The sequence below is a fragment of the Epinephelus fuscoguttatus genome, linkage group LG18 (assembly GCF_011397635.1).
Source record: "Epinephelus fuscoguttatus linkage group LG18, E.fuscoguttatus.final_Chr_v1".
In the NCBI taxonomy this organism is placed as follows: Eukaryota; Metazoa; Chordata; class Actinopteri; order Perciformes; family Serranidae; genus Epinephelus; species Epinephelus fuscoguttatus.
The window spans coordinates 10,341,097-10,485,275 of record NC_064769.1 but is presented as its reverse complement, the minus strand read 5'-3'; the positions used below and the strand labels follow the sequence as shown (position 1 = coordinate 10,485,275).

The 144,179-nt window shown below is 41.1% G+C and overlaps 1 protein-coding gene across 2 annotated transcripts; it reads right to left on the bottom strand.

The window, feature by feature from the left end:
- Positions 1 to 50,140: 50,140 nt before the first annotated feature.
- Positions 50,141 to 141,194, bottom strand: col5a1 (procollagen, type V, alpha 1). Of its 2 annotated transcripts, none has more exons than XM_049559963.1 (66): positions 140,766 to 141,194; positions 119,077 to 119,244; positions 112,103 to 112,316; positions 110,432 to 110,594; positions 98,087 to 98,218; positions 97,170 to 97,277; positions 96,581 to 97,069; positions 95,406 to 95,900; positions 95,226 to 95,282; positions 92,628 to 92,669; positions 91,987 to 92,049; positions 91,802 to 91,876; positions 89,845 to 89,937; positions 89,322 to 89,378; positions 89,092 to 89,145; positions 88,783 to 88,836; positions 88,593 to 88,646; positions 88,418 to 88,471; positions 88,259 to 88,312; positions 87,737 to 87,781; positions 86,967 to 87,020; positions 86,399 to 86,443; positions 84,256 to 84,309; positions 84,125 to 84,169; positions 82,844 to 82,897; positions 81,690 to 81,734; positions 81,419 to 81,472; positions 79,624 to 79,668; positions 79,197 to 79,250; positions 75,602 to 75,709; positions 73,614 to 73,667; positions 73,091 to 73,144; positions 72,264 to 72,308; positions 72,030 to 72,083; positions 71,903 to 71,947; positions 71,753 to 71,806; positions 71,552 to 71,605; positions 71,398 to 71,451; positions 69,387 to 69,494; positions 69,135 to 69,224; positions 68,526 to 68,579; positions 68,123 to 68,230; positions 67,879 to 67,986; positions 66,656 to 66,709; positions 66,460 to 66,513; positions 66,224 to 66,331; positions 66,076 to 66,129; positions 65,844 to 65,951; positions 63,244 to 63,297; positions 62,895 to 63,002; positions 62,692 to 62,745; positions 62,538 to 62,591; positions 62,364 to 62,417; positions 62,204 to 62,257; positions 61,981 to 62,088; positions 61,722 to 61,775; positions 61,566 to 61,619; positions 61,227 to 61,334; positions 60,878 to 60,931; positions 60,747 to 60,782; positions 60,584 to 60,637; positions 60,173 to 60,440; positions 58,092 to 58,204; positions 56,433 to 56,501; positions 52,676 to 52,909; positions 50,141 to 52,467 (listed from the first exon to the last, which is right to left on the bottom strand). In XM_049559963.1, exons 1-66 carry the CDS (start codon positions 140,863 to 140,865, stop codon positions 52,321 to 52,323), a joined length of 6,066 nt encoding a protein of 2,021 aa, XP_049415920.1. In that variant the 5' UTR covers positions 140,866 to 141,194; the 3' UTR covers positions 50,141 to 52,320. The 2 variants fall into 2 exon arrangements, with proteins under 2 accessions (XP_049415920.1, XP_049415921.1); XM_049559964.1 differs by lacking the exon at positions 56,433 to 56,501 and adding an exon at positions 56,299 to 56,367.
- Between the last annotated feature and the right edge of the window lie 2,985 nt (positions 141,195 to 144,179).

Genomic DNA, 144,179 nt, shown 5'->3' with positions numbered 1-144,179 from the left:
AGACACCCTGGTATTTTCCCTCTTTTTTTTCATATCTACTGGTATGTCTCTCCTCTCTCTCTTTCTGTGTGTGTGTGACACAGTTTTCATCTTTTTGTGCTGTATCTGGAGGGTGCCCAGGCAGGAGAATTCATCATCCTAATACGCCGTGTATAAGCACTTGTTAAAAACCCCACACTGCATTTTTTTGATATTCATCATAGTTGTAATATTTCTGCTTTGGGCGCCTGAGGCGACTTCTGCAGCCGGTCAAAGAGCATCATTGAAAAGAGTGAAATCAAGCAGTATCTGGTCTAACTCCCAGATATGAAAGAAATGGCTATTGAGGAATACTGTTATTGCTGGAGGAGAGCTCCAACACACACACACACACACACACACACACACACACACACTCACACAGTAGTATATCTAATAACCATGAACTACTACTGTGTGAAGATTCTTTTTTTTTTTTTTTTTTACCATTTTGCAAGCATTTAAAGATATACTATGCAGGATTTTGCTAATAAACAATCTATTGGCCCAGAAGTAACCCCTCTCAATTATCTCTTCTGACCCACTCCAAGTAAGTATTTATTTATGGGCGTGTACACCCACACCACTCAGGTTAGGTCTGGGCTTTATGAAAAGGTAGCGACCAGGTACAAGACTGTAAGCAGCATGCATCCAATGGACACAATTCCAAAAAAAAAGGCCAATGCAGCAAGGCAAAACACAAAATGAGAGAGAAACTGGAGTTGACTTTTACTTTCATTTTCGCTGGGGAGCGTGTCTACAAACAGTAACCAACAATTCTGCACAGTCAGCCTGTTTCCATTCTCAGTGCATCAAAAATCGTTGCTTTGTCACACCCCTCAATGTGTGATACAGACGCCAAAGGCAGTCTTAAATGTCTTTATGAGATGCACCTGACTTTCAGCTAACCCCGACATTAACCCATCCTCTGCAATACTTGACGCTGAGGGCAACTGATGTAGTATGAAGACTGAGAAAGTCTGCATAGGGCAGGTGGATCGGTCAAACAAAACTAGACTTTCAGTCAGGAGACCACAGTTTGTGTCCATTGTGAAACTAAAACGTTTGGCAATATAAATATGGTCTTCATGCAGACGTCACTCATGTGACATATTTAAGTCATGTCATGTAGTAATTTTAACCCAAAATATGATCTTTTTTCCAAACCTAACTAAGATGTTTTTTTTTTTTTTTGTTGTTTGTTTGTTTTTTGCCTCACTCTAACCTCAACCATTTCACAACATTAACTACATGTTAAAATGTGTTTCAGCTTTGTGGTTAGTACGTCGCCATGAGACACATGACAGTTACTTGCTATTTGTTGACCTAAGATGGGAAATGTGTTGACATAGTGTACTTTTAAAGATTTCATTCATTCATTCATCTTCTAACCGCTTCATCCTCTTGAGGGTTGCGGGGGGGCTGGAGCCTATCCCAGCTACATCGGGCGAGAGGCAGGGTACACCCTGGACAGGTCGCCAGACTATCGCAGGGCTGACACATAGAGACAGACAACCATTCACGCTCACATTCACACACGGACAATTTAGAGTCATCAATTAGTCCCCAATCTGCATGTTTTTGGACTGTGGGAGGAAGCCAGAGTGCCCGGAGAGAACCCACGCTGACACGGGGAGAACATGCAAACTCCGCACAGAAGGGCTCCCACACCCGGGATCGAACCGGCAACCCTCTTGCGGTGAGGCGACAGTGCTAACCACCACACCATCGTGCCGCCCACTTTTAAAGATTTATTTATTTTTTCTCTATATGTCCCTGAAAATGTCTGACCTTGGCTATACTGACTTGTATCTGTGCAAGATACAGCGATGTCTGTGCAACATGAGATTCAAACGTACCCTGGACAAGCTAGCTCTGGTGTCACAAATTCAAAAGCCAATTGCTGTCTAGTATGCAACACTGTTTGACAGGGCAACAGACTTCAACACAACACTAGCAAAGAAGGCTGGAACCTCCAGCACAGAGCTGACTTATTCATCTTTCTACAAACTTTGATTAGACTTCTGCTATATAATTATGTAATCACAATATGACAATGTGAACACACTGTAACGTGGTGTATAACACTATGGAAGGTATTATTATATTTTTTTTACAACCACTAACACTGTATTAGCCACTTTCAGCTACAAGCAAACCACAACATAAACAGAAAATAGATGCCAACTACACGTAAGATTCTGATATGTTTGGTAGTTGCCAATTCTGGTGCACAGCAGACTTCTCATCTATGTCTGGTTCAGACTGAGGCTCAAACATGTATGTCTGAATCTCTCAGAAGTTCCCTCTAACACTAATATTAGTCATCTTAATGCCCACTCCTCTCTCCTCGGTCAACCTGGCATTAGTCCACATAGCCAGACCTATCTCCGCCTCGTTTTAGCACTAGAGAAAGCTGAAGCAAAACAGCAGAGGCAATGGTGGTGGGCGCGGTGGAGGCCAGATCCAGAGCCTCTTCATGATAGAGAAAGCTGTAGTAGATGTGCTTGAAGCTCCCTTTCAGAGTTTTTAAAAAACTTTTAAAGTGGGAAAACCATGTTTAACAAAATATTAATCATAGAGGAGTATTTTTACATACTTTAAAACATGTCTGGAGGGGAAGTTTAAAAAATTAATGCATGCATATTATAACTGAATCAATGTGCAGTAAAATGACTCCAGTAATGCTGAGCTAGTGTGAGCAGTGAGTACTCAAATAGAGTGTAGTGTGCGCGCAAGAGTGTATGTACATCTACTGTGGAGAACACACAATGTCACTGTAAGCAGAACAATGTCACTTTCTTCAGAGTACCACACATGTATTCAGATGTTCATATCACCAAGTGCGAGACTGCACTTATTGCATATACCTTCCATTTCGTACTACGCCACATACATGTTCATCATATGTTGTATACACAAGTGGACTGTGGCCACACACACACAGTTGCAGCTTGCCTATCTAAATGTAATTTCCTTTGACTTATTTATCGCCTTTGTGCCACACGCACACAGTGACACACCTATATGCATTAAAAATGAAATGGGTTTGCCTGGCTCTATGGGTGATAATGATGCTGTTTAACTGTTTGCTTTGTCGATGCCTCCCAGGCAATGCAGTCCCCTGGGTTTGTGTGGGTGCCATTAAAGCCAACTAAATGTCATCTAGAGGGATAAAACACCATCAGTTCCATATAGCTGCCTGACTGTGTTTTTTTGTGTTGCATTGTAAATGCATTGAAAGTATAATCATGAAACAGATGTCAAAATGTGGAAGGTTCAATTAGTTCTCTGATGCAACATCAAATCAATCCTTGGTAGTGACCTTATTTTCCTACATACTGTCTGTAGTTTGTATCATTTCATACCAACATTAGATAAAATATACAGTAGGGTAAGCTATAATTACTCCACTTGAATGATATCTCACAGAAAAGAAGTATTTTCTGTGTGTAGTAACTGAGTGAAGTGTGAATATAGTGTGGCTGTCAAGGAATGCTTGGCGGAGTGCATTCTCCTAGAACCCTAGCACACCATTATTTTGACTGTGAGACAGTATAATCGCAGAGTCACCACATAGTCAGCACTCAAATGATGGAAAGTGACATTTTGAATAAGAGGCACTGCAATGAATTCTGAATTTAATGTAAACAAACAATGGTTTTAGCGGCTCTCAAAATGAGTCCCTGCCAAGGCCTTCTTTCGATAGGTCACCCCAGACAGACATATTTATTATAATTCATCCAAGGTTGAGCCTGAAATGACATTACTGACATTTTCATGGTCCCATATTTATTCCCATTTTCTGTCACTGTTTATGTTGCATCATTGATCATCAACCCTGATGTGTCAATATATTGCCACACTAATCAAGCAAAATGGCAACATACAACTTTATCAATTTCATGTGAACAGCAGAGAAGCTTCAGTGCAGTTTTGAACGTCTCATTTAGGGGTTGCACCAAGTGAACACCTATTGAAAGGAATGGCTGAGCCCTTTGAAGCTGGTCCATCATGCAGCACCACAGATTAATGTTGATCACATGTGTCCAAAGACTCATGATCAGTTTGAGGGGAAAATCAATAGGAGCTTGGTCTCCCAGCTCTGCCTCCCCTAAATACTGGGCCCTGCAGGGGGAGAGATCAATGACCACACCAGAGGCAGGTGCATGATCCAATTACACCTGCGTAGCAGCAAACATCCATCTTGCTAGTTGGCATGCACACAGGAGCATTAACCCCTTCACCAAATTACCCACAAACACTGTGATGGAGCGAGAGAGAGGGAGAGACAGAGGCCCCAGCGTGTGAGACACAATCGGTCTCATCCACCCCTCCCCCATTCCTGTAGGCTGCCACAGTCAGGCAGCTGTCCTCTACAGATTTACAAAGATGCTAGTGAGCAAATGAGCGGTTGTTGTGTGTTAAATCAAGACCAGAGTACAGCAATCCATTTATTTACAGTACATGCAAGCTGGAACTTGTATCTGCATCACTGCACCTGTAAGAAAATAATTTTCACCGACAAATGTCGCTGACAGATCTCTGCATTGTGCAGACTATCTAATGCAATTTTCAGTTATTGATTGAGTAATACTGGCATTGAGAATTTCATCAATGTAGCCCAATATCACATATAACATACGATACCCTCTGTCCTTGGACGTTGACATCTAAATACATTCATCCATGAATGAATGGATGAAACCTCAGCTGCTCTTTCTGAGGTGTCTTCCATGTGGTTCCTTGTTAAATGGATCCCTCTCCCAGGGCAGACAGATGTGGAATCAATTTTGTGTGTATAGAACAGACCAGCATAAATTACAGTTTAAACAATCCATAGGACAAAATGATAGAGAGATAGAGAGAGAGAGAGAGAGAGAGAGAGAGCTGCACAGCATCAACAATAATAACAATAACACCTTTATCAAGAATAGAAATAAAACTAATAAACTAAATACAAAATAATAATAGCAGCAAGGTGCTGGAAACATTCCTCAGAAATATTGACATGATAGCATCACGCAGATGCTGCAGATTTGTCAGCTGCATATTTATGGTGTGAATCTCACGTTCCACCACATCCCAAAGGTGCTCTACTGGATTGAGATCTGGTGACTGTGGAGGCCATTGGAGTACAGTGAACTCATTGTCATGTTCAAGAAACCAGCTTGAAATGATGTGAGCTTTGTGACATGGTGCGTTATCCGCCTAAAAATAGCAATCAGAAGATGGGTACACTGTGTTGCTACAATACTCATGTAGGCTGTGGCATTTAAATGATGCTCAATTGGTACTAAGGGGCCCAAAGTGTGCCAAGAAAATATCCCCCACACCATTACACCACCACCAGCAGCCTGAAACATTGATACAAGGCAGGATGGATCCATACTTTCATATTGTTTTTGCCAAATTCTGACCCTACCATCTGAATGTTGCAGCAGAAATCAAGACTCATCAGACCAGGCAACGTTTTCAAGTCTTTTATTGTCCAGTTTTGGTGAGCCTGTCTGAAATGTATCCTCAGTTTCCTGTTGTTAGCTGACAGGAGTGGCACCTGGTGTGGTTTCTGCTGCTGTAGTCCATCTGCTTAAAGGTTCAATGTGTTGTTCATTCAGAGATGGTCTCCTGCATAGCTTGGTTGTGACAAGAGTGACATGACCAAAATAAACAGAACTAATGGCATACTGAGAATTTATAAAAAAAAAAAAAAAAAAAAAAAGTGAACCTGTGGAAATGAGTTTTCAGGAGGTGCTTAAAGCAAATCGCAGATTCAGCAATTATGAAAGGAAGGCTGTTTCAGAGTTTGGGAGACACATTTACAAAAGCACGGTCTCCTCTGGATTTAAAATAGTGACGAAGAACAGATAGTAGGCCTTGATTAGATGACTGAAGTAGCCCACTGGTGGAATAGGGGCTCAACATCTCTTCTATATGTCCAGAGGCCAGGCCACGCAAGGCCTTGTAAATAATTAGTAAAATTTTAATTCTGTTTAAATGGAAGCCAATGAAGGGAGCCAAGGATTGGGGTGATGTGGGACTGACGACAACTTTTTGTTAGTAACCTAGCCCCTGCATTTTGTAACATCTGAAGTCAAGCTATAGAGGACTGTATAATATAAGAGAAGAGAGAGTTGCAATAGTCCAAGCAAGAAAAGATAATAATAGTAGTAATAGAATCAGGCACACCCACGGCAGCAGGTTCAACCATGATCCAGGTGCAACCCTGATCCATGGGGAACCTGTGAGACAAGAAAGTAAAAAAAACTCCAAGGAGAAAGCCAAGTTAGTAACATGCATTAATGGAACATGAATGGAGAGACAGAAGGAGAAAGGAGCTCCATGTATTTTAGGAAGCCCCCCAGCAGACTGGGCCTATATCAGCCTGGCTAGGGGCTGGTCCAAGGCAAGCCTGAGCCAGCTCCTAGCTATGAGTTTTCTCAAAGAGAAGAGTCTTAAGTCTTCTTTTAACCCTATGGGCATCCAAATTCACACCTGTTCTTCTCTATTGATTTTCTCCGCAACCATGCGTCATAGAAGCCACGCATATCACGTGAAACAGCGAAATTGTAGCTTTCCGACAAGACCAAGCACTCGTCAGTAGTCCAATGTTTTCACAGCAAAAAAAACAATGATAAAGTTACACTAAAATCATGAATAACAGAGCTTTCATACAGCTCTGCACACACATTACTCTGGGATGGATTACTTGCGAATGCAGGCTCGCACAGAAATACTACGCATATCACATGAAAGCGCAGGACTAGAACTTTCCAGTGATACCACACACATCATTGTGCTGTCATCCCATCATGCTATAAATCCAGATTTATTGTCTACAAAATAAAAACCTGACGAATTTCTTTACAATCCATTATACAGATCTTGTTATCAGTCACTTTATATAGTGAGGAATATGTATCTTACCACGTCTTAGGCTTGCGTGTGTTTCTCCCTGTCTATCCACATTTGTAGTCCAGCTTTCAAGATGCAAATGTCTCCATATTGTCCAGTTGACACTCCATCAAACTTTGCATGACAAGACCAGCCACTTCACCTTTGCGCACCCAGACAACTGCAGCCTAATTATGCATGCTGACAGGGCCGTAGTCACCATATACATTGAGGGGGACACGTGCCCCCCCCACCAATGCCCAAAATGCCCCCCAATATATAACTGAAACTGAAAAACAACAACAAACTTTGTTTACTGCAAACAAAGTGGCTAATATTATCTTGGAGGACATCATTGCACTTGGTTAACTATTTTTCTATGATCTTAGATGTAAATATTGCATGTTTCTTTCAGATAAAACACATTTTTGACTCGTGAATAAGTCAATGGAATTTCTTGCAATAATGAAAAAATACTGGCAATCATGTCCGCCTGGCACAAACCACATGTTTTGGACAGCTGTGAAGTGACAGAATATCACAGCGTCATGGTTCTTATACTGCCAGATTCCAGAGAGTCTCCCCTCTTCATATATGGCAGAATATGTCTTCTTCCAACTTGCTAAGCTGAGATACATGTAAAAATGTAAGAATTTAGTCACATGGATTTGTTTTTTTCATTGATATTAAAAAATTATAAAAAATTAAAAAAATAAAATAAAATTAATATAAAATACAGGCACATAGGAGGACATGAAATGATGGCAAATCTGGTTAGCCCAGATTGTCCTGAAAAAAAAATGTGTATGTAGCCTTTATAATGACTGTGATATGAGCTTAAAAGTTAAGGCAGTAAAAATACCCCAAAAACGCCTAGGGCCCATAGGGTTAAACATGGGGCTGTGTTTGCTTCCCAGACCAAAACTGGAAGATAGTTTCACATAAGAGCAGCCTGATAGCTGAAGACTCTGGCTCCTATTCTACTACTGGAGACTCTACAAACCAGAAGTAACCCTGCATAATAGGGGACTGCAAGCTCTCTAAGATATGATAGAGCCTGACCATCAATCAGTGAAGAAATGGAGATTTACAGCAGCAATTTGTCACATAAAAGAGTCAAAATCCTAATTTATTTTGAGCAAATAAAAGAAGAGATTTGTTGGGTATTGACTGATTTGTCACCACATTTTTATGCTTTCTGTGCAGCTCCTCCTCGTACCCTACACATAATTATTCACCAGGCACTCAGATTAACTGAATCATTTGATTGCACAATGCCTTCTCAGTTAGCTCTCCTGAGACCAGCAGGGGTTGTATGTTAAAAAAGACAAATCAGGAATCTTAATTCAGCATTAATACAGCATACCAGCAGATATACTCTCATCTAGTTCGAGGCGTCAAACTGTTGCGATTACTCTATAAAGTCACTGCCTCGCTATTATTTCAGGAGGCTGCACAGAGTAAATCAACACAACCCTGCAGAGCTGCCTTTTGACAAGACAGTTTTTTTCATTTTACAGGAGGAAGTTGTGGGCCTTTTACTGACATCTTCATATATCAGCGCTGTCTGTGAACAGAGTGCCCGCCTGAGTCAGATTTGTGTTGACACATCCACATCATGTAGGAGTGCGCTGATGTGCAGCTGGCAGGGAACAGATAGATGTTTTTAATAACGCTCCAACTGGACACTGAGTAAATGAATTCTACTCCATTTTGGCAAAAACACTCACTGTTCTCTTTCCTGTGTGATTGTTTATTCAATGTGTATCAGAACAAGGCAGAGCAGAATTGATTTTGATTGCACAGTTTTGATGTGCATACACAAGCCAACCCTAACTTGATGCCCACAGCATGTAATATTAAACTGCACCAACACTTCTCTGAATGAATCTGACACCATACTCTCAGCTCCTTCAGCTCTTTCAAAAAGGCAGGGGAGGCGAATTTTCAGTGTGATGATGAGCGGGCAGGGTGCTGTAGACTGCTCATTTTGAAATAGAATTTCTAATGTAATTTGAACAAGCATCTGCAGGCTTCATCAGGATTTCTTTCTGTGTTTGATTTAGATGCAATGGTATAAGAAAATATATTGTGTTTGCAAATGAATTTGAGCCCTAATGCAGAACAGAGATTCCATCCAAACATCATTAGGTCTGAGTTTTCCCCCATCTATTCTAGGCGAAGCCAGGCAATGGCTATGAATGAGTAATTTGCATCACATTGGGCATCATTAGCAGCCCTTACGAATCTTTAGACAGTGAGTGTTGCTCCTTTTTCTGATGAGACAAAAACCATCTTTTTGCTTGAATTGTGCAGGCAGGAAAAGATGCAATGTCTTCTATGACAAATAAGATGGCTTTTCTCAAGCTCTAATTTATGTCTGTGGGTAATTCATTACAGTTTTACAGTAAATACTAATGTAAACCTGACCCCCATTGCATGTTCTGGATCGTTTGCTCAGCCCACCACCCCTTAGCTACTGCTGTTGCACCTGTTAAGCTCTCTACTCAGTCTGGTCTCATGCCCTTGGCATCAGATACGGATCCAGGGGAGGTGGATGGGTCCAACAAGCACAAGATTTGACCCACAGACACAGGGTTCATGCCCCATTTGATATTGAAATTATTTTGTTGTTTTGTCATGTTTAGTCACCCATTAGTCACTCGTTAGTCTCATGAGTTGTAAGTCAGTCATTAGTCATGTGAGTAGTCACTCATTAGTCACTCATTATTCAAATGAGTAGTCTGATGTGGGGCACGATCAGCCCGGATAAAACATAGCAAAAATGTTTATTTACGCGGAATTGGTGGTGCATTGAACACCCTGTTGTAATGATGTACTGCTGATTGGGCAACACCTCTGACATACCCACCAAACCAGGGAGAATGTGCCACAAAGCCTGTTTGAAAGCAGTTCAAGGATATATGTCATTCAGTCCAAAAACCACACCAAAACAGTGCACGCTGTTTTCAAATTAAATGTGCCCCTGACTAAAATTATGATCTATTCCTAACTCTAATCCATCAGTTTTGTTGTCAACCGACCCCTTAACCTGGCTGCCAACCACTACTTTGTCAGGACTTACATGACTAACATCAGCCACCATCTTTTCTTAACTCCAATTAGTAATTTTGTTGTCAAATGACACAGGAACCTAAGCGCTTACTCCTTCGTAGTCACATGAATTGACTCACATGACTATTAACCAGCATCTTTTCCTAACCCTAACCAAGTAGTTTTGCTGCCTAAACCTCACCACCGCCCCCCTGTGTCAAGACACAAAGCATAATATTGTGAAAATTAGGCCTATCCTGACCCGAAAAGATACAGAAAAATTGGTCCATGTTTGTTACCTCTAGGCTGGATTACTGTAACTCTCTATTATCAGGTAACTCTAGTAAGTCCTTAAAAACTCTCCAGCTAATTCAGAATGCAGCAGCACGTGAACTAACAGGAACTAAGAAACGAGATCATATTTCTCCTGTTTTAGCTTCTCTGCACTGGCTCCCTGTAAAATCCAGAATTGAATTTAAAATCCTACTGTTAACTTATAAAGCTCTAAATGGTCAAGCTCCGTCATATCTTAGAGAGCTCATAGTGCCATATTATCCCACCAGAACACTGCGCTCTGAGAACGCAGGGTTACTCGTGGTCCCTAAAGTCTCCAAAAGTAGATCAGGAGCCAGAGCCTTCAGCTATCAGGCTCCTCTCCTGTGGAATCATCTTCCTGTTGCAGTCCGGGAGGCAGACACCGTCTCCACATTTAAGACTAGACTTAAGACTTTCCTCTTTGATAAAGCTTATAGTTAGGGCTGGCTCAGGCTTGCCCTGTACCAGCCCTTAGTTAGGCTGACTTAGGCCTAGTCTGCCGGAGGACCCCCCAATAATACACCGGGCACTTTCTCTCCTTTTCTCTCTCCTTCTCTCTCTCTCTCTCGTATTCTATTACTGCATCTTGCTAACTCGGCCATTCTGGATGTCACTAACTCGGCTTCTTCTCCGGAGCCTTTGTGCTCCACTGTCTCTCAGGTTAACTCATACCGCAGCGGTGCCTGGACAGCGTTACGTGTGTGGTTGTGCTGCTGCCGTGGTCCTGCCAGATGCCTCCTGCTGCTGCTGCTACCATTAGTCATTAGTCATACTTCTACTGTTATTATACACATATGATTATTGTCACACATGTATATACACACATAATATATACTTTCAACATATTGGACAATTTAGAGTTATCAGTTAACCTAGTCCCCAATCTGCATGTCTTTGGACTGTGGGAGGAAGCCGGAGCGCCCGGAGAGAACCCACGCTGACACGGGGAGACCATGCAAACTCCACACAGAAGGGCTCCCACACCCGGGATCGAACCGGCAACCCTCTTGCTGTGAGGCGAGAGTGCTAACCTCCACACCACCGTGCCGCCCAACTATAATATTATTACTTTCATTAATGTTGTTGTAAGCTACTGTCATTACCGTCTGTCCTGCATCTCTCTCTCTCTCTCTCTCTCTCTTTCTCTGTCTCATTGTGTCATATGGATTACTGTTAATTTATTATGCTGATCTGTTCTGTACGACATCTATTGCACGTCTGTCCGTCCTGGAAGAGGGATCCCTCCTCAGTTGCTCTTCCTGAGGTTTCTACCGTTTTTTTTCCCCGTTAAAGGGTTTTTTGGGGGGGAGTTTTTCCTTATCCGCTGCGAGGGTCATAAGGACAGAGGGATGTCGTATGCTGTAAAGCCCTGTGAGGCAAATTGTGATTTGTGATATTGGGCTGTATAAATAAAATTGAAATTGAATTGAAATCTATTGCACGTCTGTCCGTCCTGGAAGAGGGATCCCTCCTCAGTTGCTCTTCCTGAGGTTTCTACCGTTTTTTTCCCCCGTTAAAGGGTTTTTTTGGGGAGTTTTTCCTTATCCGCTGTGAGGGTCCAAAGGACAGAGGGATGTTGTATGCTGTAAAGCCCTGTGAGGCAAATTGTGATTTGTGATATTGGGCTTTATAAATAAAATTGAATTGAATTGAACTGAAAAAGGGTACACCAGGGGTGACCATCCATTTTGCCTGCTGAAATTACAACTTTCACAAGCAGATGCAATATCTAGCTAGCTAGATAGCTGAGTTAGCGGTTAGCTGGGGCTGTCCTCCAACAGAAAAAGGAACTGGTAACTGCACATCCTGTCTCCTTGCTTTTGCATAAGTTTAATCATTACCAGCTGAATAATTCATTTGTTAAGAAGAACATACTGGCTTCAATCTGGGCACTTAAGTTTTTTGAAGGGTAGGCTATGTTGGATTATTTTTTTAAAGACGGTAAACCAGCTGAAAGTAGGCTAAAAACTCCTTCCCCATTGCCAGGTGTCTAGAGCTGTGTACACAGATCTGCTGCAGATGAGCAGATGGTTGTTTTTTGTCTTTTTTTTTCTGGTGTGTCACTTTCAAGTCACGGACAGGCCAGAAAACAGGTTAGTAAATGGAAGAAAGCAGCACAGAGGCCAGTAAAAATGTTATGGTGGTTACGTCTTTTTATATATCTTACGTCTTCAGCCTCTCTTTCAAATCAGTGCTGACTAATTTGGATGGTTGTTTGAGTGCTGGTGGTACGTCATTGCATTTCACCTGTAAAGGGGCTAAAATTAGTACATCCAGCCTGGTGTTTCTATCACTGATGATCAGAACAGGAGCCAATTAACACCTGTGACTTCTGCAGAGTCATTTGACCCTGGTGTAAATGCTAAATGTAACCTTTCACATTACATATAAAAGCTAGATTTTAGCAGGTGTTAGTGTTTTTTGTGCATTGAGAAAGGGGCTTTATACTTGACATCATATCAAATGTTGGGAAAATATAATGTTCAATACTCTCAAACACGTTTGGATTTGACATTGAGAGACCGGTCTCACCAGCTCGAAAGCCTATATAAACTTATATATAAACTCACATAAACTCGTCCCCTGTCCCTGTGTATTTTCTGGAGCTTGCTACCACGCAGTTGGCTGTGGGAGACCTAAAATTATTCTGTTGTTACCAGAATAAATAGCTGGTTGGAGCCAAAAGTGCCAGTTTGTGCCGTATTTATCTCACAATGCAGCAGATAGCACAGAGCTGCTACATGAACACACTGTTTAATTCCTTCCTTCCAATTGTGTAATTGGTTTTGGGAAAGCTAAAAAATCATCATGTCAAGAAATCCAAAGCTTGACAGGCCTGCTGGACTGAGTTATGGTTTCTTAGCTGTGATCACTGTTCAAGCAAGGGTTTTTGCAGACGGTCATCTGTATGTAATTAAGTATGCAGACAAAGATTCCCTTGTTGATACACATCTTACAAAGAGAGAAATAATTTCATGCCAAATATTTAACATGTCTTCCATTCCTCCCTCAGTTTAAAACACTTTCTCCATCAGACACACTGACAGAAAGAGAGACATCAAGACTTTTCTTTAGCCAGACAATGGGGCATTTGATGAGGGGAGAAGAGGATGGGGAAGAAGATTTGCCTGGAGTGAGAGTGGACAGGGCCCTCTCAGCGCCGGGGTTACTTTTCTCCTCTGCTGTAGATGCTGCAGCTTTCATCCATGTAATCTGGGTAGCTACGGTTCTCCACAGGAGGATACGCTGCCTTCATTAAGCTCTATTGTCTGCTAATGCTGCTCTCAGCTGGCTAATATAGGCACGTTACAAGCTGGAAAAGAGTTCAGTAAGAATGCTGTGAGAGATGTAACTGTGATCTCCAAGATACTCTATGAATAAAAACATAGAGGCTCCCTTTTTTCTGTCCTAAGGGTGTATATAATTGAACTGCTGAACTTGAGTCGGCAAAGTTTCAGTGCTGTGGATCAGTAGAGGATGATAGGTCTGAAAAACACCACCCTCTGGGCCTGTCTGGCTTTCTCACCGACTCCATCAACAGCAAAAAATAATAAACAAAATTTGGTGAGTTGTGTCAGTATTGAGGGGGCAGGTGGGCTGCCCCACCAGGACACCTAGGATATGGGTAAAGAGATAAACAGTGATGATATAAAAATACCGATTCTGGTTTATTGGATACAGCCTTGAGAGTACCTCATATGTTTTACCTTTTGACACCTCTAACCTGTGTTTCCTGTTACTGTCCATAAGTCATAAAAGTCACTGGTGGTGCTTTTACTGCAAAGCATGCTGAGCCAATTAGAGATCACTCCCTTCATAGCTCAATAAAACTTTTATAACTCTTGACACTGGGCGTCAGCCAGGGTTTGAGAAGGATTTGTCCAGAAGTAAATGTGCTTCAATTTGTCCCGTGGAGAGACAGGACACACGCTCAGAGAGAGAGAGAGAGAGAGAGAGACGCCAGCACCTCAAAAAGCCTTCATTAGGCCGTTTCACTATCCTCAGTCTATTCTCCGGGCTCAGCAAAGTATCTTCACAACATCAGCAACACGGGCGAGCTAACTTCTCAAACTCTAGCTTCATTTTGAAATGTAGCTGTCATGCTTTTCCAGGTCACAAAAATTTTATTTTGGGTAACTCAGCAGTTTGTCTCTTTTATTTAAAATGTTCAACAATCTGTCCACTCAATCCGGAAAAAAAAGATTTAACTTTTTCTCCCCTGCTCCCTCTCCTATTTCGTTTATTCCTATAGTACGGACTTATTAAAGCATCATTAACATCCTGGCCCCCTGAGACATAAAAACCTACCTCAGCTCCTTGCCTATATAAAGGGAGAGGAAAGGACAACAATGATGTCCAACCTCACACACACACAGAGGCAGGATAAGAGGCAGCTGAAAATCACAGCGAGTGATGGAATATAAAAGAGGAGTGAAAGAAAATTGGTGGTCGGTGTAAAAAGAAAAAAACAGATAGGGAAGGTAAACAAAGAGTCAGAGGGAAGAGGAGAATATGCGGTGCAGGAGGAGAGAGGGGGGATTTAAATTCAGCAGAGCAATAAATGTTCACTGAAAGACAAAATAGGAGAGCCAGAGGAAAGTGGAGGAGGATGGAGTGACTGTGCAAAGATAATGGGGGAGGGGGGAGAGGTGAGTGACAGGAGTAGATGGTGTCACGGAGAGCATCCTTCTACCTTTCCCTGCGCTTTCTCAAAAGGTGACAGGTATGCACACACACACACACACACACACACACACACACACACACACACTAGTGATGCCACATTCATGCCAAAGCCAATACAGAGACAGTGATGAAATCATAAGGGAAATGGTAAGAGTAAAAACAAAAACAGGCTTCTTCTCACTGCCAGATTTTTAAAATAATAATAAAGGTGACAGAGAGAAGTAGTCGGCCAGTCCTTCTCTCCGTCTCAACAACTTTAGTGTCTCTTTCTCTATTTTATTTATATTTTTCTGCCGTTGTCACTCTTTTCCCTAAAGTTCCATAACTGAAAGGACCATACCAGAAATATACTGACTGCAGTCATTCCAGGTAACAATTGTTTTCCCCTTGTACACTCTTACAGTAAACTCGCAGAGAAGTGAAAATGAGATATTCCATCACTATGGACATTATGTTAACTTTTTTATTGCCTGTATTGCGATAATACTGTTGTGAGCAGGAACTATGGAGGCCAACAAGGGCAAACTTGCTGCAGCGGCCCACAACATTTCCACTGGGAGAAAAATACTGTATCTTCCAATGTGCCGATTCAAAATCATACAAAAATCCAAAACAAATACAATGGAAATGTGCTGCAGATGAAAAACAAAAAACAAAACAAACACATTGCAGCAAACACGCTGCAAATACAAAAATGATGCAAAGTCAGAAAACACATAAACCTCAAAAACAATTTCAACAGAAAAACACTGCATATCCATTCAACACAACAAAAGTTCTCCAGGCCTCCAGGGGGAGCTACATAAATCTGTTGCTCTGTTAAAATATTGTAGTCTGGCTCACAGGATGTAGAGTGTAATGCCTATCACTGGCTGCCTGTCTCAGACTGTTACACGCCTCCTGCATGTCACTGTTTTCGAATCCCTGTGCATGAAGCAACAACTTCTAAGTAAGTAACCTACATGGTAATACAACTTTCTTCTGTGGGGATTTATCCATTTTAATGCTAGCGCTTACCTCTCCACCAAAACAAGCTCCCTCCTGACAATATTTTTCAAGGGCGCCATCGCTCCATCCTTGGCTTAGCACTGCCCAAGACAATTGGTTTAAAAAACAACAAACAACCCAGAGCGTTTTTTCCCTTAATGCGGATTTATGATGATCAGCCAGACCTTGCTCCAGTGCTGGCACAGAGAAAGATAGGTCTGGCTATGCTAATAATATTGGCTAAGGCTAAATGTAAAAAAGAATGTTTTTTTTATGTCACCTTTGTTCTCCACTTTTCTTCCTGCTTCAGAAACAAACTCTCTGGTTTTTCTCTCTCTCTGGTTGAAAATCACACTGTTCCCCTTAGTGCTCCCCCTTGAGGCCTGGAGGACTTATGTAGTATTGACTGGATGTTCAGCCTTTTGCTGTTGCATTTGTTTTGTAGGTTTGTGCATATCTGACTTTGCATTGTTTCTGAAGCTGCAACACATTTCTCCTAAAGGCAGTGTTTTGGGCCCTTATAAAGCATTTGTCTTTGTAAGTGACCCTTACTAAAGGTTTTGGTGGTGAAGAAAGTTTAGAGATTCAAATATTTAAATCCAGGCACCGTACTGTCAAATATTCCTATAGCAGTAAGTCGATATTGGGCAATTTTGCAAAAACACCAACCTTTTGTAACATCTGCACATGGCAACAGTTAATAAAAACTCTAAATGTTAATTGCAGGTTACTGAGAAAGTAATTACTTACTAATTACTGTATTAAATACATTGTCTAGCAGACATGGAGCAACACTAGCATACAAAAGTCATTTTTGTTGCTGTTTGACAAAAGTAAATCCAATAATGATTTTCTTCTTATCCGTGTTTTGGTCTCCACGCTGTTTGATGTTAGGCACATCTCTGTGTGTGTTTTTTTTAGAGCTTCTATGCTGAAAACAGCTGCCTGCTATGGCTAGCAACATGGTAGATGAGAGCGGAGTTTGTATGCCTACAGTACTCTATTCTTCTCTCCATGAGCAATTGGGAAATACTACATGGAACACACCACCTGTTACAGCTCAAATGAGATTATGTGATCATACCTCTGCCTCTCTAATTGCCATCTCAAAGCATTGGGTTTTGTTTTTTTTTTTTCAATTGAGCATGCTAGTAATTAGCTTGCTTTGCTCGGTTAAAATATTGTGAACTTTAACATGGCCCGAGCTAGCTTAAGGTAAACATCTGCTCCTTCTAAAGATAATTTCTGCTTTCTGATGACTTATTAAGAGATACTAACACATTCAGCAAACATTTAACATAATTCAGTATTAACTGTAGCTCCATGTAAAGTGAATAAATGTGATGTTTCCCTGCTAATCCTCCGCTCGTCTGTGCTAATGATGCAGTTTACACGTTTTTATAACTCCAGATTTATTAGAAACTGTTTAGAGCAAAACATGATGCTGAATTTAGCAGCAGATTTCAGTAATAGTAATATAAAGTAGCAGTAAAAGAAATATTTTAGATTGGATAAGATAGATTAAATACTTGTTCGCTATGTCTTGTGAAATGCTTGTGGTTTTATTTCTCATATCAATGGTACTTTTGGCAACAGGAACAATTCCTTTTTGCCCTGGTTACATGTCCAACACACAGTTGCTGAAGACAAAAATTTAGCTTAGACTGGTTGTCAGTCGTTACAGACAAGGACAGTGCAACAGGTACCAGAGCTCCGCAAAGACATTTTAGAAAATGCTAAGTTCACATTAGTTGAATTATTGTTAAAAAAAAAAAAAAAAAATCAGTATTTGCTAAACTGAAGGCAAATTACTTGGCTGTTGGCGCATTGGCGCCAACAGCCATTGGGAGTAGCCATTAGGACTAACCACAGACAGTCTATGGGACTACCTAGCTTACTGGTACTTCCGCTATCTCACCGGAAGTTGCGCGCATAATCATTTCTACAGTAGTGCCCTCAGGAATAAGGTGAATAAGAGGCAAAAGGCTCTATAGAGCAGCAGGTTTAGGTAATAATTCTCTTTGGGCTTTGTCGCCATTAAGAAAATAAAAATAATATTAATAAGTGCTGTTTTACGCTTAGACTTGAATGGCAGCATCTGGGAATGCTTCAACAAGGAGACTTTCAAAGCAGTCTTAATTGATAACATACCTCTTACCAGAAGAAGAAAAAAAAAAAGAAAATCTAAGTTCAGTGTGATGGATTATCTATTACAAGCCGTTTTTAATTTATCTCTAAGTTAATGAGGTTTTCTGAAGTGCTGAAATGAAACCAATGTCTGGAAACAAATGGCTGCCTGGAAGGAATGAAATCAATCTAATAACTTCTGGTATGCTTTGGAAGACGGTCAACAGCAGTGTTAAGTGTGCAATGTGTAATTAATGGTCTTAAACATACAAATACGCCACCACAGACCTTTCTTTGAGTAGTTTAAACAATAAAAAATAACCCAGTGGGTGTCTGGCACTGTCTCATTTAATTTTTCCTTGTTTTGTTGTTTTTTTTCTCGATGTAAATCAGCATCTCTAATTAGAAGGGGGATTAGATGCCGAGGATAATGTGTTATCACCAGCTTCTGTCTGCCCATGCCTTTATTAGCTCTGCTCATCATCATGGATCATGGAGGAGTGGGGAGACAGATCTAAGTCTTGATGGATTAACACTGCCCCTGAGAAACCAGGGAGCTTAAGCAGGGTACAGCTAATACCGCAGCACAAATCTGAGCGTGATACGAAAGCCGTTATGATCCTCAAACTACAGTAACCAGCTCTGGGACGTCAGCTGGCACGGACGCCATCAGCACAGGAAGTCCAACAATTCAGAGGTCTGTGACGTTTGAGTGGAGGAGGATTTGGAACATGGTGGGCAAGGCGTGATGGCTGCTGAATTGAAAATCTCTTTCACATCCTCATATCATGACAAAATAAGTGGCCTGTGGACAGGAACTGTGACTCACTGCCGGCACCGTGACTAGCCCCCAACAGCTGTTTTGGCAGTGTATCATGATCCAATGTCTCATGTTCAGTTGCAGGTTTCATACAGAGACTTTAATCCTTATGAAACATTGAGTTTCTTGGCCACACGCCTAAGGGAACACTGAGACATGGCTCTGTGTGTGTGTGTGTGTGTGTGTGTGTGTGTGTGTGTGTGTGTGTGTGTGTGTGTGGTGTTCTGCCTCTCCCTCTTCCCTCTCCGTCTCCGTGCATGTTTATGCCATCGTGCTGCAATTCTGCCATCTGTCCTAGCTGAGAATCAGGTGCTGAATGCTTTGTGACTTGGCTTCCAGCTAATTCCGTGTTCCCCAGCCTCATTCTCTCTCCGAGGCCAGTTTATGCCTAAATGAGCCCAATTGAAATTACAAGGATACTGGCACTGAGCTGTACAGGTCCAATTTGCATCCTGGAACTAAGGAGTGTGTCAGAATGATAATACTGCAAACCACTGCTGAACCAAAACTACAATATTTTGCACTCTGTTTGCTTTCATTTCCTTTTCCTTCCTCCAGAAACAAGAAAACCAATCGAAGCACACAACTTGAATGCAAGGTGGTGTTCAGCAATGACTCAAACAGCTGTTTATTGATAAATAATTAACACAGTAATATCAGGAGCAAGATGTGATCATAAAGTCTGGTTGCTTGATCATCTTAGTGCCAAATACAGTATTTTTCCTTTTGTGTCCCAGCCCATCCTGTACTGGACACTTGCAGTGTTATCGCAGCACAACATCATTAATAATGCACTAAGTGAGAGAGCCATGTGGGCCGCAGTGCAAAAGCTATTTTCGTGTCAGAGCAAACACACTGATTTGTCTTTTATTTACAGCAAAACATGGCGACCACTCAGCCGTTATGAGCCTTTGATATGTTGTTTGCCTACACTGCCGCTCTCACAGGGATGCACGAGATGATAAATAACCTAAACTAAGAGCACACACAGAAAACGCAGAGAGAATACAGACATTGGCGCAATATGAAGACTGTCTTTACGATCGTCAACCCAGATTCATAGTTCTGGCAGTGAATCACACCCACACAGTATGCCACTCAGTTAGTTAGTGCCACCTACATATAAGACCCTGCTGGAGTTTATGGCTCCTGCAGCCAGTTGTCATGTTACACAGCAGCTCAGCTGTGTTGACTGCTCTCTGTAATGTGTGATACCCCACCTCTCTCCACTGATCTATCGTAATATATGACATCACACGGCCTACTCTCATTCCCTCCGGATCCAATTTCCTTCCGATGTAACCCCAGGGTATCTGACTGCCGTGCAACTAATTCCCTCAGTCCTGTGCAAATCATTTCGTCCCCTTCATCTTCCCATTGACTTTGGCGTTAAGGAGTGGATGCCGGCACATTGCATCAGGCGCCGTGGACATCATCAAGGAGAAATGGGGAATTGGAGAGAGAGGAGGAAAGGTTGAGGATATATGGGAGAAATGGAAGGAGCCAACAATGACAGATGGCTGAAAGACACACCTATGTTCAGGGTAATGCATGAGTTTCCAGAATAGAGTGCTTTTGCTATTATTATTGCTGTGTAGTCAAAGTGCAGTAGTAAATAAATCACCTTCGACCCTCACTTCTTTTTTTTCACATTTGTTTTTGGAGTAAGACAGATTGTACACAAGCTATTTAACATACAATGGGCTATTTCACAAACCCTAGAGGGCAGATTAAGCTGAGATTTTCCACATGTCCTGGCCGAATTCAGTCATGACTTGGTTTCACGAAAGCAGTGGCACCTAAGTTACCATGGAGATTTATTCTGTGCCGCTAGCCTGCTCCAGACCAGGCTAACAGCCAAGTTTGATTTATCCTGGTGCCTTATCTGTATAGTCAGTGGTCACTCTGGTCAGAAACCAATGGGTTTTTTTTTTATTATTTTTATAGTTATTCTATGTTATACGTCTGTATTTTATTTTCATCAGCCTGTAGTAAAAAAGGGCAGTTCAGCAATGATATTTTACCATATTTAAATTACTGTGCGGAGGTTTGGGGCAACAATTACAAAAGTTCACTGCATTCTCTTTCTATTCTCCAAAAAATTGCAATAGGGATAATTCATAACACTGGGTGCTGGGATCATTAATCTCATCTCATTATTCATACAGAGTTATTAAAAATTCTGATCTTGTGGATTTTCAGACTGGGACTATTGCTTACTTTCTCTTCCTGTATAGTTCATATATATATATATATATATATATATATATATATATATATATCTGTTAATAATAGTGTATTAATATGTAAAAAAGTACATATTCATTTATAGGTATGTGGATGTACACACACTTTCCAACAGGAAGGAGTGTTTTGGATCAGGTCTGACCCGTTGGCTTTTCAAGACGACTACCTGTAAGAGAGATTCAGATTTTCTGGGGATGGCACACGCTACCTCTGCAGACTGCTGGGTCCCAAAATCCAAGTCCCCACAACATGGAGACATGTTCCAACAATCCCACAGATGGTCTGTATTGCCCTATGATTTTTTGCAAGTAACATGTTCTTCTGATATGCAGTAGGAGATGCAGGAAATCTGAGCAAAGCCACGATTTGCCGCTCCATTAGAAGGGTATTTTTGGCAGTGAAAAATTTTCTGTGCACATTTACCTTCCTCACAGAATGATGTGCTACATAAAAGATTACACAGCTGCCAAACTAACAAAACATGTTGCACCATTACATGGTAATACCAGTTATTCAGAATGAACTCTTCATGCTTTTTCCTGAGTAGCACAGCAAAGTGTAACAATTTTAAGGACAATGGTACAACTGTTCATTTGTGCAGATGTAAAGTAACTCCTTGAATGGTATGACAGTTTCAGTTAAAAGCAGTGGTTGGTGAATGTATATTTTTAGGAGACTTATGCATTTAGTCAGTCTGCCATTGTCTCCCACACGTTCTCATTGTTTTATAACAGTAACTTCCTCATAACCTGCCATGTTGCTCACTTGGAAGTATATGACATGTTTTCTCCATTTCAGCAACAAACCAGCAAGGTTTTGAAGAAGGCCATGAACATGTATTTATCCAAATTATTTACACCTGGCTTTATCTCGTTGCACCTCCTCAGCCTGGCTTGGCCAACATGAAACAGACAAAGCCAGGATGTGGTGATTTGACTTGGTCAAACCTCTCTTCATCTCTTATCCAGGATTTCTGATTTGTGCTTTTGTGAAATATCCCCCAGGTGTGTGCATGCATGTAACTATTTGTTGTCCACATACAAACAATATAAAACAAAGATTTGGTTGTTGTTTTGTTGTTTAGTGACGGAAGTTTTGTGGGCAATGCAAAAATCATCAAGGGTCCAAGAAGCAGCACTTTAATGGCTTTATTTTGTTCACAAACTTTTATTTTCTTTCCAAAATATATTTAAATTGTGCACATAAAGGTAAAAAAAAAAATCCCCACACACCGACATCAACACACCCCAGCCTGGCTAATTTAAAAAGAAAAGTACACACACACATACAGAATTTAACAAACCAGCCTTTAGTCCTGCAGAACCTGTAAATGTGTGAAATATGACAGGAAAGGTTACCATCTGCTAAAAAAAACCCCACACAGAATCTTACACACATTGGTTTTTATGAGGTCAATGACTTAAACATTTCACTTCAACATTTTGTAAAATGTGCTTATCAGTTTCTTGCCGAGAGTTCAATGAGAAGATTAATACCACTCTTCTGTCAGCAATGTAACAAATGTAATAACTTAATGTCCTTCCAACCCAAAATGTTCTCATAAGACAGGTTATGACGTCAGTCCTCAGATGTACCACTAAACCTGCATTACACTGATGCAAAGAAGCAATACATGTTCTCAATTATTGAGCACATTTTTACACTAGATGTTCTGCAATTCTTGCAACTCTAATACTCCTTTGACGGCTGATGCAGTGCAGGACGCTTTGCTGAGGATGGAGCTCATGGTAGACTGCTGTGATGTCTGAGAGCCCGCTGTAAAAATTTCTCATGGTCACGGCCTTCACTCTCAGAGCTCAAACTGGGTTTAATTCCATCCTGTCAGCAGCTGCACCACAGCGAGGGCTGTAGCTACCAGCTACTGCAGGAGACGTGGCTCCCATAATGATCCCCCCGACTGCTGCGGGGTTTTGCTCTCCTCAAAGCTAATACAGAATCCCCCCGCTGAAGATGGACGCAGGGTGTAGAAGAGACCTGACAGCTGTGAATGAACATGATGCCAAGCTACATTTTCAGACTGTTTGTGAAGCCAAAACAAGCAATTCTCAGACAGGTGGAATCTTGCAAATTACCATTAGGAGCTTGTATAGTGAAGCAGAGAGTTGTCATTCTTTTTCAGGCATCTGGCTGTAGGTTAACACGTTGTCCCCAAGTTTTCCTCTAAAGTGGGCCACAACGTAATTAGTATTCACAGTGAAGCTGCTTTGCTTTTTGGTCCTCAGAGGCCGTGCATCACATTTCACTTGTTCTACAAACTTCTAATTCACACTGTATCTTCAATAAAATTGGCTGCCCTTGCGTAGCTCACGTTATATCCCTAAGCCCATTCTTAACTTTATTTATATTGCTATTAAAATGCAGTGGAATGATGTCTGTGTTGTGAAGCAGTTAGTGAGATATCGCACCGAGTTTTCAGCTGTCAGAACCGTTTCTGCGTGAAACTGTAGTTGCCAACTGCACACCTGCGCCGGCACACTGTAACATATACATGTCAGACAGGCACGGCTGCACCCTTCTTCGAAAAGCACCTGAATTGAGCAGTTAGTGACAACAACAAATGGTAAGGAGGGGTGGAGAGGCATCTGGATTTTGGTGATAGTCTGCCACACGTTGACAAATGAGTGGCCGACCGGATTCTTGGATTTAATGTTTAGCGCCTTAATTAGTTAAGAAAAAGCATATGCTCATGAGGCTTATCCCCTTTTTTATCTCATAAAGAAGTTACACTCCAAAAAGTCAAAGAAGCAAATATGTGAGTGTGTTTTTGCAATAAAGCAGAAAAGAGAAATCTATCTTCTTGATTTATCATTTATGGAATTCATTTATTCACTGACTGGAAATTAGGGATGTGCATCTGTGTGAGCAAAAGAGAAAAAAAAATGGGGAAAGGCAATTATTTGTAAAAGAGTCATACCTCAATATAGCAGGATTGAGAGGGTTGTAGATTCAGGTAGATTTACTGTAAGAGCAGGAGACTGAACTGAAAAAAGGAATGAAAATGGAACCAAATCAATTTAGTGCAAAGAAGTGCATTAAAAAATCTGACAGTACTGAGGTGCTTTTATCTGATTTCCCCCCAAACTCTGCAGATTTATATTCAAATCATCTGGCATCTGACACCTAAAGGCAGAATTAACCCACAGGTGTATTTTCTTATCACCATTAATACCTGTAAAGATTCTGAACCTGTGATTTATTCACCACAATCAAACACTACGGTCTGTCTCAGGTGTGTGTTACCTGCTTTTGAACTCATAGCCTCATATGGTTTTCAAAAATAAATTAAACAGCTTGTCACAACATACTGTTGCCTTGATTAATGTAATACATCATGTTGAACAGCATGCGTACTTCTGCTTTTGCCATATTGTCTTTTTAAAAACAGCTGTTGACAGTGTTCCCTGTATGTCTGGGCCCATGTTGTTGTTTGATGCCAGATTTTTCATCATTCCCGTTGCTTACTGAGTAAATGTACACGACATGACATCACATTATGACTCTTCCTGAGCAGCATGGCCAGACTAACCTGCTAGGGGGAAAAATGAGCCGCTGATAGGAACCTATTAACCTCCCCATTCTTCCTACTCTCTGTGAAGTGCTTCTGCTACACTGTAATACTACCTGGCCCCAGATCTGCTTAATGGTAATTTGAAAATTAATAAGAAAAATGCAACATATAAGCACAAACTATGATGTTCACTGCCAAGTCTTCAAACTAGATTTAGGCAGAGGGACCCTCTTCAAGAAAGGGCCTCATTGCGAATGATTTTGCTTCAACAATAATCAACGGTTGTGTCTGTATCCTCAGCAGGAAGGCAAGCATGTTCTCAGTGGGTGTCTGTCTGGCTCTGCAAGAATTGTGCCTTGTCGCCTATTTCGTTTGTGATTGTAATAGACAGAAAAAGTGGCGAATGTCTGGTACGGTGGACCCGAGGATTGCATCTCTGCTTTTTAAGAGTGATGTGGTTCTTCTGGCTTTATCGGCCTGTGACCTCCAGCACACTGGGACACTTTGTGAAGTGTTTGAGATGAGAGTCTACAGCTCCAAGTCTGAGGCTGTGATACTCTGCTGGAAAACTGAACAGCTCTCTGTGGGCTGGGGGTAAGTTGCTGCCCAGAGCAAAGGAGTTCAAATATCTCAAGGTCCTATTTACATGAGAGGGTAAGATGGGGCATGAGACCGACAGTTGGACTTAGTGCAGCGCCATTGGTATTGCAAGCGTTGTACCAGGCTGCTGTGGTGAAGAGGGAGCAGAGCTAAAGGTGAAACTCTTGAGTTCCTGGCCTGTCTGCTTACCTACCCTCACCCATGGTTATGAGCTCTGGATAGTGACCAAAAGAATGAGCTTGCTCGAGAGGGTAAATAGGTCAGACATCTTGGAGAAGGAGAACTCAAAAAAGGACCACTGCTCTTAAGACACCTGACAGGGATGTTTCAATTCAGAGGTTTTCCAGGCATGCTCAAATGCGTTGAGGCCCTGCCCCACCCTTGTTAGCCTGCTCCCACTCTGACCTGGATAAAGGCTCAGACATACCTTTCACACTGAATGTCCGCAGGAGGGCTAGGAGGTAAGCTTACCATTCTCCGACTGCTGACATCGGATGAAACTAAAACCAAGATGATGCTGCTGGGTCTGGAGTGAATGTCTGTCAGCTAACTTTAGCTTGAGCTTGAGTGTTGAACAAGAGATTGAGGCATGTGCAGTCACTGCACTTTCTGACATTCGACGGGGTAACAAAAAATTGACTGCATGCGGACGTCTGCCTACCATTCCATGCAAATCATCATGGACATGGGTGGATGGCGACTTTTATGTCATGCTAACCAAAGCAAACCCTCGCAAACATGCGGACATAGAAACTATGAGTTGGATAGACGGAATTGGTAACCATGCAGGAAAGAGCAGAAAAGATACTGTATCTTCCCTCGCACTAGCCACAATAGACCAGAATGCAGTAGATACCTGTGCAAGACACTTCATTTTGACTGAAGGGCTTGACAGCAATGATAGACACTCACCAGTGTGCTTGTACTAATTGGCGAGCTTGCTGTATTTATATGCTCTTATTCCCGCCTTTGAATAAAAGCTTGTTCTTATCTGGGGTTTGTTGAAAGCCTTTAGGGGAACAGGAAATCACAACCTGAAATAGAAGTCAGAGGTGGTTGACGTAAAGTGGGTGCACCATAGAAGCACCTTACAAACACTCATCACAGGAGTGTCACAGATTGATGATAACTAACAGTGTAAGAATACCTGAGGGTGGATTATTCCTTAAAAACTTAATGCTTCCTGATGTCTGCCTAGGCTCCATTAAAGATGCATCGCCTAAGTTTATTTGATCCAGCTGGGTTTTGATGATGAAACATCTTTGTTGTACTTCTAGCAGTGTGTGCTTGGCATATCCTGATCCAGCTGTCATTTTAGGTAACCGTTGATGACACCTCGCGCAGACAAAAGTAACGTTAAGTCAACCCTTAAACAGAATCAGTTTGACTGAATCAGAGGTGATGAGAGCCGTGCTGGCGAGGCACAACAGGTAGAGACGTTTTCAGGCTTCAACACTCAGTTTGAGACTAAAGAGGGGTTGTCTTTTCATTGAGGACCATTTATGGCTTATTCTATTATTTGCCACATGGAATGAAACATATTGAGTTTAATAGATTCAGTCTTTTGCAGACACTGCAAGATAAATAGTACTGTTGGAGGGAATGTGAACGAGAGAAAGAGGGAAACCAGATGGCAGATGTAGGGCAGCTGAGGGGCAGAAATTTACCTCCTGGACTTTATGTGAAAAAAAACCCAAACTATACATATATATATATATATATATATATATATATATATATATATATATATATATAGGTGTGTGTGTGTTGTGGTTTGTGTGGATGTTGGATGGTGTGTGTGTGTGTGTGTGTGTGTGTGTGTGTGTGTGTGTGTGTGTGTAAACACTGATAGAGCCAGCAGTCTGGGCTTCTGCTGGTACCAGGGGAGATGCCTGATGACAGCAGTGAGCAGTGTCAACTTAATACCATTAGATAAATTATTCTCCCCATCAGTCAGTCTGGCCCCGGACAGAGTAGCACAAAGCTTGACAAGCAGTAGTCCAGCAGGTCCAGTCCGACCAATCCTCTCAGTGACTCATTGATGTCATTCCAATACAAAGAGCACAGGGACTGCATGTTGATGATGTATTTCATTTTTAGAATAAAGAGTAGTTTTATTCATTAGCATGCACATGAGCTTTTGTTTGCCATTTATTAGTCAGCTGTAGGCTTTTTTCACTGAAGATATTTTGATGTGGCGTAGCAGAAGAAGAAGCACAGACTAACTTATAACATTAATGATTGGTTCTCCCCCAAAATTTCAGTTAAACTGACTGGCGGACTCTCACTGTTGAGCAATAGGAAGCTGTCTTGACCTTTGAAGGAAGAGAAAGCTGGATTGTTCAAAACAGGCGCCCAGGAAGTTTGCAGTGCTTTGACGCCAATTTTCATAGTGGCCAATCAGTGGAATTTCACCTCCCGAGTAGGTCACTCGATGCCACTGGGCCCCCAGAGAGTTTTTTCCATGGACTTACATTGGGAAAGAAACGTCTGTAAATCAGTGGATACATTTTTTTTTTGAGTGCCACAACTCCCACAAAACGACACATTTCATTATCTGGATTTAATGCATTCAGATTTGGAAAGTCTAAAAGAGATGTAAGATTAAATCATTTTATCCCCATTCCAGTGACAGAGTGCTAAACAAGAAGTGACCAGGTCTCTATGGGCCCAATGACACGGAAGCAGCGCTGATCATCTGTGTGATTTGATACTGCAGAAAAAAAGCTTTATTTTTTGGCTTCCACTGAACAGACTTGACCCTTTAGTGACCAGGCTGATGTGTTTTGACCTTACAGTTAGCAAGCTTCCAAGATCAGCAAGCCTTTTCCTTCTCTGAAAACTCTTTATTCAATGAAATGATGTGCGGTCCAAGAACTGAATGTCAGCATGGAGTAAACTGCAAAGTACAGAGATAACAGAATAATATATTTTATATAAACCTTAAGCCTATTTTATAGGCCTCTGCTCGAAAATTGCATATCCATAATGAAATGAATATATCTCTGCAACCACGAGGTCTATTTGAATGCTTCTGGTGTCATGGTAAAGGGAACACTTGTGAGATTTGTTAAGATGTGTAAATATCAGTATATGTGTTATATGTGAAGAGTAAATGAAGATGGCACACAGCACAAATGAAACATTTTGAGGTTCACCTAAAAAAAAAGCATTTTAGGATGAGTATCCTTTTGGAATGATGCAGCTGCAGCTCTATCAAATCATAGTACAATATGTGAACATTAATTCTGCAAAGGTTGATTGTGATAAAGTGAGGCAGAACAATGTAAGAGAGGTTTTAGTACAGAAAATTCAGGCGAGCTCTCCAAAATTGTACCACATTTGCATGTGATTTTTGTCATATACAATCCTATTTCTTTCATTTTTTGTTTCTGTAAATCCCTACTGATGTTTAGGGTATACACATACAACTTTCTGTTTCGTTTTATTTACTATTCCCACTCCAAACTGACCAATATGCACCTACTACATTTGAACCTGAGTTTCTATTCTGAGCTTTGGAGGCCCGTATCTCCACGACGGCTTGGCCGATTTGAGTGATTGACACCTCGTTTGATTCATTAGAGCCAATAGAATGATGTTATACCCACCAAAACGAGACTGACAGCACTGTAAGCCAATCAGAGTCAGCAGAACGCGTTGTGGGGAGATGTCGGCTGCTGTGAGTGGTCATGGTTTTTGTTCCCCCGGAACCTTTTTTTTCCCCACCCGGATTCATTTGAATGACAAAAAGCTTCCGGTAGTACGCGAACGGAGCGTGAAACAACACCAGAATGTGCATTTTATGGCTAAATTAATAAGGTAAGAGCCATATTACAAATATATTTTGGCAAAGAGATTTCTGTTGTTGTTGTTCTTTGGGCTGTAGCTCTGTGATGGTTAAAGGGAGAGTGATTTGGAGTGGAGTCTCAGCTTTCATTTGAGATGAACGGTCTGTGTTTTGAATAATGTGTGGTCGAGTTAGAGCCCAAAATATATCGGTGCTGTTTGGAGTTGTTGGAGTTAGTTGTTGTTGTTATTTATTTAGTTGATGTTAAATCTGAGTTTGGGGCATGTAAAAAGTTTTTTTTTTTTTTTGTTTTGTTTTTTTACAGCCTTGTAGCTGAGGTTATGCTGTTAAATTTGATGGGCAACATCACTATGTTCTTCTGATCAGTGTATTGATACACACCAGGCCTTTATTAGCAGCTCTAGAGGTCCCCCATCTGGGGGACTTTGGTGCCGTTGCATTATTCTGACCTCTCATTGTTCCGACCTGTCATTAGTCCAACGTCCTGTTGTTCCGTTGTTCTGATATGTGATTATACTAGGCTATACTGTATTTGTGTACCATAAAGGATCAGCAAACGCAACAAAAGTAGGCTACTGGTTGAGATACAAGTGCCATAGAAAGGAGAGAATGAAACACCATAACCTCCTGTTATTAACTCTGGGGGCAGGGTTGTGTGGCGAGCTCTCTGCGGTGCTGAATGGCTGCCGGTGGGCGTATTTCTGCCTTGATAGTGCGCCACAACCAGCTCTGGGTCAGCTGGGAAAGGCTTGAGGCGAAGCAGGCTTATGGCTTATGTGTTTGTCACTTTCTTTTTCATTTTAACCCACACCATGATCTTTTCCTGACCCTAACCAAGTGGTTTTTGTGCCTAAACCTAACCAGACCTTAACCACAGGACATCATGATGATTTCGGAACAACGGGACTTCGGAACAATGGGTTTAATATGGTCGGAACAATGGGCTGTCGGACAAATGGGCTGTCGGACCAATGGGCAGACCCTGGGACTTCAGGGTTCAACAGGTTTTAAAAAGCTCCAAAAGCTGTTGTGACTGAATGGCTCTCGCATGTTTCTAGATGGCTAGCATGTTAGCAGTGGGCTCTAGAGCGACAGTATTTTACCAATCAGCCCTGCAAGTAGTGCCTACACCAGTGAAGGCTAACTTATACTCCCTTTATGTGTAAAAATAGATACATCCATTTCAAAAGTAACCTTCAATGCCCACGTTTTTTTTTGTTTGTTTTTTTAAATTTATTTAAAGGACAGTGCACATTAATGAACATTGCCGGTGTTAGTCAAAGGCTAATTTTCAACTGTAGTCCTCTGGCATGATGTTAAAAAGACCTCAGGCCATTAAAAAATACAAAAACAGGAACACAGAAGTCATAAAATATAAAACAACAAATAACAAACAAAAACAGGACGCATCCTTCATGCTGCCATGAATATATCAACTAGAGGACACTAGAGAAACAATTAAGTCTGTTTCTTTTGCTACTGTCCAAACTTATAATTCATTTTCATCCAGTCTTGTTCCAGCTGTTCTGTAGTGACTTTTTTGTCCCTGTGCCTGGGCTAAGTAACATCATGAAGATGTTTAAAATTTCTAACCAACTGACATAACCTCCCCTGAAAAAGTTCAGCCATTTTAAAAATGACTTTGTCATGTCCTATGGTTGTGTCTGACTTAAACTACTGGCTGCTTTGCCCCCACAATTTCAAGTGGCACTGCTTCATTTCCTCTCTATCCATAAGTATTCAGAAAAGGACATGAACACAAAGTATGGACAGAGGGCTCCATCTCCATCTGTATGTATCCAGTGTTGTGCTAGTTACTGAAAAATAGTAACCAGTTACCATTACTAGTTACTTCATTAAAAAGTAACTCAGTTAGTAACTCAGTTACTTAAACCAAAAAGTAATGCCATCACGACATGACCTTGACGCACGCGCACTAGTGTCATCTATACTCTGAGTACGTCCTGGAGATGACTGAGTGGGGATGCTAGAGGGCGCTAGGTGCTTTTCTTTTGTGCAGTGTAGTTTTTCTATGCCACAAAGAAGACAATGTTTATTGATGTTTTGGGAAACTCAGCCCTGCAGCCCAAAACATCTCCTAACTGTCTTGGCCCGTAGCTACATCGCCTAAGCGACAGCAGATGGAGTTTAACCAAGGGACTGTCAGACTACAACTTGACAAAACAACTGAGCGGTATAGGAAACATGCAACTGTCTTCTACAGTGGAGTCACTCGCTGTCGGGCAGCTAAACGTTTTACAACTAACTTACGGTACTTGGATACAAATATGGAAAATGAGCTGGAGAGAACATTTGTAGAGCTACATGATGGTGTCGAGTCTGTCACCCACCGCAGACATTGTCTGTCCACAACAAGAGCTTCCTCAGGATAACAATGGATATCACGTCACTGGATATAACGTTACTGGGACTAAAAATCTAAAGTAGCGCTAGCGCTGAGTGACTTCAGAGATGGTGAGAGAAGTGTTTCATTAAGATGCACTGGTAAGAATTGTTCATATACCTCTATCTGACTTGACTATCTTTTTTTAGGGTTAAAATGTTTTAGTGAAAGGGAACTTCGTCTGGTAACGGTAACTGAGTTACTTTATTTAAAAACTAACGCGTAAGAGTATTAGTTACTGCCAAAACTAACGGTGTTACTGTAACGCGTTACTAATAACGCCCAACACTGCATGTATCTAATGTTGAGCATAAATGAGTCTTAAGCATCTGAAACTAAATATTTTGAGAAGACACACAGATGAAGTTCACTGTACTACTTTCTGGTATGTCCAGGCTTTAATGGCAGTAAGCCTGAATATAGAAAACCAGGCCCATGGATCTAGTCAACCTGAATGAAGTGCATCTGTAATTAATCAGAATCAGAAAAACTTACTAGTCTGCAAGGCAATTAAAATTTGCCTCATAAAATAAAAATATAATAAGCAAAAACATATGCATAGCATTAAAAAGTTATTGTGTTTCAGATTCAGTCATTTCACACGCTGTCATTAGCTCTGTTAGTCTGGGTGTAGCCTTCCTCCACAGGAACATGATCCAAACCAATATTTTTCCTGCTTGTTATTCAAACTGCATAACCAAATACACGGATGATAACAGCAAATGCACATTGTGGGGACTGATAATACTGAAAATCGACTTAGATCATAAATTTATGGTAATTGTGCCTAAAATATGAATTTTCTAATACAATGAACTCAATTTGAATGTTATGGGAATCAGCATGTAATTGGGGTTGACACACATTAATCTAATACAATCCAATATAATGGTCCTGGCTGAAATACAAATTAGCTTTGCAAAGCATACTCATCCATTTTTGTTGAGAAAGGAGGTGCTCATTAAACTCAGCTGTGATTGTTGATTTTTGTATTGAATTGCATCATATAATAAGGTTACTATAGACCACAGATTTTAAAAAAGAAGACAAAAACAAATCATTCTCAAGGTTGCAATCTATTTTTGGAGCAATAAAAAAGAAAGAGCTTGTGTTCAATCGCTGTGAGTGATATAACCTCATTATAATTAAATGTTTCTTATAGGACTGGTTGGAGATCTGTCTTGCTTAGCAGACTGCGAAAAGAGTCTCCTGCAGGCCAAAGATGCTTCACTGGTTTGATTCTCCTTGGCATCACTGTCTCCACTTGATGTTTAATCAGAGGAAGCTTTTTGACCTGCTGGAAAGGTGTTGATGTTGAAATGACAGTGATGAATTACCGCCATGTGCTGTGACCTCAGGTGGTACATTCGCACTTCCATAATTTAATCTTCCCTTTTTTCAAATTATACCTTTTTTTTTGGCAGGATGCAGCGAAGGTGGATGATTCCAGGTGACTCTAATCAATACAAAATTAAGTTTTGGCAAGTGGGTTCCCTGGCGTTTTTCAAAATTTAAACACCAAAGAAAATGTGGAAGTTATTACACTCAATTCTTAGTTAAAAAAACATACAAGAAGAATAACACCTTCAAGTGACTTCCAACACAGAAAGAGTCAGCTCAGCTGCCAGATGCACACATGCAATAACAAACCCTGCATTGTAGAAAGAGGATTACAAATCGTTTAAATGGCCATTTGAATGACAGACTGAAATATCACAGGCACTGAATGTGGTCAAGGCCAGTCAAAGGAGCCAACCAGTGGCTATTTTAGTTGCTATAGGGTCAGTGTCTCAGTCTGCAGAGAGCTGCAGAGAAGGGCCTTGGGGTTCTGTTTGCATTTTGATATATAGGACATATGACAGAATATGTCCCATTGTGATATATAAAGCCAGTATTTGTAATCAGTGTATAGTTGCAGGGGTATGCATGAACAAGTCTCTCGAAGCTAATTCATTCACATGTTTGAGTGGCTGAATTTGCATCAGCAAATGACCAAGCCTGGATTCTGTTTTGACATTTCACAAATGATTTAATAGCAAATAAAAAGCACCTAGGAGAGGGATGTGAGATCCTGCTGTCGATAGCTTTTGCCAGCATCATGAAATATTCAGTTGAGTTGCACTGAAATGATTTTATCACCTGATTCTGTTAGACATATGCTGATGGAGAGCTGAGAAATGTGGTCTCCCACCCGAGAAAATACAGAACAACTGATGGCTGAATCAAACTGACATAGTCATAAGAATATATTTTCTCTTACTGTTGAAAATGGCTAACAAATCAAATGCATCTGATGCTATTTCGACGTTGTACAGTATGTCTTAATTGTGGTGGCCAAAATACAAAAATTTCAGGAAACACAACCATATTTCAGGACCAAACGATGCTTAAGGACAGTACAACATTACACTACCATATTTCTTAAAAGTTGTAGTGTTTTCTGAAATGTGTTTTCTGGCATATCATTGTTTCCTATAATGTTGTGTTTTGTAAATGTGTTTTGTGGGATGTCTTGTTTTCTAAAATGTCATTGTGTTTTCTGACATGTCATTGTGTTGTGTTTTGTAAAGTGTGCTGTGTGAAATATGTTTTCTAAAACAGTGTTTTCTGAGATGTTTTCTAAAATGTAATGTTCTGTGAAGTGTGTTTTGGGAAATGTCAATGTGTTTTATATAATGTTGTGTTTTGTAATGTGTTTTGTGAAATGTTGTGTTTTGTGAGATGTCTTGTTTTCTAAAACGTCACTGTGTTTTCTGACATGTCATTGTGTTGTGTTTTGTAAAGTGTGCTTTGTGAAATTTGTTTTCTAAAATGTCAGTGTTTTGTGAGATGATTTCTGAAATGTCATGTTATGTGAAACATCATTGTGTATGTTTTGTGAGATGCCTTGTTTTCTAAAATGTCATTGTGTTTTCTGACATGTCATTGTTTTCTATAATGTTGTGTTTTGTAAAGTGTGTTTTGTGAAATGTGTTTTCTAAAATATCAGTGTTTTGTGTAGTATATGTTTTGTGAAATGTTGTGTTGTGTGAAATGTTGTGTTTTGACCCTCAGGGCCACCACACTTAAAGGGATTGTGCACCCAAAAATGAAAATTCAGCCATTATCTACTCACCCATATGCCGATGGAGGCCCTGGTGAAGTTTTAGAGTCCTCACATCCCTTGCGGAGATCAGCGGGGGGAGCAGCTAGCACACCTAATGACAGACGGTGCCCCAGACTAACGTCCAAGAACACAAAATTAAATCCACAAAGTATCTCCAACATGCTCATCCGTAGTGATCCAAGTGTGCTGCAACCCCGACATAAAAAGTTGTTTCACCTACAGTTGAGCCTGTAGCTCTGACTGCTTCTCTGTGCTCCGCGCTCATGCTTGCGCGCTCAGGGTGATTGGTGATCTCTGAAGAGCAGCAGTCTTGTCAGTACTGATGTCCAGATTCTCAAGTGCAGGCATCGCCAATTCCCAGTCTGAGCAGCAAAGACTTTCCTCATCTGTTAGCACTGCTTTGCATTTGAAACAACTACACCACCAGGTTTCCAGTGCTCAACTCCGATATTCAGCGGCTGCTTCGTCCAGTAGCCTGAGTTCAATGCGTATACTCGGGCTCAAACAAATACGGCTCAACTAAGAAATGCTGTTCTTCCTCAGTTTCAGAGTGCAAATTATCTTTTAGCTACTGTGGTTACTGTTGTCTCTCCCTGCGGTGCACATGTCATGTGATGTAAACATGGGTGAGCAAAGCTCATGCTTTCGCTGGTCACGCGCAAACGCGCATGCGTGAGCACAGAGCACAGAGAAGCAGTCAGAGCTACAGGCTACAGTAAGGCTAAAAACGGAGTTCCTATGATGTTTTTCAAAACAACTTTTTTTTGTCGGGGTTGCAGCACACTTGGATCACTACGGATGAGCAGTATGGAGATACTTTGTGGATTCAATTTTGTGTTCTTGGACGTTAGTCTGGGGCGCCGTCTACCATTAGGTGTGCTAGCCGCTGCCCCCGCCGATCTCCACAAGGGATGTGAGGACTCTAAAACTTCACCAGGGCCTCCATCGCCATATGGGTGAGTAGATAATGGCTGAATTTTCATTTTTGGGTGCACTATCCCTTTAATATACCATAGAGCAAACTGAGAACTAAGATACATGTACATAGCTAATATCTTCTAATAATGGCCACTTAGTCATGCCCATTCCTCCAAAACAAATAAAATATAATCCCTATTAAATCCAGATTTATAATATATTGCACATTACTCTCTACAGTTATGAGCTCAAGTAATGGACCAATAAAAGGTATAATGACTCCAAAATGTTTGTTCCTGCTGTGTCGATAACCTTTGGCTGAATCCTTGAGCTACTAATGCAGCCACACAACACAGTGCACACCTGCATTACAAACAACTGCACAATGTCGACACTGCTTTTTATCTGTTCCCAATTAATTAACAGGTCTCTGTTTCTTTCCCACCTGTGCTTGACCAATGTATTTATCAGCAAAGATGTACTCCATCTGAGAGGAGAGGAGAGGAGAGGAGAGGGAATGGGAATGAACCCAACAGTCGAAGAAATATTATGAGAAATTGTTTGTTGACAGCTAACAGAGCCACATATAAAAATCCCCCAATTGAATCTGAGAACAAACAACATTGGTTTCTGTGTTCATCGACCTAGTGAGCCCTCTTCAGTATATGACGTTTTTTTGTCTCCAAATGTCAAGCCATGAAAGACTGCCTTCTCCCCCTACCACTCCACCACCAAGCCCTTCTCTCTGCACTCTAGAGAGCGCACCTCAGGAAAGAATAACATGATACATGTTCACTTCCATCTGAGCTATATCAGCAGGCACACACTGTCTCTGTTTCTGCACAGATAAATGAAGATTTGCCAGTGTAAACGGTTAAGTGAATTCCTTTTCCCTGGTGGCTTGTACGTTGTTAGTTTCTGTGTGGTTTTATTGGACGGAGGGACCTTAAAGACCCTGACAGCCAATTCTGTCAATCATCTTCCCGCTATGACCAGTGGGGTTCGATATAAACTCTGTTAATTCTGACAAAGTTTGAACAGTCGTAGCCCAGTTTCAGCCCAATTGGCAGATGAAAATTTGTGCATTAAACTACAGATAGTTTGCAATTGTTCATGTCATGCATATCATATTAACTTTTTTGTGACATAGTTCTAATTACATGTATATGAGCTGACATGGTCTTCATGAGTTGTAGGGGATTGTTGATGGCATAAGACCTACATGAGATGTTTACAAAGCTGCAGACTACTGCAGACCAACAAACATCCAAATTGGGTGTTCTTTAGCCAGACATCACTGCATTTCCAGCGGCGACTGAGCCACCAGACCTGGATGTTTTGAAGTAAGTATCGCAGTATTTCCAGCAGCTATGCACCATCAAAACTTGGTGATGTTTGGCAAGAGTTTGCATCATTTCCACCTGTGATTGTGGCACCAAAGCAAGATATTTTTTATCAAGACGTTATGGCATTTCCAGCGGCAATTGTAGCAACAAAACCAGGTGTTTACTGTGGTGAGACATCACAGTATTTCCAGACACTGTGGCTTTTCCAGCCATGACTGTGGCACCAGAAAACTGGGTGATTTATAGTAAGACACTGTGTCTTTTCTAGCGGAAATTACGGCACCATGGCTGTAATTGTCTTCGGCACTCAGCCTCAAAGTTAAACTTTGACATATATCTACATACATTCTACATTTTTTTCCCAACTTTAGCTCTGATCGTTGTTGATTTAGTCATAATAAATTTGAGAAATAGAAGGCAGGGTTTTAGTATAAAGCTGTTATACTAAAAATTGCAGCAGCATCACTCACACCACAGTTTTAGGGAAGAATTGCATAAGGCTGCAAAAATATTTTAAGACACAAACCAATAGCAGAGCTGACAAGCGAGTCCTTTAGGTGAATAATTTACCCCGTCCTTCTTTGTCTCTCTTGAATAACATCAAGGTAAAAAAAGCTGCGCTCACACTGTGTCTAGGAGAAGTAATTAATGCTGTTAATACGGGCCCGTCCTTGGCTGCTGTTTGGGTCCTGTACCACACAGGTCTCTTTGACCCTGTCTCTCTACAGGGGACCAACAAAGTGTGGAGGAGAGGCCCGCAGCTTCAAAGCTGATACTCCAGGATCCTGAAAATAGAACAGAGCTACTGTATGTGAGTGAAGGGGGGGGGAAAAAGAGCAGGACCATATGCTCTTCCTTCTGGCCGTGAAACAAGATGATCTAATTAAATCAAGTGCTAAGTTTTACATGAGTGGGACAAAGCTTCTCCTGCTGAGAGAAGGTTCAAAGTCATATTGTTAGCTATTCCTTTTTGGCACAGAATTCATCTCATCGATTCAACACCAAGAATTATACCTTAAAGCAACCCCACACATTCAGTTCTCATCCAACTACACTGAAACACAGTATTGAAAAATGTGGTATTTATGGTAATCTCGCAATCTTTTAAATTTTTTACTTAATACATTTTTAATTGTGGAGACATCTGAGAATCTTCTGAGGAGCTGAAAGTAACAACATCCCAGCTGTCACACCCCTCATGACAATAGCTGCGAGGAACAAAGAAGCAATGCAGGACGAAGAGACTAATTCATTCTCCCCATGCTAGTGATATCTGCTGACACTTATTTGAATATTATTCTAAATATGAACCAAACTCATGTGTTATTTACCTGCATTACTGCAGGGAAAACATCACCGGCTGTGTGTGCTGTATTTACACATCAAACATCTCCCTCGCTTCCTCATCACTGCTTTTTCTTTTTTTTTTTTTTTTGTCTTCTAGTTTTCCTCCGATCCTCTCTCGTCTGCTCTTATCTCTCGTTTTAACTCCCCTCAAAGGACAGTCTTATCTTATGATCATTATCCTATTAATCTTAAAACCACAATCTGAAAATCACCACAGTATAAAATTCATTACATTTGTTATACATGATCCACAGCTTAAAATTGAATGAATGCAAGCTTGTAGAAGAAACAGCAGCAGCTAATAAACTTAGGAATGTTTGAGGTAAGCTTAAATACTTCACCTTTCAAGTATTTGATATAAATAAATAGGATTCTGAAGCATCTTATGCCACTGCACACCCACACAGGTGTTGTCACTCAGCTGATTAGACCTCTCAGCACTGCGTGGGCGTGTACAGACTGTGCTTGATTGACACCTGCCTGACTCTCCTGGCACCTCTGAGATCTGTTTTTTGGTTTTTAATGATGGTAAAATGTATTTGTTTTTAAGTGCTTGGAGGTTTGCATTTTCAGAAAACACCTGATGTCAGCCTCAAAAGGGGTCTAACCATCCTTAATAAGTGAAACACTCGTGTGGGTGTGCAGGGACTTTGACAAAACTCACTTTTGAAGACATGCCCATAATAATCAAAGCCTCCCTTAATGTGCCACTGCAAAAAGCATTTCCCTGTAGTGTACTGACTTTCTAGTACAAGAATGAAATGTACCTCTGAAAAGTAAGATGAAACTGGTGAAATGGGACAATGGGTAAAGTGGAACAGTTAAGCTTCATCATCTTCATCTTTATATGTATATACTAACATTACTGAGCTCATTATAAGCAAGTATGTGATATTAAAAAGAATAAAATAAAAGATTATGTGGCTTTAGCATCACTTCTGGGGTGTGTCACACCATATTTAACAACCTTGCAGTAAATTGTGGTGCAAAGTAAAATGACATAGCCTAGCCCAGTGGTTCCCAACTGATGGGTCGCAGTCCAAAAGTGGGTCCACTCATCATGAACAACAAGTGACTCTCAACCTTTATTTTGAACTATAGTTAATTTCCAGCACATAGCTTTCATTTTGAAGTGCCGTTTCCGGCTGTAGAGTGAGTGACGAACAGATAGCTACTTGACAGAGACAGCATAGTAGCTTGATGACAGGGCCAAACGAAAGTATGACGCTGAATGTATTAAACTGTGTGGACCTTAAACTAATGACGAAGGCCCCGATCACAAAGAGAGCATTTTGCAGGTTGCAAAATGTGAGGTGCAACGCACAGCCTTTTTTAAAAATTAAATGCCACTAGTGGAAAAAAAAGGTTTGCAGCACCTTTTTATTGTTGCCAGGCAACCACGGACTCACCTCCTTATTCTGACCTTAGCCTTACCCGTAATCAATCTACTGTTTATTTATATATTTTAGTTATTTGACAGTAATTAGTATCAAGTTCCTAAAATGGAGGGTACTTGCTCCAGCTCTGGTTGGGGGTGAGAGGCTGTCAGCAAATAGTTTGTTGGACATGGCGAAACAGAGATCTTTGTGGGTACATGAGACCCTAAAAAAGAGGGTGGATCACAGGGAGTAGCCTACCACCAGTTGGTCCAGGAGCTTCACCTCCATGATGGCCATTTCCAGGTATATTTAAGGATAACGGGGGAGCAGTTTGACAACCTGCTGTCTGTCATCAGGCTGTATAGTTCTGTGTATTTAGCAACCACTGCCACCAGTTTCTTCTCCATTGCTTACCAACTGTAAACTTATTGTTGTGACCACCACAGAAGGCCCGCCTCTCAAATCAAGTGTTTTCAGCTCGAGGAGTTCAAAGCGCTCTGGCAAAAACTCAAGGCGCCTAGAGCACAGAAACTGCAAGCAAAAAGCTTCATTCTACTTACAAAATGGCACCTCCAGTTGCTAAAACGCTTTTTGCGTGATCAGGGCCTAAGAAATAATCTGGACCCATGGCCCGGACAAGTGGAGAACCACTGATCTAGGCTTCTGAGTTAAATAACACAAGCTGATCTAATGAACTGTTCATGCATTTGCCTACAAAAAGTAATGCACCAAAATTTGTACATATGCCACCTAACCATGAGCCAGTAATTTGTGAATAACCCACACATTTTGGAAGACTGTGATCACGCAACAAATGTGCAGAAAGGAGTAAAAAAGGAAGCCGCCCCCTGCGTTGCATTAAGGAGAAAAGTTGTTGGGGGTGAAAGGGTCACAAGACACAGGACTTTCCCCAGGAGACCAGTGTTCAGAACTGTGTGATCTATGAGTTATTTTAAATGTAGGTCCTCACCATGTTTCTTTTCCTCATCCTAACTACAGTAACTTTACGTTAGATAGGTAACATGACGTTAAACCCCTAACATCATTCGTGGAGCGCTAATTCATAAGATATCATACAAACCGTTGTATACGAACACTTTGGAACAATGACAAGGTTATAAAAATGTTTAAAATTTTTGTGTTTGTAATTGTTGCATATTTTGTTGTAGGATGTAATGGTGTATCAATTTTTTTTAAAAAAATCATGTTGATATTAATCGTCTTTTTTTAAATGTGGTTTTGACACTGTCCCATTCACCAATAGGATAGTTGTTTATATTCCAATTGTGTATTCATTTATTAGGCCTACACTTATAATATATATAGAATATATTCTAAGTGTCACTTTGACAGTAGCGCCTGGAAAAATGTGGCTGTGGGTCAATGTTTGTTTGAGGAGGAGTCATCCATCCTGTCTTTATTATTTATTTTTTCTTCTGTATAGTAAAGTAGAGCTCTTAAGCAATTTAAAATAGTAAAGTGTTCCACTTTAGCCTGCCTGTTGGATATTTTATAGGTTGATTCCTGCTAAACTCATCCATGGCACATCTTGCTGCTTTCATACTTTACATATTTGAATATTCTTTGTAAAGTCTTGTCTGATGTGTCTGTGTCATCAAAAGGATGCTTTTATTTAATGGTTTGCTTCTCTGGATGAACTAAGGCAACTTCTGTCTAGTTCCACATTCATGATTTGGTCTGAGGTTGTTGAAGTCTCCTACAGACATTTATGCTTTTTGCTTCATCTAATTAGATCAGCAAATGACTGAGGGCCCACAGCAATGAGATGGTAGGTGGAGTCCATCACTGCAGCACACTTAAGATGGCTTAAGGGTGAAATGTTTTTGCTGTTTTCATTCTGTCTTTGCTGATTAAAAAAAAAATAAATAAATAAATAAATTGGAGCTCTTAGCCCAGTTTTTATGAGCGCAGACTATGTCGTCAGTTGGTGTGATTAGATGCACCTGATAGATTAGAGCTGACATAAGGTTGTGGATGGCTGCAAGCCCCTTACATACATCAGGTGTGTTAAATTACAGTCTGCTTCACAAGGTGTAGAAATTAAAGGCCCAGAAACAAGAAACTGACATTAAAGAGCTAGAGGCAAAGAAGGCAGACTTTTGCACTGTGCATTGCTCTGTGTCTTGCATCTGAATACACCACAAAGACTACAGCCAAGGGCCAACTAGCTTGTATGGTCTGTGCCTACCTGAGAGGAGATAAGTCTTCATAGCAGCACGCGGCAGTAGTCCTTATTCGCCATTTAAAAAGGGAAACTGGAAGACCAACAGGAGGGATTCAAGACACGAGTTAGCTCCGGCAGCTAACACAACCCGATGTATAAATAACAAATTATAATCACAGAGAGCTTGCAAACAACAAGATAATTACAAACAGTTTCTGCTAAAGACATCCATATTATACATTTTAGCCCTTTGTTTGCTTTGCACATCTCTTTCTTTTCTCATGCATTGAGCTAAACTGCTGATCAGAGAAATTTCTCTCACCGCCATGCTCCAGCGTCTGCGACAATAATTTAACATGCTGAATCTTTTGCTTTTTAATGGCCACTTGAGGCTAGCTCCAACAGCAAATCATGTTTAATTGCCAAACTTTACAGCAGAAATAAACATGTTTACAGCCTGATACAAGAATGGTTTTGATCTCTATAGCTAATTTGCCCACTCATGACAACGGAATGGGAGATGGATTTTTTTGATAACTTGCCCAAATTTATTCATAATTAAGGGTGTGATCGCTTTGTTGACAGGCTGTCTAAGAGGCCGATGTCAGATCCACTCTCTGGTCAAAACAGATTGCCAAAATGCAGATATGAGTTATTTTAGTTCCCCTGGTTCTCTCATTTTGAAGTGAGATGGTTTTTTTGAGTGGGTTTTTGGTTATATGATTCTTGTTTTAAAGGCTTAAGGCAGATTTATGCTTGTGCATCAGCTCTATACAGACCCTATGCCATAGCCTACGCACATGGCCAAGCCGTTGTGAGCATTTATTGTTTGTGTCACTCTGCAGTTACACCTCCACAACACTAGTTGGCGGTGTGGTTTCTGTGAAGTGCTGTAAAGTTTAGTTGATTCGAAACAAACCCAAAACACACATTAAACACACATTAAACAAGGCTTAATAGCAACAATTTCAAACACAAGTACACAAGTCAGCGTCACTCTCACTGGCAGCATTCACAGACAAAGCACTTGTCTTTTGCTGGACAAATTTTCCCCACAAATACAACATGCTAATGTTATTAGCACATGCCTATAGCATTTTACATTGTATAAATTAGCCAAGCAGCTAGCGGACATTTCCTCTTCTCATGAAGCCAGGGACATCAACAACATTTAACAAAGGTAACGTTACAAAATTTGGCTCCATTATAGCGCACAAGGTTCACCGACAAAACAACTGTCTTATACTAAACACGTCTTCTTCACAAATACAACATGCTAACATTATTAACTCAAGCCTATGGTATTTTACATTGTGGAGATGTCCTCTGCTCACACACACAGGACTTAAAATGCTATTTTTTCGAGGGCTTTGTTGTTGTCACAATCTATTGTTTAATCTGTGATACAAAAGTAAATTAAAACTTCGTTTCCACTGAGGGAAATAGCTTTCAGCTTACAGAAATAAACAAGTCTGCGTCGCCACAACATAGCCTACTGTATAGCTACATTACTGGGAAGGTGTACGTCAGGCTACAATGTAGGTATGGCATTGATACGACGCACAAATATATATCCTGCTTTATGTGCCTTGAAAAAGACGGTTTCTAACCGTCAAACAATAGAGACAAAAGCACATTGTCTCATTGTGTATAGTGTAACATTACCTTTTTTTCCTCTGTCGAATGTATTTACGCTGCAAAAATCATAAAAGCAGCATTAATGTGTATGTGAAGATTATCTTGCTGAACATGTGTAATTGTCACAAACATTTGTTTGCCACAAAGTCCCATTGGCTTTTTGTCACGAGATCAGGGTGATACAAACTTCTGGGTTGGCCTACAAAAATAACATCATCCCTGCAGCACTCTATATCATCACTTCTCAAATCAAATAATAGAGACAAGAGCACATTGTGTTTCGTTAAATGTCTTTTATTTGACATCCTAAATGTAAAATGATGATTCCCACTAAGCTTAATACAGCAGCACACAAACCCAGCATTGATATTGGAGAGATGCAGTCATGTGTAATGTTTGGGTGGCCAGCCCCTAATCACATTAGAAAAACCAACATCTTGAACTACAGCCACTCCTCAATCTCAAAGTCTATTAGAGCGGAAAAGCCTGGTATTAATATCCCAATATGACAGTCCCCGTGTTGTAACACTATCTCGTTCTCTCTCCGTTATCTGATTAATATGTAAGTAGGTCAGTGGTGCCGGGGCCGGCTATGAATGGGCTCTGTTAGCTGAAGATCCACAGGCTCAAAGCAATTACACATTAACACGGGGCTCCGTCCCAAATTTCCCTTTTAACGTCTGCTGCTTGACCCTTTAGCTCTTCCCTAACCAGCCCGGACCACACATTAACAGCTCTCCTTGACGTTTGATAATTAGACTTTCATGTACTGCGTAAAGACTGTGAATATATGATATATTATGCTTATGTATAGTACGTTTCTAACTTCTAGAGCGATCACAGAATAGAGGAGCAAGAGCAGTTGTCAAATAACAATATGAAACAGCAGCTGTGAACAGTTTTCTAACACAACAATAACATCCAGAGAGATATTTACAGTGCATTTGGATCCTGACTGGTGTCCTATTCTTGGAGGCTGTCTCACAAATGGCCTGCAGTAATCCCAGACAGTGACATGTCAATAAATCCATGGCACTCATACTCAAAACAGCATTCTCTCCACTGCTCCAGCCCGACTAGCTGCTACTTTAGTTTATCCAGGTCCCCTCGTCATAGTCTTCACTCATTATTTCTTTAAAAAGTCACAACTGTCTACGAAGTTTACTGCTGACTGAACCTCCTGTACCTAAAATCTCTCAATCTGCTGCTCTGTCTGCATTTTCTTATGGTTTGTCTCCCACATCTGACCTGAAGTCAGTGTCTACAAAGCTGCTGTTCATGGTGAAAGACAAAACTGCAAATGAGCACAGACACCTTTCTTCAGGCCTACAGGAGGTTGGTATTTAATAGACTACACTGTGGAGTATAATTATATTTCTACAGGAGGAGCTATAATTATAAATTATAACAACAGTTTAGTCAGTCACATAATTTTACATTTGGATATCTTAATACATATTTTAGCACTCAGGCAGTGGTGGGAACAAACTAAGTACATTTACTTAAGTTCTGTAATCACTCACAGTAGTTCTACTCCATTACATTTCAGTGGGAAATATTGTACTTTTTTTTACTCCTCTACAGTGTATTAAACACTGAGCTACTTTTTAAAGATTTTTTTTTTTAGCTTTTCATGCTTTATTGGATGGAACAGTTACTTTTAACATATAAAAGCACATGATGTATGCCATTATGATATGATGCAGTACAAAACTTTTGATCTACCCTGTATTCCGTGTTGGGGAGTAATTAGTTATAGTAATTAAATTACAAAATAAATGTGATTATCATCGGTTACAGTTACTGAGAAAAAATGTCACTAAATTCAGTTACTAATCACAATGTAGGGGTTACATTTGACTGTATTCTATTCTGTAAAAAGTTCATATGTAGATATTCATTCTGTTGCTTTGCATCACTGTGCAGTTATGTGTTCTTTTGGCAGAGTCTACTTCCTGAAATGTTCCAGCTTTTTGCCCAGTTTAACACATCCATAAACATAAAACAGTTAGAAAAGTCATCAAAAGTATAAGTGATATTACTTTTATGAAGTAATTAAATAGTTAAGCTCAAATGTGGCTGAAATTATGTCAGTTGTTTCAACATTAAACAACACTGAAACAACAGTTTTCAATGTTTACAGTTGTAAAAAGGTTAACAAAATACTCATAAATCAACACTGAAATTTCAGAAAGATCTGTTTCAATGTTGACACAATTTTGAAACAATGTTTAAAGAAACAACATTGCAAAATCAATGCTGATTAATCTTTCAACATCAAAACATAACTCAGCAGTGATTCAACCGTGGTGTATGACTTTGATTCAGCAGTGAATAAACATTACAATGTCTCATTACACTTTCAACCAGGTAACTTGTAATCTGTAACCTATTACATTTCAAAAGTAACCTTCCCAAAACTGCCAGTGGTATAAATATAGAACCTTGAACTGGAACCACAATGTGAACATACTACATACAACATTAAAATGTTCTTATATGTATTTTATAGTAATAAAAACAAAATAATATAATATTCTAAAATGTAATAGCCGTTATGCTTGATACTTAAACAACATTTTGATGATAACACTTCTTGTTCTTTTACTTAAAGGGACAGTTCACCCTAAAATCAAAATTACATGTTTGTATTGGAAATGTCAGCTGTAGAGATGTCTGCCTTCTCTCCAGTACAATGGAACTAGATGGCACTCAGCTTGTGGTGCTCAAAGCACCAAAGAAATACATTTGAAAAACTCAACAGCAATGTCTCTTTCCAGAAATCATGACCTGGTTACTCAAGATAATCCACAGACCTTGTTGTGAGCAGTTTCATGTAGGAGCCAACTGCATCACTGCACAGAAGGAAGTGTGCATCTACTGCTAGCTCACCTAGCAACGCTGAGCTAGTTAATGTTACACGTTAGCCGAGGAAGGCGCTATCAAAGTTTACATCTTGTGCTGTCACAAGTCAGAGCCTCTCTTTCTTCAGAAGATGGAGAATAGTTCCTTGAAGGCGGACAACTCTACAGCCATTATCTCCAACCGTCAGTAACTCACACCAAGACAATATAGGCATGTAAATACAGGTAAGAAACGTGTAATTTGGATTTAGGGGTGAACTGTCTCAAACACGTTACATTTTGAATTATAGACTTTTACTTATGTGAGAGTATTTTTAGATGATGTCATTTCTACTTTTACTTAGATAAAGGATCTGAGTTATTCTCCACCTCTGTCCTGTGGATAATCACAGGCTAAACAACCTAACTGCTTATTAAAACTAGCTGCACTTTAACAGGCTACAACAGTAAATAATACACCAGTCACTGGGGCCATTCTGATAGCTTACTGTAAGTAGCCTACACATGCTGATAATACCTCTTTAGTTACAACAAAGGACTGGCTCTGATTCCTCCCAGTTTTTCTCTTGCAGCTCAGTCTCACTGGCACACTTTAGTGTTTGGTTGACATTTCCTCCACTATAAATTTCCTCGAGTACTGCTTTGCTCCAAGCACATTAGCACGCCCCAAAGTGACCTCTTCACACATCCTGAATCTGCTCTCCTAAAATGTTTCACAAGCTTATCACACTCGGGTGCTGCTGTACTCTTGAAACATCACCTGTTGCCATAATCAGAGGAAGCTAAATCCCTACCTGCTGTGTTTTTTTGTGCTCACCATCCTCAACCCACTTTGATGCCCCACTTATCCCCCCTGCGTTGTCTGTGCTAAGATGAGGAATTAGCTTTTTTTTTGCCTTGGTTTCTGCTTTACTCACCCAGGATGCTGCTGCCTCAGTAGAATCCATGCATTCTGATCGTCCTAAATCTATCCTGTAAACGTTGCATTAAATATTGATTATAGCATCATGCACAACAACTTTTTTTTTTTTTTTTTGCTGTGCTAGGCTTAATGTGCACTGTGCGAGGGTTCTCTGCTAATGAGACACTTGAAGTGCTGCAAGTCATCTTCAAAACCAAAGATCTGATCAAAGCCCAGAGATTACAGATTCTTGAAATTAGTGGTGCATGAGAGGGTTAAGAAGACTTTTATTTTAATGACCACCAAGAGAGGTTTGCATTAATTACATACGGTGAAGGGGTTATCATATATATAATACATATGGCTTATCATAATGTGCTGCAGGCAGTGGCGGACCTTCCTAGGGCGCCACCTAGAGGGGGATGGTGGGGATTTTGATAGGGCGCCAAAACTGCCCCCACTACCCCAACTTTTATTTCTTTATTTTTCACATTTAAAAAAAATCAAACGTAAGAGAAATGGTGGAGTGTATCATGGATGTATTAAGAAACAGTGGTTCCCAACTGGTGGGTTGTGGTCCAAAAGTGGGTCGCGGTCCAAAAGTGGGTCACAATGTCATGTTTGCAAAAAACACTCTTAATTTCTAAGTACAGTGAATTACCAGCTGAGAGCTTTCATTTTGAAGTGCTGTATCCTGCTGTAGACTGAGTGACTAATGGACAACTACTTCACAGAGACCGCAAAGTAACTCTACAACAGGGCTAAATGTAAGTATGACACTGAATGTGTTAAACTGTGTGGACTTTGAGCAAATGACTAAGGAAAAATCTGGCCCCTGTGGCTGGACCAGTTGGGATCCACTGAATTAAGAGACCTCCAATTCCTGTGAGAGCATCTCAGTGGTGCATGAAGCCAAAATGGTTCAATTATCATGTATAAAATTACCCGGATGATCCGGGTGATTATTGGCACTTTTTCCTCACTGAGCGGCCCATCGAACAAGCACACTAGAGACTTACAGCGGCCCAAGGCAGTCAAGTGCAGCCAAACAGTTAACATCCGGTTTAGCACTCTGCTAATGGAAATGGGGATAGAAAGATTTAATCTTGCAGCTTTGCTTGACTTTCCAAATGTTATCAGACCGAATGGATCAAATCCTGATAGTGAAACTAGTCGTTTTGCGGGGGCTGTGATACTCCAAACAATGTATCCACTCTTTACAAGTGTCTTTTGCCTTGTAAGTCAATGGGAAGAAGTCTTTTTGGGCAACAGGGAATCACATGATCCATCCATCCATCCATCCATCCATCTTTTTTCATCCGCTTATCCGCAGCAGGGTCGTGGGAGCAGCAGGCCGAGCAAAGCACCCCAGACATCCCTCTTCCCAGCAACGCTTTCCAGCTCCTCCTGGGGGACCCCAAAGCGTTCCCATGCCAGACGAGATATGTAATCCCTCCAAGGTGTTCTAGGTCTACTCCGGGGCCTCCTACCAGTCGGATGTGCCCGAAACACCTCCAGCAGGAAGCGCCCAGGAGGCATCCTGATCAGATGCTCGAACCACCTCAACTGACCCTTTTCGATGTGAAGGAGCAGCGGCTCTACTCTGCGCTCCCTCCGGATGTTCCCGAGCTCCTTACTCTATCTCAAAGGCTGGGCTCAACCACCCCTTGGAGGACAATCATTTCAGACACTTGTATCCACGATCTAATTCTTTCGGTCACTACCCAGAGCTCATGACCATAGGTGAGGGTTGGGAAGTAGATGGACCAGTAAATTGAAGGCTTCGCCTTCTGACTCAGTTCCCCCTTCACCACGACAGACCGGCACTGAGCCAGAATCACATTATGGACTCCTAGTATTGCAGTACCATTGTTTGGCCACTGTTGGGGGCCTGGAGTGTATGTAGAGAGCACTGGAGTAAAAGAAAATGGAAAGGCAAAAGCCTTCCAGGGCACGCTACAAAAACAAGAAGACGACAAGATTTGCAAATTTGCACATACGGTCTTCTCATATTGTGTGTTATTTGTTATTGTTGTTGGTTAGCTAAGTTGTTTATTTCTGTTGATTTCTCATTAGCAGTTCTTGTTAGAGGAAAATACAATAAATATAAAAGACAATAATAATTTTCTGTTTTGCTGGGGGCCTGGGGGGCAGAGGAAGCTTGTCCAAGGTACTAAATGTGCTGGGTCCAGCACTGGCTGCAGGCAGTGTATAAAAATAAGCTTGAAGTGATAGAAGTACATACATTAAGCTGTCCAAAAATACCTAGCCAGGGAGATTCTTTAAGCAGTCTTTGTTGGAGGCATCAGCAGGGATCAATCAGAGGATGATTGGACGTCTGATCACGATTTGCAGCCTGAGGACTTCTTTCCTGTGGAGCATCTGTGGAGCAAGAGTTGTTTGACACCATTAAAATATACATGGTAGTGCAATTAAAAGCTGCCTTACCTGTTAGACAGACCAATCATTCATTTAGGGTTTAGTCTAAACCTTCAACACACATTCTCTGTCTCTCACACACACTCAAACACACCGATTGTTAATATGAGGACTAAATATTTAAATGTAACTCAGTCTGAAAGGCTCCATATGTTGTGTCAAATAGCATGTGGTAAATTAATAACCTTTTCCTGTGTGCATGTAAAGAGGGGGCCTCTTACACTTTACACTATGGTATCATTTAACATTTATTTTTTTTATTTTAAATAATACAATAAATATACTACAAACGAACATTGGCTTCGGTAGAGTTACAAGTTCATCATTTTCTCTCCACTTCACAATTGCAGACATGACCTTTTATTCATCCGTGGCACTGGAAAAAAACTGATGTATCCCGATGAATAAAACGTGGACTGGAGATCATGCCACTCTACACAATTATAACAACAAGAGAAAAAACTTTACAATTTCATGCATACAGATAGGTTTTAATGCTTCAAAAGACATACAAGAGTGGATGGCCACAGTAAACTTGAATTTATTGACATAAAAACCAATATAACTTCTATCCTCTTATCCTTACACAGGTTTGACAAGACCGTGAAAACAAAACAGACAGACAGACAAACGGAAATCTACAAAATAAAACAAAAAACAAAAACGATGGCAGCATCACTGCTGGTTCTGGAAATTTACAAGAATTTGTTTCTCCTTTTTTATTGAGAGGAAAGTGTTAAATTTGGGTGTACTGCATCACAATGAAAAATAAAGCCAAAGATCTACAAGCAATATTGAGTTAACAGAAATGGTTCAAGTCACATATCTGAAGATAAAAAAAAGGAAACAAAATAAACCTATGTAAGAAGGGCTGTAAAAATTCTGTGGTAGATACTAGTGGTCATAAGCATAGAGAGTGCATAGTTTGAACAAAGAGCATAATTACAATAAGGGCAAAAATAGAAGACCAACAAGCGATTTTTTGACGCTGCATGAGCAAACACTTTCATCTGGCTAATTTGGCGACCTGCTCCCACAAGGAAAAATACTCTTCAAGTTGTTTCCCATACAAAAAAATCGATTTCAAGCCACCATGTGCCCTTAAAGCTAAATATATACCTGAAAACCTTTGGTGGAAGGGTTTAGGGTTTCACACACCAAACAAAACTTTGGACCATGTCCCTTTCGGATGGCTTGCCCAATCACAAACATGTCCCACTTCTCAACTCCCATCAGTTTGATGTGGCACAGATGATCCAACAGCAAGAGCCATAATGCAGCGTCTTAGAGCAATGATATGCAAAGCCAACAGCACCATCTTAGTCTCCTCTCGTTATTCCAACATTTGGTACAAGTTTCTCATCTCTGCGGTCCGCTGAAGCAGGAGATAACATACGCCGCCATGCTGCACTGATCTGTGAGTGGATATGTAGAGAAATGGCATGCAAACACCACCGCTGGGAGAAAAAACAAAAAAACAAAAATGGATGCAGCAAAGATCCACCTGCGTCGAATGTGGTGGTTTAGAGTCATGGGGCTGCTGGTGACGGAATATTATCACCACAGATTTCCTTTCATTCAAACAACACAAACTAGAAAAATACATAGCACCACAGAAGAGAGAAAATAGCACCTAGGTTTGATTTCTTTGTGTTTTCATTAAATGTGACAACATCTCCCATTGCATAGTCAGACAGATGTGTATTTGAGGAAAGAAATAGAAGCTGTTTATTAAGTTAATGATATTCCCATCAAGGTGGCTGTTCAGAAGTTCAGAGGGCAAAAAAAAGGAGGAATGTATTATTATTTTTTGTTCGTGACGCAAATCAAACTGTCACATAATATCACAGAGCTTGTTTTCGTCTTTTATTTCCATTCTGTTTTTAAATTACAACAAGGTGTGCTCCACAGCCGCAACAAGACACGACTTCCCAATTTGTGTTTTTCTGTTTGTTTGGTTTTTTTCAATTTACAAGTCGAATTTCCTCACTCTCAATATATTTCCACAATTTAGATGTTATCCCCGTATCCATTGTTCCTACCTCACAATAAAAAGTCACATGCACGTTTTGAAGCCAGAAGCAATAAACATTACCAGGAAAAATATACAGAATGTACTTACAAACATAAAAATTATTTATATATATTTATATATATAAGGTCCATTCCAAGGGAATGGGGAGAGAATTATGCACAAACAAAGCTCCTGTAGTGAATGAGCAAACAAACCAACAAAAGACAAGTGGAAAAAGCCAAGGAGACGAGGGAAAACATGAGAGCAGAACTTAAGAAAAGAAAAAAGAGCCAAATCAGATGGAGTCCGTGGCAAATACTGCGACCGTCTGGAACGGCTGCAGCTCTCAGGGTCGCCTTCATTGTTTGGGTCAAAAAAACAAAAATCAAGAGTGATGTCATGGGGCTAGGGTTGTGTTTGTTGAAAGTGTTGTGTATGAGGCAGGATCTGACATCCAGTTTCAAAACTTGCATGTGATGGAGAAGGCACACTGAGGTTTCAAGGTTATTTCCTCTATTCCTATAGAATTTCACTGTATTCTCAACTTGATTTCATTTTACTCATACTTGTTGCTTTATGGAAAAAAAAGTTACTTTTTTACAAATAGAATTGTCCTATTCTTTTTCAATTGTTTTTTTTCTGAGAAAACAAATATATGCTTTTTTTTTCTCCATTTGTTCAGTAAACAGTCTTAGCCGATGAAACAGACAGGGCCCACTTCAAATCCAAACTTCTGCGTGGAGCCGCCAAAATCGTTGAACATGATGTCCACAAACGGCACCTGTTCCACCTTTGGTGTGTTAATCTCAAGTACTGTCTTTTCGTAACCCTTTTTCAACTGTGGGAGAAAAAAAAAGACAGCAGGAGGGAGAGTTAGTGTGTGGAAAATATATTCTTCAGAAATAGAAACATCACACACTTCTGCAGGGCACTTATTGACTGAACCACTACAAAGACAGCAGAAACATAATGTTCTGACTGTTCATCAAAGGAACCCTGCCAACTGCTTACACGCACACACACACACACACATCTCCTTGACTTACCGCACAGCCATCGACCACGGCACGGATGTAGGGGTTGTTATCATAAGACATCTCCTCATCGTTGGAGCCCAGGAAGCGGATGGCCTTGTCGTAGTTGTCCTGATCCTGGTCGTGCCAGGCGACCGACTGGTAGCAGTTGTATGTCATGTTCTGTCTGGCTGCGGCGCTCAGCAGCCGCATGAAAGTCATCTGGACCACGCCGATGGGGTTGCCCTCTGCATCCACGTAGGAGAGCTGTGAGAGAGGAACACAGATGGATTGAACAACAAAAACGTAACACTATAAGAAGGGACCAGTGTAAAGAATGAGTGGACGGAGAGGAAGAAGAGATTCACTGAAAACTATGTAATGTCTATACTGTGCAGTGTTTTGGGACATTTTAATTAAACTTATGATTAGTAGCTCCTGTTATACTGCTGTTTGGATTTCTAGGATGTTTTTCTTCATTGACATTGTTAGAAAAAGGAGATGTCACTCAGGGATAGAGTTAATATACTACCACACTAAAAAGCAGGTTGCTAATATCATTACAAAGAAAAATAAACGTATTTCCTTTTCAGCTATGCACTGCAGTTCTTTGCAAACCTTACTCCAACAGGAGGCAAAGTACATTTGTTAAGGGACTATTTTTACCCGTGGATTAATACACATTTAGTGCACTATTAAGTATTAACAACAGACCTGGGTGTGTGGGACTGAATCAAAATAAACTACAATGCAGATGTCAATCGTAATAAAGGAACATGTCAGCCAGTGCACCTCTTGTGTTTCACTAATATGTTTTTAATGTTAGTTTTGTAGGAGTACAGTCACTAATTGTTGGTTTCTGTCTTTTCATTGGGATTTGTTGACAAGCCAAAGTATCCAATATAATCCCCATACCTTTACTGTGGAAGTAGATGACTTTTTAACTAGCTAGTGTGCTAGCTAGCTAACACTGCCTGCTTATCAACTCCTTGATGACAGAGTAAAGTAACTTTCACCCCTGCTCATTTTAAAAAGGCCACCACAAGGAAATATGTTCTTTGTTTAGATAATCAAATCAATAGTGGATCACAGATGTTAAGTTTTGGCTGCCATTGTTAGCTAGTGTAGCTAGCACGCCAACATTTTCCCAGGGCAGTGAAAGCAAGGCTTAGAGGGACCAACCTGAATGTAGATTACATAACATAACATAAACAAAGTACACATTCTCTCGCAGTGGCCTGTCTAAAATGAGCAGTGGTGAAAGTCATTGTGTTCTATTGTGATTGAGGAGTTGATCAACTGATAACATCAGCTAGCTAGCTAGTTGAAAAGTTGTAATATGTAAACTTACGTAACATGGCATATGTAAATGTCTCTATGGGAGAGTCCCGCATCAGGCTGGGTCACCCGTGGGTACCCGCCACAAAAAAAGGTGATTTGCAGGTGGGATTTTGTCTAAATTTTGTATCCAGGTTCAGTTCTGGGTGAAACAAATAACATGTGGGTTGTATCTTGGTGTTTAATTTTTAATATATTAAAATAACATAAAATAAATAGTAATAATTGAATTAAATTGAATGTTTTAACATTTTAATCCTATAATTTGACTCTGTCTTCTGTGCCAGCTGGAATATAGGAGCCGCTTCAATTAGGTGCATCACTAACAGGCACATGAACTGTGGAGATGTGCTGTGCAATATGATGAGACGAAAAATATTCATTAAATTGTATTACGTGAATTACCTTTGTTTTAAAATATATTATCTTTGTTTCACATGTATTAAGTGTCCCATTAAGTGAACGCCATATGGTGATTATAGGACTTTCATGTAGTTGGGTCTGGTCAGGTTGTGGAACTACTTAGGTATATGTGTGAAAGGTGGGGTGGTTTTCAAAAGGAGCGGGTGCTCAAAATCAGACCTGTGCAGGACTCCAGGCTTAAGATGAGCATGAAATAAAGTACTGTATAGACAGGGAAGACGGGTGCAGAATCTTCCACGGTCTAATGCCTGGAAGCTGTACTGATGTGCAATGCTTAATGTGGAAAAATCTGCCATCAAAGTACAAAAAATAAGCATAACTAAACACCTCATTTAAATGTTGATTTTGTAATTATGTAAAATATATATCCAATATGAGCAAATTATGGTAAGTACATGAAAATGTAATTATCTTAATAGGAAATATGTTGGAGTAATGATATGTTAATTGCCTGGTAATTAACCTATAATTAACCTAGAATTTTGATGTTTCCGCCCATGTTAGAGAAAAGCGAGATATTTTCCATTAAGCCGATTATAGTGCTTTGTTATCTGTACTGATAAGATGTCAGGTTTAGAACCAGTCACGGTTCAGTTTTCAGTGTAATGTCCATAAGTGACTATCTGCATACCAACCATCAGGAATCCATTAGATCCACATAGTCGCTTCGTCTTTCAGACAAAAAGGACTTACTGAGAGTAGAGCGCATGCAGCATTCACACCATGCAGCCAGAGCAGCAAACCGTCTGTGAGTCTGGATGTGGTCTTTCTCGACTTGTTCTTGCTCATAAGCCAACGTACACACACACACACACACACACACACACATGCACATACAAACCCAGAGTACCGACACTCAAACTTGACATTAACAGAATGCGCTTATCACCCTCTCTGTTTATTTGTGCAACAATTTAGTGGCCATGATTGATTTAATTAGCTTATTAATCACAAGATATAAACAATGAAGACTTTGTTCTGCAATATGTCTATGAGTGTCGGCACCGTGGCTCAACTTAGTGCCACTGTTCTGATGTTTTCATCCTTAGAGTGGGTGGGTAGTCTCATGCTTTTCTCATTTACCCCACCACTCCTCATCCCCTTCCTCCCCGGCCCCGCGCAGCGTGTGGATCCAGCCCGACATCGCCACAGAAACATTACCTCTTTATCATCACAGCCGCAAGTCAACAGTGACTGAGTACCCAGAAGCCCCTGGGTGGTGACTGAGTGCCTGACCTGTTTGACTCGAAGCTACTCTGCCGGATCTAAGTAGTGTTTAAGGGAGACACTGGGAATGTGAGTGCAGCTGAATGGCTGCAGCAGAGAGGGAATGATACTTATTTGTCCCTCCTTATGGAGGATAGATGACCTGCTGAGGCATGAAACCTGTTGAGATCTACGACTAAAAAAATGTTATGTGTCAGGAAGAGAGGAGTTAAGTGATGTATTCACTCTCAGGTGTTTTTGTCCCAACTATTAAATCAGCTATGTAAGAATATTGCTTCCTGAGTCATGGGAGTGTCAAGGCACACAGTCACTCTGAGGAGATGCTCTCTTAATGCAGTAGAGGTGTGGATATATACTGAGCAAATTTAAACAGTCAAACAGCAGCACATTGTTTTCCATTTGTTAAACTCCATTAGATGTCAAATATAATGTCTCTATGGTCCACAAACCTCTCCTCCATTTCCTTGTGAGAGCATCACCCATGTTTTTGGACTGAAGGTGAGTGCAGCTCGTGCTGAATCATGCACCACAATAAAAAAAACAACCAACAAGCAAGGTGCCACTGCACAAACATACTCTGTAGGGCAGAACCAGGACCATGCAGAGCCTTAGGCACACAGACTCCAGGCCTCAGCCAGGACTCTGGGACCGCAGGCGGGGCCACTTACCAGGGAACCTCTCTTGTAGTGACTATACCATGTGCCTGGCGAGTCTTTGGGCCATTTTGCCATTTTGCTCTGTAAAATATAAGAGGCGTTCAGGGAAGGGAAAGGGACTTGGGAAAGTCCGGAGTCTGGCTTACCAGTTTACCACGTTTGAATTCACTGAACCAGGAGCCGGGATTCTCTTTTACCCAGGATGTGAGCCTAGCCTGGGGGCATGGATCGACAGAGGAGGGAAAAACAGCAGTGTTAAAGAAAGGAAACACATCTGACAGAAACACATCGCATCTTTTTTCTTCCTCCCCTCTTCCTCCTCCTGTATGTCCTCTGAGGAGTCTTCCAGACCTGAAACAGCATTCAGTAAGATCAACCAGACCAAGCGGTCCAGGGCAGAAAATTTTAGTAAGCCATTATGCCATTTTGTACAGTACAAACTGTAGCTAGCAGCTAATTGCTGCTGAAAAATTCATGAGTACACAGTGATTAATTAAGAAATGATCGCCTGCAAGAAGCTCTTATACGGCGGCCTCTATGCCTGCTGTTCAGTGTTAGCGCTGTGCAGCCATGGTGCACTAACTTTGTTATGCCATTAAAAGCTGTGAATTGGCCAACAGGGCACAGCTCTAATGGTTTCAGCCATGACAATGATGAATTTCTCTATAATTAGATAGCAGGGTTTGATATGGAACTGTCATCAATAGCTTAATGCGTTAATGAATGATGAGCCGGAGATCACTTATCACTGGGAGATGGCACACATTAGACCCATGCTGCCTTGAAGGTGACCTTCAGTTGTTCTACACTGGAGTGGACTGTGCAGAGGAGGAGAAATATTCTCTCTCTGACTTTCTCCTCTTTGTGACTGTGACTCTGTACAGTGCGTGGACAGTATAACTATGTGCTCTCATAATAACTGTGCCAATCTAAACGCACGTGGGTGTGTTTGCAGTCTCTGCTGAAAGACTGACAGCGCAGGCTTTTCTTTTCACCCCCGACACAAATGAGAGCGGCCCATCACCAGCACGCTATAAAAAGTCTGCTTCATTATTCTAAGCTTAAGCAAACTCCTGCTCCTCTGAGGCTCGGTGAGTGGGATCATTAAAATGGCTGTAGCACTGTGCTATTACACAACCCCCGACTTGTCAAAGACAGTGTTCCCAATGTTTCACCACTCTGCTACTCTCGTCTCCTCCGCACACTCATGCATAATGAACCAAAAATCTTCTCAATGTGTCTGTCACCTGCCAAAGGCTTTACAGGTCCTTAATGGTATTCGATCTAAAAATGGCACAGAAACAACAGCATGGACGAGTGAATGTGTGTGTCTGAATGAGGGAGTCTCTCTGCGGTTACCAACTGTCAGAACTAAACTGAGATTTAGCATGTTTGTAAAATAACTTTGGCCCCGCAGGGAACTGCAGGGAGTCCTGTTGCGTCATATTCTTGGTAACAACACACAAGGTAATCTCATGGAGGCTAATTATATGGGTACATAAGTAGGTACAATAGAGTTGCTGTTGCAACTAGCACTGTCTCGAGATGTCGGGGTTATTTATACAGTGTGCGCAGTGGTTAGTCCCAGACGTGTGGAAAAGAAATCACTCACTTATCTGGAGTATTCAGCTAATGCTACTTCACTGTCAATCAAATCACAAACTGGAGGCTAAAATAATAGTGTTGTTTCCTTTCTCTTTTTCACTCTACATCATCTTGCCATCCCAACCTTTCTGCGTTGTGTTCAACTTGAACTGTCCGACATGTGTGTTTGCAAGTGTTTGTGTACTTGCGGGCAGGCTTACCCCTTCAGATTTCTTATCTGGGAAGATGCAGCTCTCTCCACCCGCTGTGAAGTTGCAGTAAACCTTGAAGGAGTCCCGAGAGCAGCCCTGGTTTGGATCAATCCAGTACTCACCTGGAGAAACGGAGAGACGAAGAGAGAGCATTAATAGAGTGGTATATATAATTTGAAGCCTATATTGTATTCCTTTAGGTCAAGGCACCGTCCGACGTTGTATGGCCTGGCTAAAAGTATCTTTCATGTCTCTATGTCTACACTATCAATCTGTATTTTGCCAATATCATATTTAGAAATCTTGTATTGAGAAAAAGTCACCAAACTGTTTGACATTGCTTTGCCTGAAGCAAACATTATATATCTTGTGAAACAAAATATACAACACATGGTGTTTTCTATTAAATTCAGCATTAAAAGTTTTCCAGCAAGTTTGAGATAATTTACCAAAAACATTCATCTTGTGATTTCTGCTGTTTGATAACATCATTATGCAGAGATGGAACATGGAAAAGCAAATATTTGCAGTAACTAGTAATATGTAAACCATTGCGAGTGCCATGCAGCTGTGATGGATTAGCTGCTGAAATATTGAAAATGTGGCGTGTAATGGTGATTGATTCTAAGAGCTGCAAATAATGATTATTTTCATCATGGAAAGATCTATATTATTTTCTCAATTAATCAATAATCAGTTTGGTTGGAAAAGATTATCTGAAGCCCAGCGGGAGATAAAGATAATCTATTTACTATTGTACAAGAAAAAGACAAGCAGCAAATCCTCCCAAATGAGAAGCTGAAATGGGGGAAAGTGGAATTTTTGCTAGAGAAATGACTCCATCAATTAAAGGGATAGTTTGGATCTTTTAGAGTGGGGTTGTATGAGGGACTTATCTATAGTCAGTGTATTACATGCAGTAGATGGTGGTCGCAGAAACCCCAGTACGGTCAAGCAGGCAGAAGCAGCACCACAGAGATTGAGTAATGTACTGCTATGGAGGGGTCAGCAACAAAAGGTATTTGAGCCACCGAAAAAACATCAGTATCAGTTTAAGTGTAAGCTATATTTAACCTCTTTACATTACCGTCAGACAAAGATATCAGACGGGGAACTGAAGCCGTTATATCCCTCTCTGCAAAGCCAAACTCCATTGAGAAAAACAGTCATTTAACATCACTGAACACAGGAGCTGCTGGTGTTTGTGTTATTGAGTTGCTTTGGCATTTAAAAGGGTTTGTTTGGATTTACCAAAGTCACACAATAACACAAACAAACTAACTGAACGAGGCAGCGGTAGATCAGCAGTTCCTGAATCAAACAAGCTAAAATGACTGTTTTTTGTTAATGGCATCAGGTGGCTTTGACAAGAGCACAGACCTTCCCCGTCACAAAGGGTGGTCTTTGGCAGGGTAAAATAGTGAGAGTATCCTAAATATATATTGATATCAATTGATTTTAGGTGGCTGCAATATGTTTTGTCGCCGACCCCTCCACAGCGGTATGAATCTTAGCTTCCTTGTCGGTTGTCCTGCCTGCCTCTGCAAACTGGGGGCATGCTGACCGCCATCTACTATATGTTATACACTGACTATAAATGAGTAAGTAATACAACCCCACTCCAAAAGACATAAACTATTCCTTTAATTATTATCAAATTAGCTGCCAATTATTTTTCTGCCAATTTACTAATCAATTGATCAGCTGTAGTTGTACTGTATACTCAACAGGACATATAACAGGTCAGCGACTCTGACCTTCTAACCCTGTGTTTTCAAGCCCAAAACCCCCATTAAGCTAACCATGGCTTTAGGTGATGTACATAAATTTGGGGGTGTATACTACTTGAGGTGTATGTGTATCACATAGGTGTGATTGGAAGCTAAGTTGTGGCTCCCACAGTGAGGCTTGCAGCCAAACAACAGAGCTCAAATCTGCATAGTATGTGGCCAGGGCTCTTTTTTTCCTTCAACATTTCTAGAGAGCTGCAGTGCTATAACAGCCATTTCAGTGGAGTAATTAAAAACTGCAGAGGGGAAAGATTAGACAATAGACCTCATGCCTCATTTTAGATGGAGTGTAATACAAACCATCAGGGAAATCAGGATGGCAGAGCTGCAGGTCCTTGCAGGTACGAGCGGGGTTGCTCTGTGTGCCCAGTGGGTGCTTCATCTGCTCAATCTCCAGTTTAAGAGAGTTAAGCGAGCCAAAGATTTCCTCCATGCCGTCGTCGTAGTCCTTGTAGTTGGCGTCCACGGCTGCTTCGTCCAACATCTGGCTGGCATCTATGCTCCTACGAGTTCTGCCCTTCATGGAAGACTGGATAGGGAGTGGGTGGATGACATCGCCGGGAGGGCCCTGTTATAGAGAGATGAAATGAGGAGAGACAAATGCCAGTCAGGGAAAAGGATGGAGATTATGTAAATGTCTGGAGATAATGACTCACATTCACACAAGATCCAAAATGATGATAGAGTACAATTCAAAAGTCTTTGACTTACAGGAGGGCCGGGAGGTCCAGATACACCAGTCTCTCCCTTTGGTCCAGTTTGACCCTAAACAAGACAAATTAAAGCGATGATTGATCCTATAATGATTAATAAGTGTCATGATTCATGCTTGTTACTGTTTCTGATGGGATTCAGCTTTGAGTAAAACACTTACCGATGACCCTTTAGCTCCTTTGGGACCAGGAGGACCCTAAAGACACAAAGGGACACAAATCAACATAAGCTTGGACATTATACACCACTCTGTTACACACATGCTGCAGTATAACACGTGATGAGTCTTACGGGTAATCCAGGAGGACCAAGGGGACCAAGTGGACCTGAAGGACCAGCAATACCCTAAAGGGGAAAAAGTGAATCAATGAGTGTTGTGTTACAACAGGTGAAGCATTGTTTATTTCTGATGCAACACTACTGACATGGGATTATTAACACTGGTGACTACATTTTGCTTCTGCTAAATTTTTAAAAAGACCACAAAGACAAAGATAATCAATAAGCTTCAGTGGGATGACTATTGGCACAAATACTCTGCAGCGCTCAGTCTGTTTTTGGTATACAGACTTTAAAAAATAGATTGTGTGAGCATGTGTGGGCTTTTTAGTATAACTCCAGTGTAGTTTTGTTTACTTACATTGTCTCCTTTAGCACCATGTGATCCTGGAGGACCAGGAAGACCTCTGTCACCCTTTTCTCCCTGTTCACCTGGCGGTCCGATGAGACCAATGAGACCGGGATGGCCCTGAGGGTAGAGAACAACACACACATATCATCAATACAGCAGTCAATAATACACCATCACAAACATTAGCCATATAATACATCTATCTGGCACACCCTCTAATCGTTAGGGTAATGATTTGATGGCTGGAGGGAAACAACAGAACTAATCAATCTGTTAGCAAATAGGTCCATTAGTCACACTGTTAAGCTTATGCTCTACATCCGACATTCAGCTGGGCAAGTAGCTCACCTTTTCTCCTTTGACACCAGAGTCTCCTTTCAAACCGGGTAAACCAGGAGGACCCTGTGAGAGCAATGATACATTGGAGTTAGCGATTACTGTTGATTAAGGATTCACATTATGTGAGAAACCTCAGTTCAGAGGCCAGCAGTCACTTCTACTCACCATAGGTCCAGGAGGTCCATCGGGGCCTGGAGAACCAGGTAGACCTTGCTCTCCCTGCACAAAAATAACAATTACACTGTGTTTTTACCCCCGGCTTGTAGGAAAACATGTTTCTATAAATAGCATGACTCCTCTACTTTCAGCAGTTTATTGAAAACCATTTATGTACACCTGCTCTGTAAGCTGTTTTAACAATACTACATGACATCGGGATATGGCTGTGATAAATTGGTGTGACTGTAAGAAACACTTTACTTACAACTGGGCCAGGGATACCCCTGAGGCCTTCAGAACCGGGCTTGCCAGGTGATCCTTGAGGACCAACAGGACCTGTCTTTCCTTGGGGCCCTTCCAATCCAGACTCTCCCTTTCAAACAAAAAGAGTATGCACACAAACCATTAGATTCTTGCTCACTTGTTGGTGACTTGACATTGTCGATGTAGTCAGTGAACAGAATATCTGTGTTTGTTGGATCTGTTACCTTGGCTCCCTTCTCTCCTTGTCTTCCCTCAGGTCCTGCTGCTCCAGGGGGGCCCTATTAAAAAAAAGATTACAAAGATTAATGTTGTGAAATACAAAAGCAGAACATTTTCAGCATTTTGACATTGATAATATTTTGCAATGACAAGGACGGTACTTACTCTCTTTCCTGGTGGTCCAGAGGGACCGGACTCTCCAGTGGGTCCAGGAGAACCCTAGTTTGAATTTTTATGAAATAAAAATCAGTCAGTATGTATTTTGTAATACAGAATGTCATGGAACAATTTCTTGGCACATAGAGTGGTAGTTGAACACAATTGGAACACAATACTCACAGCTTGACCAGCCTCTCCATCATCTCCCTTGTCACCAGGGGGACCGTCTAACCCCTGCATGAGAAATGAACACAGCCCCAGTTATACTGCATTGCATTAAAAACAAACAGTAAAAATAGACTTTGCACCAGTTTTTTTTTCATGCCATACGTACAGCTGGACCAGGCTCTCCAGGGGGGCCAGGGTCACCAGGGAAGCCACTTGGACCCTGAAAATCAATAAAAGTTGCATTACTTTTTCTGAGAGCTGGCTGAGGTCACAATGGTTGTCCTTTTTGTGAGCTAAAATGGGTGGTCAGAGTACACCGATTCATAAAATAGAGTGTCTTTTTTGAGTCAATGGTGGAAAAAGACTTACAGGGCTGCCTTTGGGACCATCATCTCCAGGGGGACCCTTAGGGCCAGGAGGCCCTGCTGTACCAGCTGGACCACCCTCTCCCTTTTCTCCTCGTTCTCCTCTTGGACCCTGGAATAATACGCAGTACGTTAGAGAATGTTTTTTGTAAAACAAAAACAAGTGCAAAATGACAATGGAAACTTTGAAAATTGAACAGCCTAATTATACTATATGGTCATTGTAGATAATCTGATTTGTAGTCCAGGTATTGATCAACAATGATTCAATTGGTGGTGAAATTATTGTTGGTCCTTCCATTTTTTGTTGGCAGTTCATGTAAATATGGAGGAAAGAGAATGGAATAACTCACTGGTGGGCCAACTTCTCCCTGAAGACCTGGCTCTCCTGTTTCACCGGCATCTCCCTGATAAGAGACAGAGGTAGAGAGAGAGGGAGGGGATATCAGAGGGTGAGGAGACACATATATTATCAGAAAAGTGATTTGTTGATCTAACATGGTTCTATAAATCCCATCATTTACAGCAGCCCTCACTGTCCTGGTGCCCTTGTCACCCAAATGGGGACAGAAAGAGATGACACAAGAGATTTCAATCCATCAAGTGCAGGCAGGTTGGGTGGCTGGAGCACAGGAGGGCGCTGACCTCACTGTTCTCCCTGGACCCTGCCCATACATCTTGTCCTCTTTCCCCTGCCTTATTGGATAGTTGCCCTGTTGACTCACCTATACACCAGGCACTATCGTTATTCACTGTCACATACGGCTACCATCCTCTCTGCTGGGGTTTACTGCAGATACAGTCTGCCACACCTGTGTAAGGTACAAATACCAGCTCATGTCATATTTGGGAGACAGGGTGCCAATCGATAGCACAGCTCTGCAGAGCCAGAGCCAAGCTGTGAGGTGATGTTATGATAAGCATGTCCGTATTCTCTCTAGAAGGAAAAACAGCTCTGTATTGTGAGCATCAGCTGATACTCTAAATTAGTGTCTGGCTGCCTTCCAAACCCTCTCTTGTTGCTGTCAAGAAATCCACTCTAAGCACTTGGTACGCCTGTTTAAAAGCATGACTGATCCTCGTGTATTAGGAGCTGGTCTTAATGCAATGTTGCATCTGAGAAGCTCTGCACATGCCTTGACTCCATCCTTACAACAACCTGCTCCTGTTCACCACAGGGCTGCTGCTAAAATCTGCTGACAACAGGAAAACCGAGGACATGAAAGACAGCTGCTCATCACAGATATATGAGGGATGTGTTTACAGAAAAAAAAAAAAAAAAAAAGGCCTGAGCACAGTCACTTGCCAGCTCTCTTAGCTGGCCAATAAAATGCCAGATCAGCTAAAGAGTGATTAGCCAAAAGAGTGCTGTGTTTGTTTGCACAGGAGAAGGACAGGCTATCCTCTGGGATATTACAAAGGGGCAAAAGGTGATTCTATTGACTCAACCAGATAAAACAAATCAAACCATCACTACAGACAGAAAGTGATGAAAAAGTGCACAGCGCTGCAGTCCAACGGCTGCAAAAGCCACTGATGCAGGCCTTTCATTATGAAACAGCAGCAACAAATGCTGATTTTTTAAGAGGCTCCTTTTAATAATGCATTTATCATCTTGCAAGTACAGTGCCTTTGAGTATTTATTCATACTCTCTTCACCCAGCGATAGTTCTGCTGGGGATGGGCAACACGTCCATTGGATTTGCTGTGCATCTGTCATTCTGCCGCAGATATAAATGATCATGGCCCACTTACAAGGGTCTCATATAAATAGGCATGGGAAATATTAATGGATGCAAAAGCCTTTTAAAGAGGTATCATTCACAGTCTTTACCACAGAGCACTCAAACAAACTGCTAGCACACTGAAACTGTCACTTCCAAAGTGTTACAAAAACAAGTCAACTGGATAAAAACTGAATGACGTCTATCTTAAAGTGGGTTTACATTAAAAATGTGCACACAATCAGGTGCCACAGTGGTTTGGAAAACAAAACACTGAGCCCACTTGGGAGCCTTTGTTGTGATGTCTACCATTCTGGAAAAACTGCATCATCTTTACTTTAAAAATTCACATCAAAAGAGACATGGCAACTCAGTTTCTTTGGAACAGGACCAGAGGTGCCATCTGGAACAAAAAGGCTGTAGCACGATGAATACATTGTCAGCTGAAAGAATACATTTGAGCAGGTTGAATGGACTTCCATGGCGGCTAATCACAACTGTTTCTCACCACTTTAAAAGTTTCAGTTCAGGCTGGCTTCTCCAAGCGAAGACTGTTTTTCTCTGGGAGTTGAGTCCCAAAACACGAATACATAATACGACAAATATGATTATACAGCAGTCCAAATACAGTCATCAGTTAAACTGATGTTCCAGGAAACAATTAAATCACAATTTCTGTGTGTAATTATGCGCAAAATTTTGTTTTGGTAGACCAATACCTGTGAGGTTAGGGTGCAAACTTGAAGTACAATAAATGTGAATTTACTGTTTGCCTAATTTTTTGTTTACTGAAGTGATTATATTGTCCATTTACTTAATTGCCAACAGGATAGATATAATTAGTATCAAATGAAAAGAGCTGCAAAACAACATAACTGAAAGGAGTTTATGTGACTTTGGAGATGTCTGTGTTTACACTTACACCAACTAAAGTGGCAGATGTAATTTAAAAACATTTGCTGCCAAGAAAGCCATCAAAAATGGCATTATGTTACTCGAACTGCTTAAACAAAACTCCAGCTGCACCACTCTACTCTTCAACCAGATATCTCTCTACCAAAATTGTTGTTAATGTTAATCTACATGAAATATAGAGGTGGGGGCTTCAACTTTGAAAACTGTCTGGGGGTGCTGTCAAGTCAACTTGCCTCACCCAAGCATGAGACCCATACTAAATATTTGTTTCTAGATGTCTAGTTTTCAAGCATACCTAGCCCAGACAGGTTTACCTTTTCTCCAACAGCACCAGGGTTTCCAATGCCACCAGGAGGTCCCTGAGGTCCATCAGCTCCTGGGGGTCCTGAGGGGCCTCTGGGACCGGGGGGACCAGGTGGACCCTATATGTAAGAGAGGATACTATTGAGTAAAGACATTTCATATGCAAACTGCTAATGTTATAATGTGATGTACTAAGTCATTCATATATATACATATACTGTATGTAAACACATATACACTTACCATCTGACCAACGTCTCCAGTTTCACCTTTCTCACCTGGTGGACCAGGCAAGCCCTGAGGAGTGTGCAGAGGGTTTAATCACATTGTCTCAGTGTTTCTTAATGATACATCAATGACCATAGTTTAAATGTTTGATCACAGTCCGCACCTGCAGCCCAACTGGACCTGGAGGTCCGGGAAATCCTCTTGATCCTTCGTCTCCCTTCTGGCCGAACAGACCCTGCTGACCTCTGGGACCTGGCTCACCATCTGCACCCTGTACAATGTGACAGATGGAAGGAGTCACGATCAGAAGATGTAAAGGCTGGTGGTACTGTTGGCCTACCAGATACAGTAGATGAAGCGCTGCATGAGCTGAACGCCTAATCCAAACTCGACACTTACAGCAGGACCGGGCGCTCCAACAGGTCCTTGAGGGCCGGTGGGACCAGGTGGACCCTGCAGAGGAATAGGAACACATCGAAAGGTCCATCAACTCAAAAACATGAATTCAAAGTTATAATGAATCAGCCATACAATCTCAGGTGGTCAAATGATACGTAAATAATGTATTTATGGTTGCTGTAAATAAACAACTTACATGTTCTCCTTTGTCACCTTTGCCTCCTTTCTGGCCGGGCTCTCCAAGCTCTCCCTGTGGAACGACACGATCACATTGTAAAAAGAAGACAGATAAAACTCTCAAGTCAAAGAAATACACAAGCGAGAGTGAGATAAAAATGTGACAGTGAATAATGTTAAATTATCATCAAACACCCAGAACAGAAACTGACATATCAAAGCACAATAAAAACCTTCACTCTACTATATCCCACCTTTTGGATCTTTTTTAGAGATCTGTCAATGGATATTTCAATTATATCTCTTCTTCTCTGACAAATAGTGACAAATATAGTTCACATCTGAGGGGGGGCTTATCGTGATGGCTGAGTCACTGGCACCGCTACCAGCCAAAACACAATAGATAATTAGTCCCGTCTCAACCTGTTTGCACGAGCATTCCCAGAGTGAAGAACCTTGCACCATTCTTTCAAAGCCTCCTCATGCTGTGGGTGTTTGGAGAAATAATGTTAATATCTGCCAAAGCCAAAGGCATTTACTTTTGGGTTTGAGTCAGACGATGCTCTTTGTGCGGCAGTATTAGTCTTAAAATAAAGGCCTTGGAGTTGTTCGTTCCCTGTGGACAGGACTTATAATGAGAAAGTGTCTGAATGTGTGTAAACATTAGCTTGAGAGATCCTTTTTATCTGCATGGCAAATACCCTCTGTATTCTCTGTGTCCGTCTGCACCATGGGGACCAATGTAAGGCCGGTTAAGAACTGAGGCATTCTTCAAAGGATAAGAGATTATCCTCAGAGTATCTCCGTGGCTGATCTTCCTGCAAATGTTTTTAGAGGGGGATGAGGAGTTGTTCTTGCTTCTGAATACTAAAGGGTCACTTTCACACATTCTGTCATTGCCACAAAATTCCTCCCTCTCCTCTGTCTGTTTGTAGAGAGGAGAACAAAGCTGCAACAAGGCAGGTTCGCCTTTTAAAGATCTGTTAATCGATGCAAACTCTGTCAGACAAATTCTCCTCAGAGTGTTTAAGGTCACAGGGAAAGAGACAAGAGGATCACTGGCTTAGATCTCAACTGTAAAGTTCAGTGTCCTTTTAAGGTGGTAACTGTGCTGCATATTAGCGTGCGTGTGTGTGTGTGTGTGTGTGTGTGTGTGTGTATGCAGAGCACTCTGAGCTTTATTGAATTTCATCATTTTTCTTTTTAAGTGGATGGGAAAAAAAGATATGAAAAGTAACTCACCTTGTCTCCGTCCTCTCCAGGTGGTCCGGGAGGTCCTCCAGGTCCTGGCAGACCCACAGGTCCCTGAATACCATCTCTTCCAGCTGGTCCTTGAGGTCCTTTCTCTCCCTAAAATATGTTTTTCATAACATAACACCATGTTGTCAGCCATGCTTATTATGTGAAATGTTTTCACCCAAATCGTGATAGAAATATTTTTTATTGATCTGTATGTCCCATAATCTTGATTATTCAGTGTTCTTACCGGTCCACCTTTCTCTCCAGCGGGGCCTGGAGGTCCCTGGGGGCCAGGACGTCCAGGGAGACCAGTAGGTCCAGCAGGGCCGGCGGGACCACGCTCACCAGGAGAACCCTGCAACACCACCACACAGTAACATTAGTACAGGACAAGCATTGAAGACATCTAAGTGTTAAGACTGGAACAAAATCATAACATCAGGCACATCTACCAAATAGGTCAGACCTCTCTTATGTAAGTAGCAAACTGTGCATATCATTATATTATATAAGAGCCTAGAACAACTGAGGGTGGGAACTTTGCTATGAAGACAATCCCCAGTGATGGAGACAGAATAGGTAAGGTGAGAGTCACAGTGAGAGAATGAGAGTGACAAACTGAGGATGTGGATGCAGTAAATCGTACTCACAGCAGGTCCAGGTGGGCCATGGGGTCCTTCATTCCCTTTTAGGCCGTGAGCCCCCTGCAGAACAAAATAAAATGAAGGTATCAGAGACAAACACATCTGTTGGGGAAGCACACATCCTGCCTCATGCTGGACTCCCAATCTTCAAACAGGCTCAGCGTGAGATGGAAAACCTCCTATAGTCCCCAAAGTGGAGGCTGAGAGCAACCGGGGAGAACAGTGATTTACTAAAACTGCTGCAAACATCCTTCATATTACAAAGGAACAGGTGTATCACAAATTTTTTGCATCCTAGAGTTAAACTAAAAGCTGTTTTCTGCCGTTGATTTTTTTTCTAACAAGTTTGCTGTTAGAAAACAGTGTGAATTGCATAACTACCGGGACATGACTTTGTCAAGTTAGAATAGAATAAAAAATTAAAAAAATAAACAGCCTAGAGCACACTGTTCTTCTTCTGAAGCCCACTCAGGGATGTGATATCATGTCTGATTCTAGAAGTTTAACCACAGTCTTACAGAGATTTAATAGCCCAGAACTATTATGCAATAACCAAGCTGTGAGAGATATTGAATTTGTGACATGCTTTTGTGCTGAGCAGAAGGGAATACTAACCACAGGGCCAGGCAGACCTCTCTCTCCAGGGAAACCTCTTGGCCCAGGAGGGCCATCCTTACCTGCTGGGCCAGCAGGACCGGGGTCACCCTGTGGATCAAAACACAATGCCAATTATTGTGTGTAAAATTAGTGTTATGGTCAAATGGTAAATTTAGATGAGTGTTGTTAAATCATTCTACAAAACAAACACTCAATATGTGATGGGGACAGTGTTATCACTGATATGTATTATACTAAAAAATGATTTACCTTTGCTCCTTCTTTCCCTGCAGCTCCAGGTAGACCCTGCTCACCAGGTGGGCCTGGGGGTCCAGGATGACCCCGATCTCCCATTGGTCCAGTCTCACCTGTTGGTCCCTACAATAGAAAAAAAACACAAAAATAAAATCATATACACTACCACTCTAAAACCCAGTTACAGAGGAGGTGTGAAGAAGAGGAACTACAGTATAAAGGAACATTGTGAGCAAAATCAACAATTCAATAAAAAAAAAGATGTTACAATTTCTCCATCTATTACAAACCACGGCATGGAGAAGCTGAGCATTTGCTGTGTGGGAGGCCTACTAGTCATTAAGGCCACATACAGCTACGTTATCATCAATGTTCTCAGCTGGCATTAGCAGAGCGGCTGGGAGGGAAAGTCTGTTAAACGCTTATGCATAATGGATGAAGAGCCCAGTGCTAATATGAAAGAGGATAAACAACACTTAAGTCATGGCTCGTGAGATATAAGTATGAGGATAAATCCATTTTTTGTCTGAAAGACAGAATGCTGGGAGCATTCTGGTAGCTTTACTAGTGCACATCTTAATGATCACCCATGGGTTTCTGTACAGGTACCACTACAACACAGCTTTTTTGCATTTGATTGCAATTATCCATTTGTTAAAGTATGAATGCTGCCTTTGTGCTGAGAACACAGTGAACAGAACATCTGCAAAGAGAAAAAGAAAACTGAAATTTTAAGGTTGCGAGCTACAGGTCTTGATCGATGAAGCGTAGAGGCATTCCTCAAAACTTCAGACAAGGAGTATTTGGGTCAGTGCTGACTGTGACCAGTGTTGGGGTCATTTTAAAATAAAGTAATGGATTACACAATACTTATTACTTTAAAAAAAAGTAATGCATTACTTAATTACTCCCTGTAGAAAGTAATTCATTACAATACTTTTGTGTTACTCCACAACAATGCCTGAAATGCATTATCAGGTAATATAAAATATATCAATACTTATAATAATAATAAACATTATAAAAAAGTTTGACCTTCCTTACACCACCTAGTACAATTCCCAGTTGCCTTAAAATAATAAAGTAATACTAGACAGCATCACTGTTGTCAGCATGTTCCATGAGTTTTTTCTACCAACCAATTACGCAGATAATTGAAGAACTTATGTATCACAAGTAACGGCATAATTGTTTAATAAGTAACTATAATGTGATTGCTTGATTTAGAATGGTAATGTGTTACATTACTACTGAGAAATGTAACGTGATTAGACAAATGCATTACTTTGTAACATTGGCGTGTTACCCCTTATGTTTAGGCTTCAGTTATCACCTCCAGGGCTGAAAAATGAAGCCAACACAGAAGTGCTTTAAACAGCGGTTCTTTAAATGGCAACTTGAACCTGGCTCCAGAAATAAACATGTTTACAGCCTGTGCAGGGGGGTGAATTTTTATATAACTCACCCATTTACGTTTTATTAAAGCTCAAAGTTAAGTATAATTGAGGGTGGGCCACATTGAGACATTGAGGCTGTCTGCTGATAAGTTTCCTTGACCTCTCAGTCAGAGCCATCCCTTGCTCCTCCACAGCACAAGCCTCTCACACAAATATGGTCAATTCTGGCTCCAAAAAACCAAGAAGCCCATGGCCAAAATGTTGAAATTGAGGTTTGAAAATGGAAGTCCACAAACCAACGGGTGACATCACAGTAGCTACATTCATTATTTTTACAGGCTGTGGGTACCAAGAACTCTTTGAAGATGCTAATAATTTCGCTTTGACTGCGTGTGACTATATTAGTACTGATCTTTGTGACTTGGACAGATACTGCAATGAGGCTCATGTGCATAGAAGGGGTGAAATTCTGCGTCAACTGATTTTGAGTTGAATATGAATAATATTCAGTATTTCTTAATAGAGATTTGTCTATGCACAGAAGAATCAACCAATATAAGTTGTGCTGATAATACTAACCGTACATGTAAGGGAGCAATACAGCAAGATGATCAGAGACTGTGACTCACCTGTGGTCCAACCACGCCTGGGGGGCCGGGAGGGCCAGTCTTGCCTTGGAATCCCTGTTTATTACAGAGGCAAAAACAGAATTACATGACATACGAGTCAAATGACTCTGTTGTACACAGACGCAGAGCTGTGTAATCAAACTAGTTTACTCACGGTCTCTCCTCTCTGTCCAGGATGTCCAGGCAGTCCGTCTTTTCCTGCAGGTCCCTGAGAAATACATACAAATAGATGACTGGATGTGTAAAGAATGCCAAAGGAAAAGGTATGATGGGTTTACAAAACAGTATGTGTGTATGTGTGTGTGTGTGTGTGTGTGTGTGTGTGTGTATGTGTGTTGTATGAGTTTGGACTCACAGGAGGGCCCTTTGGTCCTGGGAAACCTGTTGGTCCCTGAGGCCCTGGCAGACCCTGAAACAGACAAGAAATGAATCTTGGTTAATAATCAGTTGACTCTACATGTTATGAGAGTAAAATGACCTTTGATAACAGTGTGACGATACCTACCCTCTCACCGGGAGGTCCTGGTGGGCCGTCATTTCCTGAGTTACCCTGAGAAGGCAGAATGAGGGGAAAATGGTGAACTTGTACCACAACATATGCAAGAAAGTGGCAGTAAAATAAATGTACGCACCTTGGGTCCAGCTTTTCCTGTTGGTCCTCTTGGTCCTCTCTCTCCTCGAGGTCCCTTGATGACAAGACAAAGTGATTAAAATCATAGAAAGGGTCCTGACAGATTTTTGTGACCTGAAAATGAAACTGTTGAGTGTGGGTTCCCCTTGAGCATGCACAGGTTGAACCTCCGTTTCGTCTCAAGTGCCAAGCTCGCCATCTGTATACAAGCACGTGTCTGCTGAGTAAGACTTACCGTCGGTCCCCTCTGTCCGCGTGGGCCAGGCTTTCCTGCTGTTCCCTGTGGACACAGAGAACACACACAATGATCAAAGGAGTCACATCATTAAGAGGCTGCATCCTCTTGAAGAATGAATCTAATGCCAGCAGACAGCAATATTTGCAAACAGATTTCAACAGAATTGGGCAATTTAGGAGATCTTCTTTTATCAATAATAGTAATATCATCTGTTTAGAAATGAGCATCAGCATTTATCATCACATACATTAGATTCATTACTACTTCAGAACAGGGCACATAATAAACAATAAAGCACAACATAATGATTTGAAAGCAATGGTACAATTACTGTGCTGCATAAAACTTTAATGAGAAAAACAATTATATCTTTTGTGTGGCTTTTAAGTTTCAGTAAAGTGCTTTGAAACTGTGTTAATGGCACTGTTATCCCTCTCTGTCTGGAAGCTTGGTCCCATAAACATCACAAATGTTTTGTGAAGATGAAAAGCTTTATGTGCCTTGCTCTACTCGTGGTGGCAAACCATTACTCTTGCAGCCAGGCTAATGGCCCGTCCCTTAAACAAAGAAAATGAAACATTGCTCAAGTACCGCAAAGTGATAAACAATGCTTTTGGTGGTTCCAAATGAGTTGTGTAAGTGGTAAAGACGAGGGAATGCAATTGTCTTTCTGTCCTTGGTGAAAATCTTTATTTTAGAGCCATGCAACTTGCTCCAGGTTGATAAATCTGGACCTCGGACAGGAGCCTGTCTCCAGCACTACGCCAGTATTGATCCAACCCTTGTAGGAATGAGAAGAATAATAAGGAGCCTATCTGACATACCCGAGCTCCTTTCTCTCCATTGGCGCCAGGGAAACCTTGGAAACCTTGAGATCCCTGTGTGAGAGAAAGAGAGTAATTAATCATTTGATAGACAAACCTTAAATATTATAAGCCTTGTTTATTCCCTGAGATAGCTCTAGCATATTAAATGCAACAGGAGATAGGGTGCACCATAAATAAAAGCAGTGTTTTATTGTTGTCGTATTAGGGGATGAGGGCTGGCACCAAAAGGCATATTCAAATCCCCGGCTCTTTGATCAGGGAGCTTCAAGCATGTCCACTTGTCAGACTGCGGCTTTGCCTCTGAGAGGCTAAAGGATGAGCCATCAAAAGTTCAGCAAAGCAGCCTTCACATGCACATGTATGAATTTTTTATTCTCTTTCAAATACTCACAGAAACATGCATGTGTTGTGACACTTTGGCCAAATACATTGTAGTTTAATATGCTTTTAACTTACTCTCTACTGATACCAGTGAACTAATGATGCTTTTGGTGAGTAATACAAATATGTGTTCAGTTACCTTTGGTCCTTGTCTTCCTGGGTATCCTGGCAATCCAGGAACTCCAAGTTTACCCTGTAAATGAGAAAAGGCAGATTTGATTAGATTCACTTGAAAGGCTATTCCAGCCATTTAGTACTGCACTTCCATAAGGCTGGGGGACTCATTAGATACAGATTTAAAAAACCAAATAATCAAATTTAATTCAGAAGCGACAGAGATATTTTGATATTCAGCCTGCATTCCAAATCACATACTTTCCCTTCTTTCTTTCAGTAGGTACTGCAGCTGCTTTCACGCAGTACGTACTCTTGCATGCAGTACAGTATGCACACAATCAGGACATACTACTACTTCACTTAATCAAAATTGCCATTATAACTGTTTGACTGGCCATCATCCACTTGAATGTGCTGTCATCCATCACTGCGGCTTCCTACAGCTGTTACAGAGCTGTCGTTTGTTTGCGGTTCAGTCAATGCTACATATTGCATATTGCATATTGCACAGAATTGTGGGTCAGATTAGCCAGAAAAGCATGCTGTGTTGCATGACTGGAAGCCAAGATGGCTCCTATTCAGCCTAATGAGAATTGTTGACCTGGCGCATACAGCAAAAAAAGTTCCTAGCTTCCAGGTTTACTTCTGGGATATGTGGCCCACTAAATATAAGCAGTAGCATTTCTCATGCTGGCCCCGCAAGCAAGTTCCCGCTCTACCCTTTTCTTGACTTGAGGAAAGTTTTACAAATATAAAACCTTAATTGAATCAAAACCACATACAAGACAGAGTCATATTTGACCTAGTTTGCAGTTTGAGGTGCCCTGTCAACAGTTTTACAGATGTCTCTTTTATAATAGTGGTCTATGGGGGAAATGCTTTCTGGGTCGCAGGAAATGTTCTTGCTGCAATACCACAAGTGGCCACTGGGAAAAAACTGGAAGCACAGTTGAGCGGCGTTCCTGGAGGCCTGTTCTAAATGCCCTAATGACATCATCATGGCTTCACACATTATGCAATTCTATATTATCTGATGCTTATATGAGACACCTGGTATTAATGCAACTCTGTATATAAAATATTTTTCAATATTATAAATATATAAAATAGACATAGAATTATAACAATATTTTCCTGGGTTATCAATGACACAAAAATAATAAAATCATCACTAGAATTTCTAACAATGTTTATCTCTTAATGAGTAACTTGCCAGCAAAGACAGACTGGATTATACTACATCCATACAGCAGCGAATGTAAACAGAATGGCAGTGTTATTCTGGTAGTAAAACTACAAATGAACACCTGCTAAACACCGCAGCATTTATTAGAACCAGCTCAGTGTTTGAATGTTAAAATGTTGGCTGCTGTGCAAGATTCAATCCAATATGAAAATGACTCAGCTGTTAGCTCATGTGTGATCCAGATACAGATCCGAGTCTATATTTATAATAACGTTACTGCCGTAATGCAAATTCAATTCAGATTCAGAACAAGCACTTTAAGCTTTAAGGATAATAAACATGTGCACTGTGGTTACTGTGGAACATTATCACAGTGTTCCCTTCGACTTTGGCTAATGACTTGCCAAATCAGACTGTGCATGAGTTTGTTAGTACAGTCTCAGTGATCCTCAACAACAGTTCAATCTAATGTTTAAACCTTTAGTAAAAGACAAATATAAGAATTCTTTTTAAACTACAAAAATGTCTGAGGTATTGTCATCAAGTGCTAACCCAGTGTTCAATTTAACAATAATGATTGCTAAAAACCGAATCCATTGTATGCTCCCAGCTGGTTCAAGAGTAGCAGCAATGAAAAATCGGTTGCTGTTCAGAAGAGAACGATTGGAAAAACTATTTCCCTTGTTAAGCCATGCTGAGCTATCATCCCAGATCAAACATGACTGATGATACAAAATTACAACTTGGTTTTTTATTCAGTTTCATCAGTCAGTGCAAAATGTAGGCAGAGGACACAGTGCGTGTGGGATATCAAAGGCACTTACCTTCTCACCACTTGGGCCGAGAGGACCAGCATCTCCTGGGAGACCTGAGCGACCCTTTGGTCCCTCAGGACCATCTTCTCCCCTGGGTCCTGCTGGTCCAAGCTCTCCCTGGAAACACAAGAAGCACAAATATCACATGCCTTATACTTGAACATGATACACTAGATCCACTGTCAGCATTAACTCTGAGCACACACTTAGAAATGATCATTTTCCTTAAAGCTACCATGTGGAGCTATCTTGTAAAATATGTTGAATGTATTGTGTTAAATATATTGTGTTAAATATATTCTAATATCTAAATCACTTATATTATGTATACACCAACTAGACCATTTCCTCTTTCCTGCCACTTGCTGGTGAATGTCTACCTTTCTTGGCTCATTACACCAGTTGAACTGCATGAAACACTACAATAGAAGTTTGCATTATTGCCCTCTACAACCTGCATGAACGTTAATGTACCTTTAAAGGCCCAGAAAACCATTTTTTTCAATCAGATACAGAGCAATGAACACACAAGTTTCAGCCTAAGTTACAACAGTTTCACTTATTTCACAAGACTGATTTTTCCTTTTTTTTTTTCATCCGTGCTCTCCTTAGGCCCCAACCACACTAGTACATATTAATTTTTCAACAGCGTTTTAAAACGATGCCTGTGTAAACAGGAAGCAGATTGTCTACTCTGCAGTTGGTTGCTTAGACACAGATATTGCTACAGAGATGACAAAAAGTAAGACTAAATATTTATGCTTGAACTGACGACGCAACGAAACTGTTACTTAAACTAATGCATGAGTATAAGGTGGTCAAGGCGGCAGAAAACAGATTGGGAGTCGTTATAAAGTAAATATGGCAACATATCAGAGCAGCACCAGGAGCATTATCATTCCTGAAGGAAGCTATGGCAATGGGAAAGGACTTCCCACACAAGAAAGATAAAATCACAATGTGTATGTAGACCTATTTATAATGTTTTGACTTGACGCATTGTAAGTGATAAGACCCAGTCAGAAAGTGAACATGGGTGTCTCCATTTATGCCTATCCAGACTAAAACACAACGCCAAAAGCAGGGTCAGCAGCGTTTTAATAGGTATCCATTTTATGTGCTCCAAAATATTGTTAGTGTCGACACCCAACGTACATGTAGCGATAGTTATGCATTTGAAACTAAAATTTATTAGTGTGCTTGTAGTCTAAAAGGTTTAATGTGGGCAGTGCTCAGTTGGATAAAGCTGATGTCAAGTATTTCAATGCACCAATCAGGAGCGAGCAATTTCATGAAATAAAATTTGATAATACTAATGGGATTGTTTGCTTATGTTGACAGGCCAATGTCAATCACCATTTTTTAATTTTATTCTTATTTGAATAGTACCTAAAGGTGTTTTTTTTTCTTTACCTTTGGTGTTGCTTATTTAGGCCTGAATGTCAAATGTTGTAGAAACAAAATAAAGGGACAGTTCACCCCAAAATCAAAAATACATATTTTTCCTCTTACCTGTAGTGCTGTATATCAGTGTAGACTGTTTTGGTGTGAGTTGCAGAGTGTTGGAGATATTGAGCATAGAGATGTCTGCCTTCTCTCCAATATAATGGAACTAGATGGCACTCAGCTTGTGGTGCTCAAAGTGCCAAAAATAAATAAATTTGAAAAACCTAACAGCAATGTCTCTTTCTGGAAATCATGACCTGGTTACTCAATCCACAGACCCTGTTGTGAGCAGTTTCATATAGGAACTACTTAATTTCTACCAGACTACTCTTGCAAACTGAATCACCAAGCAGAGGGAAGCATGCATCTACTGCTAGCTCACCTAACACCACTGAGCTAGCTAACGTTACAGCTCAGCAGAAGAGGAGGCCATTTATGCTTACATCTTGCAGTATCACAAGCATGAGCTTCTTGTTCATGTGTAGATGCATGCTTCCTTTTGTGCAGTGATTTGGTTCACAGGTGTAGTTTGGTGGACAGAAAAAGTTCCTACATGAAACTGCACAGCAAGGTGCGTGGATTATCTTAAGGAACCAGGTCATGATTTCTGGAAAGAGACATTGGTGTTGAGTTTTTCTAATTTATTTTTTGGCACTTTGAGCGCCACAAGCAGAGCACCATTGAGTTCCATTATATTCAAGAGAATGCAGACGTCTACAGCTGATATCTCCATCACTATGCAACTCACACAAAGTATCTTGACTGACAAATAGTACTACAGGTGAGAGGAATATATAAAGTTTTGATTTTGGGGTGAACTGTCCCTATAAGATTTGAAACCAAACTATCAGACGTATTAAATGCAGGGACATGTCAAGTCATACAATAGTATGGAGTACTGTCGTGTTCACATTTTAATTTGTTTCCCAAGTGCAACTTAATGTTAACGTGTAAAGCAAACAAGTCCATCCTTTCTGGGTAACTCAGGTCGCCCTTTTAAAATGGTTGTGGGTGTAAAGTTGCATAAACAATCATGTAAAGCTATTTTCCTTTGCTGCCTTTCCCCCTCAAAGCAGTTAGCAATCCTATTATTGCTTCTCTCTGTAAGCGTGCTCCCCTTCTAGCAGGACACCCACTAAATGACAGAGTACAAACTCACTCTGACAACCAGTCGCTGCAGCGGAGACCCAGTGGTGTGTGAAAGGTATCTATAGTTAAAGGCTTGTGCGGAGTTGCACAAGCAAGTGAGCGCGCACACGCCCCCACTCAAGTACACATAAAACGGCATCAAGCAAACTGTACTTGACTCACACTTGCAAGCTTATCAAAGAGAACACTTTAAATTGAGCACTCACACACACACACACACACACACACACACACACACACACACACACACACACTTTTCATAGGCATGCTTAAAAATGAGTCATTTAGATTCAAGTCCATGTGTGTCTCCTCCAGAACAGAGGGCCTCCTCAAATCCTTGCTTTCATCTGGATCTGCTACATCTCCAGAGGAAAACAGGCTGGAGCCCCATGTCTCTCTCTCGGGTTTGAAGGGGTTTAGAGTGCCATTGATTTCTCCTTCCTTTCTGTACTCAACTATAGACAGCATGGTCAGGGATTGGGGGGATTGATGTTTGAAGTATGGGTTGGAGTGAGTCATGTTTCTCAGTCTAAAAGACTGTTTTCCTCCAACTTGACATTGTAAATCCCTAATGTAGTTTGGAGAAGGAAGTTGTTCTTGGGTACACCTGTCAAACGTGCGCTTTTTTTTCCCTTTGTGTTGTTGAGGTTAGGACTGACTTGAGAGTGGCAAAGGGGAAAGAAAAGGCATTGGAAACTGCTCACGTAAGCACATACGCACACACACACGCTAACAGCTGGCAACAGGAGCAACACCTTATGTTTGCTCATTACCCACAATTCCACAGTAGTCACACAGGCTTAGGCCATAAGGGGCTAACATCTAAGGAGTGTTTGGGGCTTTCACTTAGTTCAGGTAGAGGTCACCCCCAACAAAACTAAGCCCCAAAAGCTATTTTGAGTGTAGGACTTTCAGTTGTCTGATTAGTGTCATTCATTTGGAAGATGTCTCCAGCCCTCACTTTGTGACTGACACACTGCTGAGTACAATATAGACAAAGAAGCCTTACCCTGTCGCCCTTGATTCCCATATCTCCCTTGAAGCCGGGGAAGCCGTCTTCTCCCTAGCAAGAGAATAAAAGAGACAAAGAGGTGAGGATGTAATGAAGAAGAAATAATGGGATAATACAGATGTTGAAAGCATTTGTGTTATTCATACAGAGACACACACTCAAAGACAAGCACACACACACACACACACACAGATGCAGAGTCTTGGCAAGATCCCCTGTTGCCATAGAAACTCTTGATAGCCTTTTTCTATCTTCTGTACCGGCATCAGTTTTACAGCATATCATTGAGATAATCATTAGCATGAGACATTTCATGCAAGATCACCACCTGTTAAGAATAATTCATACAAATACTAAAATTCCTCATAAAGTCTCTTCCTTTCACACAGACCATTTCTTAGCCAGTAAGTCTGAGCTTTTTTACCTTTTCACCCTTGTGTCCTTTAAGACCGCGAACACCATCGGCTCCCTGTGATGCAAGAAAAGACAGGTATTACTGACCGACAGGGTGCATGTTGAACAAACAGGAGGGGTTGAATTGTAGAGCATTAAGTCCAACCATGAGCCAGGAAGATATTCACTACCAGTTGGATGATTCAGGCTGTTCTCATGCACTGTTCTCGTACATATACCTATAAAAAGTAATGCACTGGAATTTGCATTCAACCCACATAACCGGGGAGGCTGCAATCACCTGACCAATGCCCTGATGGAAGTAAAGAAAGAAGCAGTAAAAAGAGCGGAAGTCTGCGTAACGTGGCAGGTTGGGATGGTGGATGGGTCAAACAAGTAGGACTTTCCCCCAGGAGACTGGTGTTTGTGTCTCATGTGAAACCATGTAAACTTTACTTAATATCAAATTACGTCATCACCATGTTTCTTTTCCTGTACCTAACCTACATAATTTTAAGTTACATTAAGTTGGTAACTTAATGTTACGAACGTAATTTGACGCCACCAAGCCTTGTTTCTTTTCCCTAAACCTTAACTATGCAACTTTATGTTCAGTTATAACATGTCAGTAACCCAACCATGATTCTTTTCCCTTAACCTAACCTACTCACTTTACTTTACTAAACCTAACATACGTAACTTCATGTTAAATATGAAACGTGACGATACCCAACCATAATTCTTTTCCTAAACCCAACATGCATTACTTTACTTGGCTAAACCTGACCCACATAACTTTACTTTCCTAATCTACGTAACTTTATGCTGAGTACATTATGTGAGACGCCATTCCTGGGGCACTGATTCATTAGATATAATAGGAACCACTGTATGAAGATACGTTAGATTATTTCAGTTTTTCTTAAATAAGGCTGAAAAGTAGTAAAAGTCTGATATAACTGCTTTTTTTCCAAAATGTGACAAACAAGAAAGCTATAAAAGCGGAAATACGGGGCGTCGGTGGCTTAGTGGTAGAGTAGGCGCCCCATGTATAAGGCTGTTGCCGCAGCGGCCCAGGTTCAAATCCAGCCTGTGGCCCTTTGCTGCATGTAATCCCCCCCCCCCCCCCCCCCCACTTACCTGACCTGTCCATTAAAGGCAAAATGGCCAAAAAAAATCTTAAAACAAAAAAAGCATTTGAAATCCTCACAACTAGTTTTCTTGACTGTTCATCTCATCTGTCAGAGAAAGCAGATATTTCAGCCATGCAACTGGGGGACTTCTAGCTGGAAGTCAAGCCACGTGTGATCCCCCTTCTCAGCAGAGGCTTTAATGATTGGATAGATCACATCTTGCCATGATTTTATTTGAAGGGATTTCTTTTGTCTTGGTTTTATCTTCTACTGACAAAGGGCTGTTCGCCCTAAGCCGTCACCAGTCCCTGTGACTAACCTTAGAAGCACCTTATGTGAGCAAAGTGATGTAAGATCTGAAAAGATGACTTCTCTGTCTTAGTCTTTGCATCACTGAGATCGTTTTCATGTCTCTGTGACAAAAGCGCAGGCCAATAACCACTACGGAGAGTTTCCCCTTTCAAGGGAAGGTAAATTAACAGAAACTAGGGCTTTTAATTTGTTAAACAACAGCTTTTTACTAATTCACAGTTGGTTGTTGGACAAACCTTGGAAATAATAAGACAGCTTTTTCTTCACAGGCATTTTAACAAGATAATTGGCAACTATTAGCCCATAACAATTGTTAATTGCAGGGTACCACTACCTGACGATATCACAAATGAATTTATTAGTGGTTGATAATCATCTCACCTTCACGCCTCGGGGCCCAGGGTAACCAATGGGTCCTTGAGGGCCAGGAGGGCCCTGGGGAGATAAATGTTCAGCGTGAGTGTGTAGCACACACACAATTACAGTACACACAGGCACCCACAGTGCTAATGTTATCCACATTAATGCAAAATGTTTTATGCAAATGTATCTGATCTAGGACAAAGGGAGGGGAAAGAAACTTAAATAAATTCAGAAAAGAACAATTGCAAGCTCCAAAAGTATAAGAAGCAAAGACAGAACTGAAACATACCATGTGCCCTTTCTCTCCATTAGGCCCCTCCTTTCCAGGGTGACCCTGTGAATTATTAAAAGAAATATTATTGCATCTCATTTCAGGATAATTACTACCATAAATACTACAGCAGCCCCTATAACTGAGGGATTAAGCAGTAAAACTATGGGAGGACATATCAAACTGGAAAATTGAAATAAGGGCCTTTAGAGTTCAATCTCATTTGGGATTTTTAACCTCTGTGCACACGTGTTATAGAGGGCACTACCAGCTATTAATGGGCTCTAAAAGCCAAGGCTGCGGTTTTGGGACTTCACAATACATTATGCACATACTGTACATGTGTGCGTACAAACACAGTGCAGAAGACACAAAAACACACATCTAATTTGGATGTCCGGTAAAAAGAAGAAAAGAAATAGAGGGAAACTGATTGCATTCTCATGAGACAAAGCAGCTCCTCATAGCCTCTGATGGGTTTTTTAGTGACTTGAGAGAGGATGGAGAAGGAAATAGATACTAGAGAGGGCAAAAATGAGGGGCAAGGAGTGAACGCTGAGAGAGAGAGAAAGGGGATACTGTGGTTGATGGAAGATGCAACAAATGGATGAATAAAAAAGCTAAGTGTGTCAATGGTGCTATTTCTACTCTAAAAAGACTCTGAAAGCCATTAAAGGACCAGGGGACACTATGCTGCTGGCTCTCCTCCATCTCTCTTTGCTCTCTTTCAACAAATCCATCATTTTTCTACACCATCTCTGTGTGTTTTTCTCTCTCACTACAGTTATTCATATCTCACAGCCTCTCTCTCGTCTCTGACTCTCTTAGGTGCCACCTGGTGCCTTCTGAGACACACCTGCCGTTATCGCAGGTGTCTCCTTGTGCAAAGATGGGAAAGAGAGTGTTTGCATGTGTGTGGGCAGGTTCCACTGTTACACAGCTGTGTCTATGTGTTGTATCATACATATGTTTGAGCCACATAATTATCTTGGTGTGTTTTGAGTGTGAAGTGTTTTTCTAAACATTAAAATGTGATGTACTGCTTTGAAAGTGTTGTGTCTCACAGTTGTGGCAATTAGAATAGGCAAACTGTGAAAAAAAGACAGAGGGAGACAGAGAAAGGCTGTTTCACTTGCGTATATCTCTTTGGACGTTAGTATCTATGAGCTTACCGGTGGACCATCAGCTCCTGGCATTCCTGGCAAGCCTGGCTTTCCAGTGGGACCCTAGAGAGAAGACAAGAGAAAAGATGTTAGGGCACATAAGACATCACAGAATTAGACAACACATAGCAAACAAAGGTTAAAGGGATTATAAAAGTCTATAAAAACAAGACTAAAGGGCCTTTCAGACTGCCATGCAGTAACTCGCCACCTCCAGTCGTTTCAGTGAGGGGAAGGGGGCAGAGAGGAAGTGGCTTTGAACAAGGCAGTAGGGGCATGAAGCATTTGCCGCCCACATGAAAGGGCACAGATTTTGCTCTGCTGCTCACAGTTCATCACGCTGACCTTCTGGTGTTTGCCACCTAGCACTAGCCCATCAAGTAGCAGGCGTCACAAAAACAGAAAGAAGACAAGATGGAGGAGCTGTGTCTAAATATCTGAGTTGTTCAACACGGCAGTAGCAACTTATAAGACAACCAGAGGAAAAATCTGGCATGGGATAACATTTGCATCCAAATTCAGATGACTGGTAAATTGTAACAATATGTACAAATCTTTAGTAATTTTAGCAATTTTCTTGCTACAGTATGCAGCTACAAGCCATAGCCACAGAAGTTGCTGTTATAAACCCTTTGCTTTTTTGGGGAAGGCTCTTGCAGGCTAGTGGTTGTCAGGGTGGTTACCGTGCCACGGTGTGAAAGCAGCTTAAGAATCACGCTAGCAGCTGTGATGCTATACTTAGGCAGGGTGGTGTTTTGAGGTAAATTGTAACATCAGCATGCTAACACACTGATTTCTTCTTTGAACCAATATTTTCAAATAAACAATCTACTCCTTGTTCCATTCTATTTTGCTTCACTAATACCACAGCCTTCTCATTTTTCATATATAATCAGGAGACACATTATACCCACATCATTCATTCTCAAATTCCTGTTCAATAATAAACTGAATACCTTCCATATAAACTGGCAAATGTGATTTAGTTAAAATTGGATTAAAATGTATCAGGATTAAAATCTGTCTGCACTGTCTATTCGGCACTATTTGGTCCTGCGTTGGGGATGGGGACGCGTTTGCATAATGGTGTGATAAGCATTTGGAACTGAATAAGATAGCAACTTGGCTTTCAGCTCATGCAAATGAATGAGACAATTTCCAGCAATTTTATAGATTGTGGGCCTGTGTTTATTACCATTTTATCAAGCTGGCATTTTTTTTCTGTGGAGATGCAGAAATGGCATGCTTCTCAATACGTTATTGTTATTTAGTGATCACGTGATAGCTTACCTTCTCTCCTGGAGGTCCGATGGGTCCTTGGGGCCCTGCAAGTCCCTGTGAAGAGGACACAAAACACTCAGGGCATTTTATTCAGTGGATGAGAAGAAAATCTAATGTCAGACAACCTGTTCATCACTGACCTGGGCACCTGGGTTGCCTTGCTGTCCAGGAGGTCCTGGCTCTCCTTGAGGTCCCTAAAGAAAAATGAAGTTAATTTTAGAAACCTCGTTATAAATACAAAGATTGATCTCTTTATTTACTTGAGGAAAACCTCCCATGTGAAGGTAAGAGTGATTTGTTGCTCCATATGGTCCATTAAAAGTGAAATGTTGCTCTCAACAGAAATAAATCAGAAGCTGTCCAACAGCGCATCACTGCATTATTACCTTATTACCAGCCTCCTCCTTTTCTCTCTCTCCGTCTGTGTGTTTGTTTCATTCTCCTATCTGTGTGAATTAGAGTGTGGATATGCAACCTGAGCCTGATGGGACCTGACAAGATCCTTCATGCCAGGCAGGGCCAGGTTCGGACAAATATTTACGCAAAATGTGCGGGTCAGTTTCAGCCTACTTGACATGGGCCTTAAAGTTTATTTATTGAAAATTTAGTGTAAAAATAAAAAAAATATGATGGACATACTGTCTGTGTTGGACTACTTCTTGTTCAATGCTGTGGTGTGTTATTTATGAGAAAATGCATGAACGCTAACGTAACCTCAGTGCTTTATCTTACATTAACTGCATCAGACTCAGGTTGGTACAGACCACAAATGTATAAAGAGAACTGGATACAGCATGGGAGTTTATTCCGTTCATGCTTATGGAAGTTGCTCAGTAGCGCCAAAAAAGTTTGACATAACTAGGTATAAAATTACCCAGATCTTCTCACAGAGCAAACACACTCAAATTTGTGCCAGTCAAGCGGCTAATTATTGCTAGCCAAGCGGTTGACTTCTGGTTTAGCCTTATACTAACTTGAATGAGGACAAAATGATTTAATTGTTAACTTCCTACAGACTTTAAACTCTATGGGTCATTTCCCAAGCTGAAATGAGTCATTTTGTGGGTGTTGTAATGCTCAAAAAATGTATCCACTCATTTCAAGACGTCTCCTTCACAATGTAAGTCTATGGGAAAAGTCTTTTTGGGCCATATGGCATCACGGAACAGACCCAGAGTTGTAGTTACATGATTTAGCCTTTGGGTTCGGGTTGGGCTTGGTTACTGCTTTGGGACACAGGTCAGGTTCGGACAGAAATATGCAGCCCGAGTCGCACTCTAGTGTGAATAAGGCACTTCAGTTTTGCCTTCTGTGTGATTGTGTTGCCTGTTGGAGGTAGTGTGGCTCAGGTTCTAGCATTTTGGTGACACCTGGAAGCTGCCTGACAACCTCCTGGATCCATCTTTCGTATATGTTCACATTCATTCATCATTTTTGTCACCGGGTTGACTATACTGTAATGTTATAATGTTGGTCATTCTGTAGACAGAACATCTACTGTACATCCTGGGACTGGTGCTCTTCCAAAGGTTTCCTCCATTTTTCCCCCACTAAGGGTCTTTGGTGGGTGTTTTTCCTTTTTACAAGCAAGAGGATGAAAAGGACAGAGGGTTTCATCTGCTGTACAGTTTTAGTCCCCTGAGGCAAATTTGTAATTTAGGATATATGGGGCAATATAACTAAAATTGACTTGACTTGAGTTATACCTTAACAGGCAAATAGCACAATATCTTGCTCTAGCTCAAGGTAGAGGACACACACACACACACACACATACAGAGTACACATTCTCACACGTACTTTCCTAATGACAGATCCTGCTGAACCACAAACACAAAACACTTTCCATCTCAGATAACTGGCAATCAATTATGTTGCCCCGGTCCAAGAGTCTAGGGAAAGCTGTTGATCTTCCATCTCTACCTAGTTGGAACATTCCCAACAGACGAGACGAGCTGCTCGGGCCAGGTATTCTCTCATTATGGTCAGGCGCTACGAGAAATTGACCTGGAATGATACAACTGGCCATAGTGGACTGCTCAAATGAATCTAAACACAGCCCGTCTATTCTTCATTATCTGCTAAGTATCCTCTGATTGTACTGCTGTGTGTGTGTGTGTGTTTGGGTGTAAGTGTAAGAGAGAGAGAGAGGGCTCATAGGCACTATCATGGATTTAAGGATAAAATAAAGAGATTAAAATGGTGCATTTTTAGACTCTGTGACAGCTGTGTGTGTGTTGTGTCTGAGAAATTTGCAATTGAATCAATTCCAGCCTCACTTACTATGTTTCCTTTGGGTCCAGGGTGGCCATCCATTCCAGTAACACCCTACAGCAGATGACATGAACACAACATTTAGCACATATCAATGCAGGCCAGCAAATATGCAATACACTGAATGCACTTTTAGCTGTTAAATCTCTCTCTGAGCTGAAGACAGATTTAAAAACCACACCCTGGTTTTTGCATCTGCATCTTGTGAATCTGAATGAGTGATTTATTGTTCGTGGTATCTCTACATCCTGCACAGGGATATCAGTTCAAAATAAGCTACTTGATTGATGTTCACTGTCCATGTTAAATTAAATCTGTTGAGACAATATAAACATTAAGATTATACTTTGCTCCGCTGTAGACATTTGTCTGAAACGCTGAAGTTAAACTCAATAACGTATGCCACTCTTTGTGTATGCTGTCTGAAATATATTGAGTTTTGTATTTCCCTGTGGGTGTTGTTTGCAGTGTCTTCTGTTCTTTGAGACGGTGAAAAAAATGAATCTGCTCTCCAAACAGTAAATCTACTATAACAGCATGGATATGAAAAGGTGAGAGGAAGGTAAAGGGGACTCACAGGGGGTCCAGGAGGTCCCTGGGGTCCTTTTGGTCCCAGCAAACCACGGGGCCCCTGGGGAGAAAAAGAAGGGGAAATGAGATTGAGAACGATATCACACCTGTGAAAGAATTGTTGAATTATTAAACACGTTCAGCTAAATCAAGTTTCAAAATTATACTTCTGGAAACAACCTGACTTCCCAAATGTCCTTGAGGATATTCTACTGAGTCAGATTGTGAGGGAAAGCTGAAACCCCTTCTTTTTTTTCTTTACTACACATTAATTCCCCACAGCTATGCCTATCAAACACTGCTTTGAATTTCTGTGCTTTGCCTCACAGCTACAGTTACCTAACAAGACCCATTGTCCTTCAAACTGATGTAGCACACCCTGGTGGACAAATTAAGTCATAACAGCAGATATCTAGCGGTCTCTCCTTCCCTGTCTCCCCCCCCCCTCTCCGTGGGGAATATCCTGCCTGAGAGAGTGGGAGGCTATTATAACAAGCTTGATGTGAGCTGCCTGCATTTCTCACCTCCAAAGCTTCTCTTGTACAGATGAGGCACGAGCAAAGCCTCATCAGCGTACACTTTCCAGCAATATAATGCTAAAAAATAAATCTCCATTTCTATGAATACAAACGGCGGCTGCACTCTGCAGATGATATACAATATCTTCACATCATTTGGTTTTTGCTAACAATATGACATGACGAGAGCAGGCCCTCTCAGCTCTATCATACTATCTCTCAGTGTTGAGACCGAATGGTAATGCATGCGATCACTCACTGGTTCACCAGGAAGTCCCCTAGGTCCGATCTCTCCATCATCTCCCTGGGAAAGAGAGAGAGCAGGTCAGAATGTGGAACAGACAGTGAATGGTAATGGAGGGGAAAGTGTGTGTGTGTGTGTGTGTGTGTGTGTGTGTGTGTGTGTGTTACAAGGATCGAGAGATAATGGGAAGACACAAAGAAAAAGCTGGGAAAGAGGGGATCAGGTTGCATCAGCTGTGGGTAATGAGGGTGGTGAGGGACATTTGAAGCAGATGAAGGTGTGCAGAGATCAAGGAATATTAAGGAGGAAACTGAGAGAGAGGGGGGAGGGCAGGTGGAAGTGAAATTCAGGTGCTGACACAAAAGGTAAGTTTAGTAAGAGGAAGTTCAGTTCAGAGTAATTTCTGTCTTTCTGCAGTGTAACATTAACAGGTAAGGGGTGAGATACATCAGACACAAGCATTCACCATTTATTTCTTTGAAAACAAAGGAAAAACTAAAAAGAGAGAGCTGTGAAATTGTGATTTTTCTCCATTACCCTTTCTCCATCCTCTCCAGGACTGCCAGGAGGTCCAGACGGGCCAGGTTCACCCTACGACAACAAACATTTAGATTTAACAGTGGCACACATCAAAATGACTACACACACATGCACACCATACAAACACACTTTTAATAGCAGCACAAAAGGACTTACTCTGTGTCCTTTTTCACCAGGAAGTCCAGCCAGGCCATCAAACCCTCTGTCTCCCTGAAGAGCAAAGAAAAATCAGGTTGCATGCCTCTTGTACGGGATTCAAAAACACACTTTTAAACTGGCATTATGAAATGTGGTGTATTGAAGTGCATTATGAATATGGTAGACTAGGTACTTTGGGTCCAGACTGTCCCGGCATGCCCCTGGCACCGTCGGCTCCAGAACGACCCTGTAAAAATAACAACAGTTACATAACACATCAGACATTGCTGTGAATGTACTATGAAGACAAGAAGATGCCTGGCTTTTAAATCAGTATCAGAAAGTAATATGTTGCGTGCTTTGCTGTTCTGAACTCCACTTACCCTTCTGCCAGGTTTTCCAGGGGGTCCAGTAGATCCCATAGGTCCACGTGGTCCCTGAAGCAAAAACACTTACATTACTCAGAAGCATTTCTTTAATGTTCCAACTTAGAAATATCATACTAACACAAGAGAAGATGCATACCGCTTTGCTTTAAAGGGCAACAACAATAATGTGTTAGAACTACAATGGTTTAACAATATATACGTGTGTATGTGTGATTAGGATAACAAGTTTTAAGATGAAATTTACTTTGATTTAGTTGTTTCTGATCAATTTTAAAAACTGAATTTCACATTCTTATATCTTACCTGAGGACCTGCCTCTCCAGACTCTCCCTTCAGTCCCGCTACACCTGGAGGACCCTGAGAGGAAAAACGAATAGAAGATTTAATGGATACTGAACCAATACTAGCTTTTAAATCAGCTACAAACTGTTTGTGTATTCATTTTGTGTACTACAATAGCTGCTGATCAAAATTTTGGAATAAAATGTATTGATTTTGAGTCTGCCTGCCGTGAGGTGATTCTAAACACGTACCAGAGGGCCGGGTCTGCCAGTCAAACCCATTGGACCTGTAGGGCCGCGCATGGCCAGCTGAACACAGGAAGGAAAAGATTAGCGATAAGATGAAAATAAAAATATATCAATGATAAAATATTCAAAGCTGTTGTGCATGTAGCAGATGTGTGATTAAATATACCATGGATTTAGCGATTTGCGTGCGTGTGTGTGTGTGCTGTAAGTGTATTTGTGTCTGTTCATGTGTTCTGTGTAATTGTATATGAATAATGCATGCTTGTGAGCAACCACAGGGAAATAAAATGTAACACTGAAACACAAAAATGCAATACTGATGAAAATAAAGAGGGAAAGGAAAAAAATAGGTTTAAAACAATCAATGCAATTATGGCAGTAGGGAATGAAATAAAAACATTCACTAAACATATTTCAACGTATTTCAACAGGAGAAGCAAGTTTGAGAATGGAGGGGGAAAAAACATACATTTCTACATACAGTGTGATACTGACTACTGCAGTGTGTTTATGTGTGAACTGTTACCCTAGCCTGCTGCATGATGGCTTGCATCTGGGCCTCCTGTGCTGATACAGCAGGTCCCTTCTGTCCCGAGTCACCTCCAGCGCTGAATCTGAACTATGGAGGGAATCACAGATTGGTGAGATTGGTGAGGCGCACACAGGAGGCACTGGCAAAACACAAAAGTCCTAGCTGAGAAAAATGTGGAATAACTAAAGCTTCTTGCGGCAAAATAAATATTTTAGTTGAAATCTATTCCCAACAACGTGTTCAATATTTCTTTAATAGGATGTCCCTGCCTAGAAACTTTGCAACAGATGTGGAACTAAGTATCAGCCTCCAGCTGTCAAACCAGCACCGTCGAAGGCTGCCTCTACAAGCTGCAGGCTTCGAATTCTAGTGGCATCTGGTGGTGATAAGCCGGCACTGCAGCCATAGGTGAATATCCAACACAGGTTTGTTTGGGCCAAGCATCTCGGGTTGGGATACACAGCACAGTCCTCAGGAGGGTGACTGTCGGGTGGTTTACAGATGCACGGCAACACAACAGTGAAATACTGAGCAGGACTGTTACCATCACAGAAACAGTGTTACCAAGAAGAAAATACAAACAGTTGATTCAGAACATCAGGACTGAGTCAGATCTACTGCAGCTCACCCAGCATAAACCAAATTTATCCGGAGCAAAAACTTTTCAAAAGCACTGTGCAAATCCCACGGTTTCTTCTTCAGACTAAATTTCTGCTGAGCTTGATTAAATATTGGCCCTTCCCTTTGCTATCTCAGTCACAATCAAATATATGCAGCTATTTCGTTTTTTCCTGCCTGCCAATCTATGATCCTTTCGGTTTGTCTTTGATTCTTTCTCTCTTCATCTAGTTTCACGCTTTTCGTCATTCCTTCCCCAATATGCATTTCTATGCATCATCGGACCTTGAACAAAATGTTCTGCTACATCAAACTGTCATCTAGCGAGGCCAGACAGAGACAGAAAATGCTCTGATGGGAACTACATTTTTTTTTTTTTTTTTACACACCGCCAACTCATGGTAGAGCAGACTATCCACAGAAAATGAAAAGAAGATGCATTACAAGTCATTGGAGCATTTAAGCAAAAACATAGTGTTAAGATTCACCAGTTAACCCTGTTTTATTGATTCCACAATTTTAACACTGAGTCCTCTGGTGAAAGAAGAGTGAAACAACAATGCATGTTTCCCATTAGCCTCGGAGCTCAAGGATCAGATTTCAAGCCGTGCTTTCTGCCAGTGGATACGCCAGAAGGGCTTGAGTTCCTGTCCAGACAGAGACACAGCTCTGTGGACCCCTGAAACCACAACTTCACATCTGTACAACTAATCAGGTCCAACAGCGGCAGGATCAGACATCTTCCAAGTACAAGAAAAAGAAAGTAAAAAAGGTGCACAGGAAGTCGTTAGCGCGGCTGTGTGTAAGTGTCGCAGTTGAATCACTGGACGCAGCTGAAGCTACAGTGAGAACCGACAGTGTTGCTTTGCCTCCTGTCTATACCTAGACGACTTCCTGGAAGGACACATGATAGGATAGCTTAAATTTTAGCTGAAGAATGTGGAATAAGTTAAAACTATGCAAGTAGAGAAAGTCTGAGTTTATGTAGTCAAAACAACTGAGGGGTGATAGAGAGGGGCGCTAGCTCACTCACTAAACACACCACAAGGGGTTGCTAAAGCACAGATTTACATTGCAAAATATTTGTAAAGGACAGGCCCATCAAAAACTGTTACAAAGGAAACCCCCTTCACTCCACTACACTGTGTAAACCACATGTCAGAGTTATTGATAAAACAGAGTAAGATACATCATACTTGGCTTTAAACAAGGCTAAACAAGGATATAGTGCAACATGGAAAATGTTTTAGCGCCCACAGTGGGGGTAAACATGAAAACACACAGCACTTAATATTTAAACTCCTTTTTTTTTTTACAGCTGTAATTTACTTACTGGCAGCATCAGGACAGTTCCAGGGGGTCCTGGCAGACCATCAGCACCAGGAAGACCAGGGCGACCCGGAGGACCCTTAGACAGGAAGTAACACAAACGTGAGCAAACACGCAGACAGAAATATAGTTACATTCTGTATTTCTACAGCTTTGAAAATCAGTGTGACATATGCAATTTATACACACCCTCTCTCCAGTATCTCCAGGGCCGCCTGGTGGGCCAGAAGCACCTGGGGGTCCGGGGAGACCCTATGTTGAGCAAAAGATTTCATTTTACACACATCATACATACATAATGCATCACAAAGACACAGTCATATTTGCTCCACTAAAACTTCTCGCCTTCATCTTGCAAAGTGGTCACACATGGGAGAAAGGAATGCATGAGGCAATATGGGACAGCTTGTTGAGTTGTAAATCCTTTGTGAGGCGCTCTTTATTTGTCTATAGCTCAGCGCTTGAACGGCTGGCCTCTGTGGGACTCCATCTGCAGGGTGTCAAGAGCAACTGTGCTGGAAAAAGTCGTCCTAGATAAATAATTAAGTTCTTTAACATCTGGGCAAGTCCATATCTCTTCGGGGGGAACTGATTTGGCCACTCCCTTTGCATTACAAATCGGGCAGCAGGGGATTTTTCACAGTAAAGCACTAAAATGTGAATTTTCCTATCCTAAGGACACAGCATGCACAGACTAGAAGAATGGGTGACATAAACTATTATCAGTTTTTATTTATAAACACAAAAAAATGACAGTGACAAGAGTAGTACATGAAAGAGAGACCAAAGAGAGGAAGTAAATAGACAGAATTTGAGACAAATATACTTACTGTTGGCCCTTCAGGCCCAGGCGGACCCTCCACTAACATCCCCTAAAAACACACAAGCACAGAAATCATCAGTTACCACTCATGGCCTCATTCATCAGTATGTCTGTCTGCCATGATCCCACAGTGTACAGATGCGCCCACAAGCGTTTCATGTGTTCATTAACACATAGCTTTAGTTAAAGGAGGTAAATGTACATGAATACATGTCTCAACACACCTGCCTATCAACCTTCCATCTAAGAGTCTTTGCTAACTTAATGTACATTCCTGCCTGTCATTTTGGTTATGCTTGCAATCAAATCCACAGAGAAAAGGAGGGTGAATGACCGCAGAGACAGAAAGGCAGTGACGCCCTGAGGTGCTCTCCTACCTGGACAAGCTGAGGGAAGCACTGATGAAAATGAAGCGATAATTAATTTGTTCGCCCTGTCAGATGAAATATTTGGTCATGCATGCGATATAAAGGTAGTTTATACACGTGTGCTCTGATATACATTCACTGTAATTATTGAATTTCCATCATATATACTTTTAGCTAAAAATCGCAAGCAATTTGGTGTGGACCACTTACAAACATCTGACTCGCAGTTGCACTGTTGCAGCTCTGTGGCTGCAGAGATATTGCTTTGTTTGCCTTTGTGGTAACATTTTGCCTTCCTGCTCTGTGATGAGGGCAGAAACCCACACGTTATCCAAATATACTTGAAATATGTGATGTTCTTTTATCAACCCCCAAGCATTTTCAAAGAGTACATCAAATTATTGCAACAGATCTTTGACACTCCCCAGGTTATGCCCGTGTCTCGCCTGCAGTGTGTGTGTGTGTGTGTGTTGGGAAAGGGGCTAGACCTTGGGAAAAAAGAGTACATGTTTTCATGTTTGTGTGTGATGCTCAGCTTTTTGCATGTTTACAAGAGACAAGACACATTGGGAGGTGATGTGTACACAAATTTGGTTGGTAATAACTTCCAGCGCTAGAAAGATTAGGTCACTGCAGAAGTGCCAAAAATGCAGTTCCTCTAATGGCCACTTGAGGCTGGCTCCAAAAGGGAGTCAATCCCCATAGGCCATTATGTTAAAATGGACAACTTTTCAGCAGAAATAAACATGTTTACAGCCTGGTAAAAAAAAAAAAAAAAAAAAAGACTTCACACGTAGTTGGAGCTGTCACTATGTCAGTGTGTTTTGAGTTCATGAAAGTTAACTGTAATATTTTGGTTGTCTAAAAAGAAAAGTAAACATCTTGTTCAGGATGTACTAACAGACCCTCTAAGGAGTCGGATGTTCCGTTTTTCAGTCAAATACATTTTGTTTTAAAGGTTTGGTGTTTTACATTAGCAAATTAGCTTTAGCATCATCACAATTAACCATAGACAGTAAATGCACCATGCTAACTAAGCTAGCAGCAGCTCTCATACAAATACAGTCACTTCTGGCTACAGGCGACAGTCAAATTGCCAAACTTGAGGCTTAAAAAAACCTGGATGTAGGCAGATAACTGGATAGAGTGTTAGAGGCGGGGCCTCGCTCACTCCTATGAAAGGTGGTCAGTGGTGTGTGAAACCAAAAAAGTTAAACTGCCGTGTATACCCAGATGATCAACACTGCCATTGGCCATTAGCCGGCTATTTCTGGTTTAGCGCTCCGCTAACTTGATTGCAAATAACATGATTCAGTCGTGCAGCTCTTCTTGACTTTTGAAATGTTATCACATCGAATGGATCAAATTGTGATAGTGATTTTGCTGGGAGTTTGAAGCTCAAAAAGATTTATCCACTGAGCATCATGTGATGTATACACTGTTTACACTTTTGCCACTATGAAAATTGGCTTGGGCACACTTCTTGAAGGCCTATTCATAACGGGAGTCCAAAAACGAATGGGTGACGTCATGGTGACTATGATAATCATTTTTATACAGTCTATGTTACACAGACACTCAACAGTCTTCTAGGAAGTGGACTCAGACACACACTTCTTTCTGCTCTCACCTATAAACATAAAGACGCTCAGTGACAGGGGCATGTATACTCAGTGGAGTTCAGTGACATTTGTTTGAAGTGAAACAGCTGTGGCTGAATTGGAGTTATAAACTCTGTCTGTGTCTTATGTTCCTTTTGCAAACATACAAAAACAGTATATATACTGTATGAATATCTGAATCCAGGTTGAAAGTATTCCACCTGTTTGCATTTAAAACAAGCTATGGTTTTTGGCAGAGAGGCAGGAAAAGTCCTCCCTACTCTCTTTTGTTCTCCTCCTCCCTCCATCTCCCCCTGTGTTTACACACTACCCACACTGTGTTTAGAGATTATTGACAATCCCTGCATGGCCGTTCTCCAAATGTTTATGCTGTAGTCCTGATGGCCAGTCAGCAGCAAGGCCTTGCCCAAGGATACTATGAGAAAGGTCTGGTGGGCCCTGCTCAGTGTGTTTGGCCTCAGGATTCTCATTCAGAAGTGAGGGATGGATTGTGTTTAGATGTGGATCATACATACGTACTGGCAAACATAAACATCCACGCATACACCCATGTGCGCACACCGCACGCAGCCTACATCTGTCGCCCAAGTATGTTGTTCAAATAGTGATACTCACAGGCTCAATAACAGCAGGCTCTCCCTTCTGTCCTTTCTCGCCACGAGCTCCATCGACCTACACACCAAACACACAAACATGATCAGCCAATCCTCATCTTCAACACCCTCACCACGCTATCCCCTTCATCTGCTACATCATCTCTTTGCCAGGACGTCCTTCCTTTTTTTTTTTTTTTACCTGTCCATAGTACTCATCGGTCTCAGCAGGCAGCACTTTGTCCTCTTTCTCATCATAATCTCCATAGGCATAGACATCTAAATCGCCATAGTCGGTGAGGTGCTCCTCCTTGAACCCTTCCAGATCTGTGTAGTCACCATCACCATCCAAGCCCAGGCCCGTTCCAGTGGCAATGGATCCCCCTGCTCCGGTGCCAGCAGTGGCAGATCCACCTCCAGTGGTGGAGGATCCTCCCACAGAGACAGAACCACCTCCAGCAGATCCGCCCCCAGTGGTGATGGTAGAACTGCTGCTGCTGCTGCCTCCACCTCCAATGTGGACTGTACTGCTGCTGCCTCCTCCACCACCACTGATATCAATTGTGCTGCTACTGCCTCCACCACCAGCACCACCGGCAATGTGAACTGAACTACTGCTGCTGCCACCAGCTCCACCAGTGTAAAGGTCCACGTTGTAATCATATTCATCTCCGTAGTCATCATAGGCACCTCCTACCTATAAAAACACAGATAAAGTTTATAAAGTGAAATTTGCAGCAGTTAGAAGCAACTGACGATGAACAGGATACCTCCTGCAAAAACCATTAACCAAGAAATGCAAGAACATGACCTATTAAAACATACATGTAGCACACTAATGCTGCAACTAATGATTACTTATACACTTTACTGCAGATAAATCTGCTGATAATTATTTAGTTTTATCTGTAAAATTTAAGAAAATACTAGAAAATACAACTGGAAATCTGAAACATTAAAACCCGAGGTAACGTCCTCAAATTGCTTTGCCTGATGAACTGCCCACAAACCCAAAGACATTGAGTTTACTGTCACAGTTTGATCAATTATCATCAAAAATAGTGGTGGATCTGTCAGTTCTGTCAACCGATTAATCAACTAATCGTCACAGCTGCGATGATGGAGATTTTTATGAAAGCATTTATTCCTTCCTGGTGGCATTTTTAAACACATCCACATTGGCTTTGCTTCCCCCATGTGGATTGGTGGATTATAACATGAGGATAGGTCCTGCTTATGCATCCCACACACAAGTGCAGCTAAGTAAAGAACAGAATTTAAAATGTTATTTGACAGTATATCAATACATCTATTAGACCTACAGGTCACGGCCACAACAATTAGGCGCGGATGTCGGTGTAATTAATATCAACTTACTGATGTCTTATTGCTGGTGATGGTTAATGTAGATCCTCCTCCTCCTCCTCCTCCTCCGCTGGTGATGACCCGCCTTTCGATTCCAGTCCCTGTACCCAAATCAATCTTTCCCCCTGCTCCCAGATCCAGCTCTCCCCCAGTGCCGATGCTGGTGCTGGTGATGGTGACACGTCGAGAGGTGTCCCCGTCGGGCGAGGCCGTGGACTCGTCGTAGTAGGTCTCGTAGTTACCATAGCCGTCATAGCCGTCGTAAGGGCTGGTCTCCTCTCCGTAGGCGTCTCCACCACCAGTGGCAGTACCTGAAGAGCTAGAGGAAGAGCTAGAGGAAGAGCCAGTGGATGAGCCAGTGGATGAGCCAGAGGATGAGCTGGAGGATGAGCCAGAGGACGAGCCGGTGGAGATGGAGGTCAAAATTTTGTCGCCGGTGGCACCAGAGCCGCCCTTCAAAATCTCCTCCACTGTGGTCGCCTCACTGTCTCCATCTGTTACCTATAATGTAAAAAAGATACAATTGTCAGTTAGTTTGGTAAAAGTAATATAGCTGTATTTACATCAATATAAGAAGTGGCAAAACGTATTGGTAGACTACCGTGACTTCTTTTGTGGTTGTCTCAGTATCAGATGTCGAATCAAAAGGCTTTCCGTCCACGTCCTCATAGTAAGGGTATTCATAATAGTAGCTGTCCTCCTCTGTGTTCTAAAGGAGATAAACGTGACACCAACACTGAGAGGGAGTGTAACTGAGAGAGAAAAACTATCAATTATTAAAAAACACGATTTCCAAACATGATCCACTGCTGTGTTGCTGCTGGCTCTGGCTGATATATGTGCGACAGATTGTCCATCGATCAGAGGCACACAGGAATGCCTTCTACTCGCGCAAACCTCATGCTGCATCTCCCTGTTGCAACTTGTTACGACTGAATGACAAATTACTTTTCCGCTGCTCTCTTAATGAATCTCTCACACATCTTGACAGAAAAATAAAACACAGGTCAAGTTTTTGTGTACCTCGCAGGTATACTGACAGGCCCTGGGGCAAGGAAAAGGTCAAGAGGAAGGACTTCCTGTCCATCTTTTAACACTTGTCTGACACGCCTTTAATCAGCATGCAGTGTATTGGTATTCAGTGCGGAAAACAGCACAGTGCAGGGATGCAGGCTTAGGCAGGCACCGCATCATTCCTGAACATTATTAACTAACTGCATAGCCTGATAACCCTGTTCTTCCCAGTCAGCACTTTCCTCTGGCAGAGTGCAGTTCTCTTGTATAAGCCAAGAGGCTCTTTTCAGCACAGGATCCAACTGAGATCTGATTTGAGTATTAGAGACAATTATGGATTAAGGGAAATGAACTTCCTTTTGTAAGGTCAGCCATGAGAACACTTCTCTTGCTGGTTGCTACAATGCCAAAATACCTCAACATGACCTCTAATAATGGACAGTGTAATTGCCTTTAGTTAAAAGGAAGACATTATAATAACTCAAGAAAGGTCTTGTTACTTACATATTCATCTGTGTTGGGGTCCTGGTTCTGAGGCTGGTCGGGCACTTGCACTTCACAATCGGGGCTGTAATGCTCACAGTAGTCATAGGCAGCACGATGGTCTGCTACAATCATTAGCTGCTGGATGTCTCCCTGGAAACCAGAAGAAACAGGAAGTCATGAGACTCACTGGACGCAGCTACAAGTCATGCGTGTAAATAAACAAGCAAACAATCGGCAGCAACGGAGACAGCGGTCTCACACTCAGTGACCCCTGGGGAAAAAATGAAAGCATATAAACAAATAAAGATGAGGGGGAACATCTGTGTGCCGCATTATCACACGCAGAACAGGCAGTCCTGAAACTAGGTCAAGGCAGGGGAATCTGAGGCTGACTTAAATGATGAAGAACTTTGTCCCAGGTCCAAGAGAGTCATTTTGCATCAGAGCTGAGCACCAGAATGTGAGACAAAAAAGCTTACAGCAAACAAGAGTGGAGTTACAAGAGAACATGGAACAAGTGACTTCATGTAGCTGTGGACTATGACACAAACAAACACACAGAACCAGTGGCTCACACACCCACAAAGTGAGTCTTCAACAGGATGATAGATTCTGAGCAGTATACATGAGCCCTACCCCAGAGCTGAATGGGACATGAGTGATTTTGCTTTGGAGCTGATTGTGTAAGATGAATGGATCAACTTAGCATGTGCGACATGGAGAACATGAGCAGACCTGCAGTTGCGGATAGCTGACCTGAGCCGTTTGACTTCAAGGAGTGTCTGCATAGGCTGAGTTCAGGCGCCGGGGGATGGGGGGGTGGGGGTTGGTGGGGCTGGAACAGTAGCAGAAGTCAAGAGATTTTAAGAAAGAGAGGAAGAGGAAGAAGCAGAGATTGATAGAAAAAGAGCAAGAGAGAACAAGAGGGAAAAGAGTGAAGGCTCAGAAGGATCCCCAGGCTACATAGGGAGCTGGGTGTGTGTGTTTGCCACATGTTTCGGAACAGAATGCACATGGCACCAAAACGCTGTATTGCATCTATCCAAACATGTCCTAATCACACTTCCAAATGCAGTGATGTCATTCCACATCAATCAAACACAATGTCAACTTAGCTGAAACAAATATATTTCAGGGGGGCGGGATATGAGAACCATGAAGCAACGCAACTATGGGAACGGACCGCCACAGAGGATGAAGTGTTTCTAATTATGTCCAATTGCCTAAAATTTGAAACCTCTCAACATGTCTTTCCAGCTGAAACTCTCCATGGATAGCCATCTTCTCTGACAAACATACATGGATTGCATTTGTGGTCTAACCAGTGACAGTTGACTGAGGAGCGCTGGTCCCACTGCTACACTCGAACACACCACACAGAACTCCCTGTCTCAGATCCTTTAATAACCCTTGCAAAACACTCCACAAGATGATGTTTCCTGCTCTGTCCTTGGCTTAAGCTATCAGTGGGGTTTATGGTGGATGCAGGAAAACAAATCCCAGAACTTCCTCCAAGACAGAGTGGCTGGAGTAGCCATTACACAACTCTCCCAACTATGAACTCAGAGCTCCCAGGAAACTTTCAAATGGCTACCCCTGAGTCATTTGTTAAAAGTCAGGATCTGTAAGGAGCCTTTACTTGGTATCAGTTTGACAGTCTGTCTCTCCCTTATACTGGCAAGGCTGTGTGTAACAGCTGCACTGAAAGGGGATGATGGGAATTCAGTGTTTGAAATGAGGTCACATTCAATAAGGAATAAGCCCTCTGTACAACAAAACAGCCCTGCAGTCTGGAGCATTGCAACTGCTTATTCATATGCCATTCTTCTGCTTTCCTTTTGCTTATCCCTTTCTCCATCTCCCAGAGCAGTCAGGGGAATGTCAGGCAAGATCCTGACCACAAGTGGTGTGATCCTAATTGTACTAAGATGAGATAATTAATCATACACCTAGGCATTAATGAGAACATCCTCGCAGCACTGAGAGCACCGTGGCAGAGTGTGTTTAATGATGTGTGACATGTACACAGAGAGAGAAAGAAGCGTGTGCATGCCTGGAGAGAAAAGTATGCTGTTATAAGGATCTTATTAAGGCTGGAAAAGCTGGTGGCTGCTTTTGATTTCTCCCAACTCTATGGCCAAAGGCATGCGAGAAGGGGAAAAAAAGGATGAGAAGAAGCTCGATAGGGAATGCGGACCTGAGCTGAGCTGAGCTGAGCTGAGCTGGGCTCATACGTGTTGGACCATTCAGCACAAACAGTTCCAGCCTTCTGAGGTTTTATTCTGTGTTAAATGTTCTGAACTATAAAAAAGGGAGGCCAAGAACTAAGCTCTGCACAAAACCAAATGCAGATGGACAGGCAAAGAAAAGTTGGAAACCAGCATCTTTCGCTTTAAGAGGCATTCTAACAACAAAAAAATGCACTTTGATTAAGCCTGGAAAATGGGGAAGGAAAAAAGAATGATCAGAATCAATCATTTCTAGCCTTTAGTGTGGCTGAAGCTCCAAAAACTCTGGATCCTACATTTCCTATAATGCAGCTTCATAGCATGTCTTCATTAGACCCTCACTGCCTTGTTATTGCTGACATCTATCAACCTGCACACTAGGGCTATGCATTGCCAAGACTGTGGCAATAAGATATGTATCACGATACAGGGATTACTATTCAATATATTGTGATATATTGCAATACTTTCAGCAAGTTCATACATTTTCATTGTTTTCTAAGTTTAGGAAAAGCGTCATAGTATAAAGAACACAGCACCATATGCATGAAAAAGTTTACTATTTTTATGCAATCACATCAACAGTCAGACTTGCATTTGTAATAATCGCAGTCACTGTCATATCCAACATCACATCACTGCTTTATTTGCAAACTGATGCTGATACTATAGTATACATAGTACAGTATAGTAGTATGGAATAGTGTAAATATTGATTTATGGATACATATCGATTCTGAATAACTGAAAGAGTTTTAATACTCATTTTTCTGAGCAGCTGAGTTTCCTTGCCCTCTCTTATTGTCAGTGTTTACTGCAGTCATTCTGCTGTTCTCTGCTACTAACCAAGAGAAGTCATTGTTGTCATGTTTATCTTTTAATTAAAACTTTAAATTGTACTAGCATCTAACGTAGATATTTTTAAAGGCATTGTTAGAAATTGCAGAATCATAATATTTTTTACACCTCTACCTCACACCTGTTTGTAACGCAAACTTTCTGTTACAAATCTAGAGACTCAAAATCCAATATCACCTAGATGGCATCACAACGATCATCATCAGAGGGTTATTTTCTCAGACTTGACAAAGCTTTTCCAGTGCTACAGAAAACATTAAACCAATCTGTTAACAGGCTGTGCAGTACTCCCTGTGAGTAGTAAATTGACTGACTTTAATTATTTCGCCAGAATTTCATACAAATAAACATATAATTATGTAATTATAATTATATATGATTATTTGGATGTGCACGCTTTTGTATAAACATGGGAAACTAAACTGCAGCTATACACAAAATGTATATTTGATAGAGTACCTCACAAAATGACACTTAATAGCTTTTCACCCTCCATCTCTACACATAAATTATTTCTGTGTTGATATAAAAGGCATACAGTACACGCGTTCCCATGAAACTGTACACCTTCACAGTAAAACTATTGTCAAAGTCTTGATCCACCGTGACAACCTCTAAAGCTGGTTCTGATTTCCTTTCTTTGAGGTGGAGCTGCTCTTTTCACCACACGTCGCTCGACAGATTGGGGTGCCAAACGTTATATAAGCTGCTGTTTTACAGATGTAGGGAAGCAGTAAATATTCCTATACTGTACTCCAGCTGTATGCTAATGCCAAACTTCTCATTTAGAATTCTGGCGCTGAATGGTCAACTCAGTCCAGCAGCCTATTAAAGCATGAGATATTTACTCCATTACTGTATATGGAGGCTACTTCTCTATATTTTGATGGCAGAAAACCACACTGCAACTTCTGTATGTGCAGAGTCAGGGATTCAGAGTTTGATAATGCTGATTGGTTAAACCCAACACTTAAAAAGAACAGGAAATTATAGCTTATTCCTCACTTCCAGTCACATCAACCAGAACTGATGCATGACACAAACGCAGATGGAAATATATGTAAAATGATTAATATACAGCAACACATGCAAACACAGACACACAAGAACCACCAACCCCACACCCAAATAGAACATACCAAAGGGAGAAAAAAACCTGGAATCACACAATCACACCCAAAGCCCTGAGGGAACCATAAAAGACATGCAATCAGCTTTCATATTTGAGAGGGGACAGCGACATTTTTCACTCTGGAGCATCATGTGGCACATCAGAGTGGTGCTTAAGGCAGAATTTTCAGACAATAACAGGGCTGCTGCTGTCAGCATCTCCCTGGACTCAGCTGAAATATGACTCTTCTTCTGGCCAGAGCTCTGGTGGAAAAGCCACTGCCTGTGGCTGTGAGCAACAGCCAAGTTGCCTCACATACTTTGTGTTTAAGACACTGCTGAAGACACTTGCAGCACGTGCACATTAAACATGCACGTGAACCTGTCAATAATTACAGGGCTGCAGTTTACAAGATGAGATTACAGTACAAAGACTGATCAATAGCGTGTATAAATGTTCAGATTTGTCTATTTTTTCTGTATTTTATTTACTAAAATGTCACATCAACTTCTTGGCTTTTATTCCCGAACCTCACCCTGTTCGGCCCACACACATGAATCCCTGCCTGGATGTTCTGGTTGTGTCCAGGTGGGGGCAGGAGAGTGCTCTAGTGAGCACGAAGCCAAACATTCATCTCTGTCTGAACCTGACCCACAATCATGCAGGGGTGGACCGAGTTCATTGTGTTCCCTCCTCTGAATTCAAAGATATGATGCATGTGATGGAAAGCAATAGTGGTGCGATTTCAAAATCATCGGGACACAATGGACAGCTAATGAATGTGGTAAATTATTGCTACACAAGTGGCTAAAACTTTAACAAAATTACTGCATGCCCATATGCTGTCTTCCTCTCTGTCTTATACATACATACTTTATGCATGAGGTGAAGGCCACCCAACAAAGGCTTACTTTAATTCAAATACGGTCTTGAGATGATGTCAGGCGACCCCATGCTGATCAGTTTATGTCCCCAGGGACACCTGATAATGGCCCTGTTTACCTTTTATGCTTCCAAGAAAACAACATGAAGGAGAAAAACTCAAGTCTGGTTTCTCATATTTTTTTCTCTGGATTATATGTCAGCAAAGGAAAAAATTGGGTAGGAGGGCCCCACAGAGCAGGATAAGACTCTGGGAGGTCCGAGCTCTGGCTGCATTTTAAGGCGAGCTACTTTCACAACATATTTACACAGTCACCCCTGAGCTCTGAGCCAGGCCTTGGTCCCACTGCCAGCCCACACCGGCACACTCGCAGTCCCAGCGCCTGGGCATACTCCAACCTGACCGCGAAAACCAAACAACACATTGCAGAGGTCAGCCCGCCGCACAGAGGCCATAAATCAGCACGGATACACACACAAAAAACACACATGGACATATAAACAAACCAGATACACTTTGTCATCATGTGTGCAGACATACATGTTCAAAAACACACACATGCCTGCAGAGAAATCCCACTTCAACAAATTTACAGAAGTAAACCTTCACCAGACATCAAGAACATTTCACCCACATACACTTTCCCCTCCAGACTGTAGCTCAATCCCAACGCTCAGAGCGGCTGCCAAGAGCAACAAGCCCGTCTGCCACCCCACTTATCCACTGCACAGCACCTTAACCATTCCCTCACCTCTTTGCCTCTTCCCTGTTTTTTCAGATCCCATCTAGGCCTCTCTGTCATCTCCACCCTCAGCCTCCCAGCCCCTGTCGCACTCCCCTCTGTATAAGATTTTAATTCCACGTCTCTGAGGACACCATATTCACATTTCCCATTCATTTGGGGGTGGTGGAAACCAGAGCGGGCTCACTTCATCTAACAGACGTGGATTCTGAGCACTTGGCTTGGCCATTTGCTGAAATCTACATGAAAAAGTGCTGAGGGCACACTTCAGGGCTTGCTGACACAGTAAAGGAATAACAGAGGGAATAAGGGGGCGAAAGACAAACATCTGACATGAGTTAGGGAAATTCTCTTAATTATCCATGGTGGAAACTCCATCTTCCCTGGGGCTACTGAAGTCTACGTCCCATTCCTCAACCTATAATGTATGGCGGTAGTGTGTTCTGACAGTGAAGCATGGCATAAACCTTTGACAAGATAATGCAGACAAATGTGACTACAAATATAGGGATTTATTATTATATGCTTTGGAAAAAATGCTTTGGGTGTTTTAAAATATATCATTGACTGTAGCACCACAGTATACAATTCAGAAGTGACATTATGGTTACACTGAAAGTGAAATACACAGCTGTAAATTCTCTACTTGAATCTGTAATAATTCATTATCATCTGGATCACAACATCTGGATTGCTGTACGCCTAAATCCAGCTGGGACAGATTGCAGTTCCCAGCTTCCCCACTGACTTGATCTTATCTGTGGGAAAACTGCAGTCCAGCAGAAAAAAAACGTTTACATTAGCGCTCGACACTGCAGGAACAAACACTCAGTTGCCAATTATTAGGTATGCCTCGCTAAAACTAATGCGACTCATACAGCAGTCCTAAAACAAAGTCTACCTTCGTGATCTTCGGTTTTTGTTGAGACTGCTTCTGAGAGATGTTGATTCGGCTGTATAGTGGTTTTGGAGGCTACAGTTTGTGGTGCTGATGAATTGTATTGAGTTGTACTGACAGGTGTTTCTATTATTTTGTCCACCTCGTTTATATCAATGAGAGTACGCTAAATAACAGAAACACCTCTGAAAGACCTATTGGGGCTAGGCAATGTGGAGAAAAATCAAATATCACAATATTTTTGACCAAATACCTCGATATCGGTATTAAAATGGAATTGTAAGGTTGACTATTAGCGCCCTCGCGAAATACTTACAATACAATGAGATTAATCAGTAATGTTGATATAATGACTAAGTGGGTAAAGGCAAATAATGGAACAGCTAGAACAGTCTGATAACTTCAGAAAATGACATTAAATGACTTTAAAAAATGACTTTACTGTAATGCACCCTCTAAAACCAGGAAAAGACAACACTTATGATATTATGATGTCCAAAATCTAAGGTGGTATCTAGTCTCATCGTGATATCAATTTAGTATCAATATATTGCCCAGCCCTAAGACCTATTCACCTAATAAACTGGCAACTGACTGTAAGATGACTAAGATGGAGTCTTGGTACATCCAAACCCTGTCCGATCTGTTTGCTAAAATAAACCATGTTTCAATGGCCTGCAGTGCTGTCAAGAACTTATTTGTGGTCTCACCTCTGAATGAGATTTGGTGACCGCCTCTTAAAGCATCCTCAACAATTTGCTCCTCCATTTAGAAGACCATTTTTCAGAATTGTCCACTTGAGATCCGATGTACCATGCCAAGACACAATTTAGTGTTTTGTGGAAACAGGGCCTAACTACCCCTTCATATTTCTGACACCAGGGACCCATGCAGCGCATCAAATTTCCAGGTCTCCCCTAATAGGGCTCCATGAGACCAGCCATTATCCATCCATTTACCACCCAAGGTAGACATGTTACTGCTTTCTGACACCCAGAAGTAGTTTTTACAACAAAAAATGGCAAGGTACATCTGTGTAAAGTGTTGAACTGAGGAATAGGGCTGTACTGAACAGTTCAGAGCTTTGAGGCTTCACTCATAATGTTGATCTTTGAATTCTAAATCATCATTTCAATTAGGGTATAAGGGTTAGGGGTAGGGGTAGGGCATTTCTGCACAGTTGCAGATAAAAAGTAGGATATACTAATATTTTTAGTACTATACTATTTATATAATTAAATTCCAGTTGTGGCTGCATAGGATTTCCAACTCATGTGATCCATGCATTTCCAATAACTCCAAAGTCCAAAAGACAAAATTGATCAAAAATAGAATGTAATCATTTCCAAAATTTACAACATGTTTATATCTCACTAAGCATTCTCCTTTTTAGGGTGATGATGTCATAAAAATACGACAGACATTCGAAACTTCATTCAAAAACCTCAATAGCAGCCATACTATGAAACCACTGATTAAAAAGTTTTACTAGAGCTACTGCTAATAACAAATAACAAAACAGAAGCCCACTCAGGGCCTGGAAACATCAGTCAATCCGATTTTACTACTACCTCAGACATTGGGCCAAAATGGGCTTAAATCGGATTCAGAGTTTGGAAAATCTGCTGTAAATATGGAAATGTGGATACATCTTTACCTTCGATGAATGAAACATGTGAACTGTAAATAATGGGTGCTGAGTGACTGGCAGGAAACGAAGAAGAAAAGTGCTGAGGTGAAGATGAGGAAACAGGATGTGTAAAACTCATCATGCCATCAACAATATTAAAGCTCTTAACGAGCATCAAGCGCATGTGTTGCATGTTTTTACTACTTTTTCCTGGCTCTGGTTGCACCATGGGAGCTACACAACAAGTTTCATCTCAGCTCAGTTAAACGCCTCCAGACCATTCGCACTGCTCTGCTTACTCTTATCACACTGCCTTTAACTCCTCCACGCATTCCATCTCCTAATCCTTTATTCAATATATTTTATCCTTGATCAACCTCCTCTGAAGCACATCACACTTTCTTACCCATCCTCCCAGACTTATCATCCCCCCTACCGCCCACGCACATGCATGTTCACCCCCCCGCCCTCCCCCTCGTTCAGACCATCAGCCTGGGACAGCCTATCAGCGGATACCAAGGAAACCTCTGGATGATGTCATGTGGTATGGTTGCTGTTCCAAGACTGACATCAGTGGGGAGAGAGCTCCTCATTCTTTCCAGAGTATGACCCAAAAGTTTTGGCTCTACTGCCCGGACCTACTGCTCCAGCTTCCCTCTGCACTCTCTCAATCCTGAACATCTTGTTCTTTTGATCTCCCTTGCTCCGACTCTTTAATATGCCAAAATCATGTCTTTATGTAGCAAAGCTACACTATATGATCACCCACATTCATGCTGGACTCGGATGCTTTTGCTCTGCTTCAGCTTCAACAATGGAGGCCAGACAAGAAGTGCTGTGTTTGCACAGCTCCTTGATTCACTCAAGGTCCCCTGTGGTCCCCTCTGAGTGAGGTCGAGTGGTCCGTCTGTCCTATTTGTGATCCCTCAAACCAACCACAGCCATTTGTTTCACTACTTAGAACCGAGGGATGGGCATTAAATTATCTCTGGTTTTTCTTGGCACACTCACTGGGGGAAAGAACAGCGAAAAGGGAAATCAAGGGACACATTCTGCAGATGTACTATGTCAAGCAGGCCCTAAATTCTCAACAACAGGGATTGAAACACACTGAAAATACACACGTTCAACACCCATAACCCTACAGTTGTTAAGAAAAACAACACTGAACTAAAAGCTGGATTTAACTAATGAAACTGGCTCTTAATGCCTTAACATGTACATGACAGTCATTATGAAGAACTAATTACTATTTCATTTGCAACAGATGAGCACTGATTACCAAGTAAAATACCCGTCTTCTTATATAATCATCACCTTAATTACCTTCATCGTCTTTACTGGCACACGCTACACTACTCTTATGCAAGCTGCTAAGAAAAAAAAATAACATTATGGCATTTATAGAGGGTAGACGCTTTCTCTGTGACCACAATAACCATGTCAGAAACCAAACCACAAACCACCTCAGCATATAAGTACTACTTGTCTCCTGACTGCTGTATGTAAAGAAAAGGCCCACGCTTCTCTAAGGAGCTTTGTAGGGAAACAAAACACACCATTCACTGTAATGTAAAGGTGTCATAAGTCAGATTATCTGCTTCTTGCCGCTGTATTTCAGTATCTTTTTTTAAAGGAAATTCTTTTTTAGCAGTCTCCCTTATGACTCATGGAAGTCTAGTGTGAGAAATCAAATCAAAAACAGCTCTCTAAAATTGACAGTTCTTATTATTTCCCACTTTACATGCTGTTTTTCTAAAAAGACTGACTGGAAATTGTAGCCTTGCCTTGTCAGCTGAATTAATTGGCCTCCCGGTGAAATCACATACATTTGCGTGTGTGTGTGTGTGTGTGTGTGTGTGTGTGTGTGTGTGTGCGCGCGTGTGTGTGTGTGTGTGTGTGTGTGTGTGTGTGTGTGTGTTTTCAAGCTCACCACCTCTTGGTTGGTAACTGACTCTGGCAAAAGTCAACACAGGATCAGACTAAACTACAGAGGGGAGAAGGGAGTAAGAGGAGGAAAAGGAGCACAGCCTGAGCATAATTTGGAAACTATGTGGCATATTTTCCATTTTCTGCACGCACTGGAGCCTGTCCTGTCTCCCGACTGGCAGACGCACAGCAGGAGGGCTTTAAACATCTCACACAAAATATCTGTCTGTTCCCACGGTAACCATTGGGCTGTTACCACTGCTCTGATAGCTGGGTTAAGATTAATATTGGTCCTGTATCACCGAGATCTTATGATGAGCATGCTACAGGCAGTAATAAAACTACAGCAGAATTACAACTGTTGTGGAATAAATGCAGTCATCCTGTTGGCAACTGGAGGAATTTACTGGTGGTGATTAGACTTTAGGTAAATAATAGCTATAACACATGCACACAAACACACACCAAAAACATTGGTGTTTATGCCTCTTTAAATAGTACAAGTCAACAATTTGCCAAGACATGAACATAATCCATGTAGTATAAAATAGTGTTGTACTTTCCTGCTTCACTCATGAACCACATCTAACACTGTTATGGAAATAATGCATACATATACAGTACAATACATACTCTTTGTTGAAATCTGGCTTTGGTTGTGAGGCTGTGATTAATGGTTTAGAATGAAAGCAAGAACTTTTAGTTTTATATCCCATCATATATACATCTCCCCCATGGCTTGGCAGACCAACTTTAGGGATTGTGGGGGGGAGTGATGTCATATTTCATTCTTTTTGTCTGTTCTCGCCGAGCAGCAGTGAGGTTAAAGGTCAGCTGGCTCAGCATCAGTCACATCAGTCAGCCTCTGTTACTAATTATTATTGAGGGCCTCAGCCTCACAGACTAATCCCCCTTTAAACAAGCACAACTCTGACGGGACAAAGACAACACTATTCCTTGTGCCTTGTGCCTCTCTGTGTGCGTTTTAGTGTGTGTGTGTCCCTCACAGGGGTCATGTTTAAGAGCCACAAATATCCCCACAAAAGCTCATTTAAGGCGCTATCTAAACTCTGATTCTTCATGCTAGGTAAAAGTTAAAAAAAGGTCACGTTATGATGCACATCAGGTATCTCTGGGTATTAGAAGCCCCAAAAGGCTGCCTGTCACTTGTCAGATTAACATTAATCTTCAACTCCAGCCACAAAGTGTTTATAAAAAGAGGAGAGAGGAAGGAGTTAAGCCCCTGTTCTAATAATGAAAACCTGTCACCACCTCTTTAATACCTCTGTAAACAAAAATGTTGCAGCCAATTCAGAGAAAGAAATCAGACATGAAACCACAATCAGAAATATAACAGTCTGATATGTTACTGCTTTGTGGCCAAGGTGAGGCCAAACTTCAAAGCAGCAACAACAGATGCAAAATTGAACAGCAAACAAATGCAGCAGAGTTGGAAACAGACACAGAATGCAGGGACATTATGTTCTTGTGCAGAATATGTGGAATATGTGGCACCTTAAATTAAATTTGATTTGTGTGTCTGTCTGTGGCAGAGGTTCGGGGATCAGACATTGGGGGCTCCACAAGCTAAATCCACACATCTACAGAGGATGTGGCCGCTGCCACAAGCCCCATTCCATGCGCCATGGCGTGCAGAATGGGAACTGGGGATGACCATCATTTGCACCACAGCCACATGTGTCTCTACTGTAGTTAGGATGGAGAATCTCATCTGCTTTTGTCTAATTTGTTGTAAATCAAAGTCAAGTTGGCCTGAGTATCATCCACAAAAAGGTCTGGTATGCAGACTTGTTTACTACAAGCTTGAAAATAGCATGTAACAGGAGATTCAAAATTGGATCAGTTGTCAAACCTATAAATCAATTCACTCATCCCCCTTTGGCACAATCAGTTCACACACAGGTATGTGCCAACGGACAGAGCTGAGTGGAAAACTGGTGTGCATCTGGTAAAAATGACACTGACTCAACATACAAACAGTCCTAAATGGGGCAATAATAAAACAGGTTCTAGAATAATGCCATTAAAAGCATGCAGATGAGGAGTTTCAGTTTAATGCCTACCTCAAAGACTTCTTCATCAAGTATTCTAGTTCCAAATACTACAATTCCCTTGGTGTCGATGATAGGGTTGGCGCTTCGGAGCAGCCTCTGGGAGGTCTTCTTTTTACAGTCCAGAATGAGGGTGATGGTCTGCTTGTGCACACTGATGGCCACTCGATGCCATCTGGAAGGGAAGGTGAAGTTAATTCACACACATACTGGGTTACATGCTGCCCACTTACTCAGTGGTACACTACTGAGAGCCCCTTTTGTGTTTGGCCTCTTTTGGTGGTCTAAACAAAACAAAATTCTACACTCTGCCCACCAAAAAGAAGATTAAAAGAAGAAGATATTCTTCCTCTTACCTGTAGTGCTATTTGTTATTATAGACAGTTTTGTTGTGAGTTGCCTAAACAGACTGTGTAAGAAGAAAAGGAAGACATGACATCTTCCCAAAAGTGAAGCCATAAACTTCTCAAGCGCCCCCTGTTGGCTGGCTGCAGTATAGGTCATAAAGCCTGCCCCCTCCATGTTAACACATGGGACATGGGCCATGTTTCTACATGAAATTGCTCATTAAAGGGTCTGCGGGTTATCTTAAGTAAGCAGGTAATGATTTGTGAAAAGAGACATCAATAATGAGTTTTTTAAATATTTTCAGCCTGCCGATATGTCAGTTATTTCAGCGTCAGACACCAGACACAAAAAAGCTATCTTTCGCCATCTTTTTTTGTAATGCAGCCGCGCCAAACCTTTCAAGGTTTTATGATGCACCGCCAGTCGGCTGAATGGCACCTGCTGAGGCAGTACGGTAAGCAGATGGGCAGCGTCCATTCATAATGCAGCCAGATAGTACCTGTTGCAGCAGTAGGATAAGACCCTGGACGGTGTAACGTTGAAATGCTGCTTGCAACGACATAATATAGGAAGCTGGAAAGTCCCTATAGGGCAGGCAGGAGGGGTGGTGAAGGGTCCAACAAACCCCGCACTTTCAGCAAGGATCTCACTTCCCATATGAAAGTAGAGCCGAACCATGATGTTTATTTCTAACCATGTGCTTTTGTTGCCCAAACCTAGCCATGTCTTCTCTTTGACGTCACGGTGTTGATTGCCACGTGCTTTTGTTGCCTTAACCTTACCATGTGATTTTGTGGACATCCTGGTGCTGGATGCAGCATCCCGGAAACTCAACAGCAGATGCAGGAGATACTTAGCACATAATACGTAGACATGAAAGGCCACTATCAGAGCGGCAATATGTGATGACTTGGTATGAGAACGTGTCGGTTTATTTGGTACATTGAGCATCAAAAGCCAAGTGTATGGCATTAGAGGATTTTCATTTCATTGACAAGAAGGCAGATTCCGAAGGCCGATTTCTCAAACATTCAGTAAATCACACCACAGCAATCTAGTCTGATAAATAGCACTACAGGTAAGAGGAAATATAGAGAACTGTCCCTGTAAGTGTAAGGGATCAAATGTACAAAATCACAAGGTCACTAACAAATCTGTTACAAAAGGGACACCTGGGCCAGGTGCTTAACAGAATAAACCAACATCAAACCTTTACACATCCACCTGGACTCTGATTAGAGGGGGACACGCTCAAACAAATTGTCTAATGGGCATTTATAAAGGTGTACTGTATAATTGTTGGATGTTCGTTAAGCCGGCAGCAAGTGCACCTACTTTCCGTCAGCTAGGTTGACTCCTCTGAAGAGGGGGTAGTCCTCAGGGCTGGGTTTGCCTGTGTGGTCCTCGTACAGGAACACTGGAGAACGGCCTACTTCCAGTCCGAGCTGCTGGATGCCCTGTTCATTGTACACAGACAACAGGAAGGACTGGCTGCCCTTCTTGGGCTTCACTGTGGCCAAGATGGAAAAATCCTCCGGGAACACATCACCTGGCAGGACAGTTGGCGGGTTGGACAGAGAGAGAGAAGTTTTGGAGAGTTATAAGTAGCAGAAACCATTCATCATCATAAGAGGAATGAAAAACTATGTTTGTGTTCAAGATGTTGTAATCTTATTATTATTTTAGGCGACAGACTGCGCTCTTTGGTGTCAAGAGGGAGTATAGGAATTATTTTTTACTTCTAATGGATAGGAAAGTTACAGCAGTCAATTTAGATTGGAAGAATTGGGAAGATGAGCTCTGAGCGCCGAAAGGAAACACTAGTGATTTGTGGAGTGCCCAAAATGTAACAGGATAGGATTAATCTGAATGAGGTGGCTGGCAGACTAGCCGGTTTTCAGGAAAAAAAAACCCCAGAAAGTTAGCAGCAAAAGTGCAAAGTGGAGCACTTCCAGTGCAGCACAGGATGAGAAGCATAATGACAAAAGCATGTGATCCTGGGAGACTTTGTCGAACCATCCTTCAAACCTCTCCACTCCGCTTCTCTCTTTTTCTACAGCTGATCGATTTAACAGACACCGAGACGCTCCAGCAGAGGGCTGGAGATGAGGAAGTAGGAGTAAAAAAAAATTTACAGGAGAAAAAGTTAAAGACACTGAAGTATGGAAATGGAAATACCAATAATACTTTGGTATTTAAACACATAAAACCTGCACCACCCTGCAGCCTCAACTATTTCCACCATTTTGCTCAAGTGTGGGGCACATCTGCCCCACAGACTCCCTTAGTGGGGTGTTCTCAGGACCCCAGAAAGAGGGCAGCCTCTCCAACCATCTGAGGAGACTGTCACTCGCTGGTGTTGAGGTCAGACTACACTTGAGGCAAACAGAGCTTTCTGATCTTTAAGTTTGGAAAGAAAACACAGATTCCATCTGACTATGCTGAAACCACGATTGTTAAGAGAAACCAGCTATCTGGATTACATTTCATATGACCAAAGAAACCACTTGGATTCCAGTAGCAGATCTCTGCTGCTCAGTATGTGCAGAGCTGAGATTTCCAGACGACCGGAAAAGAGAGGAAGGGTTTGTGGTTGCAGTGGTTTTGTAGCACCTCGTGCAGCCATCAAATCCCCTTACTCTGCCACCATTTTCAGAATAATAGGAGACAGGCTGGAAAATGCTAAATTGAAGTGGCTAGCCAATCAGAGACTGTGGAGAAAAAGACGCCTGAGAGGGGAATGTGGTGTGGAAACCTGAGGTTAGGAAGAAATAGTGGAAAAGGTAAAGAAGAAAGACGAGAAGCCCTTGAACCAAATTTCGCTATCATCATCCATTCACTTTATACTTTCTTTTTTTCACTGACTTTCACCCAGTCAGCATCTGGCTATCTGTTTGTCTTACTGTCTTGTCTTTCGTGCCTTTTTCTATGACTCCTCCATTAATGCCAGGCATCAAATCACATCATGCGGAGAGCACATGCCTTGGCAGTGTGCTCCCACAGGAATTCAGCTTGGCATCATATGAGAAAGATTGCTTTAATTGACAGATGCTCCGACAGGATGGTGTTAGGCAGACATCAAGAGAGGGAGGGCATAAGAAAGATGAAGAAAAGACAGATAGCCCCTCAAAAACCTAATATGGAGGAGTCTGGTGACAGATACATAAAGGCTTGAGAAGGCAGAATATCTTGAAATGAAAGGGTTCTGAGGCAAACAAAAAAGGACAGTGGGAAATATCAGAGAAAAAGACACCAGATGGGGGAAGTTTGTCACTGCATCCTGTTGCATGAGCCATGTCTGTTGTAGAGACAATGACTCAGTGCTGGCTCAGAAAAGGCTGTTTGTGTGAAGGTCAAGGGTCAGTTGAGGGGCAAAAGGGACACCATGGCACAGAGGAAGAGGGAGCTGGGGAGGAAAGAAATGACCAATTTTCAAAATTAAAGTACTTCTTAGAGAGCAGAGATTGAGAATTTCACTGTGTCTGAACTGAAGTGGCATTTACACAGCAAGGTTTTTCATTTGTGGATTTGTGCAGTGTGTCCTGTCCTCCCTGCAATCACTACAAGGACTTAGATGCCCTTAGAGAAACTCCAAGTAGGAGGTTAACAAAAATAGGAAACTGATTATGAGAAGAGGACAAAAATGAAATGAGCGCTCTCTTGTGTCTGTGACCCTTCCTCTTCACTCTCTCCTCAGGACCTCATAGCAAAGTGTGTGTGTATGTGTGTGTGTAGGGGGTGTCATTCAGAAAAGATCAGGTTTCTCTGGAATGTGTCTCTCAAACTGCTCCTTCAGGCCACCAGATGAGAGATACCTCATTCCTCATTTAGTGTGTGTGTGTGTGTGTGTGTGTGTGTGTGTGTGTGGACATGGTTTGGAATGGAAAGGTTGTGGTGCCAGAAGTCATGGGAGTTTACACTGACTGGCAGCACCATGATCAGTGTCAGACTAAAAAGGTCTGGGAAAGACTCAGAGACGAGCCCAGACAACTCAACTGGCCAATCAGGCACGACCTAGCAGTCTCCTTGAGATTAAATAACCAATTAAAGTTTTTATTTTGACAAAATCTCAAGTGTGATTTAGCGAGCTTTCATTTTCTTTGGACAATCCTGTGGGAGGACTAAAACTTTAGAGTTGATCGAGAGAGGTCTTATTTACAAGTTAAAAGAGACAGAGAGAGTGGTTTGCCACCCTGTCTACAATTTGTTGATATTTGACATTCTTCGCTAAGAATGCCTCATAAGTCAGGGAGGGGCAGGAGTTATGCCAGCACTTTGACTGATTCTCTTCACCATCTGTCAGTGTGCATACAAGCAGGTAAATGGGGTAGAAAGTCTTGTGTCCTGTAATGGGTCATTCAGTCATCGCTGTGTCCAAATCACCCCCTCCTGTATGAGGCAAGTAGCATTCCTATGGGATTGCACATTGCTGCAGAGACAGCAAGTGTGCCTGTGCAAAAAAAGGAGAAACATGGGGAAAGCAGATACAAATAGCGAGAAAAGAAGATGGATGTGTGTGCCCTACATGTACGTGGCTCTAATGTAAAGGCAGAATACAAATAGGGCTGGGTATTGGTATGTTAAACTTAATAGGTATCTACTGAAATAACCCAGAACCAAAAGTATCCAAACTTCCATCAAACAATACCCAGCCAATCACCACAAGCATTCTTCGATTTACTGCAACTTGTGATTGGCCCATTACCACAGCAGCTAAAATCCCATGCAGTCTGTGGTGTGGTGAAGTCGAGCGCTGCTCAGCAGGCTGCGATGCCACCAAAACAACTGTGGCGTCTAGTGGCATTTTATCCAACTGAATGCTTCCACTCCCATAATGAGTATCCAGTGAAGTGCTCTATTGGTATTGGTATCACTTCAAGGGTTTTGGTTTTGATATTGGCACTGGTATCACTTTTTTTTAATGATACTCAGCCCTAGCTTGTGTGTCAAGTTCAAGGCCCAAATAATATGATGAAGCTCTGTGTGGTTCAAGATGGAGCTATGTATAATCATGTGTCTTTTTTTGGAAACAGCTCACTTGGATCAATGGCAACTTATTCCTTATGATCCACCTCTGATTACCTCTGCTTGTCCTCACCTCCCACTGCCGGAGGTCAATATGATATGATTTATGACTGATAAATGGCATATCCTGAAGTAATGTGAGTAAAAGTGCAGCAGACTCTAATCTTTTAGTTGATACCACAGAGACAGCCACAGCAAACAATTATTATTATCTGCATCAGCTATAATGACTGACTGGTGATCAGAATTTGGCATAATGTTCTCTATCATACATCCTGACTTACTACATGTCATGTGCAGTAGAATCCCATAATTGCAATCATTGTGTTAATTATCTTTTTGTGTTTTGCAGTGAAAAACTGAATTTCTAATAACAGCCATCTCACTTTACTGTGGTTTTTTTGGTACTGTGAATTTTATACAACAGATTATTAATAAGCCCCAAATACAGGCGTGGTTCTGCTAAAATTAAATTATACTGTGCCTGTGGGACAGAAATATCTTCTAAGATAATAAATACAGGCACTATTACTGCTTTTACAGCTTGTGATTTTAGCTTTGCCATTTGAATCTCACTGTAGGCCACAACAGAGGGCCCTCACTGAATGGCCGTTGCCATTTAGCCACAGCAGTCCAGACCAGAAGCATGAATGCCAAGTGACAGCTAACCCCATTCAGTGGCAATGTAAGAGCCACTGCATCATACTTTCCTTGCTGTTTGGGCTAATTATGACAAACAACACAGAGGAAAACTCTTGTGCACAAAATGCCAACGCTACAGCCAGAGATTTATGGCAATTTGAATTTGTATTCATGCTATTTCTCATAGATTTATCTGGATACAGAGAGCGTTGCTCAATGACAATAACCTATTGAGACATGGGAAGTGTGTGGCATAAAAGTTAAAGAGGACCGGCGGCTTCATCGTCCTGTTTCCTCATTTTTCATTCACATCATAAAGGTAAGAAAGGACTCTTATGTTTTCAGGGCCTCAGTAAATGAATCATCCCTTCCACATGCTTGCCTAATGATTGCATGTCTGCGCTTGCTCTTTTCCAACACATCATCACAGACTGTCTGTGGTTATGGGGTCACGGGCCAGTGTGTTCTCAATCAGAACTACTGTGGTTTTTATTACCAACAATATAGTCCAAATAAAACAGGCATGTTTGCATGCATTTGTTTTCTATATGTGGCATTTTTCTAACCTTTAGGAGGCAGGATGCTGGGTTGATAATTTAGGCAAATTGTGGCTCCAGGCTTCGGGCCAAAGGCAGAACTTAGTAGTAAACTTACTTAAAGGGGAAAAAAGAGATGGATAAAGTGATCTCACTAGTTTAGCAGCCCTCTGGAATATATTAGCTGTACATTCTCTTAATGTTGAGGCAAGAGAGGGACCACATCACAGACGCTTCGACTAGATTTTAAGGCCTTCAAGCCACAGACAGCTAGTTATTCTGTTTGCACCTTAAGACTATGTGGTGCCTGTTATGAACTCCTCCAAGTTGCTTTGTTTTATGAAGACTGTTATTTTGGATGATCCAGAGTAGCATGTGTGTAATTACAGCATGTGTATCTAAACAGAGACTCATATGGGCTCTGCTTTCATAGAGCTTCAAAGTGAACAGTATTTGTTTGATTGGAGAGCGTGATAGGGCACGCAGGCTGCAGGAGCTCTGTGGCTCTGCTTTAAGCCCCAAAGAAGAGCCATGACACGGATCAAAGGTCCACTGAGGCCAATGCAACATCTCAAAGGACCGTGAATGGGGCTGTCATCCAATCTAAGCTTTGTGGAAGATTAGCTCACAGGAAGGGTTATTATCTCTCCCTCTTCGCTGGCGCTAAAGTACAAGACTGCTCTTTTTTTTCCCTTTTTATATCTTTAAGCTACAGGAAAACCAATCAATAATTTCAGAGGTTGGTTGTTTGAGTCAGACAATTATAGTTTTGAAGTTCTGTAAAAGAAAGTATACAGAAAAGGGAGCACAGCATGTGTCACAAGACAAAGTTTAGATGAAACACAAAGGGAGAAAACAGAGCATGGCAGCAGCAGTCTAGTGGGAGAAATGATAGAGAGAAAAATTATGGCGCTTGAGGGAAAATAAAGAGAGAAGGAGGGAGAAAAGCGAGGAAAGATCGGCGGAGAGGGAGGAGAGAGAGCAAAGTACTACTGCAGCGCACCATAAAGCAGTAACCCAAAGCCACGTCAGCACAATAGAATAAGGCAAAAAAGTGGAACCCCAGACTTTCCCTCCCCTCTACCACCCCTATTTTCACTGCTTTTCCATCACCCAGCTCCTCCTACCACATTAAATATTACAGGGCTGGATTTCTCATGCATCTGGTGTGTGTTTTCAAGGGGGGAATTAGCACGCATTATCTTGATCCATCCTTAAATTATCTTCAACATTTCAATGTTTGTGACTAAGCAACCAGACTAACTCATTTACCAGAATTGTCCAGATGTGCTCTCATTTCTTTACATGTGTAAGGCTTACAGTACAAACTGTAGACATACACTTTGTGTTTTAGTAAAGGGGTAAACAAGTTCAAGGGGGAGAGAAAACTTAAACAGCAGGAAAATCTCATAATCCAAAGATAGACTTGACATGAATAATCAAGTTACAGGAGCCAATAAAACTCTTGCCTTGAGGGGAAGGACAGGAACAGGCTAGGTGGGAGCAAATATAAATTACTTTCCAGCCACGTTTAAATGTTGTAGTCCCAGTTTACTATGATGTGGGGTGAAAGGTCAGAGAGCTGACCAGATGGCAAGATTGCCAAGCAGAGCTTTTTAGATAACTTAAAGGTCTTGAAAAAACATCTGCAGTGATTAACCTCAAGTAGAAACATTTCTTTGCTCAGACGGACAACAAAGTGGAAATGTTACTGACAGTAACACAAGTATAAGGTGGTCAAGGTGGTGGCAAACAGATTGGTAGTCCTAACAAAGCAAATACGGCGACATATTAGAGTGGTACCAGGAGCATTATCCTTTGTCTGAGGAAGCCATGGCAATGGGAAAGGAGTACTCACACATAAAGGATAAAATTACCAAAATTGCGTAGAAAGAGCTATAATGTTTTGGCTTGACATGTTGTGACTGATAACACCCAATTAGGAAGCGAAAATGGGTTTCCAAATTAAAACGGGGTCAGTAGTTTTTTCAAAGGTCTACATTTTAGGGCTTCCAAAACACCAGAGTAGTGGGGACGCACTAACCCAATGGATGTGGATGTAGCCTTAGAGGTACAAAGATACCGTGTGTCGAGTCAGATACTCACCTGGATACAGCTGTTTGGTGGGGGCACTGAGCTGGGCGTCTTTGGATACTCTGTAAGCCACATCAGGTCCTTGTGTTGACCTCCTATGTGAGCAGAAACCCGTTGTTTTTTTAACACCCTCAGGTAAACTGTGAAAATCTAAAATCTTCAAGAGGTCTGCTGGTTCCGCTGCAGAGAGAAGAAAAAAACAAAAAAAGGAGGTTAGACTTTTTTTTAAAAATAGCACTTAAATTGTCATGACATTTGTACAAACTCCACAGCACACATTGCTAAATTTACAGCCACTATATCATATTGTGTGAATAGACAACTTTTTACAAACAGCACAAAATTTCTGTCTATCAAACAAGCCTTAATTATGGCCATTTTTTTTTACCATTCCCTCTATTTTCTGTCTTTTGCTGACTCAAAGCTCTAGTTACTCAGCAGGAGATCTTACTGTTGTGGTTCAGAGAAGATTTCTGTTATCCATTTAAGCGCTAAACAGAGATGTGCCCATTTATAGATGACCATGATCATGGGTTGCAGCTGCAGCAAAACCCATCCTTCCATCCATTTGCCTGCAATGCTAAATCTACCGCTGCCTCCCTTTGGCCACAAACATGCAATTAGCACACTTTCAGACCGGTCGTCCCGGCTGTAACCAGGCCACCACAGAAGTACACTGGGTCAGAACAATGTGACATCGGGTTTGACCCTGCACCGCACCCTCGCGTGCCAAAACCACCCAGGACAAACAGCTGTTCCTGCAGCCAGATGCATACACAACAAGCGACACAATGACACCCATTAGCATCCAGCCTTGTCCCAGGGAAGACCTGGACAGAAAGGGATGCTGGGTCACGTCTATAGGGACAGCAGCATAAGGAATGGGGGCTTTCAGGGTGTTTTAGAGGAGGACAAACACTAAAGTGAGGAAACAAACTAAACAGAGCACAACAGAAGGCTTTTATGGCACAGGAGTTTAAGAAATAAAACAAAGACAAAAGCAAGCATGGTGTGGTATTCTGCTGGATGCATTTTTGTGCATGTGAATGAGGAGTGTCAAAGACAACCCCTCAGACAAGTACAAAAGCATGCACACACTCCCACACACAGGTACAAAAGTCCCAGTGTCAGGCTACAAAGACCACACACACCGTTCAGAGAAAAAAAAAAAAAAGAAAAAAAAAACTTTCAATAGCTCCATCCATCTAAGAGTGAAAGGGATGCTGGGAAAGGTGGAAAGGCGAATGGGCAGAGCGGGAGTGTTTGTACATTCTGCGTTACCCTGCAACAACCTCCAGCTGGATGTCATTACACATGGCTCACATGCAGCGTGGATCAATTTTTTTACTTAAAACTCGGCATTCTTAAATAGAGGTCTTCATTTAAGAACACTTTGGCTGCACGTTTTTGTCCACAGCTGTACAGTGATGGTGGAAAACAAACTTCCTCCTCATCAGCTGAGGTCTGATAGCATTTTGCCTTCATTATCGTATCATCAACAAGTCAAAGACCCAACTGAAGAAAGCTTTCTGAGTCTTTAAGACCGAGGGTTAGCCAAAAGTAACCAAGTTCTTTGATTTACAAACAATCTGCCTGACAACAAATACAAAACACAAATCACATCAATTTGCTAAGCAGACATTAGTCGTGGAGCAACTTGTTTCAATTACTCAACAATGACACAAGATATAAACACACTTTATAACAGTTTATACCTGTTTATACACACAACAGTCTGGAACAAGTCTGTAGACCATTTTGAGGGGAAAATGTGGGATCTGACTTAGATAAATTTGGTGTGTTGTGATTTCCTAATCTGTATGTTCTCATCTCATCTCACTCTTTCTATCTCTCTCCTAAACCAGCCCATTTCCTGTCTTGGAGGAAGTCTATTATCCAATGTCAATCTCTGTACTTCTGTTTCTGAACATGTGAGTGTGGAAGGCAACATTGCTTTGGGAGATGTATTAGGCACAAGCAGCAACCTCAGGGACTGAAAAATGAAGCCAACATAGAAGCGCCAGAACCTGCAGTTCCATAAATGTCCACGTGAGGCTGGCTCCAAGAGTGAATCAACCCCCATAGACACCCATGTTAAAATGCCCAACTTTACAGCAGAAATAAACATGTTTACAGCCCATGTTTAAATCAGTTTTGGACTCCTAAATTAATTTCCCCTTTCATGACAACTTTATGGAGGCTACATTTTTATATAACTCACCTGTTTAAATGTTATCAAGGTTTAAGGTTATGTATAATTAAGGTGTGACCACTCTGAGTGACAGATAGGTGTTGTCCACTGGTAAGTCGCCACCATGGCAACAATGTTGGTTAGGTGTAACCACAGATTCACAGAATATAGGCATGGTCGTAGCTGAGGCTATTACAGTGTGTTTTCAGTTCAGTGGCCTAAAAGGCAAAGGATGTTTTGTTTCAATGGTTTTAAGCCTGTTTTTCACTAGGAAAAATTAACATTAGCATTATCACAGTTAACCGTAGCTGTAAATGAGCCATCCTAACAAAGCTAGCGGCTAGAGTTAGGGTTATCTCCACCCTAATATCTATGAAGAGATTCTGCATATGTGGGCAGAATCTGTTGCCGACGGGACAACATTTTGGTATTGGAAGTCTTTTTTCCATTTGTAGTCCATTTGTAGTCAGAGTGGTATTGACCAATCACGTCTGAACAGCAGTTACACAGTCCATGTGGAGCTAGCTTTATATTAGCTTATTTTAATATATCTGCATTCATATGCAAACATCTATATATGAAGATTAGCGAAAATGACTTGCGCACAAAACAGGAAGTCTTGGCTCTGATATCCGTTGGCTTCACCAGATCAGCCCAAAATATTGGCCCTCACTCAGAAGTTCATCATTATCAGACCAATAGCTGCTGGGTCCTGAGACTGTCTCCATCCTCTCATACAGATAGGACCACTTCTGGCTCCAAAAATCCAAAATGATGATGGCCAAAATGCCGAACTTGAGGTTTCAAAACAGGGGTCCTAAAGATCAATTGGTGATGTCAAGGTGGCTATGATCATTATCCTATACAGTCTATGATTAGGCAGACGCACACAGATCTGTAATATCACCTCATCTGGGAGAAACATATAAATCCGAGCACCACACCCGACTGTTTCGAAACCCAACCAGTGCAGCATTTAGGCACGTCATAAGGAATAACTTTATTTATATTCCTGGAAGTGCATACCACAGGATGACAGAGCCTCTCACGTGAAGGGTCTAAACAAAAAGACAGCTTTGTCTGTCATCAACTCATAATGAAGAGACACGCAAAAACTCCCCCACCAGCCAGAAAATGTCTATCATTCACCATGAGGTGATGAGAGAGGTTCATTAAATGAGTCTCTGAGCACTCTGCTACAGTGTAACAATATGTCAGAATGTCAAAGAAATGCAATTCTGTTACAAATGCTCTGATTGACTGGTCTTTAATAAAAAATGTGTTCTATATTGTTGTCACCTATTGATCTATTAGTGGAAGGTTCTGGGAGCTGATAATGTGATGTAAAAAAAAATGGTATGGCTTTCATTTTTAAAGTCTGTTACACTGGTCGCTTAGCAACTGAGATGTTCAGGGGCCTGAATGTCTAAAAATGCCTGTAAACTTCTGAAATGTTGGGTTAAGGTGTCAGCATTGTGTCAGAAGATACAGCATTAAAGCACAGGGACTCTTGGGGTTGTAGAACTAATTAGCACCCAGGAAAGCGTGATGACTTTACATCTGCTTAATGGCAGCATTTACACTGTGGCATCAAAATGTTTTATGCTTTTATCAGTAATGGAAAAAATGTCTGAATAAGCATTGTGAAGCATAAACACACTAACCTTTTTTAGGCTTATTGTAAACATTCACTAAAAGTTTATAACTATTGCAGTATATAACTTAAATATAATAATAAATTTAGCATCTATCAAACAAATCAAAATTTTAAGTATCAAAACTTCCTGCTAGAGCTTCCCTAAAGGGGAAGAGCATATCTATGATTCAGAGTCAGGCTGGGGTTGTCTGCACATGGCTCTTAACATGGAGATGGCTGAGCCAGCAGCTAGCAGCTAACGGTGGTAACAGCGGGTACAGTGCTAACAAGGGCACTAGTGCTGACAAGGCTAACTGTGTTAACCTGAGGGGAACTGGAGGGTTCATCGATACACTTATGTGACAATACCATCGCCATTTTTTAGCGGCAACTGCCCAAAAACAGCATATGAGCACAGTGCAGAGTGGCAGCAATTAGCTAGCCAGTGGGATACACTCCCAGGGACTCACAAGCTCTGACATGTACATGCGGTCAGACTGTCTACTAGGGTTGGACAATGAATCAAAATTATATCGATACTATGGTATAAGACAAGATATCATCTTAGATTTTGGATATCATAATATACCAAGTTCTGTGTGTGTGTTGTCTTTTCCTGGATTTAAAGGCTGCATTGAAGTAAAGTGATGTAATTTTTTGAACCTACTAGACTGTTCATTATATCCACATTTCTGATTATTATTTATCAAAAATCTTAATGTGCAAATATTTTCTGAAAGCAAAAAAAAAAATATTGTGACATTTGATTTTCTCCATACCGCCCAGCCCTAATGCAAAGGTCGTGTGACTTCATTCTCTGCTTGAGAGCCTATTACTCCACAAATAGTTGTTTGCTGCTATATTAATGCTCTGAATGTCGTAAACAGAACCTTTAAATTCAAAATTACTTTCAGTGAGACTGACACATGGAGTTACAGTTTCTCAGCCTCTAATATAAGAGACATAAGTGACACATAAACTGGCACATAAAGCGTTTTTCATTTAATACTGTTTTTAACAAGAACCTTGGTTGACCAAACGCAAAGCTCACAGTTTTACCCTTTTCTCAGACAGCCACAAATGTTCCCTGTAAAAGCTACAACAGCCTGCTTTGACACAACACTAATTCCCTCTGACCTGCCAACATCCAACGGCACATCATTCCCTTGGGAAATAAATGAATTGATCACTGACGGCTGCGTAGAAGGAGTCCATACAAGGCATGGAAATAACTTTACTGTCCTATGATTAAACACAGCGACCACTGTCTAAATGATGGAGCTTACATGTCACAATAAAACCAAGCTACCGTATTAAGATCTGTATTGGATGATAAGGTGGGGTCAGACTGATTCTCAGACTGTAACAACCAACCAACCATGGCCTCCCTTTTCCATCTCCTCTTGATTCATCTCCATGTAGCCTCTTCCTACCACACACAGTCTCTCCATCACCTTATAAGGACACAACCTTGTATAAGCCCTGCAGCGAGAGATTCTGGTGGTGACAGGTACAAACACTCACTTCCTATCTTCCCTCATATAACCCGAATACTCCTATAGGTTTAAGAGTACTCCGAGATCACCCTGTCAACATGGCGACACATTGGCTATTATTTCATTGTCACTTTGTGCAGAAAGGTGCTTACAATGCTGTTCTTGCTTTTAAACTTAGATGTGAGGTCTGTCTTCACAACAGGGTGCCTTAATACAAACAGGTAAACACCAGCAGTGACTTGTGGCAAACTACCTCCATTGTTCAGATGTTTCCAAGAAGCCACAGACATTTTATTACTTTGCAGATGACAGTAACACACAAACAGTGATAAATGATTCAAATAGGTTCCCTTGGGACAACAGCAGCTTGCTCTCAGTGCATCATACTGTAACAATATGGCTGTCATAATAGCAACAACACCATCATAGTAACAGCCAGCTCAGCACCACAGGGAAAAAAAGGAAAAAGGAGGAAGTCTATAAGGAGCATCCAGTCGATGCTAACTGTGTCACGACCCCTGCTGAGGAGTGCTGCTTTTGCTAATTCACACTGACACAAACTAATCCCATAAAGATCAGCAGCTTTTTTGAGAAGGAAACAATTGTCATCGAGATTCCATACCTGATGACCACTCCTTTCCTTCCATCAATCAGCAAGTTATATTATTAAACTGTTCCACTTTCTCATTTCCATTTTCCAATTTCCTTTTTCTTTATATTCATTTTTTCATCCAAGGCTTTAGATCCCCTGATGGATCTAAAAAGGGACCACAGGGCCTCTTCTGGGTCACCTGGAGGTGAGCCAGGTGGAGAGGGCCAATTAGCAGCTTACAGGAAAAGAGGAGGAAGGTGAAAGGATGGCATAATATATTCTTGTCCAGACGCCAACTACAAAATAATAGACCTATCGAAAACCCATCTGAGAAACAGCAAATGTCTTTTCCAATAAAGCAATGGATGCAAAGAGCCAGAGAAAAAACAGTCAGACAAACACTTCACAATGTTTCAAACACAAGCATGATCAGCTCTATTTCCCTCCTTGACGTATTCTTACACACTTTCATTCATGGATTTCTGTCACCGGCAGTTGACCTTCCAGGGGAAGCTATCCTGATCACATCCTAAGCCGCAGGTACGGGTCTCAGTCCCACCTTGTTAAACTGAGATGTTTACCCACTTAGCATGGCAGATCCCTCAAGAGACCAACACTTCTGGCACTAGATGCTAAAAATACTTCTCCCTCTGACCACAGTCCCTCACATCCAAGAAGCAGGTTCCCCGCACATACACAGAAACTGTTTATATGACCTGGTCTTGTGTACATTTGCTCTCTGACAGTCTGTCGTCCCTCTGCTGCTGCTTTAACTACTTTCATGCAGCTGAGCATGACACAAAAAAGCAACACCAGAAATACAGTGCATCCTGTAAGCCTTAGCACTCTTTGGAAGTTTTCTCATGTGTAAATAAAAACATCCTTTGTCTCTCATGTTATCTTGACATTGCCTCCATCAACACACTGGGGTATTATTTTGGATGTCTGTAATGCTCGGATGAGCCACCGGGCATCTGCTTTCCACAAGTAAATGCATTTACGACACAATTACGAGACAGGGACACTCACTCACACAGGGCACAGGTAGAATGACTTCATCTTGACTTCTTGCGAAGTCCAATGGTGTTGCTCAGATTCTACACAATGCAAAAATGCTCTACGTCGTCATGTTCAGTGTTTCAAAACTATCTTTTTTTCTGAAAGATAAACTCTTGGATGGCTGGGTTATAGAGTATCCAAGTCTACTCCCACAGTTAGGTCTTTCCAGGCCACATGCAAAGTGGGAACTTGTAAGTGTAATGTACAAATTAGCAAGCAAAGTGCTGCATCTTTGATATAGTGTGCTAAAAGAGGAGTGGTTCACTTTGTCTTCAGCCTTTTATGGGTTTGTTTGTCAGACATGGGCTGGATGAGGTTGCAGCACAGTAAAGGATAATGAATTCATAAAAGCATACTTTAGAGGGGAATTATTTTAAAATGTGTGGTGAAGCTTACAACCGTCACAGAGAGAAGTGGGTATGATGTGGTTTTGCAAATATCTTACCCTCCCTATCTCACTACACTTTCTTCCTACCTTTTTTCTCTCCCTCTCTGAACAGTAGCTTGAGTGCCAGATTCATAATCCTGCACTCGGCTCAGTGCCAAGACTGTGGTGGATCCCATTCCCCTAACCTATCCATCTACCCTTCATTTCCACAAACGCGCACATACATGTACACACACACATTCTGTAACAATGCTTTGTGACTCCAGACAGCACCATTTCATTTGACAGGAGGAGGGGTGCCGGACCAGTGAATTAGGACTTTTTCATGGGGGGCGAGATTAACATTCTTCTCTCGTTCCCTGCCCCCTATCCTCCTCTAGCCCTTCCTGAAGTGAGGCCTGACTCTCCAGGCACATGCTTGACCTGGCGCTGAGGACAAGGAGTAATTAGCAGCCATAAAGAGGACCCTGCCTCTCTTGGAAACCAGCACAGCCAAAAACAAGAATACCCAATGAGAGACTTCCCCCTCCTAGAGCGCATCACAGACAGGGAGGGTGAACGAGTTTTTTTCACCTGATTCTGTTATAAAACTTTAACTGAAGCCAAATGTTGTGTAGTTGGAGCTTCACTGTAAATGCAGCAGGTTACAATTAGGGCCCTGACTTTAATTACTTACTTTTAAAGGAAGTAAGGCTTTCATCAGATTAAAGCTTGAATTCAAAGTCTAGCATATACCTGAGATTGTAAGCCACCTGGATACTGACACAAAGCCTAATCAATACTAACACTCATTAAATACATGGCATTTTCAGTGTGAAATAGTCTGCCTCTCATCCTTTTCCTTTAAAGGTTAATGTCTTATCTTATAAAAGTGCATTAACTTTTAATAAGTTTTGTGGAAGTACAGCCCTTTTCGGCTCTGCTATAAAACACAGCATGAGACCTTTTAAACACAACTCCTGTGAAATACTAAGGCATTAAGCTATCAGGTCCAAGAATATGATAACAAAAGAAGACGCACTTCCATCAGCATTGACCTTCAGCTGTTGCTTCTGGGTTTCATGTGACCAGACCTGGAAATCATACTGCAGGCATTAGGCTTGCTAGATTGAACGCATTACATACACTGCATGGACATCCTGTGAGAGAACACACACACATTACTGCAGACATGCAACACATGAGTAAACTAATGCCTTTGCTAAAACTGAATGGGATGTGAGTTAGCAAGATGGCGAGCAATCACACACACCTCTGCAACACAGCTTAATTAAATCTACCAAAATACTATCAGAGAGATTTCTTGGCAATTGCTGCATGAGCTTTGCTGTGAGGCTCCAACAAAGATTTAAGCTGCACCATGTGTAACAAACTGTACTCAAACAGTTCTGAAGACAAAAGGACAGCCACAACTGTGCACAAATGTGATGTGCTAGTGGCTGTTAGTTTGTTATATTTCAGTTAACAGCTAAAATAAAATCCTACCAAGGTCCAGGTGATATGAACAAAAATCAACTGTAACAGTGGTTGAAAAACTTAAATTTATGTTACTATTGATAAGCTGACAATAAATAAGAGTTCAAAATACGGATAAAGTACTAATATTGATATGTATGGGGTGCCGTTTGAAAAGTGTCTCACGCTGAAAATAACATCAACATTTTGCCACATTTAGCTTCAAACAATGTTTAAAAAAGTATTGTTAATTTTTTAACGTCACCTTTTACCACATTTACAGCAATATTTGTTAACTTAGAAATATATTAAATAGTTAAATCTAAATATTAAATGTGGCACCTAAATGTTAAATGTTAAATCTAAATATTAAATCTAAATCTAAATATTAAATCTAAATCTAAATGTTAAATCTAAATGCTAAATATAAATATAAATATAAATGTTAAATCTAAATGCTAAATATAAATATAAATATAAATGTTAAATCTAAATATTAAATATAAATATAAATCTAAATGTTAAATCTAAATGCTAAATCTAAATCTAAATGTTAAATGTTAAATCTAAATGTTAAATCTAAATGTTCTGGGTGAAACTAAATATTTAGCTAATATGCAAATTTACACTGCCGGTCACCGGAAGTACCAAAATAAAAGCTCGAGATGGTCAGACTGTGTTTATAGAATCAAATAACGAATTAAAACCAACTTATCGGGGGAAATGGACACTTGAACATACATTAGCGTGATAATAACTACCTAAAATAACAAGAAACGTGTTTGGAGAAATTTTATTTGATGTTTACTTTGAGTTGTTAGTGTCCCTTCGGAGGGAATCACCTTGTTGTTTACAAATACTTCCGGGTAGAAAACCAGCGGAGTTTAGCTACACATATATATGCATATCTCACATTTTTCACGTCACTGTATCACCGTTTAGACTAATCTGGTGTTTGTGAAGTCTATAAACACTATGACTGAACAAACATTACTATCACGGTCTGAAATTAATAACATGGTTATCGTAGATTAGCGGGGCTAACTGTTAGCTGTTAGCAATCATGTTGTAACTAAGACATCCGCTGGAAGAAAATATTTTTTTCACGGGCCGTTTAAGAGTTAATGAGTCATTACAGACACTGCTAACGGGACTAAGAGCTAACGGTTGTTAGCTTAGCTTAGGTTGTTAATCCCTCCGAAGGGACACTAACAACTCAAAGTACACGTCAAATAAAATTTCTCCAAACACGTTTCTTGTTATTTTAGGTCATTATTATCACGCTAATGTATGTTCAAGTGTTCATTTCCCCTGATAAGTTGGTTTTAATTCGTTATTTGATTCTATAAACAGTCTGACCATCTCGAGCTTTTATTTTGGTATTTCCGGTGACCGGCAGTGTGAATTTGCATATTAGCTAAATATTTAGTTTCACCCAGAACATTTAGATTTAACATTTAATATTTAGATTTAGATTTAGCATTTAGATTTAGATTTATATTTAATATTTAGATTTAACATTTATATTTATATTTATATTTAGCATTTAGATTTAACATTTATATTTATATTTAGCATTTAGATTTAACATTTAGATTTAGATTTAGATTTAATATTTAGATTTAACATTTATATTTAGATTTAGATTTAATATTTATATTTATATTTATATTTAGCATTTAGATTTAGATTTAATATTTAGATTTAATATTTAGATTTAACATTTAACATTTAGGTGCCACATTTAATATTTAGATTTAACTATTTAATATATTTCTAAGTTAACAAATATTGCTGTAAATGTGGTAAAAGGTGACGTTAAAAAATTCACAATACTTTTTTAAACATTGTTTGAAGCTAAATGTGGCAAAATGTTGATGTTTTTTTTAACGTGAGACACTTTACAAACGGCACCCCATAGATATGCTCCCTTAGAATAACATGTAATCGAGAGTAACTATTAAGTTCACTGACTTTACAACTCGTGTCTACTTTCACTTGTCTAACGACCGAATCACCATGACGTCATGCTTACAAACAATCATGTTCGGGTGGAAAACTGGCAATTGATCTGAATTGCGGAGATATACGTTGAAATTATAAATTGAAACGGTGGTCCGACCTATCTGATGTTTCTGATGTGCATATATTGCATATGTATTGCGCTGCTTTGAAAGTGTCTGATAAACCAATGCTGTGTTCAATAGGGATGGTATTTACCATATTCAGGAGAAGAGACCATATGAATGCTTCGCTGTTGTGGAATTTACAACCTCTGTGTACACAACTTTCCATGTCGTAAACAGTCAAATGGAAACAGTTCCATTTGAACTTAGCTCAAATCAACAGGCAACACATTTTAGCCAACTAAAAGGACCCACTTATAAAAACAGCCACTGATATTATAAAAACAATATCAGTTTTTAGCGTACACTATATGTGGAATATTTTATCCACTCTACCTTACACAGTTATCGAGGCAGTGGTAGACCAGCAACTCCGGTGTTTTGCAAAGTAAAATAACTTTTTTGTCATCTGAGTCCATCAGAAATGGTTGTCTGATTGGTAAGGTAATGTGATGAAAATATTTGAAATATAGTGTGCACTTAAACGGATATTGATTTTTTTAGGAGGGTCCTTTGTAAGTAGCTAAAACTTAACAATTGTGGCAGTGTTTGCTCAGCACCATTACAGTGAATACACATGACATGGGGGTTTTCTACCCAAAAGTTAATGTCAACATTGTCATTTGGTCTATTACCACTTGTGGCCACAGTAGGTGCTGTTCAGCAACAGTTACAGCTGCTCACTTAAATGCTAAATTATTAGCATTAACAATCATCATGTTGTCAGCAGCTTTGTTTTGATTAAAGATGAAACATGAATGCTAGCCAGGTGAACGTGTGTGACTGGGACAGGGTCTCAAAGCCAACTGAGGACAGTGTTTACTCTGGCATGAGCAAAATTAAGTCTGTAAAAAAATGACCTAACATGCCAGTATCAGTCACATTTCATTTTATCAGCCAGCTGTAATCCAGACATTTCAGGACACTGACCCAGTGACCTGGGCTGTGAGCTGCTTGTGAAAGCAGCAGCAGGGAAGAAGAGGCAAGGGAGGAAATGAAAAGAGCGAGATCTTTTTGTTTATACACCCCGTGCCTTCATTTCCCTGTTCATGATCGACTCATTCTGACTCATTCGTAATGAGATAGTCAAAGATTAACCCCAGCCTCTAATTGCAAAATTACAGGAAACACCAAGCAAGATGAATTTGGAAACATACAAAATGATAAGCAGTCTGGCAGAAACACATGCATAGACAGACTCAGACAAATCCACCCAGAATGTGCAGATATAGCCTTGCATATTCACCTCTACATCCACAGACAACTCACACACACACAAAAACACAAGCACACAGACCTGAAAGATGATCCAGAGAACAGAGAGTTTCCTGACCAGAGATTCTCTTGTGTACTCTGAGGCTCAGTGCTATAGCCAGACTCTTATTGCTTTAACAGGGGGAATACCAGATGGTTTACTTCACTGTCTCCACGCTGCAGCTCACAGCAGTGTGGATAAATCACTGTCTGCCGTCCACCACAGACTAAGATGGAAAAACTGAGTCAAGATTCCACAGTGCACCTCTGAATGCTCATTTTACAGTGAAAAACTGCGGGACTGGTACATTTAAGGCACATGTGTGATGGCCTTTATCTCTGTCTTATCTCTCCTTCTTCTACTTCCACCCTTGGTAGTTTCCTCTCCTTCTGCACCAGCTTCATTCAGTTTTATTTTCTAACCTCCATTAGCAACGTTATTTCCCTCTACCTCTTTTATCTTCTCCTCATTCTGTCTCTCCCACAGCAGATATGGTTTTGATGGCTGAATGCTGAGAAATTTATGATAAAAGAGGGCCCTGCAGCACCGACATTACAGAGCCATTTCCTCTCACCCAGCCTCACAGATAACCATTATTCCAGCACCAAACACACTGACACAAAACAATGAAACTGAATCTACTAAATGTGAAACTCTGCACAATTGTGAGGCTTTTCCCCCTTTGTTGAGGACTATCCAGCACTGACATGCAAGATGGGCCTATCAAACCTAAGTGGCAGAGTCTCTAAAACTTAACTGAGTAGCTGTGTCTCTTAGCTAATGATGGGAATCAATCAAAATATGCAATGGTTTCTCACAACAGTTAGTTTCATAAATGCTTTTACCCATTCCACATAATCAATATATGGACACCAATATACAGCTACAAGGCTAGATGAAAATGCAACATTAAAAATGGTTTACAGGGATACTTTATGTGCAACTAAAAGCATCAAAATTCACAATTAAAATCCTGTAATGCATATAGACTAATAATGTTTCACTGGAATAGTGCATCACTGATTATTGACAACTTGAGACAAAAGGAAGTAAATGTCTGTAATACAGCAAAAGCAGCCATTTGCTGATGCACAAGTAATAATGTCAACAATGTCTGGAAAAGGAAATCACAGACACAGGATGGGCAGAGTTAAAAATAAAAGTAATGGCACAGCTTCAGTAAGTTGTGGAAAGAGTGGCAGAGCACGAAAGGGAAAAATGAAGGTAATATTTAGGCTATCAATCACTGTTCTTGTGATAGTGATAACACTGTAATTGCAGCCTGGGGTGAGGAAAGCTTGCCATATCATGTACGGTAGTGCCAAATAATCTGGTGGCGTTGCAGTGGCAGCCAAGTCAACAGTCAATTCATCTCCTACTGACACTTTAACCAGAGTCAGACTGGAGCAACATCAACCCTGTGGGTGAACAAATGTTACTATGAGAATAAATTGCCTGACTGTCAGTAGGCTACTTAACTTGTGTCATCAACTTATGACTCATCAACATTGGCTTCCTTCTTTGTATCCCTGGTCACCAGCCACAACAAAAGTTGGGTTTCCATCCAAATATAGCAGAGATTTTCAGCAAATTATCAGAAAAACAGCAAAAAAATGCACATTTATGTGTTTTTCCATCCACTACTGTTATGCAAATACAATTGGTGTATCGAGGTAAACAGTGGGCAGCGCTAATTCTTCAGTCAGGTGCTCCTGCAGAAGGAGGTGCAACAAGATGACATAATTAGAAGAGCGCCAGCCAAACCTAAAACAAAGGAAAGCAACAAAGAGCACTCTGGACAATGGAAACAGAAAGTTTGAACAACTAAAATGACAGTTATGTGCTCTTGGAGAAGTTCTGATGCCAGCCCACCTGCATATAAGTGTGCTAAAAGCCATCCAGAGATATTGAACGGAGATAGCAGTGGCCTAAGCAATGACATCATCATTTATTTTTTTCCATCTGTTTCGATCGTGCTCAATCGCATTTACCTTTTATTGATACACCAACTTAAAACATTTTTGCGTTACTTCAAGATTTTTTTTTAGAATTTTTGGCATTTCCGCAAATTAAAAATGAGAGAGAAACACATCTACTGTCGCAACGGCTGATATTGTGTTCACTTTATGAGTCTGTGTGTCATTATGGCAAACTGTGGTCCTGGCAACAGCCTTGTAGTGGACATTACAACAAAAGCAGCAGTTTTAAGTACTTTGCCAGGTGTTTCCATGTCTGTCTGTCTGTCTGTCTGTCTGTGGGCAGATTTTGTCAACTCAATGGCATCACAGCCATGCAATGTTTACAGGTGTGTAGCTGACATCAAAATGAAGGCTGAGTTTTCAGATAGGTGTAGTCCAAGCAAGGGGGGCAGAAGTAGGGAGTTAGGAAGTAAGAAAGGGGCCAAGCTCCCCCACTTTACACTCGTGGCCCACATTTGTTTTAAGTCGAATATTGCTGTATCACAGCTAAAATGATCCCATCGCAAGATGGTCTCCAGTTTAGTTAAATGCTTTTGTAAAATTAAAAAGAAAAACATTTTTCAAGATGGAAGGTTGTGTAACCAACCCTGTCTTTAAGAAATAACATTTATACACTACCACTACTAATAGAAACTTTGGTTTACCAATTGGAATTGAAATTACTGCCTGGATCATGTTCTGTGGTGGGTTTTTTTGTTTGCTTGTTTTGTTTTTCTTGCGAACAAAGTGTCCAACTCTGACACATCCAGAGCGCCACGTATGCACATAAGCATTTTGGCTAAGGATCAGGAAAGACCATGGTTAGGGTTACATGTTAATACAGACATTGTTGACCTTTTCAATATGCAACCAAGACCACAGTCTTTCCTGAAAGTTAACCAACTGCTTGCAGCGAGTGTGCAAACATAACCATGGTTTAGTTTTGTCATTGTGTGATATTTTACTGCAAGAGGGAGTATTGTAAAAAAATATGGTGTCAGCGTACAACATACTGAAACATTCAGTGTCATTTTCATACAGATTAATTAATAAAGTGTCCTCATTATGTAATCCAGACAGCATTACATTTGTGACTAAATTAATATACTGTGGAATTTAGTAGTATGTAAATGTATTTCTAGGCGACAGTGTTGCTCAAACAATTATCTCAGCTTTTTTCATTTGTCTAACACATTTCGTTCAGCCTGCTTCAGCACAAACTAGCATCTGCGGTCACACTCTAGCTTGGTCCCTTGTAACAACAAAACCCAATTAATTAAGTCCCAAGCTTAATTACAAAATACTGCTGAATAAGCAGAAACTTGAAGTCTTGATTTAATGTCGCCTTTCCATTCCAACTCCTACTTATTTCATCACCTAATAAAGTAAAAATTGAATACACGTGACGACTGTGAAGTCTCTGGAGTGACCAGAAACCATTGTATTTCCCCTACTAGGAAAGAAATGCTTACGCTCAGTATTCCTACTGTCCAGGCTGTGGCTAAGCTCGGTTAGGGGAAGGGGGAATGGGGTTGGAAAGGATGACTCATACATTGCTTTCCATGCTCAATGATTATAATACCCCATTACAGAGAAAAGCACTGTTTCCCTGCTGAAGTGAATACTCGGTTTGTGAGCCTGGACCAGACTTCACTTTTCACTCTGCCATGCACTACATGCTGCAAAAAAGCATATTCTTAAAAAATCAAATACAGGAGTGGGAGTTGCATCATGAGGGTAGCATATCCAACTTTTACATCACTGATGTGATCGTGTTGACATTTCAAACACCACTGCCTCCATTTTGTTCCCTTTTTGTCTGCCAGGGAGTAAAGAACAAATGATCCATCTTTGCCTGAGTGTTTTTAGCAGATACTAGCTTTGGGCAAACAACACCTAAAGAGAAAACCATCTGTATCTGGCTTCAAATCAAGCACGCTGTGTCATGAGTACAGAGGACCATTGAGCAGTTCAAAACAATTATTTGACCCTTAATTAGTCTGGAAAGGAATAGACGATATACTGTCCAGGATATGGCAAATAATGCACTATTTGTGCTACACAAAGGGTCTCCTTAACTCTGACATGGGGTCAAAAACTTGCCCTGCATATTTTGTTTTATCTCCCATGTTGTTATCAGGCATTAGAGCTGATTTACAGAGTCCTTTCCACAAAGCCTGCATTTACAGGCTGAAGTGGCACACGCAGTTGCAGGGTCACTGCTTTTCTCCACAGTCCAGCTAACTCAGATTCCTTCCTCAGTGCCATGGCAATAGACACACACAAGAAGCCACTTCTTCTCACCGCTGTTATCTGATTGAGTTGGACATGACCTCAGGATTGCCACTTTAAGGTGAGTAAGGAACAACCTCCTGAAACCCCCCACAGAAAATTTACAGTTACATCATGTCTGCCTGACAGATAATTACTGATGGAAGCGAGTGATGTCAGTGACTCATGCCATGTTGCTAGGTGATAACACAAAGCCACACCTGTGTCTGTCTCTCCCCTTGAACAAGTTGGTTTGATTTTGACAGATCTCAACAAAACCATCTGCTCTAAATATAAAATAAGTGCACAACTGCATCTTTTTCCAATGGGTACGACACTGACAAAAATCAAAATGTCTTCAGTTTTCATTCAGGACAACCACCTGTTAGCATCCTGTAGAATTTATAAATAAAGCACATTGGAAGTTGTGCAATTTGTTCAATTTTGCATAGATTCATTCAGCTCTATGCGCTTTTCTAATCAGCCTCATGAGGAACTTAATACACTGTGACAAAAAGGCAAACTTACTTATCCATATAAATTCCTTTAGAAGGACCAGTCCAGATATAAAGAGACTGTAAATGAAAAACAGCTGCGTACCAGCTGTATTCGACCTTTAACCCTGTCATAAAGTTGGCTGGCTTAAACAAAAAGAACCTTTTAATGACCCTGGATGTGTATGTGCGAACCTGGCTGAAACACAAGGCACACTGCTATTATTTTTACAGACTCAGCTCTAAGGCTGCAGATGTTATTCGATTAGGAATTTTCTCTAAAACCAGCACAGAACGGTGTATTTTCTTTTGAAAAATGCAACAGTATATTTTTTTCATGGTCCCCTGTTCCACCAAAATGGGAAGAAAACATCTGGAAGACATTTTTTCTGGGGTTTTGGAGGGCTTAGCAGACAGCACAATGGAACTTATCGGATCCAGATGTGGAGGCGCTCAGTCAAACAGCAAGGCCTTCTTCTGTTTATCCCTTTAAAATGTACATAAGGAACAAATACCAGCTCCTCACACATGTAGCATAATATTTGAATCATGGCTATATTTGCTAATTCGTTAGCATATCTGCTGGTCTATTAAATACTGTCATCTATTAGCACCAGCTTTGGCCAGAATCCATCCTTGTTTTCATTTGCACACGGTATTCGAAGAATGTTATTTCAGTATTTTTGATGACTAAAGTATGCTGCACAAGTAGGGTTTGGTCCTGTGTGAGTGTTTGCTACAGACAAAAAAACTTTTGGTTAATTAATGATAACAAACCACAGTGAAAAGAGTCAAAACAGACTTTCTAAGACTTGTGAAAAGAGTCCATTGATTGAGGAAACTAAGAAGAAAAAGCAACTCAGCAGAAACACATAGGAAACCATTTGGAGAAGAGGGTAGATTTGGTCTACAGCAGGTATGCTAATCATAGAACTATGAAATAACTGAGGCTCCACACTAGGAAGCCTGCTGTCTACTAGAGTTAAATAGATGCAATTAAGTCAGACTGAAAACATCAACTAGCTAGAAACTAGACAGACAAACCACCTTTATGAACTCAATCAGTTAAACTGAATCTTCTAATGATTCTAATCTTAAAATGCATTAAACACTAGCCTTATATATATCAATACATGCTTCTTATCTTACTCTTTGACCTCCAAGAGTCAGAGGAGAATTTACAGAATCAAGGACCAGCGGAGCTTCAACAGCCAGAATTCCTTTCTTCAGGCAATGAAACTGTAAACCTGACCACAGTCCTGAAGTCCTGACCTTCACCTCTAAACTCTGACCCCTCTTCTCATTCTTAACCTCTATGTCTTATAGGCCTTCTGTTATTACACCTTTTGACAGAGGTTTAAAGTAAGGTTTCCTCATTAATGCCAGGGCAGGATGGCCTCCCTGAAGAACTGGACTATGACTTCACTCAGATAGAGCGTGACTTACATTCACTGTGCTGATCCTCTATGAACTCAGGTTGCTGTTGAAATTAACAATTTGGTAGTGCTCGAAGAATACACTTTTAGAATACGCTGCAACACTTAAGACATATCTTCAAATGTTTTCGTTTTACTGTTAGATTTGTGAGTAGGCCTATGTAAATCCTGTGATATTATTTAACAGTTTAGCATGCTAACAAGGTAAGCTATGTTTGACGGCTGACTCATCTTTTTCAGTGTGCCAGTAAAGTTAAAACCTTAAAGCGACACTAATATTTTCTTACATTAAAGAATGATGAAATGACTGTATGTTATGTGAAAGGGACTACTTATTGGACAAACCCACCAAAAAATTATCACCTGACACTGCAGTTTTCCTCAGCTCTATGAAGCATTTAGCATCTATGTGCTAACCATTTTTAGCATCTTACTGCTAACCATTTTAGCATCTTTCTGCTTACCATTTTGGTTTTACAGCCCACAACTCTACGTATTTGTTCACTATCTGTCATCAACCTTGTTTCAAGGAGCAACAGGCAGCTATTTTAAGTGAAAATGTTCAAGTAAACCAACTATACCCTGCCTACCCAGCACCAAACAGCCCACAATGTTAGCAGCTAGTTAGCTAGTTAGCAAAGGGGAGCAATTAGCAAGCTAAAGACCCAGATATGTTCCTTAGTTAGTCACTAGTTAATGAAGACAAAAACATAGCTAAAAGGAAAGTGAAATTAAACTTACTTTCTCTAGGTGGACAGAAACACGACTCCAAATGAATGCTAATGTTGCTTTGTGTCTGCAACTGTTAGCAACTGTTTGCTAGCGTATAAAACCTTATTGTCAGTGTTGTGTTTTCAGCTGGATCTGCTGCCTCCAGGTGGTGACAAAAATCACCACCAAAATGAATGTAGCTTTATCAACTAAAACTCCAAACATTTACATATTAATGACTAATTAATGACTGTGTGTAGCTTACATCATGTTATTTTGCTAAATGACCAACATAATTTATATTAAAAATGGTTGTAAATTATTCCATAAGAGATTTTTTGCTAGCAGATCTGGGTATTTGGAATAAAATCCATTGTGGAAATAGTTACTGGACCTCATTAATTTACTAAAGTATCATTAGTCTACATGAAACAGTTGTCAAATATTAATATAACGCAAAGATGTAACATTCACTCTCTGAACTGTCTACAGTCAGTTGTATGTTAAAGTTGCCCAATCATTTTTGTTTTAGTTTCAGTGAAATGTAAAAATCACACAATTTATTAAAATAATAAATTATTGATATGATATTCAATACCAGATTATTCATGACTGCTAAATGATTTTATTTATTTATTTATTTTACCCAATTACCCGTCCAGGCATGTATACTGTGTTTCAAGATGACAAGTCCCTGATAAGCAGTGCTGGTGTGTCAGGACAAGCCTCTGTAAGCTTTCAAATGAATGTATCCAGGTCTTCCCTGAGGCTATGGGGTCATGTGGTTTGGGTCAAGATGATTTTTTTACTGCTGACAAACTAGCTAATTGTCTGCAATTACCGTTTTAATATGTTGACAGATGTTTAATATGTTAAAAATGTAATATTTTACCAGAATTCTACATTAGTGTGAACACTGACGCAAAAACTGCAATCTAGTACTACGACAAACACTTGAAATAAGTTAAATGAGCAAAAAATGGATAAAAGTGAAAATCTTAAACTTGAGGAACAAGATAATTAGTTTACATAAAACTTGCATGTAGCTGCTGGCATGTTGCTAGTCATCAAGTATTTCCTATCCAGCATGTGTCAAGTGTCAAGTTTCAGGAATTGTACCAGACCCTTTGAAGATGACTTACAAGACTTTGGTTGCTCTCTATTGGTATCAAGAGGTGATTAAATCCAGCTTGCAGCATCAAAATGGATTCAGTTCCAATTTCTCTATAACGTCCCACCAAAACTCAAGCCTAACTCCTCCTCTGTCATCAAAAATGACCCAGATCTGGATCCAGCTCTTACACCGTGACAAAAGTTGTGTTCGGTTAACAACCAGTGTTTACAGGCAACATGAAAATAAACACGCTGCAGTGATTTCTTCATATGTTTAACAGTATAGCCCATATGAGCTTGTAAAACCACCTCAGCTGCATCTGTTTTTTAATCATTTCAAATGTTCGGTGGTTTAAAACAGACCATCTGCACAGCATCTCATTCATGCCATCAGTACAGTCTTGGAATCTTCCTAACTGTCCATGAAGCAGACAGAAGAAACCACCTGTTCGCCTCAAACTCCTGTGTCAGAGCCTCACGGCAGACAGCAGACCACCAACCATGCCAGGCAGCCTTAAGGTGCTAATAATACATGTAGGCCAGACCCTAGCCTCACAGCCACAGCACTGCATGACCTCTGGACACACAACAGTGCTACACCAGAGAATCTGAGATGAGATGATAAAAATCTTTTCTTCCTTCAAGCCCCTATATGGACTGGGTTTGACTGATATTTAAACGGCATTCCAAACTTTTACAGACATATTTCAGACTCTGAGTTATAAAACAGTTACTAATAAGCATGTGGAGAATTTGTAAAATGCCATTAATAAAATATATGAGGTTTAAGCCTTAGCCAAGGGCCCTGTGCTTAAGAAAACTGTGTGTTCTGATGTTGGAATCTTAAAAGCGGCTCCACCCTACCACTTTAGATGAGCTACAGCCCCTCCCTCTTATGAAAATTATGCTCATCCCTCTCATCAGTTAAAAAAAAGAAAAAGGAAAAAGCGATGGAAAAAAAGTTTTTTGAGCTGTGCTACATAAAATCATTACAATAAGTCTGCAAAATGGAAGACAGAAATTTGATATATCTTCCTAAAGTGACATCTGGAATGAATTGATTTTGTTTGTAATTCAGGGACATACTGTACTGTATATCTTCCCACTATCTAATGCATATAAAGTATGCCACAAGAAGACATTTTTCAGGCCTGCATCTATAGCTATTTATCAGCTATTGGATGTTTTTGTAGTGGCAAAACCTTTTGCACAACCTCCCTGCAGACCAGCTCCTCAGACACAGTAAGTGTCCAGCTCCATATGAGCTTTTCTCAAAAAAAAAAACAAAAAAAAAAACGCTCTCTCAAGAACTTGCAGCCTTTTGATACTTTGACAAGTCCCATAGTTTCGGAAACACCAAGCTGAATACATTAAGGCACCAATACAGGCACAAAGATGAGTTTAGGAGGAGGGGCGGACGTCACAGGGATCCACTATGACCAAAGAGAAAAAGTTTTCCAGCGCAGCGCAGCTCCAAACTGTATCCACGACAAAAAAAAAACCTCACAGCTGCATCTTACCTGAACTTGCTTGCGATGTGACAAAAAGCAGAATCACCGCTAAAGTGATTTGGGCGTCCCTTATCCTCCGTTTAACTTTCCATCTTATATGGGTATCCATGACCGCCAGAGACGTCCACGGCAAGTGGATTCACTTTGTCAACTTGGAGCAACTAATTAGACTTGCAACAACTTCTGGTCAGGACTATACTAAAAGCCAAAAGTCCCAGAGAAAGAGAAAAAAGGGGGAGGGGGGGTGTATCGTTATTTCTCAAGCAGCCATAAGGGTTTGTTAGTGTGCGTTCCTCCAGCTAGTAGACGGATGGGCACCCGTCTCTCCCGCACTGCTCCTCTCCTCTCTGCTTTTCTGAACTGTCCTGCACCGCTGCGCCTCCGTTCAGAAGTGCTCCCCACTCTTTCAGTCGTCACGTAGAGCCCCTTCAAGTCCAACGGGGCAACACAAAAAAAGTCTTCCCCCCAGGCTGTCAATCACTCTGCGGACAGGAGACTCAGGCAAATCAGAGGAGTCCGTATGAAAGAGCCAGCCCTGTTATTGGCCGTGGGTGGGAGGAAAAGTTGAGGGAAAGTTTCACGCCTACAATTCTTGCGCTCTGAATTCTTTTACATGGAGTCCGCTATTTCCAGAGGAGAGACTCAGAGCGGGAAAAGCAAACTGCTCCTGACACAAATCATGAAGAAAGGCATGCAGTTTAATATGCATGACTTTTTTGTGCGTAGTTGTGATTGTCCAAACTGGGTGTGATGGTCAGGGAGTCCTGGTGAGATGATGAGATTTATTGTATCAACAGGTGGGCACCACTTAAACCAGTCTGTCTGTACTTACACATATTAGGGTTAAGCCAGTATGTTTCTGAACATTATTTCGATGATCTACACTGTAAATATATTTAAACTGTGTATTTATTAAATGTAACCAGTCAGGTTGTTGTTTCAATTAGTGGGTTTTTTTCACATAAAGCTGGATTACCAACTTGTTTTCTTATTAAATGACTAAATTTAACTCATCTAGCTTAATTTATTTAGGCTAAGTCTTTATTATTTTAAAGGAATACTTCATCGTTTAAATGATCATTTGTAGATCAGTAAGTCATCCTGTGTCACGCTGAATTTGTGAAGAAAACTTTTCTTTCTCTCTCATGCCTCCAGTATATGAAGATTCCAAAAATAGAGAATATTCTGGATGAACTGAAGTCATAGGGGTCCACATCTAACAACAGCAAAACTATATCAAAACATTCATTTTCTTTCTCACACAACTCGTGCAGTATAATCCAACTTTAATTTATCTATTTGTATATTCAATACTTCCCAAACAGTCAGCCCTTTCTGATGGGGAACTAATCTAAAAGTGAAACTTATCTATGCCCTCTTCACAGCCAGACTCCACTCACAAAAACAGCAATTTCACGTTGCTGAACACAGGAGCTGCTGATCTACCGCTTCCTTGATCAGTTAGTTAGTTTGTCTTATTGAGTGACTTTGGTGTTTTAAAAGGTTAGTTTGGATTCACTAGAGTTACTCCATTACACAAACAAACTACTGATTAAGACAGTGGTAGACTAGCAGCTTGCGTGTTCAGCAATGTAAAAATACTGTTTTTGTAAATGGAATCTGGCTTTGAAGAGAGCAGAGACAAGTTTCAGCTTTACTTCAGTCCCCTGTCAGAAAGGGTTGTCTGTTAAGAAAGTACTGATAAATGAGACTTGGACTATACTACACGAGTTGTGTGAGAGTTGTAAACCAAAGTTTTGCTGTTGTTAAATACAGTTGCCGACTGTATGATTTCAATTTATCAAGAATTTTCTCTGTATTTAGATTCTTTGTTCATGCAGGAAAAACGGTACTCGTCACAAATTTAACATGACGTGGTGAGTAATTGATATATGAATCGTGATTTGAGGGGTGAATATTTCTTTAAAAATATGCCGAAGTGTGTGACTGGGAGACCTACAGAGGCCCCAAAAGCCCAAGGTTCACTGCATGTTATTTAGTTTTGTATTTAACCTTTTTTTAACCAGGAAGTTCCATTGAGATTGAAAATCTCTTTTAGAGGAGAGACCAGGAGAAGACCTGCAGACTTGGAGAAGAGACCAGGTCTCTCTCTCTTGGTGCTTTGCCAGGTACACAATAGGCTGTAGGATAAATAACCTTGACTATCAGTGGACAAATAGAGAGCACCAACAATTACAGACATAATGGATACCTAAGTGATTGACACCCACTTGCACAGTGGTCCAGCTTTGGTTATGTACAGGCCCTATGTAAGAAAAGACCAACCTCTAAATAAAAACAGCAGTTATTTTTCATTAATCAGGTGTTACAGGATTTATTGATCAGTTGGTTTTAACAACTTACTATTTAGGGTGTCAAAGACATTTAAAGCAAACATGTCACCATTGTATTTCAATTTAGTGAGAATAGCCACAACTGCAAGCACCTTATATGTGACGCATGATTTGAACGAGTCACAGAAAACATATCATGCTGTAGTCTGTACATTTACCCACATTGAAGAACAGAAGAAAAACTTTTTAGAGCCACATTAAGATTCAGACACCAGTTCTTGCTGACGTTGTCTCCAGAACAGCCAAAAATGGCAGCTGTGTTTTATAAGCTGTCATATGGCTGCTCCAGCGGGGGGCAGACTTCAATTAACTGCCCAGTAAAAGTTGGTTTTAAGCACAGCAAACAGACAGCACAATATTGCAGCCACATCTGACACTGTGTCACATTGTGAGGTGTTAAGTTAGATCATCTTGACAAGATGAGACGATAATTATCCAGTCTGCAACATAAAGGAACATACAATATTGACAAGAGGCGCAGCCTTGCCTTTTACCTCAGGTCACTCCTAATACTGTATGTTTATACTTTCTTGGGATTTAAAGGAGTTAAATGTTTGATTCAGTTGTTTCACATGAAGAGCTCGCCCTCAAAAGGGAGAGAATATTTACATCAAGAATACACTGTCCTTTTTCAAACTGACCACTTAGCCATATTATGGTTATGTGGTCAGATATATGGTTCAAATCATGGCCTGAGCCCTGTATTTAGGGTGTCTTTATACCTACACCACACTAATCTCAAAGCTCTCTAACTACTCCTGTACAAGGCCTCTACTTGCTCCCTTAAACTGTCCTCTAACCAAAAACATGGTGTTTTATCTGATGCTGGACCACTGGTGGTTTTGCCTCATTTGAGGACTTTCAGACAGAACAACCTTTCTCAAAGTAAGTCCCTGTGAGACAAAAGATAGGATATAGCCTACATTCTGAAACAGAGAGGCAAATTGTGTTTTAGTGATCCAGATTTTCAGTTCAGAGCCATTTCTTCAGTTCCCTCTCTTTGTCCTATTTTTCACTTTCACCAGGTGTCAGGCTGGATATGTTGCAAAAGGCTGGGATATGAAAGCCA

Excerpts from the sequence above, each read along its gene's own strand:
- col5a1 (XM_049559963.1), bottom strand. The coding sequence starts at position 140,865 with ATGGATACCCATATAAGATGGAAAGTTAAACGGAGGATAAGGGACGCC. Across the intron at positions 112,317-119,076 it reads CACCAAACAGCTGTATCCAG|GTGATGTGTTCCCGGAGGAT; the intron begins GTGAGTATCTGA and ends CTGTCCTGCCAG. Across the intron at positions 86,444-86,966 it reads AGGGACCTCCTGGACCCCCT|GGTGTTACTGGAATGGATGG; the intron begins GTGAGTCCCCTT and ends CATCTGCTGTAG.